The sequence below is a fragment of the Eptesicus fuscus genome, chromosome 22 (genome assembly GCF_027574615.1).
Source record: "Eptesicus fuscus isolate TK198812 chromosome 22, DD_ASM_mEF_20220401, whole genome shotgun sequence".
Lineage (NCBI taxonomy): Eukaryota > Metazoa > Chordata > Mammalia > Chiroptera > Vespertilionidae > Eptesicus > Eptesicus fuscus.
In genome coordinates, this window is record NC_072494.1 from 23,111,466 (window position 1) to 23,233,361 (window position 121,896).

A 121,896-nucleotide genomic window follows, 5' to 3' on the forward strand; every position below is an offset into this window, starting at 1 on the left:
ACAAACTGGGTAAAGGGTACCTGGGATCTATCTGTCTTATTTCTTACAATTGCATGTGAATCTACAATTATCTCAAAATAAACATTCTGATTTTAAAAATTATTCTTGATCAAATGATCGAGATTAACAAGTAGAAGAAGATACTTGCAGCCTATAACTGACGAAGGCATATAGCCAGAATAAACAACAAGCTTTTATGAATCAAGAAAAAGTCAGATGACTCACTGTAGAAATAGGTAAAGATTTGAACAAGCACTTCACAAGACAAAATTCAAATAGGCTACAAACACATGTAAAAGCACACAGCCTTATTAGAAATTAAGGGTATGAAATGAAGATCACAATTTTGATACAATTACGCATCCACCAGATTGATAGAAATTAAGAAGTCTAATAATACGATGTTTTGGCAAGGATGTGGAGCAACTGGAACTACCATCCATCTTTGGTGGGAGTGTAAATTTGAATGAACACCTTGGAAAACAATATGGTATTCTTTAATAAAGTTATATAAGCATACCTTATAGCCCAGCAATTCTACTCCAAGGTATACACCCTAAAAAGTTTGCACTTGCACACCTGGAGATATATACAAGGACTTTATTAGCAGTATTATTTGTAGTGGCTCCAACTACAACTACATGCAACAAAAATGAATGACCTCACAGACATAACCAAGTGAAAAAAGAGGTCTGAAGCGCGCGCGCGCGCGCACACACACACATACACACACACACACACACACAAGTTCATGCTAAACAGAAAGTAAAATTAAATGGTCATGTTTAGGGATGCTTAACAATTTTATAAAACTTTAAAGATATAAAGGAAGTAAATACTATAAAGTAAGGATCGCTGTTGCTTTAGGGGGAAGAGAAGGGAAGGGCTATGAATGGAAATTGGTGGGCAGGGGAGGTTCTGGGGTGATGGCAATGACCTGGGTGCTGATTGCACAGCTTTGGTTTATGATGACTCATGAGGCTGTACATGTATCTTGTCTTCACTTTCGTCTAATTGTTTATAACCAAGTAACACATCTCTTCATATTTCAGTTTTGCCTTTGAGAAGAAATGAGATGGAGGAATGTAGGTGTGAAGTTTGTGTGAGAAAAGGCAGCACGTGAAAATCTGAGGTCAAAATTAAAAACCTGTGATAAGAGAGAGGAAATAAGTGGAGTGTTGAAGCCACCGGTGAACCTGCTGGAAGGATCAGGTGGGTAGCTTGCGTTTGGATGTTTGCTTGTGTTTTTTTAGAACAGTGATTTAGGAATAATACAGGTTGCTCCAAGTGCTAAATTTCTTAACTCCCTCTCCTTTATAAGTTGGGCCTGGGCTGAGGGACCAAGCTTTTTATTTTATTATATGTTATTTTATTTTTTATTGATGCATTATTCACCATTGACTTGAATCATCCAGGGTATGAGAAAGAACACGTTTGATTTGAGGAGAATACTCCCTGTTTGAGCATTAACCTGGATGGCCCTATCTCTCCCTCCTCGGGGTCTTCAGTCCAGCCAGGATTGGAGAGCAGAGTTAGGAGAAGATGAGCAGACCAGGGCAGGGAAGAGTTCCATGTTGAGATGCTTTGGACGTGCTAAAAAGTGACAGTTCCCTTCCATCTCCTTCGGCCATGTTCTCAGAGCAGACTGATGTCAGCAAGTGTCGTTAGGGGCACAGCACAGAAGCAACCGGTAGACCTTTAAACATTAGCTGTGGGTGCAGTGGCGGCCGGCTTTGCTTCTTTGCTGTCAGATCTCCCCATCACAACTATAATTACACAGTCTGCTCGGCCGGGAGGCCGGGGTGCCCCTCAGCGGCGGGGACATCAGGTGTCATTGGACTTCAGGGGCCCGTGTGGGCCAGAAAAAGGAAAACGTATGAGCCTTTCAGGCGGTCTAGGCAAAGCCCTGCGGGCAGCGGCATGCCGACATACCGTGGTCCTAAGACCCGTTCTCTCAGGGTTGTCCTGCTGCACCTGTCCGAACAGAGCGCGCCCCGTCCCCTGTCCGCGTGTCCATTTCTCAGCCAAAAGGACAGTGGACCTGGAGGAAGGCTCTTTGGAAGGAAGGCACCTGCCTGCGCCCTTCGCCCTTGTGTGAACAGGCTCTGTGGTGGGGGGTTCTCCCGGGGGTGGGGCCAGCGCCAATCAGGTTGCTCAGTACCTGCCCCCCCCCCCCGCCCCCGCCCGGGCCACCTGGAGGGGCCAGGAGGTTCTCGGCTGGCTCCGGGCAGGGCCAGTACTCAGAGCGCCACCCCAGTCCCTGGTGCCCGAAAGGACGAGCGCAGACCCCGCGGGAGTTGCCTCAGGCGCGGAGCTGGCTCAGCCTCGGTCATGGTAACGGGTTGGGGCGCTCCTGGGCACCTGGGTTCCTCCATGGGAGGGAAAGGAGGGAGGGGACGGGGTCCGGGGCGAGTGGAGGACCCCGCAGGACACCCGGCTCCGCGCGCGCGGATGTCCCTCGAAAGTGCGCCTCTGTACCCGGATAAGCGCGCCCGGGGCTGCCGCCCATGTCCATCTCGATCTTGACCTTGGCGCTGTCGGGCTGGGCTGGGCTGGGGCCGGGGCTGCAGTTGGCTCTCCCTCTCTGCACAGTGAGCCGTTCACTCTGAAGGGCGCGGGAGTGCTGGGGGGGGGGGGGGGGCGGCTCCGGCCTGGAGTCCCTGCCCCAGAGTGCAGCGCCGGCGCTCGCCTCCGCCCCGCCCCGCCCCGCCGATCTCCTCCGGCACCTTCCTCCTTCAGCCGGACCCACCGGACGAGGACGCGGCGGCTGCTGCTCCTTCCGTGCCGCCGCCACCGAGGACCATGCAGTGGCCTGAGCGCTGGGCGCGCGTGAGTGAGAGGCGCGGGGACCGAGTGGGGGGCGCAGCCCGGTCCGTCTGTGCGGCCAGGTGGGTCCGAGAGCGCAGGCACCTCTGGGCCCGCCTGGCCGCCGGGCTAGGTTTGCTGCAGGTTTTCCTGGAGTTGTCTAAAAGGAGGAGGGAGGCGGTGCGCTGGCGGCGTGCTTCACCATCTCCGCCTGTGCATGAGGGTCCAGAACGGGACTGGAGAGACCGGACCCTCACCTGGGCCACCAGGCAAGTCTTCCTAAGGCCCCAGAGCCCGTGGCCCGCACCCCCATCCCTTGGGGCTGGTGTGGCCTTCTGGGCTCCAGACTCCGACCCCAGCGAAGCCACCCTCCCTCCCTCTCGCTCAGTGGCCTTGGAGGAGGATTTGGCCCAAGTAGAGAGACAAGGGGGTGAGCAAAAAGCTTCGGATCAGAAAGAAAGCCTAGTTCTGCTCCTCATTCCGAGTCTCTGGCCAAGCTGGGGCGAACCAAGTGCGGGGCTGCAGCAGGCCGGCAGCAAGGGCGGCGTCCTGGGTCCCCCAAGGCAGCGAAGGAGGCAGGGGGAGATCTGTCTTCTCCATCAGCACTCGGGGGCTCCATACACCACCCACGTTTTTCAGCCACACTTGGGCATTCCTTTTCTCTGAGTGGGTTTGTGGGGATCTGGAAGTTTGCTCTTCTAACAACTTTGGGGGGTAGGTATCCAGCCAGGAGCCCTAACCCCAGCCCACGCTCATGGCCAGGCTGGAGGCAGGGTTTGGGAGGAGGGGAGCCTCATGGGCTGGGCTAGGGGCTTCTGAAGAGGCAGAGGCGGCAGTGTAACTGGCAGGGGCGGAAGTCTGTGCAGTCGGATCCCAATTCCCTGCCACATCCTCCAGTGTCTGAGCCAGACCCACATTTTATGTCGCCTAAGAGACCAACAATGATGCAGGGACTTTAGATCCCGTGTATCCATTCTGCTTCAGAATCGGGGGATTCGGAGACTTCAGGGGAAAGGCGGTTTCCTTTGTGTGCTGGTGCAGTGCTCCTAAGTACATTCAGATCCTGCCCCTTTCCTTCTAGGGGAGCACAGAGCAAAGGGATATTCTCCGAAAGCAGTTATAACTTCCCAGTTCTCTCTCAGGAGGGCTCAGCTCCATGCCTGAGGGGACCTAAACCCGCACATAGAGATAGGGGTCATGTTGGCACCCAGACAGGAACTGAAATGTGCTCCCCAAGGTTTAGCTGTGGCCTTAGCTGAGTCAATAGCATCGTTTCCCCTCGCACAGAAGGGCATGGCTATGGTTTCTACAGCCTGGGGGATGAAACGAGACAGGACCATGTGGGAATGGGAAAAGCCTCTGAAGTTCTTTGGGGTGGGGTGAGGGTGGGGGTCCCATGTGTACATAGAAACCTTGTTTGGGGCATCACTGGCATTTCTGCCAGAACTAGAAATCTGCCTTTTGTGACCTCATCGAAAACTGTGCTTGGGAAAGGCTCCGATGCTGATGAGGGCAAATCCCTCATGTTTTGCCCAAGGATCTCTGTTTTGTCTCCAGCTTGCCCGTCTGTAATTGGAAATGAGCTCTGCTTAGTCCAGAGAGAGCCTCTGTCTGAATGCAAACATCCTCTGGTAACAGGGAAGCCTGGCGCAGAAACAGCCCCCCTGCCCCCTGGCACAGTGAGGGGTTTTCTGATACCTCCTGCTAACTGTGGAAGGAGGCTGGGTGGGTCAGAGGAGGAGCTGGGGACCCTCCGGGGAGCTATTTAACAGAAGAGCTGTTTGGCCCGAGCTGGGCTGTTCCAGGTTCTGTCAGTTGTGAAAAGTGCCCTGAGGTCTAGGATCTGGCCCGATGGAAAGTTGCTGCCAGTTATTAAGTACCTTCTATGTGCCATACACAAGGCTTTGTGAAATCAGTATTATCCCCATACTTCATGTGAGGAGGCTGAGTTTGGAAAAGGTTAAATAATTTGCTAAGGTCTTTAAGCTGGTGCGTGGCAGAGCTGTGCTTGAAATGCAGGTCTCTCTGGTTCCAAAGTCCCTGCTCCTTCCACAGGGCCACTCTCCTGCCATGAACTGACACAGACGCGGTAACTGAAAACCCAGAGCCATTGTGTACAAGAGATGTTTGTGACCCCGTTAGGCTTCCCGGATAGTGCTGGCCTGGTAAATGCATGCTCTTCACTCCACGGAGGACTCGGGGATTTAATTAGGGGTCATGTTGGCACCCAGACAGGAACTAAAATGCACAAGGCTTAATTCTTTAACATGTAAAATGCAAACTACAATGACATACTTATTTACCATTCAGTTAGCAAACTTCATAAAGACTGATAAACTACTGATGAGGTTCTGATAAAACAGGCACTTTCATATGTTGATGGTAGGAGAATAAATTGGTACAACTTCTTTGGAAGGCATTTTAGAAGCATCTCTCAAAATTTGAAATGCCCATGCCATTGACACAGTGGTTCCGTTATTTTTAGACATTTATCTTGCTGTTATACTTGCCTATGGGCACAAAGAAACATATGTATATTGTAGCATTATTTGAGCTGTGAAAGAACAACCTATATACTCATCACAGTGGGGGTAGTTAAATACTTTGTGGTACTTCCAGATAGTCAAATATTGTCCTCTTCATCCATAAAAAAAAACAAAAACGTAGGAGAAACTTACTCTAAAACTGACATGGAACAATTTGCAAGATACATGGCTAAGTGGAAAACATGCATAGAGTGTTTATAATATGCTAATGTTCATGTTATAAAAGAGGAGGAAGAGGGAGAGTTCCAGGATATTTGCTTGTTAGTGCATAACTATATACACAAAACCTAATAATATCTGTTGCCTCCAGGGAGAGTGGACCTGTAAAACCTTTGTATCTTTTCAATTTTGAACCTTGTGATTGCATTAACTATTTTAAAAATTATTCTCCTTGCTCTGTGCCTGACATTCTTTCAAGCTCTTTTCCAGCTGAATGGTGTGGGACTACAGCCCCCCCGCCACACACACACACACACACACACACACACACACACGCACTCACGTTGCTTAAGAGGTTCCTACTGTAATAAAAGCCAACAGGCTGTGAGAGCATACAGAGCCCCTAGTATCTGGCCAACCAAAATTCCTTTCACTATGCAGGTTGTGCTTGGAAAACTGGAATTTTGTGTGTGTGTGTGTGTGTGTGTGTGTGTGTGTGTGTGTGTGTGTGTGTTTAGACCTCTCGGAGCTGGATAGGCAAGATCTTATCCTCCAACTTTGAAAGCAAAATGGAGAACTAGAAACTACCCCTCTTTTTATTTTCCTAATGTTCCCCTATACAGGATAAAGCATCAGCAATCGGATGGCATTAATAAGGGCACGGGAGGAGCACTGTGGTTGGGTATCTGAGGGGCATAAGGTATGTTTATTTATGGTGTTGTATTTGGAGAGGAAGAGAGATCCACTTGAAAGAAAAGGGTTGGAAATTATTCTGGGCTCTGGGACTCTATTGCCCCAGAGGGGGAGGGAAGGTTATTTGAGTTGTCACACTATCAGTCAGTGTGTCCCTGGATGCCCCTTTGGGTGCTTTTTATCAGCACAGATGCCCAGCTCAGTTGTGTCCCCTCTCCCCCAAGAATTCCCTTCTTGATCACCCAGCCTTGAGGCCAAAGGATGCACGAAGGGGATGGAGCAGGTATCGGGCACCGCCTCCCCTCCTTCAGGCAGGACAGGCTGCTGAGCAGCAGGAGCAGCGGAAGAAAGGCTTCCTTCCAGCCACGCCAGACGGGGCTCCCCCGCACTGTTGGGGGTTAGGCTTCATTTCAGTCACTCTGCTAAGCACTCTGCCTACATTGTGTCACTTACTCTCTTAACCGGGTGTGTGTGAGAGCCCAGGCTCATTGCCATCAAGCAAACAACACCTTTCTGCTCCCCCTTCAATGACTTTTCTGTTCTCTGCACAGTAACCTGCACACAGGTGCTCACAAACTCAGTCTGGGTATTAACAGCATGTGGCTGAGCATTTCATGCCTTGACAGATGATCTGGAATCTTTGCAGTCCGGATGGGTTTGGACAAGGCACAGTTCAGGGACAAAGCAGCGTTCTTGGTTTGGATTTCCATCTGTCTTGCTTCTATCTGTGTGTGCATTAGGGCTGGGCTGAGTGGACTGTGTGTGATGTTCCCCAGGAACGAAGGGAGGAGAAGGAGCCATTGCCTCTGCTTTGGTCCAGATGTAGTGCTGAGAAGGGCGGTGAGGATGGGCTTATGAGGCCCTGTGTCTGCACCCAAGGAGGAAGGTGAACCGGATGGTCTCTGCACCGCAGGTCTGTGCTGGGAGTCTGTTTGGAAAAAATAGCCTGAGAACTCAGAGCCCCGCTCATTGCAAACCTTTCTCCTCCCACGCAGCTCACAGGCCTGGGCTCACCTCTGACTCACATTCCACTTCAGAAAGAAACAGCTTGAATTTCCCCCCAAATAAATTCTGGAGCACACGGGGCAGCTGCTGCTTCTGTGTGCTGCTGTTGCCCACAGGGGTGAGAGCAAGAAGCTGGAACGGGCTCTTGGCCACGGCTGCCAGAACCTAGCCAGGAGGGTGCCCCAACTATTTTTTTTAAGTCACCTTATATCACACACAAAAAAGTGTTGTTTATATAGCATACTGTAATGGATGACCAGTTTAACCACTTCAACTTAGAAGATATCTATTGTTCAAGGCCCTGGGGAGAGAGAAAGATGCGGGTGGCATGGTCCCTGGGCGTGAGTTGCCCACAAGGCAGAGTTGGGAGAGGAACATTCACATCACCAAGAGGGCTCTGCAGACTGAAGTTCACCCTAAGGAGAGATACAAGCAATGTGCCGTCATGTGCAGAGGGGCTAAAGTGAATCAGAGGCTGGCCCAAGTAACTCTGGTAGATTATTAAGGTCCTTTTGGAGGAGGTGAGTTGGACCTTGAATGTTAAGCATGATTTTGATAGGCAAGCTCAGGAGAAGTGGCTAAGAGAACAGCTTAGTCAAAAGCATAGGGTTACAATAGAATATGGAGTGTTTAAAGGTAAATCAATATTTGTAATGTCATCATTTACCCAACTTCTGTCTTAGAGGCACTACATAGTATTTTTTAGGTACTCAACAGAATGAAACTGTTTATATCCCCATAAAAATAATCAATCACTATGATATTTTTGGGTGGTAAAATCAACAGGGCTTGATCATAGATTAGATATTAAAAGTGAAGGCCACAAGCCCAAGATCTATAAAGCTATATTATAAGTTTATATCAGATTCATTTTGCTTTAAAAAAATAACGGATGGTGTTTTACAGATGTAAAACATCAAACTGCTGTCACTGTTAGTTTTTCAGTGAGGAGGCAGCAGAGCCTAGGAGGGGCACTGGGAGGAGGATTCACCTTCCTCCTGACCATTTTATTCACGCTTATTCACTCATTCAGTTATTCCTGCATTCAACAGACATAATCCGTGTGTCTGGGCCAAGTGCTTGGCTGGCTAGGGAGAGATAAAAGGAAATACCACAGGAAGATCAAAGGAAACGCCTCCAGGAACTCAGGCGGACCTCGGACATATGGCAGGTTCGGTTCTAGACCACTGCAATAAAGTGAATATTGCAATAAAGCAAGTCACAGAAATATTTTAGTTTCCTGGTGCACATAAAAGTTATGTTTACACTATACTTTAGTCTATTAAATGAACAATACCATTATGTCTAAAAAGTTTACATACTTTAAGTAAAAAATGCTTTCTTGCTAAAAAATGCTAATCATTATCTGAGCCTTCAGTGAATTGTAATCCTTTTGCTGGTGGAGAGTTTAACCCTAGCAGCATCAAAGATCACTGATCACAGATCACCATCACAAGCATAATAATAATGAAAAAGTTTGAAATATTATGAGAATTACCAAAATGTGACATAGAGACATGGAGTGAGCAAGTACTGTTGCAAAATTGGTACCAATAGACTCACTCAGCATGGAGCTGCCACAAACCTTCAGTGTGTAAAAAGCGCAGTATCTGTGAAGCCCCATAAAACCAGGTATGCCTGTACCTGGGAGAGATCACAAAAGAAGGTAATAAATACCTTAGTGAAAATAGGGACAAAGGGCAATGGGGAAATGTATGTTCAATAAATGCTGGTTGCTAAAATAGGAAGCAGCATGATAAACAGTACCATGTACATCCAAGAGAACAAATCAGAGAGCAAAACATTATTTCTTTGGATATGGCCAGTGAGTATCAAACACTTGTTCATGTCCTGAACTCCATGGAAACTGTGATGCTCTCCGGATAACACTGTGAAATATTTACATATTAAAATGGCTGGATATATGATAATTTTTTAATCAGAGAGCATCTTATGCTAGATTCTACCACAGACATAGAATAGCAGGCACTAAGTTTTAAGAAAGAAAACTTTATAGAACAAAAACTTTTAATTGAGAATATTCTGTGAGCTCATTTTTCTGTGAATTGGGGAAGGACTGCCAAGATTCTATTTTAGTGCAGGAAACCCTCAGTCCAGCTGGTAGAACCCCAGGGCTCCACAGGAGCCCAGTGTTGGCAGTTTGAAGGCTGTTGATGACTTTAGCAAGGGCAACTTCAGAGGAGTAATGAGGCCAAAACCTAGACAGAGTTGGGTTGAAAAGTGAGGATTGCATTCACAAGATGTCAGCAAATACTTATTGAGTGGCAAATAGTATTGAATGTCACAGGGGATACAATGTTTGTGGTTTCACTATGTTTTGATGAGAGACAGTTGAGCACATTTAAATGCCAACAGAAAGGATCCACTTGAATGGAAAAGTTATAGGTTAAGGAAGGATAATTCATAATAAGATTCCTAAGAAGATGTGTGGACAGCATCAAATACGCAGGTGCAGGGACTGGCTTTGAGAAGAGGAGGGACCGTTCTTCGGGCCAAGAAGAGGAGGAGGAGAGGATAAGGGCAGATGTCAGTGTATTTGTCTGTGGTGGTGGGAAGACGAGGGTGTTGCCACGAAGGAAGGGTGGCTAGCTGGGAGACAGGATGGAGGAGTCAGTTTATTTAATGGAAGTGATGAGGACAGTGAAGAGAAAGGGCGAAGAAACTAAAGAATGATGATAATATTGGAGCACTTACTAGCTATGTGACACTGAGCCCATTCTCTTACCTGTAAGATGGGAGTAGTAATGAGGTTGCCTACTGCAGAGTTGTGCCTGGCCCACAGCAAACGTGGGCTGCTGTTTTGATTTTCATCCTCACTGTGGGTACAGTGCCGAACACAGAATTGGTTTTGGTATGAAATAGCCATCAATACTCCCAGATTGTTAGTGCCTAAGGAGTAGATGGACATTCCTCCATCAACACTTGTCTCACATCCCAATGCTGAAGCACCAATCTCTTTCTTCTCTAAGCACTTGGAAGCTTTTCCACTACTTAATGCTGAGGGATTTCTATGTGGTGCTTAGCCAGGGCAGATTCTATTAAGGAATTTAATCATACGGGCAGGGCACTGGGCCAGGGTGACGAGAGAAGAGGTTCAATTAATTCAAGAGCCCAATCTCCCCTGACCTCATTCATATAAGAGAGGACAAGGCATTTATGGGATTCATTCCTTTATTCCTTTCATAATATCTGTTGAAGCCAACGTTGAGCCAGGCCTGTACCCAGGCTGAGATGCAGAGATGAATAGGAGTGGTTTCTGCCCTCAGATATTAATCTGATCAGATCTTGTTGTAATGACTGTATCACAGTTTGGGATCATCCTAGATAAGATTTTGGGTTAGGCTAGGGATGAGGGCAGGAGATCAAGTAGTTCACCCTTGATGGCATCAGTACCCTCCGTGATGTAGACAAAGTTGTGTGTGAAGAATGAAGAAGATGGGGTTCCAATGAGGTCATGAGAAGGAGGGTGAAGGTTTGGGACAGTCTCCAAGGGGAATAGAAATATTGTGACTAAAAGCTTCAAGTTTTTAAGCCCAGACAACTGAACAGTGAAGATTGTGTTGATAGAAATGGGAGTTATTTGGGGGAAAACTTGGGAGAATGGGAGGGACATTTTTGAGCATGTTAAATTTGGGGCAGTAACAGGGAACCAATAAGAACAAGTCCTACAGGTGGTGAGACTATCTCATGGATACATGGCTGTCAAAAGCCAGCATCCTCTCCAGCCTCCAGACTGCATAACAGAGCGAGGGGGAGGAGAAACCGATGAGAGGGTCAGTGCTTGCTGTGGGAGAGTCTCTGAGCGCCGAGTGACATGGGCTAAAAGGTGTTGATATGTTACTGGATTCCTGATGCCTCATTAACTGAAAGGTCAAATGTGGAAAAGGAGATTGGGCGAGAACATGCTGATATGACCTGGGCGAGAGTGCTTATTTGGATTTCAGAGTTTCCTCAATCCAGTTAATCTTCCCAAATGTTTACCCAGGGCAGAAGCATACAACCTGGGACAGGTACAGCTGAGAGGAGGCTGGGAGGTTGGCAAAGGCCAGATCCTGACAGCAGATGCAACCTTTGGGTCTCAAGGGGCAAGTGACTACGTGGTGGAAACAGGAGCAGATGAGAGGTGTGGGGTCTCCAAGCTCCCACCCTAGTCTCCTCCGATGCATCCCTCCTCTTGCTACCACAGGGTTCCTTCTAAAGTCTAGAACCTCGTAAGACTGTCCAGCGTTCCCCTCTGTGCCCCATGAGGTTCTCCACTGTGGCTCTGAGTGTCCTCATCCCATTCCACTCCCGGCGCACCAGCAACGGTTACTTCTGCAAACCCAGCCCTCTCTTCCATCCAGGTGCCCTCCCCCATGCTGCTCCCTAAATCCTAAAAGGAAATCCCAAAAAGAGAAGTCACAAGGTTGTTCTCACAGTGAAAATAACTACTATCCACTGCAATGTTTAAAAATAGGGGTCTTTTCTAATAAACCAGCAGCTACTTAAAGTGATGTAGAAACATATTTTACATGAAAATGTATTCATGATCTGTTGTTAAATTAGAAACCAGCATGAACACAGTAAGCATGTGTATGAGTGTGTGACAGAATGTTAACATTGCTTATCAGCAAGTGGAAGAGTTAGTTAATTTTTATTTTTTTAATGTCTATACTTTTACATTTTTCTAATACACAGTTATCACTTTTACAAACAAAGCTGCCCTGGGGATCTCTCTGGTTGACCAGAGAGATTGGCCTCCGGCTGCTTACCCTGATTGCTCCTTGTAGACACCGCAGTATTTTTGTCCAGGACTGCAAGCGAGACTAATTCATTAAGTGCTTTCAGTCCTGAAGATGACAGGAGCCAGGAAAGCATTAAAGTCTTGTTACTACGACAGCCGGTAGCCTTGATGTCTGCGTGTTTATTTATTAACGGGACTTTGTGTATCCCTCCTCCCACAAGCTCCAGGACCTTCACAGCTTACTTAGATACAGCTCACATTCTCCAACTGGTACAGCCTAGCAGTCAGAATAAAGTCAGGGTCAGCTCCGCAGAGGATCAAAGCAACAAGAACACTGTCCAAGGAGGCAGGATGAGCTTGAAAGAATATTGACTGGGGTTGGTGAGGTGTTAGGTGAATTGGGAGTTGAGGGACAAACTGGATTCTAGGGTCAATGTCTTTAAGCTAACATTTGTTGAAGGTCTTTTTTTGTGTCAAACATTGAGTATTGTTCTTTATACACTATTCTCCGTTTAAACTTCACAACAGTTCTAAGGGGAATTATTCCTATTTTAGAGTTGTTGAAACTGAGGCTCAGAGAGAATGATAACTAGTTAGTAACAGAGCTTAGGTTTTAACTTAGCTGTTTCTTCACTGAACAACCCCCTCCCCCACCTCCCTAGTTAAGGATACTGCTTAAAGGCAGGGAGGTTTAAAGCTTGGAAAATGTCCTCTTGATTTGGGCTTAGAAGTTACATAGCATGGAGAAGACGCCAAATGTTACTGTTAAGTGGATGAGAGAATGAGTGAACAAAAGAAAGAATGATTTTTAAAAAGTCATATAACCACATAAAGACAGAGAGAGACTAGTAATCACATTAGTAACCTATCTCATAGATAATCGCTACAAATGGATGTGACCAGGATTCAATAGTTCTTTCTGTTCCCTGCCCAAGATTTACAAGTAGATGACTTTAATGGGAGTGAGCACTAGGAGAGTCATTTTTCAAGTGCTGCAGAGAACTGGGCTCTTGCTGGGTATGAGGGCCAGTCAGTCCTCAGTCCTGGGGAGAAGAGGTGCAATCCCGGTTCCCAGGCACAAAGATGGAAGTCTGTTGTTTTCATTTGCAAATTGGTTACCAGGTGTCCTAGCTCTTTGCCTGCATGGCTCTGTCCTCATGGTCTGGGGCAGTGGTCGGCAAACTGCGGCTCGCGAGCCGCGGTTTGCTGCTCTGTTGACTAATGAGCTTGCCGACCACTGGTCTAGGGACACAGAGCAGCAAGGAGGCCCAAACAGCGTGCTTCCTGGGCCACTTGTTAGAAAAATGCTTTATTTTTATTTTTTTACAAGGTTGTATCAAACTGACAGCCTTCTTTCTCTTGGCTTATATCAGGGCCGGGGAACGTCCAGCCCCAGAGCCTATAAGGCCCAAGAAATCACTTGGTCTGGCCCTGCCAGCGCATTAGGGGTGAATTAATTAAATGTCTGACCAAACATAGCAGGCTAATTTTTAAGTTGATAATTTTGTATGGCCTGTGAATAATGGCTGTTGGCAGAAAAAAGGTTCCCCACCCCTGGCTTAAATGAAGAACTGGTTTTCGTGTACAGTTGTGTGCTGTCAGCTTTAGGAATGCTGGAGATTGGCTATTGGGTCGGCAAGTAGAAAGGGAGGGACACTTTGGTTCTCATTATCTCCTTATTCACCTTGCTTACTGTGCTTGGAAAGAGCTCACAAGTTCCTTTTTCCAGCTCTACATCGGGCAGAAGCGGGAGAAGAGGGCGAGGCAAATAAAAGTACAGGTATTTGAGGGGTAGGGAAATGGAGCCACAGATGGAGAACGAGCATTGGTTAAAGTCCTGTGGATAGGCTTTGGGTTCCGCAAACAGAAGCAGGTTGCCCAGACATGAGTCAGTGCTCCAACAGCTCAAATTCTAGATTCCCAAGGATTTCCTATTACATTTAATTTCCTCCCCTTCTGTTACTCTTCTGTGAGAGGCAAGGTGTCAGGTATCATTAGAGCAATAAACTTGCCCAAGATTCTCCCACTTTTAGCACTGAAAGTCTCACATCGAGGGACCTCTCTGAGTTCTGGGCCATCCAAGATGGTTGGTCACCCTAAAGGTATGTCATAGCTTCCAAAGAAACTCCTGTCGGGGAAGAATGCTTCCCTTCTGGAGATGGTCTCACATGGTAATTAAGAGGGTGGGCTCTGGGCACCTGACCAGGGTGCCGAGCCTGGCTCTGGCACGCATCCATGCCAGACCCTGGGACAAGTCACTTGACTTCTGTGCCTCAGTTGTCTCATCTGTAAAATGGGGATAATGATCATCTATACCTCAAGGGGTTGCTGTGTAAAATCATATAAATAAACGCATGTACAGCACTTTTATTTAAAACAGTGCCTGTCTTATAATAAGAGCTCAGTAAAAGTTAGGTACAACTGTTATTTTGTCAACTTATGTCTGTTAATGAATGACAAAGATCACAGGATCTCAGAATTGATTGGATGTCTTCATAGGTTTTTCTCTCAGTGCCCCCAGATTTAAATGCACGTCACGCATTACAGTGACCCTGCCTTCCGTGTCCGCCTCCTGCCCCCTTTGCCTCCTCCCACAGTGGCAACAGCTGCAGCTGGTGCAGGTTTGTTTCATCCTCACAGTGGATGCCACTTTCCCTGGTGGCAGGACAGGCCGGCCGTGATGTCTGAGTACCTCTCGGACTTGAATGTGCACACATTCACCAGGGGATCCTGTTAGATGTGGGCTCTGATTGGGTGGGGTCCAAGATTCTGCGTTTCTAACAAGCTCCTCAGTGATGTCCATGCTGCTGGTCCAGGGACAACACTCTGAGACCAAGGCCACACCAGGCCTGTGCGAGTCTGAAAAAGCTGTGAAGTTCATGTCCAACTGCAGCTCCTTGGATCAGAGCCTCAGGACTGGGGCAGGGGTGGGAGTTGTTAGAGCATTAGGGAAGAGCAGCTCAGGGCCCGGAGACGCCAGCAGGGCACCAAGACTCTAGGCGGTGTTGAGATCTGTGGTGAGGAGTGTTACAACTTATTTTCAGAATCAGAGCTGGTTCAAGACTAGTGCTTCAGTCATACCCTTCTCTCGCACTGTGTCCGTGGGTTTGCTCCCTTGAACGGTAGACAGAGGAGTGTATGCACCACCGGTGCCCAGGAGTCACGCACGGTGAGTGTGACGGACCCAGGCGGTGACTGCGGAAAGGTTCAGAACCGCTGGCCTGAAGGGACAGAAGCCCCAAAGCTGGGCCTCCAGCCTCCCTACTCCGCACTCCCTGCAGGCAGCTGGCCTGGGCCTTGGCCACTTCAGATGGGTCTGCATCCTATGCCTCCACTTTGGATGGATGGATCCAGCTCTCCCAAACGAACAATCTGAGTACCAAAATAAGCATGAAGAGCGCAGCCCTCACATTTGAGGCGTCTTTACTCCTTTTTTAGAAGCCTGGAACTCTAGAGTCCTCTTGCCATCCCTCTCCCAGGCACCAAAGTCATACTACCGGCCAGAGCAGTGAACGTGGCCTCAGCTCTCTGGCCTGTACAGATTCCAGAGCAACCTTCCCAGGAGAGGCCTGAGAGGTGGAGCTGGACCACCCGTTCTGCCCACTCCACCTGGGTTCCCTGCGGCCAGGCTTATGGTAACGAGTGCTAAGAGCACTGCAGCCAGTGCAGCCCTGGGAAGAGATTCGGGGACCCAGTCTTCCCAGTGTACTGCCCTCCACATCCTGCCGTCAGCAGCTGCACACTCATCTCCCACATGTCTGCCCAGTGTACTACACATTTGTATCTGTCACTTCTGATCCCCGCCGCATGGCTGCTCCCGGCCAACTGGGCCTTCTCCTTTCTTCCCAGAATGTTCCCCAAGGACAGCCCGGTGGTGATAAAGGCTTCTACTTGCTTTTATTTCTCTTATTTGGTGAGCCTCAGCCCCAGCCCCCAACTCCTACTTACAGAGCCTGTCCAGCCCCCTGGCGCCCCCTACCTGCAGCCAGCTGGGATGCAGCCTCGTGCTTCCCAACGATTCAGCCAAAGTTGAGAAGGTTCCAAATACAGCTTCCCTGCCACCACATTGCCCTGAAGGAAAGTGATGGTGTTCTGATACGCCTTCCACCACAAATCAAAGTAGCAGCATCCCAGGATTTTAGGTCCCTCCAACCCCTACAGCCAGAATGGTCCTCAGAGGTTGTTTTCTGTTTGCTTTTTATTGTGATGAGAAACAACATAAAAATTACCATCTTAACCATGTGAAGTGTACAGTCCGGTAGCTTTCAGTATATTCACATTGTTGTGCAACAAATATTAGACTTTGTCATCCTGCAGCAGTGAAACTCTTACCCATTGGACACAAGTCTCCCCTTTGCCCAGTCTCTGGCGGCCACCTTTCCACTTTACGTTCCTCTGCTTTTGACTGCTCTGGATACTTCATGTGAGTGGAATCATGCAGTGTTTGTCCTTTTGTGACTGGCTCCTTTTGCTTAGCATAACTATTGTCCTTGAGATTCGTCCATGTGGTCTGTGACAAGACTTCCTTATTAAGACCCTTGGGGTGAACTCTAAGCTCCGGCTGTGCCCTTGGCTCCTGACTCTACTTGCCTCTCCAGACTCAATTTTCACCGCCACCCCTCTTCCCTGTGCCCCAGCCACCCTGAAATTGTTTCTCAAAATGCAATCTGTTTCCTCATTTCCAGGCCTTTGCACATCCTATTCCCTCCGCTTAGGACACTCTTCACCCCGCCTGCATGGCTTAGCCATCCCGCAGGTCTCAGCCAAACCTCACTGCCTCCGAGAAGCAAGCGTTCCTTGACCGGGTCACTTGGTGTGCCTTCTCTGAGCTCATCATGTCATTCCCCCATCATAGCCCTTAGGCCCACTTATTGTAGGTGTCCTGGAAATATGTTTGATTTGAAAGAAAGGGTAAGTATAGCAGTGTATGTTGTAACAAGAAGTGCTAGGTGCCCTGTGCTCTCTCAGTCATCCCACAAATATTCCTGGTCCTATTATCATCGACAATTTTCCAGTTGCAGTTGAAGCCCTCGTGGCGCCCTCTGCTGGCAGGGCCTGCTTGTTCACCATGTGACCTCACCCTCTTTGTCTCTGTCACTTACCCTCCTTGATCAGTCTTCTTACCTTCCCCGCCCCCACTCCACTGCACCAGCCGTGCAGGACCTGCTCAGTGCCCTCTGGACACTCCCGCTTTGACTGGAGGAGCTGGGCCTTCCCAGGTGGTCTGCCCAGCGGTCTCACCTCTCCAGCCCTAGTTGAGGGTCCTGCCCACGTGCGTCTCGTGTGTTTGTAGCTCTGCCACTTCTGCACCCACAGAGCCTCACCCAACACTGGGGTCCTCTTCTGCCCCTTGGATGCTCCAAATCCACAGCGTGCACTCTCTGATCCCCGGGCCTTCCCGAGGCACTCCAATGAGAGCTACTATCACCTCCCTTCTCTCCTTTGCAATGTTTCTGTCCTTTCCCTTCTGTCATCTTGTCTCTGAAGTGTCCCTCTAGCCTTGTGCTCCCACCCCATCCCCTCCTTCCTCGTTTAGGACCTTGTGCCACCACTGCCCCTTTTTCTGGGATCTTTGTCTCCCTCTTGCCTGTGTTCTTTCCTTCTGTCTACTCTCCTGCTTGGATATTCACTCTTATAAAATTCCCCCCTCCCACCATAACCCCGATGAGTATACCTCCTGTCTGTTTCCTTTCCTCACCAGGGAAGTCTCACTGCCTCTGTGTCATTCACTCCTCACCCGTGGCCTCACAGTCATCATCAAACTACCCATGCCCATCCAGTCTCAGACCCTAGGCAGCCCCCGTGGCCTCTCTGCTGCCTTGGACACCCACCGGTGACATCCTCTTCTCTCGGACACTCGGGGGCTCCCTGGCACTGACCAAGCCAGCCTGCCTTGGCTTTTGTCCTTGTCACTCTTTCTGACTTGTCTGCTGGCACATCCCATCTTCCTAACCTCGGATTGTGTTTTTGAGAATCTGTCCTCTTCCTACACCATTTACCCAGCCGCTCCAAAAGACCCCGTAAGTGGGCAGCGCCCAGGTCATGGTCTCCAGGCCAAACGTCTCTCCTGCCCTATTTCTAACATTGCTGAGTGAGGCTAAACTCAAACTGCTCCCCTCTAAGTGGCGGCTCCTCCAGACGTTCTCTTACTGTCATCCGCTGGTGCCCCAGGCTCAAATGCCCACAGCCGCCTTCAGCACCTCCCTCTGCTCACATCCGGTCAGCCCATGGGCCCTGTCACTTCTGCTGCCCCTGAGGTTCTCACACCCATCCCTCTGAGTTCCTCCTCCCCACCCTTGGTTTAGGTCTCACTGCTGCTGGCAGAAGCCGTTGATCACCCCCTCCTCCCCTAGATCATTTTTTCAGTCTTTATGCCTCTAGCCCACTGTTCATTCTGCTGCCAAGCCTACCCATCTACTGAAGTGGTTCTCCAGGTGCAGGCCCTGGACCTGCAGCTTCAGCATCAGCTGGGAAGTGCATGCTCTGAGCCCCCACTCCACACCTACTGGTTCAGAAGCTCTGAGAGGGACCCAGCAGTCTGTGTTGGGTGATTCTGATGAATACTAAAGTTGGAGAGTCACTGCCCTAGACCAGCATTAAGCAAGTTTCTCCTCTGCTTAAAAAGTTAGGGGTGGGAACCAGGTGAAGGAGGGCAAAGGGGGTAAAAAAGAGGGACATCTGTACTACTTTCAACAATAAAGATTTTAAAAATAAAATAAAATGGCCAATAAGCAAACAATCAAAAAAAGTTAAAACACTTTGATTAGTTAGGATTAAGTTCAGATGGATATGACAACTAAAAAAAAAAAAGTGGCTTAAAGAAGATACAGTGAGAGTAGGACATACTGAAGCATATTTTAAAATGACTTTGAAAGAACCCGGCCTGTCCTCTCCAAGTTCTGGTGCTCTTTCCTCAAGGCATTTTCTAGCACCAGCTGCTGTCTCGGCCTTGGGCAGCTTTGCTGAACTTGAGCGTGCCCCCATGGGAAGGAAGTACACTGCTTGTCAAGAGCTTCTGCTCCACCGGAATCCTCCCATTTCCGGAGGCTTTTCCCAGCCAAGGGCAGCACTGCTGTGAGCTGGTGAGGAGGGAGGGATCGAGGGCCTGGAGTGGAGCCTCAACCATGGAAAAAGGGCCCTCGGTGGTAGAAAGATCCTGAAGGGAGAGAGGGACAGGCATCTGGAGAAAGAAAAAGGGCACAGGCCTGGGAACATGAGGAGGAGGAAGGGGGTCAGGCAGAGCCAGCATTAAAGGGCCTGGAAAGAGAACATGGAAACCCCCCTGGCAGAGCTCCCCCAGGCCCTGAGGGACAAGCACGTTGAGGGACAAGGGCCATCAGCCAGGCCAATGAAGTGGGAGAAGCCTCCTGGGCTGCAGGTCAGGACCTCTCAACTCTGAGTTCATGAACTCTGCGGGGGGCACGGGGAGGTGGGGGAAGAGAGTGAGGGGGGAGGAGTTGGGTCCAGGGATGGGCTCTGGAGGGTTCCATGAATTCCCCGAATTTGTGGGCAGAATTCTGTGAGGATGGGTTTATTTTTCAGGAGAGTGTCCATATCATACATCAGATTTTCAAAAGGGACCACAAACCACTAAAGGCTGAGAATGATACCCGATGATAAAGAAAGGGGGCTCGAGTGGGGAGGGAGTTGTAGGTAAAGGGCCAGAGTAGAAAAGCATGTGGAAAAGTACTTAGCTGTGGCTGAGCTGGTACCAGCAGCACTGACCCTCTCAGTTCCCTGTGGAGTTCGATGTCCTAAGCTGCTCTCAGTCCGGGTGGAGGTCAAGACCAGGGCAGCCAGGACAGCCTGTTTCCACTCCCAGATCCTGGAGGAGCCCTTCTCCATGTTGGCTCCTACTGATCTAATTCTTGATCTCAGTTTAGTGAATCCCTCAAGCTCAGAGCCCCCAGACCTGTCTGCCCCGCTGGAAAACCCCTCCCACAGCCCCCTGCACTTCCTGTCAAAGCCCCAGCACCCTTGTCAGTGTGCCTGGGGTTTGCACTTCCCTCTTCTGGCCCTGCCTGTCTTGTCCACAGTTGCAGCCCCAGTGCCTGGCAGGTGATAGACACTCAATAGTCAATCAATATCAACTGGATGGATGGATGGATGGATGGATGGATGGATGGATGGATGGATGGAAATATGAAAGAGTATGTTGTCTTATGAGTGAGCACATGACACCCTGGGATTAGCTTGAGGTCCCTCAGAAAGCAGCTGAGGCTGGGCTTTAATTGAGAAGAAAAGAACAGGAGAAAGATGAGTCTGACTTTGTATCTTCATTGAGGTTAAGCCTACTTCTATGCATTCTGTGGAGTCCTTGGCAGGAAAGATTTATTCTCATTAATTCTTTGTTATCTATTCAAAAGCAGGCGAGGCCAAATAAATTGATGGGGGTGAAGGACAATAGGGAAATAGTTACATTTGAGGGTAAGTGAAGTAGGTGAGTCATGGAGTCAGAATGACAGGGGCCTACACTGATTTGTGGTCGTGTGGGCCAGTTAGCATTTTAAGAGTACTTATTGTGGGCCCGGTGCTGAAGAGAGAAGAGCAGTGTGAATCCCAGGCAGAAATCACATGAAAGAAAAGCAACCTGCAACTTTGCCACCCTAACATCCACTACGGCCATTTATTCCCTCAGCTTGCTCTGTAAGGGGAATGTGTGTGTCGGTCCAGATGGAGCCCTTTAATTTCCACAAGGATGTCAGCCATACCCTCTGCTCAGTTGATTGTCAAATTGTGACATGGCCTTTCATTGGCAACATTGATGATTTGCCCTCCAACTTTTCTGTTTAATTTATTGAAGTGAAATTCACATAACATAAAATAGCCATTTCAAAGTGTACAGTTTGGTGGCATTTAGTACATTCACAGCACTGTGCAATCACCACCTGTATCCCGTTCTGCATTTTCATCACTCCAAAATAAAACCCCATACCCATTAAGTAGTTTCTCCCCAGTTTGCATTCTGTACCTATGAATTTTCCCATTCTGGAAATTTTACATAAATGGAATCATGCAATATATGAACTTTTGTGCCTGGCTTCTTTCACTTAACATAATGTTTTTTGTTGTTGTTAATCCTCACCCTAGGATACTTTTTCCATTGATTTTTTTAGAGAGTGAAGGGGGGTAGAGAGAGAGTGAAAGAGAGAGAGAGAGAGATTGATACGAGAGACACATCAATTGGTTGCTTCCTGCACGCGCCCTGCAACCCAGGTATATACATGCCCTTGACCTGAGACCCTTCAGTGCGTGGGCCAATGCTCTAACCACTGAGCATGCCAGCCAGGGCTAACATAATGTTTCTGAGGTTCATCTATGTTGTAGCATCAGAATGTGATTCATTTTTATGGTTGAATAATATTCCATTGTATGTATATGCCACAATTTTTTATCCATTCACCCATTGGTGAGTATTTGGGCTGTTTCCACCTTTTCACTATTGTGAATAGTACTTCCATGAACATGTGTGCACATGTATTTGTGTGAATACCTGTTTTCAGTTCTTCTGGGTATATAGTTAGTAATAGAAACCTAAGTTTTGCCCTAAAATTTAAACATGAATTTAAATTCTGCTGGCAAATGCTTGTCAAAGGGTCAGCGAAGAGAAATATTACTCATGACAGGTTTTTGAGCTTGAGTTTTTTGATGCAAAACTCTTTTGTCAAACAGCTGACCCCAAACTCTATTATGTAAAATAGAAGAGCAGAGATGCTCTGGGTGAGATGGATGAGGAGGCCAGAAGGTCTGTGAAATCAGCCTCTCTACACCACCGGCCACTCTTCCACCTCCCCTCTCCCACCCCCGAAGACTCGAGAAGGCTCCCTAGACCTCCTGGGCCCTGGGCAGCCACCATCAGAACCGCTCCGGATGCCCTAAGCTCCAGGTGAAGCGCCCCCATCGAGAGCTGTGGGTGTGAACACTGCCACCTCCGGCACACTTCCTTTCAGAGAGCTGTGCTTGGTTGCTAGGTCCTCGGCCCTGGGAGATACAGTTAGGATATTGCTGCTAATGTAGTAGCTACCAACCTTCCTCTATAGATCTCAGCTCCCCTCTGAGAGGATCCTCAGGAGACGTTCCTCTCCAGGCTTAGTGGAAAGCAAACTGAGCTCCTCCTAAACTGTGGTTTGCTCTAAATGACCATACTTCCCTTTTTGCTTCGGTTGCTAAGAATCTCAGCGTTAGATTTGCAGCCCATGTCCAGCCATTCTGTAGATCCACTTTATGGCTGGCCACACATCGCTATGCTACCCTCCTTGCCATCTCCATCTATTTAATTTTTATTCTACTGAATGTTAATGTATTTCTGAAGCACCTAAAATCCTTTGTGGGTCGAAGTAAGATATAAAGAAACATTTTCTCATCTTGGCAGTTGTGACTATACTTGTCCTCCCACCATAAACTCTGAGCACAGAATCCCGTTGACCCAGGAAAGATCGTGGGAGGCCAGAGCAGCCTCCTCATACCCCGCTGACCTTGGCTTCCAGAAGATGCCACCCAGGACAGATTAGGTGAAGGTGGATGGGCCCAAGGCCCTATCCATCCATTATCAATTTCAGTTTAACCGACCCTGAGCACCTACTTGTGAATAGCACTTTATAAAAATAAAAGGCAGCATAAGGATGATTTCATGCTACTAGGAATTCTAGAGAGCAAGATAGCATGTGCATTAAGGACGGTGGTTAGTTACATAGAAGTGGAGCGATTGTCACATGCCCCAGGAGCAAAGGGGAGCAAGACATTTTTTCATACCGTGGAACCTAAAACTAAACGAGGATTTGATCCAGGTTTTCTATCCAGCTGGAAGGATAGTAGCATTCCAGGCAGGGGAACTCTCTCAAGCAAAGGCTTATAGGCAGCTCCACACACAGGCCGAGGGGCTGTTCAGTTGACATACATCTCTAAAAGCCGTGTGTGTGTGTGTGTGTGTGTGTGTGTGTGTGTGTGTGTGTGTGTAAGGTAGTAGGTACCAAAGGGCTCGTAGTGGGGTCTGGTACCACCCACCCTGCCTAGTAACACTGTCCTTTCAAACACTGCAGGGCCTAACAGACCAGCCAGCCAAACTCACAGACACACACTTGATGGCTGTGTGTCGCAGGCTCTAAGCTAGGATTACAGGGCTTGAGGAAGAGGTTCTGGGCTGAGATAAGACTGACCTGGGGAGGCAAGGAGTGTTTAGGTTTTATCTTTATCTCAGAGATAAAACCTACATATTTCAATATATACTCATATATTGAAACATGGTAGAAAATATTGACAGTGATTATCCTGGGTTATGAATCTGGGTGGTTTTTATTTTCCTTAGACTTTAAAAAAGTATTTACTACTATTTATGTTATTAGGAAAGGAGTCGGTAAAACTTATATCAAAATAAGCATTAAAAATACTTTATACTGTCCATAGTCTGCGATGGGTGACAGGGCTCTGAACCAAGGTATTGGTGGCAGAAGTAGAAGGGTTGGATTTGAAGAGGGAGTTGGCCTAGGCTGAGGGGGGGTGGGGGTGGGGAGGAGTTGGCTGGAGCGGTGGGGATCCTGCCTTTACTCCGTAATAAAGCAGCCCCCGGAGAGCCCCGGTGCCCCTGGCCCATCAGTGTTCCCGATCGCCCAGCAGTTTAATGCGAGTCAGGTGGCTCTTAGCTGGCACAGAGAACTGCTTCCTCCCAAGGCCTCAAAAGCCCCAGTGGGACTTGGTTAGTGGGTCTCAGAGAAGGAGCCCAGGCAGTTATAGGATGATGTTTCAGCTAAATGAATAGACTGAAATGTTCCAGGGAACATGGTTTTGCATTTTGGCATTTGAGACTAAAAACTGAATACTAATATGCATTCTCATTTCCTGCTTATCTTCTCCCACTGTTTTTTGCTGTCCCACTGTAGATAAACTGATAGATTTAAGTTGTTTTCAAGTGGATGTCCCAAAGCCTCCATAAAGACAGGTGGAGTTTTATTTTTTGTTGTGGTTTTGTTAATCCTCTCCTGAGGACATTTTTTCCATTGATTTTAGAGAGAGTGCAAGAGAGGGAAGGGGAAAGAGAGAGAGAAACTTTGATGTGAGAGAGACACATTGGTTGGTTGCCTCCCTCACATGCCCCGACTAGTGCGGAGGGTCAAACTTCCAACTCAGGTACGTGCCCTTGATCAGGATTCGAACCCACAACCCTTTGGTACACGGGCCAATGCTCTACCGCTGAGCAACACTGGCCAGGGCAACAAGTGGGGTTTTAACTCTGGGGATTTGTGTGAAAGAGAAAGTGGTGACAGGTGGCCATGGCCTTGGTTAGAGGCCTGGCTTCCACCGGCTGGGGGGTCTTGAGGAAATCACCTCAGTACACTGAGCCCCAGTTGATGTATGTGTTAAATAGAATAATAATACCATCCCACCTTATATCACTATGTCACAGGGTTGCTTTGAGCTTTATATCAGATGATGTGAAAATACTATATGTGCTTGTGTGTGTATATGTGTATGAAGTTACTGTTGTGAATATTATCATTTATTTTCCAATGAGATATGATTTTTTTTTTTTACAAAGCATGCATGCCCTGAAGGATGTCTGGCCATGACCCAAAGTCTGATATTGGCTCCAGCCCTGGGGGGCTGGGACCGAGCAGGTTCATGTGGATATTATGAGACAAGGCTAGACACACTTTTTCAAAAGAGAGCCCTATAGGTGATGGGCCAAAAGGGCTCAGGACTACGCAAGTATATTTTTATGTTATGGGTGAGGACCTCCAAGGGGACCGTAAGTAGTAGGAGAATATAACATGTAAATTTATAGTCACGGTTCTATTCAGAAAGAGAATTACTTACTATTTGATTATGCCCTTTGCAAGCACATTAAGGAGTTGCTGAGCTGGTCTCTCTAGAGCGCAATGGAAAATTTTGAATGTGAAACATACTTATGAGAATACAGGCAATGTAATTTACCAGTGACTATAGTCAGCGAGCTTGAAGAAGTGACCCATAAACAAAGCCAAATGCATGAGATGGTGACTGTTCTTCTGTGCTGTGGCCATCAGTCCACACAGGGGTGGGGGTCCTGAGTCCACACCTCAGTGCTTCTTTGAGTGTGGTGCTGGGCCAGGAGCATGCGCATCACCTGGGAGCTCGTTAGAAATGCGCGTTCTCCAGCCCACCCCAGACCTGCTGAGTCAGAAGCTCTGGGGCTGGGGCCGGCAGTGCATTGTAACCAGCCCTTCCATTCTGGTGCTCGCTAAACATTTCCTGATTCCTATTCCAGTACCTGGCCCAAAACAGTTTGCATTAACTTTCTTTGTGGTTTCTCATGTTTGCTTAAAATGCCTTACTTTTCATGCCAAAATAACTCAAGTTCTTAACACGGGTGAGCCTTCTGATATCTACTTATATCAGCTAGACTGGAGCGATGTTCCAGACGTAAACCAAAGGACCAGGAGTATGCTTCTCAGCATCTTGGTGATATAGGGACAGAAGGCACCTGTCAATCACAATGTGTGGCAAGAACCGAGGAACCTGCCGTTTCTAAGTGCTTTGAGATCTTGGAAGTGAAAGCATCCAGTGTGCTTCATGCAAAGGTCTCTTGGTACCCAGTTATGAAAAAACTAGAGGCCTGATGCACGAAGATTCATGCAAGAATGGGCTTTCCTTCCCCTGGCTGCTGGCACCGCCTTCGCTCTGGCCGGAACTGCCTTTCTGCCTTCCCACGCTGCCCAGAGGCCTGGAACTGCTGGGGTGGTGCGGAACGCCTGCATCATAGCCATGGCAATGATGCAAGCATCCTGCCCTGCCCTGCCCCCAGTCGCTCAGCGCCTGTGTATGCAAATTAACCAGCCATCTTTGTTGGGTTGATTTGCATACTCACTCCTGATTGGCTGGTGGGTGTCATGATGGTATGATCAATTTGCATCTTTCTCTTTTATTAGTGTAGATGTAGAGATGGAAAGAGGGGAAGCAGGTATGCAATGACTATTAAACCCTGTGATTTAATAGAGGCAGAAAGGAGATAGTGGTTTTCCAGGGCCCGAGGAAGAGGGGAGAATGAGGAGTGACTGCCTAATGGATACAGGGTTTATTTTGGGGTGATGGAAATATCTTGGAAGTAAGTAGTGATAGTTGACAACATTGTGAGTATACTAAAATACTACCAAATTGTACATGTTTAAATGGTTAAAATTTGAATTTTATCTCAAAAAGTTTTGTAATGGTGTTTTAATGAGGAAGAGTCATTAAACTTCTGTGTGCCTTCACCCCCTGCCTCCAGCCACCTATGGCTGGGGCACATAATAGATGCCCAGAGAGCTCTCTGATGATCGGTTGACTGCTCTGAGCCCTGAGAAAGGAACTCAAATGTGCAGAGGCACCTGAGGATTAAGACATGGTTGGACTGTGGTCCCTCAGGATGGCTCCCAGAGGCAAGTGTACCCTTTGTTGGAGTAAATCCTCCCCTCTAGTTCGAGATTCCACTGGGATTGTGGACGCAGGTTAGAGAAAAAAAGACTTCCTGCTTTGAGAGCGAGTTGTTTCCAGTTCCCTGTGATGAGCACAAATCGGTTTATGCCGTCAGAGGCAAAGCCCGGGAGGCCAGCTGCTGCCCCTTGGTGTGGAGAAGGCGCCTCCCCGGGCTGACTCCCACCCACTCAGACAGCCCCAGGGAACCGGACGGCATGATCTCACGGGCCTGGGTGGAGCGTGCAGCCTGGACAAGGACCAGGCCCCTCTGCTCGCAGATATAATCAGCTGTGATAGGCAGAGGTTGAGGCTGTTTTTCCAATTAGGGCTGTTAGAGGATTCTGGCAGGGCAGCAGTGGGCTTAATTTAACAGACCTGTGACTCATTGAATTAGCAAATGCAGAGGGGGATGAGAAGGGCGCTAATGTGAGGGGTGCTGGGGTAGAGATGGGCAGGGGCCAAGGGGGCCTGGTAGGCATCTGTCAGCAGGAACACAGTGAGGCCCGGTGGTGTGGTCAGGGGGCTGCCTCTGAATGTCTTCCGTTTGTCTCAGGAGCTGTGCAAGGAGGTGTGGGGCAGAGCCTCCTTATGTTCTGATAAGCGGGGGAGGGGCCTTTGCTCATGGAGACCTGGTACTTAAGGGCCATTGCCAGGGTTCTGGACAGTTTCTTGTGTCCATCTGCCTTCCCACGGACTCTGCAGCTACTGCCGTCTCCTCCCCTTTCTAGAACCCACAGTTTTAGGCCCACTCCCCCAGGCAGCCCTCCTGGTTGAGAATGAAGAACATGAGGGCCAAAGTGATCCTTAAAGGTCCGGAGTCCACACTTTCCTTTTGTAAATAAGTTTAGAAGCTTATGAGACCACCCAGCTCGTTAGAGACTGTGTCAGGGTTGCAATCCAGGCCTCCCTAGGTCTGTTTTCTACCCCTCCCCCCAACATTCCACTGAAACAACAGAAGTAGGAGAAGATCATTTTATTTGATATATGAGGAAAGCAGGACACAGAAAGGTTTAAAAAGTTGCCCAAGGTCACCTTGATACTGATCCTAAGTCTTTGTGAAACCTTAGTCACTATGTGGGACAGCCACTTCTCTACACTTCCCAAATTTTCTACAATTGAGCACACACAAAACCTAATTGTGCTTCCTGGTGGGCTAGGCTAGCGGCTCTAAGGGACATTTCCCAGGTATACCTCCTGGCTCCGGAATTTGCTCAACCCTGGCCATCTTCACCCTTGGGGACACATTGGGAATAGAAGTCCCTAAAGAGAGATATGTACGTGAGCTTCCTGCCCCCTCCGGGCCCACCGAGAGGCCTGCCATCTGCACACGAGCTGGAGGCTGGCTCTGGTCTGCAGTGACCGGGCTGAGGATTTCTGGGAGGCTGGGCTGTTCAGGGTTGGGCAGAGTTGGTTATATTTGAAGATAAGCTTGTCCTACACCCCCAGAACCTTTAGTCTTCCAGAACCTCCTGTCCTCTCTAAGAATGACCTGGCCGCAGCTACACTTGTCCCCATGCCCTCCCCTCTCACTACCACTCCCCCCCGCCCCCCAGGTCCAGGCCTCCTCTTTGAGAGCAGGGGTGGAGGGGTAAGTGTGGGGGACTCAAAGCCGTGCTGCTTAAGTCCACATCCCAGCTATGCTGCTTCCTAGTAACCTGGGCAGGTTACTTTAATCCCTGAAACGCTTGCCTGGTTTGAAAGGAAAGACAAGTCTGTGTTATAGACTCTGCTGTGAGGAAGAATAAATTTGCAGTTAAATGCAGTGCCTGGCACCATAAAGCTATTCCTCTGGTGTAACCTCCTGCACTTCCCTTCACACTCTGTGTCCAGTATTGTCCTAAATACAGTTGATGCTTGAACAACATGGGGGTTAGATGTGCCACCCTCATCCCCCACACAGTAAAAAATCCACATGTAACTTTCGACTCCCCCAAAAGCTTAACTCCTAATAACCTACTGTTGACCAGAAGCCTTATCAATAATAAAAATAGTTTGTATATTATATGCATTATATACTGTATTCTTAGAATAAAGTAAGCGATAGAAAAGAAAATCATAAGGAAAAGAAAATGCGCTTACAGTACTGTATATATTTATTGAAAACAATGTGCGAATAAGTGGCCCTGCGCAGTTCAAACTGTGTTGTTCAAGGACAACTATACCTACATACCCAAGTCCAGAGAAAATATGACGTGGCATCATCCCTAGAGGGGCTTACCTTGTGAAGGGCAAAAACACCTGCACATGTGAAACACAAAATTGGAAAGAAAAGTATACTTTTGCTGCATTCCTGTTAAATGCCAGAAAAAGAAAAAAGGTACTGTGTCTCGTTCCTTTTATGTAGGAAATGGCCCAGAATGGAGACACAGCGCAGTGCACAAAAGCTAGATGCTGGGGGGTGTGGGGCGTTCCTTCCAGTCCCTTCCTGTGATTCTTTTCTTTCAGCAACTTAAGTGACTTGAATCCTCCCCATCTCTGTCCCTTCAATGCTGCCCAGCAAGCTGGACTCTTCCATTGCCTGGCTACCAGGCAGGTGGTCCCAATGTGGGGGAAAAAGCTGCCCAACCTTAGAAGTTGGCCACGGACATCACTGCAGGAGGACAAATAAATATAGCACATCAAGAATTATTCATTTGGAGCCCAGCTTCTCCAACCTCTCCTTGCTGTGATTCACCAGATCGATGAAAGGCTCGGTAATTCAGTGTGTCAGGGAGGCTGTGAAGAGACCAGGTCCAGCCTCTCCTGCTACCTCCCTGTCCCCCCCATCCTATCCCTACCCCTCCAATCCACCCCCAACTGTCACGCAGGCCTCTGGTGGGATTTGCTCCTCCCTTGCCTGGGACATAAGTTACCACTGCCTGTTTCAAGAAAACCAATTAAGAAACGATAAATTGCTGTCGACTAGAAAGGTCACTGCACAGGCTATAAATATAGGCGTTTCTAAAGCACGAGTGGGAGAAGTCTGTAGCACGTTCCCTCCTCCACACCCACATCTTCCAGCTGAGGTTTTCCTTTGGCAAAAGGAGAGAACATCCCGCGGGGGGTCAAAAAGGCTCACTCTGCAGCGCCGTCTGGGTGCACCTGGGAATGCCGAGCCTCTGGCGGGATGGTGTGCCCCAGGCATCTCGCCAGACTCCTGTTTGGTTTTGGTTTTCTTCATAGCAATTACTCACAATGTATAAAAGGTATATGAGTTAAAGGTAAAAACCTGGAAAACATTGAAAAGCAAAATGGACAAATAATAGCATATGGTCCTACCCCTTACAAAAAAATCTGTTAGCATTTTAGAATATACTAGCCCAGTGGTCGGCAAACCGCGGCTCGCGAGCCACATGCGGCTCTTTGGCCCCTTGAGTGTGGCTTGACGTGAGAACCACTTCTTCAAAATAGACTCGCCCAGGCCAAAAACCGACTTCTGCACATGGGCCACGAAGTTTCAATTGCACTGTACGTGCGCGCCCGCACGTGGTATTTTGTGGAAGAGCCACACTCAAGGGGCCAAAGAGCCGCATGTGGCTCGCGAGCCGTGGTTTGCCAACCACTGTACTAGCATAATCTGCAAGAATTCCTACCATAGGGTCACTGACTTCCATACCTGTGCAGAGCCAGATAAAGCTGGGTATTGTGTGTGTGGAATTTCTCTCCGATGCTGTTATAAAACTGGACAATGAAGGTGAGAGACATGCCCAACGGAAAGGCTGATAGGGTCCTTCCTTGGGCCGTGTACAGCTTGGGTTGGCTGCTCATTCGCAGGTATGTCACTGGTGCTACCTGTGGGAGACACAGCCCACTGGTACAGAGAAGGATGCATTGGAGAGGAGTTGTGTCCCTATTCTGAGATTTATAATCAACTAGAGGCCCGATGCATGAAATTCATGCAAGAATAGGCCTTCCTTCCCTCCAGCACCCGGGACCCGGGCTTCCCTCACAGCCACAGCTTTGTCTGGAAGGTTGTCCGGAAGGACATCTGGTCTAATTAGCATATTATGCTTTTATCTATATATATAAAAGCCAAGCGACCGGACTGACCCGTCACTATGAGAACAACTGGCCTGATTGGGGCAGGTCCGCTGGACCCCACCCATGCACGAATTCATGCACCGGGCCTCTATCTATTATAGATTATTCCAGGCTTTTCCCCCCACTGGGCTGTATGTATACATATTTTTCTTTACAAAAACATGTTTAAAAACTATCATTTAGTAATGCTGTTTTGTAGTGTGGTTCCTCAGCGGTATTTATGTTAATACTAGAGGCCCAGCGCACAAAATTTGTGCACAAGTACAGTCCCTAGGCCTGGCCTGTGATCAGGGCCATCTTCCCCAGCTGCCCGCAGCCAGCCCCACCCCCACCGCCACCCACCCCCGGTTCCTCGTTCACCATCAGGTGATCGGTGCCTGACGGCCGGGGGAAGGGACCGAGAGGTCAGCTGTTCCTGCCCGCTCGCCGGCCCCGCCCTCGCAGTGGGTGGCCATCAGGCAATCGGAGCCTGCCAGCAGGAGAAAGAGACCAAGAGGTGGTCAGTGCGCCTCATAGTGACTGGCCCAGCAGTCGTTCTGGTCGTTCTGCCATTAGGGTCAATTTGCATATTACCCTTTTATTATATAGGATTATTTTCCCATAGTATTCTATAGGTACCATCATGTATTCAATTTTGCCCTTGCTGTTAAGCATGTTGATTGCTTCCCGACTGTCACTCATATGTAATGCTGCAGTGAACATTATTGACTTACAGTTTGCAGATAGCCGTAACTACTTCTTTTTTAAAATATATGTTCGTTGATTTCAGAGAGGAAGGGAGAGGGAGAGAGAGATAGAAACATCAGTGATGAGAGAGAATCATAAATCAGCTGCCTCCTGCACATTCCACACTGGGAATCAAGCCCGCAACCCAGGCATGTGCCCCAACTGGGAATTGAACCGTGACCTCCTGGTTCATAGGTCTATGTTCACCCATGCCAGCCGAGTGGTAACTACTTCTTTTGGATAAATATGTGAAGTGCATGTGATGGGTCCTTGATTTTTTAGACTGGTACATATTGACACATGGCTTTCTACAAAAGCGATTTTCAACCTATTTCATTTCCTGGCACACAAAAACTAATTATTAAAATTCTGTAGCATGCCAAAAATACGTTGTATCTTATGCTGATCTGGTTTTTTAAAAAAGGTATAATTTTGATTCATTCACACTGGACAGCTATTGTTGTGTTGGCTGGTGTGATTTTTTTTATTAACAATCTACGGAAAAAGAAATCATTGCCCCTAATTAATAGATAGGTATTCCATGTTTTAAAAATTCTGGCAGCAGACACTGGCTCTGGCTATTCGGGACTAGATCAGGGTCTTAGGGGCTAGGCATGGCTCTTCAGGTCAAGTGTCAGCCCTTTGGGACTAGATTGGGCTCTTAGGCCTTGGCTGGGCTTTTCCAGGCTAGGTCCGGGCCTGGGCATGCGGCTTCCACTCTTCCTGTCTGGGTTCGGTGCTTTGGGTCTGAACTTGGTTCTTGGGGACTAGGCTCCGCCCTTCAGGACTGGCATGGGCTCTCGTGGTCTGGCTAAAGCTGTTCGGATTCTGGGCTCCCATCTTCGGGGCTAGGCCTTGCCCTTCGGGACTGACATTGTTTATTCGAGACTAGATTGGGGTCTTAGGGGCAAGGCTAGGCTTTTTGGAACTAGTGTCAGCCCTTTGGGACTAGATTGGGCTCATAGTCCTTGGCTGGGCTATTCCAGGCTAAGTCCATTAAACAAAAAATTTTTGCAACACACTGGTTGAAAATCACTGTTCTAGAAGGTTTAACCTAGTTACACCTCACTAGTGTATGCTTGTGGCCATTTCCTTACTTCCTGAGACAAACTGACTACCAATTTAGTGGATTCATAAAAGCTGTCATGTTTTTCTAATCTAAACCACCACTTAGCACCTCCTCACACATCACGGAAGCTCCCAGAACCCCCAGGAGCTTAATCTGCAGTGGATGCTCCTTCCCCCCACCCTCAGCTAGGCTCTTCTGTCACCCTCAGGAGAGTGACAGAGACAGCACCAAGGTCCCAGGTCCCCCCAGGTAGATCTAGTACCAGGCACAGGTTAGTGAAGGGTCCCTGTCCAGGGCCCTCTCTCCAGGGCCCGGCAGAGGATGGGCTGGCTGGGAGAGCAGGGCACCTGTGCCCCACACTGGCATCCTGCCACCAGCTCTGCCTGCACACTGGCCACATGAGGCCTGCTGCCAGGAAAAGGGAGGGGGACCTCCCTAACCATCAGGAATATGGGAGGGTGAATTAGATAATGTCCATTAGGCGAACCTTGACATCCTTTGACTTAGAAACAGTATTATTAATAATGTTGGAAATGAGATTATTTCAGAAACATTTAGTGGTCATGAAATAAGTGGTATCAAACCCAAAGCAGAGTCTTCCAACTCCTTGGCAATCTCTTTAGCCCAGGCTCCTCTTAATTTGTGGTAAATACAGTAAGCTATGTATCAGCACTATTAGGCCTTTGAGCAAGGAGTGTTCACCCTAAACACATTTGTTCTTGAGACTTGCTTGATCTAAAGTGAACATAAATGACAGCTCAAGGTACCTGCAACCAGGTATTCATTCATTCATTCATTCATTCGGTGTTTGTAGAGCCGCTAGCATGTGTTGGTCCTGACCTGACACGTGCGATACAGAAATGAACGAGACCCAGCCCCTAACCTACATTCTTTTGGGTCTATAATCAAATAACTGCGTAGAGAGCAATGGTAATAGAAGATACATAGCACCTATTACAGGCCTGGGGTGGAATCAGGAAACGCTTCACAGAGGGGCTTTGCACAAGAAGTTGGAGGTGGTAACAGTGAAGTCTAAATATTCACTCGACAGAGCCCCTGAAGTGCCAGCCTTTACCCTGAGGGAGTTAGGGAGGGAGGGTGGGGAGGGGCCTGATGAGATGTGTTTTAGGGAACTTAGTCTGGGGGCAGCTTGAAGGGACTCGGCAGAGAAGAACTGGAGACAGGAGCCCACTGCAGGCCCAGGAGAGAGACCATGGGAGGCAGTGGTTGTCAGCCTGGTTGAGAGCAGTGCCCAAATCCAAGCCCCGTGGGAGCATTTAGCCCAGTGATGGCGAACCTATGACACGCGTGTCAGCACTGACACGCGTAACCATTTCTGATGACACGCGGCCGCATGCCGAGGATGAAACATTTGCTGCTCCTGAGGATAAAACATTTGCGACTAGAGTCTTGGAGTTAGTTTTTTCCTCAAAGTGACACACTACCCGAGTTATGCTCAGTTTTTTGGCGAAGTTTGACACACCAAGCTCAAAAGGTTGCCCATCACTGATTTAGCCACACAGCTCCCCACCTGCAGAGCTTCTGGTTCCATTGGTCGGGATGGTAACAAAGCTCCCAGATGGAGCTGGTGCCTGCTTGGGAACTCCTGGCCATGTGTCCTCCAGATCAGAGCTTCTAGAAGACAATGAATTAACCTACAGGCTCTGGAAGCTATAAAATGCTATGCAAATAAGAGTGATAGGTTTCTCAGGATTTTTCTCTGTAAAAGTCATTTTGTCAAATATCCCCAGATCACATCTCTCAATGTGTGTAATTGGTGGCAGGCCTGATCTTCCACTCCTAGTCCTCCAGCCTCTGACCAGTCAAGGCAGAGAATTCTTCTCCAGCTAAGGGAAACAAAAGGGAACCATTTTGAAGTGACTAATCTTCCCTCCTTCCCACCATCCACACACCAGTTCTTATATTTGGTAAATCCAAATATCCCTCTGGTTTTAAATAAGACTGTTACTCCCAGACTGCACTTTTTAACCATTCAGAGCCCATTTACCTCCTCTCAGAGGGGCTTCCTTGACCTCAGGGAAACCTGACCCTATTGCCTCCCTGTATGTGTCAAAGCCTGTGAAGACCAATACAGGCCTCAAGTCCTCCATCTGATTATCCAACCAGGAGGAAGTTTGCCTCGAGGTGCCCCTTAAAAGGGAAGGACAAAGAGTGTCCTGGAGCAGTCCTGCAATGACTAAAAACTCAATACTGTATTTGCAGAAGGATTTAAGTTGACAGAGTGCTGTCACATTATCTTTGTTTGGGCCACCCACCCACCCTAGGAGGAAGGTAAAGTCATTCAATAATGAAGTAATATCACCACCCACATTTTGCAGGATGAGAATACAAACTCAAAAGCAATTAAGAGCTCCGTCCAAGGTCACACAACTAATAAAGGGCACAGACCTCCAGAGAGCCTTGAACTTGAGCTTTATCTTGCAAGCAAACACCCAAGTCATCAGCTCAGATGGTAGGGGGAGAAGCTGGCTCAGCTAGTAGTCTGAAGGCCCAAGTTCAAGGCCCAACGCCAGCTCCTTTCCCAGGGTCCAGTGCCTCTGATATTGGGATTATGCCAGAGTTCTGGTAGGAAAACCACTGTTTTGGATGTCCTCTCGGCCATCTGTTACGGGATCATTGTTGTTGGGGTTCACCATCAATCTGCTCCCATCAGCTTCATCTCATCCATCTTGTGGCATCCTTGTCTGGTTTTGGTATTTGATAATGCTGGCCTCATAAAATGAGTGTGGAAGAGTTCCCTTCTATTGCATTTTTTGAAAGAGTTTGAGAAGGATTGGTATTCTTCTTTGAATGTTTGGTAGAATTCACCAGTGAAGCTGTCTGATCCTGGACTTTGTTGGGAGGATTTTTTTGTTTGTTTTTGTGTGTGTTTTTTAAAATACATTTTTATTGATTTAGAGAAGAAGGAAGTGGGTGAGAGAGAATCATTGATCAGCTGCCTCCTACACACCTTGCACTGGGGAATCGAGCCCGCAACTCAGGCATGTGCCCTGACCGGAATCAAACCCTGACCTCCTGGTTCATAGGTTGACACTTAACCACTGAGCCATGCTGGCCAGGCTGTTGGAGGTTTTCAATTACAGATTCAGTCTCCTTACTAGTAACTGATCTATTCAGATTTTGTATTTCATCATGATTCAGTCTTGGTAGGTTGTGTGTTTCTAGAAATTTCTCCATTTCTTCTAGATTGTCCAATTTGTTGGGATATAATTGTTGATAGTATACTCTTATGACCCTTTGTATTTCTGTGGTATCACTTGTAACATCTCCTCTTCCATTTTTTATTCCCTTATGAATGTGTTGAGAAATTTTGTGGACAGACACACGAGTAGAATTGCTGTTTTATGGGATATGTGTGAACTTAATGTGACCAAGTAGTACTGTCTTTCCCTCAACAGCTGCCCTAGCTATACCTTACTGGCAGTGCCTCTAAATCCCACATCTGTGTCAACACTTGGCGTTATCCAGCTCCTTCATTGTTGCCAGTCCTACCTATAGAGTGATAGCTCTTTCTGGTTTCAATTTGGGTTTTTCAGATTATTCTTGAGTTTGGACATCACTTCATTTTCTTGTTAGTTTCTGGGTTTCCTCTTTCATAAACCACCTGCCCATGGCCCATTATTATACTGAGGCTCTTTTTCCCCCCTTGATCATTTGCAAAGGTTCCTCATATCTCTGAGGCCCCTTCTCAAACTGCACAGGGCTCTTTAATGCTGCCGTTGCTCATCTGGGGCAAAGGAACCAATCTGACCACTGACTCCTCATACCTTCATCCTGGGGGTCGGGGCTTGGTAATGGCCATAGGTCCAGTCAAAGTAAAAGGAGCCCCTTCCTCCCATACCCTCTGCCAGGCTTGCCTGAGGCTTGCTGTCCAGGAAGACAGGTAACAAGGAAAAAAAATCTTTCTCTTTCCTGGTGCTGCTAACCTGCTGTGTCAATTTCATGAGCTAATAAATGATTGGAGAAGGCTTAATTGCATCAGAAGAAAATTGAGATCAGCCAGAGCTTATGCCCCACTCAATTAACCTCTGCTCCTAAGGGGGCCGGGCAGGGAGCAAGGGACAGCCATCATTAATTACATGTGCTGGTGCCAGCTGCGGCTGGCGTTTCCTCCCTGTGTTCACCCAGGCAGTGAGGTAGGTGACCCTGCCTCAGCGCAATGAAGTCACTGAGGGCAGGGACCCTTCAGAGAGAGCACAGACCCCGGCCTGCAGAGAGTGGGAAACCTACTTCCCAAGCCCTTTCAGGGCTTTTCATGTGCCCCAGCCTCCACTAGAAGAATGGCCTTTAAGGTCCCATCCTGACCTCTTTATTGGCTCCATCCCTCACAGGGACCCACGTACCTTTGGTTCTCTTCACACTCCCCTCCTCCTGCTACTCTCTGGCCCGTTCACCCCAAGGACGCAGAATCCAGTGCCAGTCTTGTTATGGGCAGCAGGCTCTGCAAGGTCACCCACCTTCCCTGAGCCTCCAGCCTGAAATCCTCCCAGAGACCTTTATCCCTACATCGTTTCCCAAAGGGCCAGATGGTAAGGCTCAGCCCTGTTATAAACACAGATTCTGGGCCCCTGCCTGGAGCTGCTATTTTAAGAAGTCTGGAGTCTCTGTTTTTTTAACACGTGGCTCAGGTGATTCTTACGATCAGCCAGTTTGAGAAACCCTGCTCTAGGAGACACCTTTAGTTCCTGGCGAAATACGTGTAGATCTTCCGGAAGGAGAGCAGCATCCTTAACGGCAGGGCCCTGGCTCCACTCCCAGTGCCTTTCCTGTTCTGTCTCTAAATGCTGTGTGTGGTTAAGCAAGTCACCTGTGTTCTCTGAGCTTGGTTTCTTCATCTAGAAAATAAAAATATTGATCCAATTCTCTTAGAGTATTTCCATTTCTATGGATCATTTTTCTATAAGTAATTGGCATGTTAAGCATATTGCATGGTTTGTCCTCAAAAAACAACTTTGATTTTTTTTCCCTCAAGCATCCTCTTATTTTTTAAAATATATTCTTATTGATTTCAGAGAGAAAGGGAGAGAGAGAGAGAAACATCAATGATGAAAGAGAATCATTGATTAGCTGCCTCCTGCACACCCCACACTGGGTATCGACCCCCAACCTGGGCATATGCCCTGACCAGGAATCTAACTGTGACCTCCTGGTTCATAGGTCAATGCTCAACCACTGAGCCATGCCGGCCAGGCCATCCCTTTACTGGGAGAAGTCTTCCCCTGACTTGAGATAAAAACTTGGGCCAGTCCCATTGCTTTTTCATTCACTCTTATAGTCTTAGAGGCCTGGTGCATGGATTTGTGCACCGGTGGGGTTCCTCAGCCTGGCTTGTGCCCTCTTACAATCCGGGACCCCTTGGGAATGTTGAATAGCCGATTTCGGCCCAATCCCTGCAGGCCCAATCCAGATAGGAGGGATCCCAATCCTATGCATTGAGCATCTGTCCCCGGGTGGTCAGTGTGCATCATAGCGACCAGTCGTTCGGTTGTTCGGTTGTTCGGTCGCTTAAGCTTTTATATATATAGATAGGCACTCCAAGTTACAGATGCCATATCAACTCAGAAATTAAATCAAAATGAGTAGTAATCAAAGCACTCCTACTCTGCTCTAGCTGGTTTGGCTCAGTGGATAGAGTGTTGGCCTGCAGACTGAGGGGTCCCAGGTTCAATTCTGGTGAAGGGCACATGCCTGGGTTGCGACTTGATCCCCATTAGGGGGCATGCAAGAGGCTGCCAATCAATAATTCTCTCTCATCATTGATGTTTCTATCCCTCTCCCTTCCTCTCTGAAATCAATATATATATATATATTTTAATCCACTCCTAATTTGACAGCGTTAGGCTTCTTCTTTCCTCCAGTTTGGATCTGCTTAGTGTGGAAGCAGGTGGGGTGGCAGGCCATGTCCATCTGCTATCTATACTCCCTGACTCTTACACCCCAACCCCAAGCTAAATGCCAGAATTGAAATGGAAATTATTAGAGACCAGGAAGATGCTTCAAGATGGCTCTTGCTTTTGTGAATGTTCTTGTGGGCCCTTTTGAGGTTCCCTGCTGGGCCCCCCTCTTCTGTAGTTCCCTTACCCCAGGTGTCCCTTACAACTTGCCCAGCACCTGGGCCTCTGGAGGTCACCTCCAGCAGCTGGGGTCTTCTCAGGCCTCCAGGTGGCACTGTTGGACAGGACTCAATACGGCCACCCAGGCCAGCTCCACAGCCCTCCTCCCTTGGGGCCTGGAGTGAGGGATTCATGGCTCAGCTACAATTCTTGCCAAGGAAATCTTCCTCACCAAGTTTTTGACCCATTTGTATTTTACAAAGTGGAGGGAAGGGTTCATGGATCCTGAAACAGATGTTCTGACCTTCCCATGTGCAGTCTCTTGCACATAACCCGGGAAGAGGACCCGTCCCAAACTCACAACTCAATCAAAACTTAGGGAGGAAGAGTCCTGCTCTGGCATCCAGCTCCATATGACTTCCATTTTAATGAGATGTGAGAACATCTTGGGAAAAGAAAACCTGAGTACCGGTACACCCAAGGCAAGGGCTGGTGACAGTATTAAAGCCTAGATCTAGAAGGGAGGTGAAGGTAGGGATGGGGCAACTCTGTAGGTGACCATCTGTCTTCTCCCGGAGCCCTGCTCCTGACCTGCTCTGTCCCCAAAGAAGGCGGCTTTGCCAATCCTGTTAATGGTTGGGTTCCTTATCAAACACACACCCAGTGGGACCGGCCCTGCTTAGGTCGGTGAGCAGGATGGGGCATCACCACCAGAGAGTGTCCTTCTTCTCCCACACCCCATTCCCAGTGTAAGGCTCATACTCCTTCTAAACAATGTTGAGAGGATATTTAAAATTTTTTGGTTTGAAGGAACCCCCACTAATTAGCCTACACTGCGTTTCTAAATGTTTCCGTTGGATCCTGCCTCCTCCATCCTCCGTGAGCACGTCAGAATGATGATCTTGTTATCACATAATGATCTTGTCATCTTGTGGGACTTGTTCACCCAACTGTCCAGTGGCTACGCTGGCCTGAGAGGTGTCGGGATGTCACAGAAAGGGAAAGGAGTGTGCAGCTTATGGGAATGTGGACAGGCCCAGAGGAGAATGGAGGAGAGAATGGGAAAGAGGGATGCAGGGCCATTGAGAAAGGTATCATCCGTGCAGGAAACAAGGACACCTCACCAGCAGACAGGTCAGCATTCTCCAGGGAAGCATGAGACAGAACTCTCTTCACCCGCTGAGCCTCACTTCCAAGAACAGGCAGAGACTCCTGCCAGCGCCTTGCTGCTGCTCTCGGCAGAGGGTTCTGGACAGTGGCACTGAGATAGAATGTGGCCTCGGGTTCTCAGGTCGGGGACCTCAGAAACCAAGGCAGCTGCAGAGGTCAAGAAGGAAGCCGTTTTGGGGACATCCACTCCAGAGTCTTGGGGTCACAACCTGGTGCCAGAGGGAGCCTGTCTATCCCTTCGGCCTTCCCTCTAGTTCTCACTGACCTCCCCCTCTCTTCTCTGGCAGGGACTGATGCCCTTGGCCATGACGCAGCCCCAACCACTGTCTGCTCAGGCTCAGCCTGTTTGACTGAGTCATCGCTGCCCCAGGTGTTTCAGGTAAGTGTGAGGCTCAAGCCAACCCTCTCCCCCAAAAAACAAGGTGTGAGGAGTGTTAGTGGGGAGGGAGCTCCAATGAGTCCTGGTCACAGAGGACAGCCTCGGAATATTTAGTTGACAACAGGTTTGTCCTTTTTGGCTGCCCTCAGCCCCTGAGTTGGCCCCCACTGAGTCCATTCTGTCCAGATCTGTGAGGCCCTGGGAGGAAACATGGGGACCTCTTTCTCCTGTCCTCAGGAGGAGGCTGGTATGATGGAAACTCCACAGCAAGGATCCTTGGGTCCTAACTGAGACTCTTGTTGTTGTATGACCGGGCAAGTCATTAAATGACCTGGGCTCCCCTCGTGTGTGGATTTTTTGTACAGTCCAAAAGAGGTGTGAGGTCTCTTTTGCTCCACAGCAGACTACCACAAACTGAGCAGCTTAAAACAACACATATTGATGATCTCACAGCTCCTGTGGGTTACGACTCCAGGCGTGGCTCGCTGGTCCACTGCTTCAGGGTCTGACATGAGGCTGCATTCAAGGTGTCCACTGGGGCTACATTTTCATTTGAAGGCTCAACTGGGGAAGGATCCACTTCCACTCTGACTTATGTGATTATTTAGTTCCTTTTGGGCCATTGGCTTGAGGGCCTCCATTCCTTCTGTCCAGTGGACTGAAGGACAGAAGAATCTTCAGTTCCTTGTCACATGGGCCTCCTCAGCATGGCAACTTACTGTGTCAAAACCAGCAAGGGAAAAAGTTGGCCAGCAAGAAGGGGAAGTCGGAATCTTATATAATCTATCCACAGAAGTGACATTCCATCACCTTACTGGATTGTGTTGGGTGGAAGAGGTCACAGGTCACACCTAGCCTGAAGGGGAGGGGGGTACACAGGACATGGGGCTCATTTGGGGCCTTAGAGCCTGCCCATCATAGGAGGGGATACAAATGAAAGCATGTTGTAAACTGTAGAGTGCTATTTAGATGTACTGAGTTATTGTTATCATTTGCATATAGTTACAAGAGGAAATTAGCCCATCTGAAGTAATAGAGAGCCACTGGATGTGGGAATTTAAATGCTCAATTGTACCATTAGCTCTGGGGCCTCGCTAGCTCACTGCAAGCCTTCTTGGTTTATGATTGTAAGGCCAGACTTAGGCAGTCACAAAATGTCTAGGTCTTCCTTTCCCCCACAACTAAGGATCTTTTAGTTTACAAGGGGCCCTCGCAGACATGAATCTTACTTTTTGCTCAGAATCATACCTGTAAACTGAGTTTTTGGTTAATTTCTCTTTTACAAGTGAGAAAGGTGATCAGTTTCCAAGCTGGGGTGGTTGGTAAGTGGTAAAATTGGGTCTTGAATGGGCTTTCACACCCATGACTGCTTTCATTGCCTTCTTCTCCCTTCCACCCCCAACCATTTCTGGGCCATTTCTGCTCTACAGCCTTCAAGGTACTGAAAGAAGGGAGGCCAGGCATGGAGGGCACTGTTCTCATAAGGCATCACAATCCCCTGTCTCCTAACAGGCTGGGCACACCCCAGGGGACTAGGCCAGAACTTTCAGCAGAGTGGGTCACTGCTGCCTCCCCCAACTTCAGTTCACTCCATGGGCCTGTGTCTCTTAAGCAGCCCTCAGTGGTACATAAAGGTGAAGGTACATAAATCCTCCCTAGGCTGAGCTTCATCCCACATCAAATGTCCAGGGAACCCTTGAAGCATGGCCCACCATGTCACCCGGACAAAGTCATATTTGTCTTGAACCACATCTCCATATAGGATGTGAGCTGAGACATGCAACTTGCTGCCCCCTGGTGGTTGATCAGAGTCATAACTGCCAGAAATACTATACCAGATGAGTTGCTGTGTATAATGCTGCAGGGAGACACAAAGCAATATAAAGCACAACTCCTAATCCCAAAGGACTCATAATTTAGTAGAGGAGTCAAGATGTTCGCACATGGATGTTGATAAGCGTCCTACCAAGTCAGGGTTTGAAAAGTGGCACACAGAAAGGCATTGTGAGGAGCACAGAAAGAGAGCACCATGGTGGGGCAGTCAGGGAGGCTTCCTAGAGCCTCAAAATACGAGCAGGACTTAAATAGATGGAGAAAGTGAGGTCATGCACTCCCCTCCCGAAAGCCCTTTGGGAACCTGATCATCTCCGAGAGTTAAATCCCTCGCCTGGCTTACAGCCTGTCCAGCTTCGTGCCTCCCCCAACCCCCACCCCTCCCCAATCCAGGCTTTCCAGGTTCCTTACAGGTCCTGGAGCACCTCCTGCCCTCTCCACATGTCTACTGGACAAGCTCCTACTCAGCTTTTAGGATTCTGCTCATGCTTACACCTTCCTTGTAACCTTTGCCCGAGGACTTCGTGGCCCCTCCTCTGTGTTCCCCCAGCCCTTGGTCTGTGTGTCTCTTCTCGTGTGTCTTACACCAGATCATAAGGCATGTTCAGTGTCTTGTCATCACCAGGCTATAAACACCATATTGGAAGCTACGTTAAGTGTCATTTCATCCCCAGGCTTTAAGCTTCTTAAGAATGAGGCCTGTGTGATGGGCAGAGGATTTGTGTAGGGAGGACCCTGCTGGGGGGCGGGGGGCATATGAATTGGTGGTGAGCATGCAGGGATGTGGGGCAGGACAAAGCTTTTGAAGTTTGGTCTAAAAGTCCCTGCCCAGGTAAACACACCCTGCAGGCAGTGTGATGCTGGGAAGGCTCTGGAGGAAGAGAAGGGCATTGGGGCATGATGAAAGGCTAAAGTGTGGGTGGCTGCTCAGAGACAAACTAGTGAAATCGATCAGGAAGCCACTGCACCAGGGCAGGCATGACATGCAAAGTGTCTTCACTGATGAACAACAGAAGACTAGGGGAGCCGTAGAAGAATTTGAGGATTTGAATGTCTGGGCAACTAGGACAACATGCTGAAGCCTTGTCAAACTCTACTATGCAAAGTAACCACCTGGGACCTCGTTACAATGCAGATTCTGCCTCATGAGGCCTGGGGTGGGGCCTGAGATGCTGCGTTGCTAACTGGCCCCCAGCGGCTGCCCATGCCGTGGCCCACAGCCCTCACTGTGAGCAGGCTGAGTGGATTAGAAGTAGGGCTGGGTACATGCTGTGCTCCAGGAGCACATGGGGAGGAGCAGATGTCTTGGGTGAAGAAAAGGTGCCCCTTCCTCCACTTGAACACAGCACGGTGGTGCGTGGCTTCTGGAGCAGAATGCAATGTGTGGCCCCGCCCCCACTTGCCCCTTGAGTAACGAACAACCTGCCAGGGCCTTATAGCAGCTCTGGGAACCACTGGCAGACAGAAGTCGGAAGGGGGACCCATGCGGGTGATGGCTTAGCCTGAGTTCGAGCTGCCGGTGGGACATCCAAGGGGGATGTCTGTCCACTAGCAGTAGGAGACAGAGCTGGAGACCCAGCCTTGGGACCTGTAGGCTTCTTGTTGATCGATGGAGCACACAGTGAGGGAAGCAGGAGGAAGTGAGGTGGAGCTCAGGGACCAGTCTAACCCGTGGGGCCTTCTTCAGGGGTAACACTCGTCTTCCAACATCTCTGTCCCTCTTATTGTCTTGCAGGTCACCGTTCCCTTACTGAACGTAAGTGCTCACGGTCATTCTTCCATCCTCAAGACGCCAAGGCTCCTCCCACCCTCCTGCTCTGTTGGCAAAACCAGTCTTGGTCCCCATGAGCCCGGGACTGGAAATCCCATTCCGTGTCCTGCAGGGGGAGTCGGCTTGAGGGCAGACAGCCTCCCATCGAGCTGGCCTCTGTCCCCTGAACCCACATTAGCCAGGACCGTCTCCCCAGCCTTGCCACAGCCTTCCCGGAGCCAGAAGGCCACCTACCTGCTTCCTCTAGGCTCACCTGGCCCTTGTCTTCCACAGAGTTGGAAAGAGAGGAGAGATTCCCCCCAAAAGGAGTGTGGGTTTGCGCCAGGGCAGAATTGGGGAGAATGTTTGAGATTCAGACCCTGTCCTCTCCACCTGGACCAAGGGCTCAGAGACCACTGGTGTCTGGACTCCGGAGGGCAGTGACTGAGAGAATAGCCGTTGGGGTGAACCATGCTGGGTGGGATCTCAGCTAAACCAAAGCCTGGTTCATCCCCTGGGAAACAGATAATGAAGAACTAGCCCAGCCCTAGCAGTTTTGGCTCAGTGGATAGAGCATCGGCCTGTGGACCAAAGGGTTCCATTCTGATCAAGGTTAGTTGTGGCTCCTCCCTGGGCTGGGCCCTGGTCGGGGCTTGCTGGAGGCAGCCAACCGACGTGGTTCCCTCACACTGAAGTTCCTCTCTGTCCTTCCCTCTCTCTTCCACTCTCCCTAAAAGTCAGTGGGAAAATATCCTCGGGTGAGGAGTAACAAAACAAGAAAGAACTAGCCCAAAGATTGCGTGGAGGATTGACTGAGATAACCAGGGGAGTGCTTAGGGCACTGCGAGCAGAAACTGTTTTCCTGTGTGTCTTGGACACAGGGTGGGGGAGGGGTATAGTTTAAGTTTAAGAGGGTGTGCGGACAGGAGACAGGAGAAGGAAAAGAGAATTAAAGGAGTTGAAACTGGGTAGAAACAGGAAGCAGAATTATGCCTCAGGTAGCATTCGGCCTCCTCTCTGTCCTCCCTCAGCTGTAAGCCCCTGTGCGAGGCTGTCGCCCTGTCTTCGGAAGCCTCAGGTGTCCCCGGGCTCGGGGGGGTGGGGGGGGGGTGGGATCTGTGGAGGGGCCTCCCTGGCTCCAGCTGTGCAGGAAGTTCCCGGAGGCTCCCTGCTCCTGGCGGCTGCCCTCACCTGCCCACGCATCTCTCCGCAGAGTTGGATGGGGCATCGGGCGGATGACAGCGGGAACAGTTGTGATCACTGGCGGAATCCTAGCTGCGGTCATCCTCCTCTCCATCATCGCAGTCCTGTGCTACTGTAGGCTCCAGGTCAGTTCCGGGCCCTGGGCTGAGACGTCGGGAGTGGTGGGAAGGGCGCCATCTGGGGGGACCCTGCCAGCTGCTGCCAGCCGCCCCAGCCCTGTCCTCAGTACGGTTGTATGCCCTCCCTCTGCCTCCCCAGCCACGGCCTGGAGTTAATACACTAGGAGTAGGGGAAGGGAAAGGGAAAGGCTGGGCATCTCTACCTGTGGAAGGTGGTCTCGGGTTGAGTCGATCAGCAGTGGAGCAGGGGCACGGTTGCCTGTGCCACTCAGGGGGGCCCTCCGCTCTCCCCTCAGTATTACTGCTGCAAGAGGAGCGGAGAGGAGGATGCAGAGGAGGAGGAGGAGGAGCACGACCTGCCCACACCCTCCAGAGGCCCCCCCTGCAATGCCTGCAGCGCCCAAGCCCTGGACGGCAGAGGCAGCCTGGCGCCCATCACCAGTGAGCCCTGCGGCCCGCCGGCTGGGGTGGCAGCCGGCCACTGCGCCACCTGCTCCCCATACAGCTCCCCCTTTTACATACGGACAGCCGACATGGTGCCCAACGGGGGCGGAAGCGAGAGGTTCTCCTTCGCTCCCACATATTACAAGGAGGGAGGACTCCCGTCCCTCCAGCTGGCAGCACCCCAGAGTTACCCGGTGACGTGGCCAGGCTCTGGGCGTGAGCCTTTCACTAATCCAAGGGCTATTAGTACAGAAGTGTGACCCCTCTCACCCCGAACCCCCCACACACACACACACACCAACACGCTGTTCCACCAGGGGCACTGGACCCGCGGCCGCCTCCCAACCTCCCAACACCCTGCAGGACTGTCCGTTTCCTGGGCTTTTCTTGCCCCGCAGTGGGAGGCTCCCCGGATTGAAGCCGTTGGGTGCTTTGACGGCAGCTGTGCCGGGTTCTCTGTTGGGACGTTCCTCGGGCCAACTCCAGCACCCCCAGGCCCTCTCATTCCCCACCCCCACCCCCGGCTTTGCCAGTCTTGTGAGAGGAAGGAAAGCTGTGCAAAGGTCTGGAGGCCTCCAGCATCCTTGTGGGGTGAAAGAAGAAGGGGGACCCAGGGCAGGGGGCCAGGGCCCGGTAAAACCGCACAATCTGAGAAGGAAGAGGATGGTGTTAAAGGGGCTGCTTCAGGACTTGCTAAAACAAATCCAAAAGCCAGTTCACAACTTAGTTTTGTCCTCTTGGTTGTCATAGAGACTGCAAAGCCTGCAACTGCTCAAATATTGATTCCTGACCACAGCACAGCTGTGGCTGCACCCTTGCTTGTGGGACACGTTGAGTTGGCTTTAACGGCATCCGGTTGTTGAGAGGAACGCACCCAAAAGCGACGTCTAACCTTGCCTCCCCCACATCCTTTCTTTGCTGCCCCGCTGAGAACCTTTTTCAAGAGTTGTTACTAGAATTCGAGTAGCTTAGCCGGTGAGGTCCTGCTGACGGTCTCTGGGGCCGTGGTTCCCCCACCCCAGAGGTGTGTGTGGGTACAGTCCCGCGAGGGCGTGTGCGTTCTCTGGTGTGTGCACACACACCTGTCACCACCAGCACCGGGCTTTGCTGCCTCCAGGAGCCGCAGAGTGGGAGGGTCTCGGATGTAGCAACTAGAAGGGAAAATCCGACCCGCAGACAGCATGAGCAGAGGGTGCTCAAGGTGACCAGTCCCCTCAGCAGTGAGGTGGCTGCTCCAGGGAGGGGCCGAGGCGCCTCCCGTGGGATGCTGCTGCCCTGTCAGCCCCTCTACTCTGTCATTCAGCCCCGGCGCTGTAGAGCCAGACCCCTGGTTCCACCAGGGACAGCGCCTGAGGACCAGAGGGATCTGACGTAGCAACTGGATTCTGCTTGCTGCCCTCCCTCTGCTGCCTGACCCCCAGTCTCCGGGTGAGGGCCTTCTCATGGCTGTCTCACTCTCCCCAAGTCCAACTCCCACTTTCCACTTCCAACTCGGCCTTGGCCTTACACCGTCTAGTGAGTGCATCCGATGAGTTTTCCAGTTGCCTCTGCAGTAAGGAGTGGCTGCACCCCTCTGAAGGGCATAACTAACCCCCACCCACTCCAGAACCACGGAATGCTGCAGAGGGTGGGGCAGGAAAGGAGCTGGCCCCTCTGCTGAAATACTGATTTTGTATTTGAGAAAGGGCGGGGTGCAGCCAGGAAGGGGAAGGGAGGGGAATTCACCACACCTTTGCATCACCGTTCAGGCTCGGGGCACCCTGCATCTCAATCTGTAAGGCTCACTGGGTTGAGAACCAGAGGACCTCAGTCGAGCCACACCTTGGTCACTCATTAGCTCCAGAACCAGTCACCTATCTTCTCTGAGACCCCATTTCCTCAGGGGACTGAGACTTGCCCAGATGACTCCAAGGGCCCTTTGAGGACTGCCTGCAAACGTCTGCCAGCCAGCCACGCTCTCGCCCCAGTCCTGGCAGGAGCTGGACACACTTGCCAGCTGCCTGATCCTGGGTGCAGGGACGCGTGCTGAGGGGTGAAAGACCACAGTCAGACACGGGGTTAGCAGGCAAAGCAATTCCAATTATGTGTGAAAAGCACACGTTTGACTCTCCCATGAGTGACCTCACACGGTACCATTTCTCTTAGACCAGGAGGCAGCCGAGGTGGGTGTAATGAGACCTGTCTGAGCCCAGAGGGACCGGCTTAGGACAGCAGCTTTAACATACCCCACGCCACCGCCAGCCCGCACCGGGTCCAGTGCGCCCCCTTGACATGAGTAGCTGGGCCTGGCAGCCCTGGCCGCATCCTGACCGCCAGCCCAGTGCCTTGCTGCCCTGGAATTCCACAGCCAATCACCCTGAGCAAGGGCTGTCCCTCCCCCCCCCCAAAAAAACAGTGTCATCTTCCCTCCTGCCTTCTCAGAAATCAAGACAACCTGGTCAATGGTCCCCGCTTCTTACCCCTGAACTATTAGGGTCCCCAAGTGAGAACCATCGTGTGCAGTCCTGTCCCCTTAGGTTCCCCAGCCTAAATCCCGCAAATGAAAACGTGTTTGGAGGCATTGGAGAGAGGGTGGGCGCCGGCTCTCCCACACACAGCCCCACGTTGCCCGGGCACAGGCTCAAGATGGCCCGCCTGCCTCCCTGTAGCCGCCAGGGCCTCGCCTGTGCAAGAGGAGGCTCACCCCACCCAACCGCACTGCACCTTCTAGTGATGGGACACTATCCGGACACTTTCCAAACTGCACCCTAAACAGGAGGAGGAGAGGCTGGGAACACCCTGTCCTCCCGCCACCCTCTCTCCACCACTGCTCCTGCTGCGGACTTCTCCTCCTGCGTCTTTGATAACTTGGAGTCACAGCCAAGTGATTGTCAATAAATGAGGAGTTTGAAACAGAAATCCCACAGGGTCCTCCGTTCTTCACCGGGGGAGCTGGGCACGGATGTGAAGTCGACTACCAGCTTCCTTTCTTCTCCTGCTTCCATGCTAACGAGTTTGGCTCCCTCCTTCTCCCCGCCCCCCCCCCCCACACCATCCCCACCCCATTGCCTCAGTCCCAGCTCATGTCCAGGGAGATGTGTTGCTGTGGGAAAGGGGACCTGCAGTGTAGCTGCTGCTCCCTGAGGTAGATGAAGCCCTGCCTGCCAAGGATGGGGCTCTCAGGATGAGAAGAGACTTTGAGGACCAGACCCTCAGCTCTGACCCCCGGCAGAGGGAGGAGCAGTGGGGGTGAGGGCCAGAGAACCAGGAAACAGCTTTGTGTGCGAGGGGGAGATTCAGGGAGGGGGCGGCGGGCGGGGGTCTGCATGTGTGTCCGGGACTGTATATGTGAGAGAGTGAGATGCTCTCCCCACCTCGAGCCACCCAGAGCCCTGACTGCAGCTGGGTGGGCAGCCTGGGTGCGCATCCAGCACCCTCTCTCCAGAAGACCCCCAGCATCACAGGTGAGCTACTTCCCCAGGGGGTCCTCTTCCAAGGTGGCTGGTCCCTGGGGGAGGATTTGCCCAGGTCCCAAGGGCAGCATTTGGCTCCCACCCTTCCTATGTTCCCTGTCATCAGCCACCCCACCCCTCACCCCTGTTCTACACACACACCCCACCAGCAAGGAGCCCGAAACACAGCTAGGAGCGGGGGGAGGGGAGCGACGCAGCCCCCTCCCCCAGTGGGCAGGACACTTTGGGTCTTCACAGGAGCTGGTGCCCGGAGGCTTGGTGGCTGGCTCACACTGGGCACCGAGATCGCCTTCCCTCCAGGTCTCCCCAGAAGAGGACGAGGCTCACCGGCTCTGCTCGCAGACACCGGACCACTGGAGGAACACGGAGCTCCGTGCTGGCCGGCAGGTACATGCCGTCCCGCTGCACTCCACCCCGTCCTGATACCCGGTGTCCTCCTGGGCTGGGTCTTCCCTGGGGCCAGAGGTTTCCTACCCAGTGGGAATTGCATCCTTATTCCCAACGAAGGACTACTCTCCTGAGAGGATGTGTGTTCTGGGTCTGACTAAACACCCTAAAACCAAACCAGAGGCCTGACCCTCCTGACGGCATCCCCTGAATTCTTCCTCCAAACATGAAGGCCTGTTATTCTAAACTGCAAACAATAAACCAGGTTTTCAAAATCAAATTCAGACTTGGCAGAAAGCCATTCTGTGACTATGTCAGTAGGTGGTTGTTTTGGTTGAGGATCGAACAGTGGGGGTAGAGAGCCAGGAGAAGGGGGTAAGGGGCGGAGATGGGTACTGCAGTGCTTCCGCTCTGGTTCTCCTTCGGCATCAGTCCCAGGCAGACACTCTGAGCACTGTCCGGATTCTCCCACTCCCCACACACAACTGAACACATTTCCTGTCCGCACACCCCAGGTTAGGCGCCGTTCCCAAGCTCCAGCTAACAACTCCAAAACCAAACAGCCTCGTTAAGGAGGCCCAGCACGGGAGAAGCCCAACGAGAGCAGCCGATTCCAGGCGCAGGTGCCCTGCATCCTGCACTTGGCCACGGGGTCACCACTCCACACAGGGCTCTTCGGTTTTTGAATTTGCCAAATGAGGGCAATCTTCTTTCCTTCCGTCGATGACCACGTGCCCATCTCTATAAACTTGCTGTTTTGGGAGATATAATCAAGAATCAGTCAACTGAGAAAAAGGAAGGACCTTTATTTTTGGTAAAACCAGACGACTGATTTGAATAAGGCACATTCTTCAACATCCGTAAGAAACAAACGCAAAAGCAGTCACAGCGAGGAATGAAGGGAACACCAAGACCCTTGACACGAACAGTGGCAAAGCCCATTCTTTTTTGTTAAATAGAAAAAAAGCAAAATGCAGTTGTGTTTGAAAGTCAACGTGCTCTTCTTCATTTGATGACAGGGATGGCGAATAGGTTTACATCTCGCGTCATGTGATCAACGAGGAGCAGCTGCCTAAGCTTCGTGCTGATGAGGCTGCGGCCCAGCGTGGCCTCGGGGAAGGGAAGATGGAGATCATCGTTCCTAAGGTCTTGCCAACTCTCCCCTGCCTTGACGTCACTCGGCCTGCCGCTTCCCAGGTCCAAAGCGTTCTTTCTCATTCAGGTAAGTGCTCTTAGCCAGCGGCAAATTTAGCTTATGAGCCCCAATGAGGGAAGTGGGCGGTCATTTCCCAGGACAGGAACCGATCTCTGGGTGTTTTAAAGACAGAACAAGCGGAAATAGGTACTGCAGGTAGTACTGGAAGGGAAGTCACTGAAGACCAAATCACGTACCCTTACAGATGGTTTGCAGATTAGAGGGTGCTGGTTATGTGCTGGGGCTCTTCCTCAGGTTACATACGTATGTTTAAAAACAGGAAGAGAAGCCATGCCCTCGTTGGGACAGGGCAGTTTATTAGAAACGAGTCTCAAGAGCCCAGGCTCAGTGTCACTGAGGCCAATTTAGCCCACAACCTGACCCCTACACTGTTAACAAATGGGAATAACGTCCTCTGGAGACACGGTTTTACACGGATATCTCGATTTAGCTGTCGAGAATTGATAACACCTCTTTTGCAAATATATTATCCACAAGTATGTGACTCTAAGGCTCAATATTTGATAATTTCATGGACACCTTTAGAAAAATTTTAAAATAATCTTTTTGTATTTCCATGGATTATGATTAAGGTATTTGTAGTCAATAATATTCCAAATACATATATAAAGACACATATCAACAGTGATGCACAGTGTTCAAGATACTTTAATTTTGGGGGGAAATAACCATTATGACTTTTCAACAAATTCCTAAATGAATACTCAGATTGGTAAACCAAATATGAAAATGAATACTGATGTTTAACTACATATTCAACTTGAAAAACAGATTAAAAACTGCTTTTATAAAATGATATATTGAGCACTTTACAAAGATGTACTGGTTTATTTTTATAATTGTTTTATTTTCAAGTGAGTTTTCATATTGCTATTTGAAATAAGCTGCATGGATATAAGCTTTATTCCCATCAAATGATAACCCTAATCAGGAATAATTACATTTCCATGTTAACATTAGTTCTTGAAGTGCTCAACACCTGTATATGCTGCACAAAAATTTTGGTCAGAGATACGCCAATTCGGTCCTGGTGAAATTCATGTTGCTGGATTATCACTTTCACATGCTGTATTTGTTGGTTATTTCTTAATGTCCGTGCTCATTATACTGCCTGTCTTTAGCAGATAAAAATATAAATCAAACAGTTAAAAACTGAAAGGGTCAAAGCCACCTCAGCAGCTAGCCCTGTTCAGTGGGGCCCTTAGCTGGGGGATGGTGGGCCATGGGCATCTGAGCCTTACCACCATAAGCTTAGAGGCTTTCAAATGAAACTCAGTTAAATTATTTTATTGATTTAAAAAACAGAAACAATGTCATTACTACCTTTAGTGATTACCCCCCGGCCCGGAACTTCTCTGCCAACCCTTACAAACTATCCCACAGGGGGAAAACTCAAGTCCACCAGTTGCTTCTAGAATTCTGGTGTCAATCAAAAAGTGATTTCTGTTCAAATATAATGTAATGAGACTTGTTCTGTGATGATAATTAAATGGTGATGTTTGGGTATTATGTATGAACAAGTCATTGTTCTAAGTCAAATAAGCAAAATATCTATTATAGTAATGAAAGATGAACTACTAGACACACAAAAGAAAATTTGGAAACTTGAAAAATGTAAAAAAATAGAAACAATCGAGTAGAAATTAACCTAAGTGTCTATTAGATAATAAATTTTATTTGTTCATTTAAAAATATAAAGTTTTATGCTTTAAAAATAATCATTTTTTTCAAAGACCCAGAGTTAATATACTGCTTCTTTTTAACATGATTTCTGAAGTAATAGACAGAAAACTGACAACAGTTTCAGTTGATTGCACTTATATATGGAAGGAAGAGTGTGTTTTTTAACAAAGGCTAAACAGCAAAAAGAAGTTGTGACTTTGAAATTTCCTTTTCTAAATTATATCCAAAGGAAATGATGAAAAACCATATTCAACTGAGTGCAGAAAAAAAGAATCTTGTTTTAACTGTGATGTGAGTCACTGATGTATTAGACATGCACACTTCACACTGGTTCTTGATAGGCCTGAGGGAGCCCAGGTCAGCTGGCCAGCGTCACAGTTCTACAAGGCACCAATGGTTTATGGGTTGTAAAGCTAGCATCTGAGCTCCAGAAATACAGAAAAAAATGTGAATATGGCATAAAGACCTCTCTTCACTTTCCTCTGAGTGTATATTGGATTGATACTATATTCACTTTGCTTTAACATTTTATTCAGGCAGGGCATGCCTCAACTCTGTTGGAAGATTCCCTCATAAAGTCCCAAATGAAAATAGTTCCTTTAGGTATGCGTCTACCTCAACTGAGCACAGGTAGGCCTTGGTTAGAATAGATTGATCCATGTTTCCTGAGACAGATATTTTCAAATAGATTCTCCCCCATGTCTTTATGGTTGATTTTTAGGTATTAAGAAACATACCTATATCTTCCTACTGTTTCCAAACTCCTTCCATACTTTAATCCCATGACTTCTCCGCTCTCATAGCAACAGAGAGGCCAAAACCTGGTTGAAACATTCCAGTAGTTGAAATGCCCCAGGAACCTGGGATAGGACTGCTGTGTCATGGGACACCATTCCTTAGGTCAAAGTCATTTACTAGAGTTCTGCTTTCAGAGCTGAAATGCAAAACAAAAAACTCCCGTCTCCATCAATACTGTCTCAATCTTCCTACAATCACAGAACATGGCCTGAAAATTAATACTGACCATTAAAACCTCTTAGAAACTATCCACCATGTTTTCTTCCTCTCACTAAATACACACCTCTTGCATTTCTCTAACTGTTAACCTAATGGCACTTCTAACTAGCAGATAAAGAAATGAGGTGCATTATAGAACATTCTATCACTGCTTAACAAGTAAGCAGTATGGTCAAGTTATGCTAATGTACCTATATAAAATCTACTATTCATTTAAAATCTTTTCTTCTTAAAGGACACACATACTGTAAAATTCCATTCAGGGGGAGACAGAAATGATGATTAACAGAAATTAACAAAAGCATCAGAAATATGCTAGTAAATGTTACTTTAAACAGTCTGCTGTTCATTGATAGGTCTTTAACTTTCATAAAAAGCATGTCTATACAAGAAACTTACATTTTGTCCTCTTCATACTCAGGAATTTTAATACATTCATTTTTTTCTATGCATTTACTATCTTCTAAGATGTTTCCTTAATTGTGGTTTTCAAACTCCATTATCAGTGGAACTCTCTGTTCCAATTAAATCTTATGAAGAATCCCAATGAAAATGTCAAAACAGAACTGCTGTAATACTGGGGCGGGGGGGAGGCGGGGAGGGCAGTAGACACAGCATAAAATCATTGCTCTAAATTTTAAAAGCTGAAGTAAAGATACAGCCAATTAGAATTTCTTCATTCCCAATGATTATAAACAATTCCCCATTGTTTTCAATTTTTAAGAACATTTCTTGAGTATAACTGCTTTTACTTCAGCTCACGAAATGAAAAAAAACCACAGTGCCTTACATATAGTAGTTAGATATTTGAATACAAATTTCCTTTTTCCATACTATTCAGCAGTGCAAATTACTATAAAATGTAATTCCACAATAAAGCTATTAAAGTAAGTTTTTTAAAATCTTTAACATGATATAAATTTGTTTAAATTATCCTTGCTTCATAACTATAATTGCTTTAGTCCAAACACTATCCTAAAAGGTTTTTAGAGTCTCAAGAAAACAAAAATCACTCTGTAGTTACTCTGAGAAAATTATTTTCCTGTGCAATAATTCTTCTGCTATATTTTTAGATTTAAAAAAAAAATCCCATTATATATACCAGACCTGTTATCTATTTCAAACCTGATTTGCTTGAAAAGCAAAGAAAAAAAGTCAGGTCTGCTTTTAGCTTTGTCAAGCTTAGATTAGAAAAATTTTACCAAAAGTAAAAAATAAAAAGATTTTTTTCTAAAATAAGCTCACTTGTACTTCTCAGGCGATCTCCTCACATTCCTTCCACGGACAGGGAAGGGAAGGCCTTTCAACTGCCTTTCATAAACCCCTCGCCTCCACGGCCCGCTGCCGCGGCTCAGAGCCCGCACCCCTGCTCCTCGATGGCCCTCACGGGCTGGACGGGCAGCACCAGGTGAGAGATGCGGCTCCACAGGCCGCTCAGCTTGTCCGAGTCCATGTGGTTGAAGGAGCTGGGAGTGTTGGCGTTGGTGAAGCGGGCCCAGAGCAGATCTCTCACTTTCTCCTCCGTCTCCCTGGGGCCCACACTGGCGGCTAAGGTGTCCTCCTCCAGGAGGACGGTCAGCACCAGGGCCACGTCCTTGAAGGCCGCGTTCTCGTGGTCGCAGTACTTGTAGAAGATGAGGGTGGAGCCTGCGGGGAGGGACTCGAAGCGGTGCACCACGGCCGCCTTCTTGCCGCCCTCGAATCCGGAGCTCAGCTCCAGGTCCACCAACAGCTTGACCGTGTCGCTGTCCTCCCAGGCTCTCCCCGCCCCGTCGATCTGAACGGCAGAGACTCTCTGGGCAGCGGTGTAGGCATCCGCCACGCGGTGGCTGAGGCAGCGCAGGGTCTCTCTCCCCTCGCGAGCGGCGGTGAAGATGACGGTGGCCGGCTCGGTGGGGTGAGAGGCATTGAGGTGCTTCTGGAGAAACTTGCGTCCCCGCTGCCACAGAAAAGCGCTCTGGCCCGGGAACGTGTCCTCGAGCTGGCTGAACTGCGCCAGGAAGGCTTCCAGCGCGGGGTTTCTGGGCACCTGCCGAGCTGGGGAGGAATAGTAGCTTTGGGCAGAGCTTAGCAGAACCAGGGTCACCAGGAAGCCAAGAAGGATGGAGCCTGTCAGGGAATGAAAAAGGCAAACAAGAAGATGAGAGAACGTGTCAGAAACAAAACCCCTGGTAAACTGAAATGAGGTAGAGATACTGTTCGATTTTTACGGGTTGTGGTGAGTTTCTTTTGCCAAAGTCCTTTAAACTTTCTGCTCTTAAAATCTCCCAGATACACTTTTTTTTCCTCCTGATTTCTTAGACTTAATTATTAGAAGATGCAATATCTTTGTTAGAAGGTAAAATCTAAGTTTCTGTATTTGTTGCTATAATATGTTGCTACAATCTTACCTTATAATAGACAAATATGCAAATTGACCACACCTTCGCTACGCTCAAGCCACGCCCACCAACCAAGCCACGCCCACCAACCAAGCCACGCCCATCAACCACGCCCACCAGGAAACCGTTGCAGGGACGTTGGGGTGTGGCGGAGCCTAAGGCTGGGAAAGCCGCCTGAGGCTTTCCCGGCCTTGGGCGCCAGCGGGGAGCCTGCGCCGATCGCAGGAGACCACTGGGGGCCGGCTCCTGCGATCGGTCGCAGGGACGCTGGGTGCGGCCGAGCCCAAGGCCGGGAAAGCCGCCCGAGGCTTTCCCGGCCTTGGGCGCCAGCGGGGAGCCTGCGCCGATCGCAGGAGACCACTGGGGGTCGGCTCCTGCGATTGGTAGCAGGGACGCTGGGTGCAGCCGAGCCCAAGGCCACCGCCCGGGGACAAGCCCGGACCCTGAAAGAAGGCAGAAGGCGGTGGCCACAGCCAAGGCCTGGGTCCCCGGTGCCGGCAGAAAACTGGTGCAGGCAGCCAGGTGAATGAAGGTCTATTGCACTAATCTTCGTGCAAATGGGCTACTAGTATAACATAAAGATATGCTGGAGAAATGAACTATCAGGATATTCTACCTTCTCAAAATACCTATCACCTATAACATGCCTTTTATTTTTAAGGGTCAAAATGTGAAAATGCCACTTGCGAGGTTAATATTCTCTAACTGAAAAGGCAGTTGAAGTTTCTTGTTTATGAAATGTCTTTCCTCCTGTGGGAATTCCCATTTTGTTAAGGGTGGCAAACTAGCAGCCAGCAAGCACCCCTAAAGGAGAAACCCTAAAACTCTACTGCTCTATTTTCCTGTTACCTACTGTCAAACATTTTAAAACATATGATCAAACTGTTTAAATCTGCACATTTTCTAGGTATTCTCTCTGAGGATTTCTGAATGTGAATCGACACTGTACCAGCTTTGTTCTCACCATAGCTCCAAAAATCCTTTTTATTGCTCTTTCTTATGGCGTCCTGTGCATCCTCTTTCTTTTCTTCTGATGTTTGTATTTCCTGTTGATGACTTTCAGCTTCTGGGGGGAAAAAGAACATTATTTCTAGGCAGTACAGTAATGAGAGTGTGTATACTTTTACACCTCTAACCAAACCAAAGAATTATTTGACAGAGCGGATTTCTATACTTTGTAAAATTTTCCATTATATAAGGCTTTTTTCCTGTCTTTTCCTTAAGGTTCACAATTATTTTTATTCTACTTAGCAGAATAAAATGTAGTGTCATGAAATTCACTGAAGGATACTGTTGCTACATTCACAATTCCTCACTGGCCCTTACATCAACGACAAAGCAGCAAGTATCCTAATATTGCAGGCAAACCTATCTATGTGATTCAACCAAAAACATACAAAATTAAGAAGTGATTTAAGTAATGTCAGCTGTACACAAGGCTCAGAATCTCAGGACAGTGATTTTAGAATTCCAGCGTTCGAGTCTCACATGGCTCCAGCCCCCAAGTGTACAAATAACAGAGGCACTAAGTTTAGAGTCGGGAGAGGTTACTGTAGTTGCAAAACAGCTTACAAAAGCAAGCCCGAAACTCAGTGAAGGAGGAATGTTTAAAAAGCAGGGAATACAAGGTTAAGAATATTTATCGACTATATAAAAATGTAGTTGTGGGGTGAGACGCCAATCTTAACCTTTTGCACTCGGATGTCGAGTTTGACTTGACACGGTAAGCATCGGTAGCAGCTCGAGAAAAAAGCAAGCGAGTGCAAAGGGTTAAAACGTGCGGGTAAACAGAGGGCAGTGTTTTGCAGCACTCGAAGCTAAGTCACGCTAGAGGGTGGATGTGTGCTGGACTCCAGCCAGGTACTTCATCCCGCAGTGAAAGCTGAGTATTGCCCACACCCCTTACTGGAAAAACAACTCAAGTGTCATACTGTATTAACATAAAATAGCAGAATCACCTTCATCTGCAAAAGACAGTTCATATAGTCATATCACACCCCCCCCCAAAAAAAAAGATGTTTAAAATATCATATCACAGAATTTAAGGACCAAAGGATCTTTAACGATCACCTACTCCAGCCCCCACCCTTACCTATTATGGCAAAAGATCCAAGGATGTTAAGCGCTTTGCCCAGAGTCACATAATGAGACTGAGCTTAGAACAAGGTTTCTCATCTCCTAGATTAGCTCATTCCATTATATCAAGTTGCTTCTCACAATAAACTACATTTTAAAAGATTATTTCTGCATACTGGTGAAATCCTGATGGCAGATAATGGTCCATACAATTCTCATTCATTTCTTCAGTTAACAAATATTCCTAAGTTGCTCCTCTGTGCCAGGTGCCATCTCTTAATGAGAGAGATGCAGTCCCTGCCTTCACTGAAGTTAGACTCTTCTAATGATTAATGAATGAATGAAACATATAGTATTTGAGATCAGTAATTGATTGAGAGGGAAACATGAATTTCTAGCCTTTAGTCAAGTCTCTGACAAACAGAATGTCTTGTATTTTATATTCCTTTCTATTGACAAACAGCCATTCAGACTGAGCTCTTCAGAGTGCTTATAAAATACAAATCCACACATACGATCACAGAAGGTGAGAGCTGGAAGAGGCCAGCTGGAGAGCTTCTTGTCCAACTTCTTCATCCTACAAACAGGAAACTGAAGTACCAGGAAGTTAAGAGACTTGCCCAAGGTCACCCAGTGGGAGGGCCACAACCAGAATCCACGGCCCTTGAGTTCCAGGAAGGACTTAGCACTTTGTAAGCACATCTTCTTAAGAGAAGATATGATACTTGTTCTCCTTAATATACAAATGGGGGGAGGGGGAATCAGATAAAGAGATATTAACTGATTTGCTCCAAGTCCTATAAAACTGAAATGACTGCATTTGAAGCGTACTTGTATCATTGACGTTGGCTTTTTAATTTCCCATCTCTTGATTTTTGTAGCATTTAGTTTCCCCCAAAATAAAAGATTTAAAAAACTGTAAGTGAAAGCATGCTCATGAGAAATAAAGAAAAGCCAGAGGTGAATTCTTAAAAGGTCATGCCCCCTTTTTTTTCATCATACTGTATTAATACAAACAGTAAATAAGTGAAAACATTGTTTAAAAATGCAGTTTATTTAATGTACCAGTAATGGAATGAGCTAGTCTAGGAGATAAGAAACCTCATTCTAATCTCAACTCAGTCATAGCTCTGTATGTGACCTTGGACAAGGTCCAAGGAAAGAGATGTTCTCTGGAAAGGACCCTGAGCTGCTGTGTTCTCAGTGACAAGCAATACAGAACAGGACAGAAGGCAGTGGGCTCTCTCACCTGGTTCCACCAGTCGCCTCCTCAGTGCACCCTGGCTCTCCGGCCCGGCACCGGAATGACCAGGACCCTGGACACCCTGGGGGTCTACAGCAAGTGGCTCCTGTGAAGCGTCAGGTCTGTCGCTTGCTTCCTCAGGGAGGTCTACGGAGCTGCTCCCTAATTGTGCTTCTGCTCTTCCTACCTCTTCACTTGGACAACAGCTGGGTTCTAGATGCAAGGATTCCTCACCCAGACTTTCAGGATGCAAGGATTCTTCACCCACACTTTCAGGATGCAAGGATTCCTCACCCACACTTTCAGGATGCAAGGATTCCTCACCCAGACTTGCAGGTTGCAAGGATTCTTTACTCAGACTTTTTGAGGAGAGTTGAGGCCCTAGTTTGCCATCCTGAAAACTCTGGTTGGTCTCGGGTTCTGTTTTATCCTTTGGATAGTTCCCATAACTTGCTTCATCTGGACTTTCTGATTGATCACTTGTTTCTGCACTTCCTGAACCTATTGTTTCTACTTCTTGGTGGTCCTTGCTGAGACCAGAGGCAGGGCTCAGGACCTGAGCTGCTTTGGTGGTACTTGCTGTGACTGTGGTCTCCTGTGCCTGCGAATTTATTGATGGGTCATTTTCCAAATCCTTTTGAGCATCTGTGGAGATAAAAATGTATCATCTTTATTGAAAAAAAATTTCCTTTTTTGTATTCTAACAAGGTCCCTGATTAATAATAAGTAATATTTATATAGATTTTATCATTTACAAGGCATAAACATTATTTCTCTTGACATACACTAACGGAGAGTAAGACAAAACAAACAAATGTACTATTGTGTTAATAAATTTAACAAATAATACTAATGTAAAACTATTCTGAAGGACAGAACCAACTTTTGGTTGTATTAAATGCATCCTCTTCCATAATGAAATAATGGATCTAGGCAATCGTCAACTGCAGTAACTAAAACCATTATGCAAAAAGCTGATGAGGAACTTTATAATGGATGACCAGGCTGAGAACTGCTGAACCAGCTGATCAATCTTAACATCGCACAAAGAGGGAAAGCAGACATCATTAACCTCCCGAGTCGATGCAATAGGAAGTACACTGTGCTCCTAGGAAGTCTTCCTGCAAAACAACTGAATCTGAATCTGATCATGTTTCTAAAGCTAACTACCAGGTTCCAAGAAATACAGGGACAGAGGGATGTATTAAATTATGCCTCAGATGCCCTAGCCCAGTGGTCGGCAAACTGCGGCTCACGAGCCACATGTGGATCTCTGGCCCCTTGAGTGTGGCTCTTCCACAAAATTGGGTGAAGCGAGTCTATTTTGAAGAAGTGAGCGAGTCTATTTTGAAGAAGTGGCGTTAGAATAAGTTTAAGTTTAAAAAATTTGGCTCTCAAAAGAAATTTCAATCGTTGTACTGTTGATATTTGGCTCTGTTGACTAATGAGTTTGCTGACCACTGTCCTAGCCCGTTTAGCTCAGTGGATAGAGTGTCAGGTCCCAGGTTCGATTCCAATCCAGGTTGTAGGCTCGATCCCCAGTGCAGGACGTGTGGGAGGCAGTTGATCAGTGATTCTCTCTCATCAATGATGTTTCTATCTCTCTTTCCCTCTTCCTTCCTCTCTGAAATCAATAAAAATATGTTTTTTAAAAATTATGCCTCAGAAATATAATCAGTAAAAGCCAGAATGGGGGACATTCCAAGGGGCAAAAGACTCTGCTTCTTTTGTACCAGCAAGAAATAAAAATAGCCCTAGCCAGCTTGGCTCAGTGGATAGAGTGTCGGCCTGCGGACTGAAGGGTCCTGGATTTGATTCCAGTCAAGGGCACATGCCTGGGTTGCGGGCTCAATCCCCAGTGGGGGGCGAGCAGGAGGCAGCTGATCAATAATTCTCTCTCATCATTGATGTCTCCATCTCTCTCCTTCTCCCTTTCTCTCTGAAATCAATAAAGAAATATATATTTTTTAAAAGAAATAAAAATAAATGGCAAGAAGAGAAAAGGAGGGGTGACCTATTGATTAAGAGAGACTTCAGAGACAGATCAACCAAAGGCAGTGTGTGAACGACACTGTTTTAATCCAGTGTCAAAGAAATCAGTTGTTAGAGAAATATTTATAATTAGAAAGTCTGAATGCCAGATATTTGATGAAGCTAAGAAATTTTTGTTCATCTTTTACAAGAGTAAAGGTATTGCAATAATGTTTTGAAAAAAAGAGTCCTTTTCTTAGAGAAAAGTATTCAAGGATTTATAGCTAGAATTATATGTCTAGAATTTGCTTCAGTTAAATGACCTGGGGAAAGGAGAAGTGAGGGGGCACAGAGGAAGCTGTGTGATGGCGACAAGGGGTTCATTTCATATGTCCCTCTACTTTTATATGTTTGAAATTTTCTATAATAAAACTTTAAAAAATTAAGCAATCCAAAAGGTATATCATTCAAATGCAGTGTGTGACCCCACTGTAAAGAGAGAAAAAAAAACTCAACTGTTACTGAGAGAACTGGGTAAATGTGAATACTCACTGGATACGTGATGATATTAAGGAAAAACAATTTATTTTTTTAGGTGTGGTAATGTTATTTTGGTTATGTTTTGCTTTTAAAAATCTATTTTTTAAGAGAAAAAAACTTTTTACAAATAAAACGATGTAATGTCTTAGTTTCACATTTAAATATTCCAAGGCAGGACACAAGTTCAGCGTTATGTAGGTAATAGTTGAAGTTAGCTGTAAGGACATGGGGGTTCATTATACTGTTCTACTTTTATGTTTTTACAAAACATCTTTTGTAAAAGATTTAAATAAATATGCCCATCTTCTCTTCTGCAAAATCTACTTCATAGTTTGCCTATTTTGTATATCCTCTATATATACATAAGTAGGATGAATTTAAATTTCATCTTTCCCTATAATAAAAAGATCCCCTCTAAATATAAAGCACATCGCCATTTTCTTAATTTTTAAAAACATCTTGACTTTTTAAATAAATAACGATTTGTCTACAACCTTTTTTTTAAGAGCCATTGCATTTTTCCAATACTACAGGTTCCAACGATTGGAGTCTCTAAAACATTCATCTTACTTATAATTAAGGTCTGATATTTTGGTAAAATTTAGTAAATATGAAAGGATAAGAATAACCAGAGCAAATTAATCGATGACGTTAACTTCTTTTTACTTCCGAACTCCAGGCAGGTTTCAGTCATCAGAGGTTCTCCCTCAGCCCAGCCCTGGTTTCCGGCAGCCCCAGCCCCAGTGCGCACACACCGCCTTACCCTCCGGCGGGTCCCCGAGTCCTCTGTCCGCCATGGTTGCGTTCTCTCTCTTCAGACCTTGGGCTTCTTTTTGTTAGTGTCTGGTTTTCCTTGTGAAGAAGTCTTGTTTTCTTCTTGTCCCAAGTCCCCACAGACTCATGCCTCCTGTGGACCCAGGAAACAAGGCATATGTACAGTCACTAAAATAAAACTGGAAAAAAAAATTTTTTTTAATGACTCTTTAGTAATACCTGGGAGAAATGCCAATTTCAGCTTTACTTATTAAATCTGTTCAGTTTGAGTAATATTTCCTCTCTGAAACTTTTTCTAGTGCAGATAAAAATGTTTTCTGCCTTTCTCCAGGATCACATTCCATATTCTAGACTACAAATAGAAAAGAGCTTCAGATGATTAACTTTGAATAATCTCCCAGTACATTCCAGGGTGGCTGAAAGGATAAGAAGAAGTTAAGACCAAGTGACCAGAATCTTAAAGAGAGTATCTATGAAATTGAAATAAAAAGTCACTCTAAGAGTAGAAAGTTAAGTCACTGATGAATTACTCATTGCCGATTTCCTTTGTCTTCAATTTCTGTCCCATATGCTTGTCTGAGTTTGCCTGTCAGAAGCTTCTCCTTCACAAGTAACAATGCACAGGGGCCACCTGCAGACTGAGACAGCTGCCTTGAAGTTTGGAGGAGGGAGTGTCCATCAGCAGATAAATGGATAAAAATGTGGTACATACATACTATGGAATACTACCCAGCCATAGAAGAGGATGAAATCTTGCCATTTGTGACAACATAGATAGATCTAAGTGTAGTAAGTCAGACAAAGACAAATACCATATGATTTCACTCATATGTGGAATCTAAAAACACACACACAAAAATAACAAATAAAAGAACAAAACTCATAGATACAGGGAAGATTGGTAGTTACCAGAGGGGAATGGGGTTAACTGTACGGTGAAGGATGGTAAGGAGACTTTTGGTGGTGATCCCTTTGCAGTATATACAGATGTCAGGTTATAATGTTGTAACCTGGAACTTACGTAATGTTATATACCAACTTTAACTCAATAAAAAAAAAATGTATGTGAAAGAGCCTTGTAAAGTGTTTTGAGAGGCTAGTTAACTAGCCTTCTTTGTATCTTTCTCACAGCACATTTTTGTAATACTTAATTTTACTCCCAAATGCCTAGCACAGTGCCTGGTATAGAATTTTCAATCCACATTTTAACTGAAATTAATATGAAGAGTGGTGCTACTTATAAACTGGAAGGGAAGGGAGGAGTTAGGGACAGGACTCCTTTCTGCTGGTGCCGATGTATGAACTGTGGGGATAAAAAACAGGTCAGTGGCTCCTGGGGGAAGAAGTACTCACTGGAAAAGGGCATGAGAAGACATTTTGGGGTCCAGTAAAGACTTCATGTCTTTATTGAGGTGGTGGTTACAATCAACTGTCATCAAATTTAAAATCTGTGCATTTTGTTGCACGTAGAATATCTTCAGTAAAAGTTGTAACACAGTGCTTTCAAAATGTATTACTTGGAAACAAAATGTATTACTAGGTTGCAGCCAATAAACAACCTGCCAAGGAACCGTCACAGGTATTTCTATAATCTCACAAATGCTCGATATACACCTTTCTTGTCTCAAGGCACACACCATTCCTGAAGCCCATTGCATCCGGACCCTTTCTCATATATCCTCATCGCATGTTCATGGCTGAAGTGGTATTCCCTCAAGGCTGATCAAAGTCAGAAGTGGCACACGCATGGAGCTTCCTGACACAGCCTCACAAGAAGTCACATGCTGGGGTATCGGGGAGACCTGGAGGCCACCATTCCAGAAGCAGGTCAATCTTTTGAATGTGTCCAATCCATATACCAGGACGTGTGCGCATTAAGAACCCCTGGACTGCAGAATGGAAGTGAGGCAGAGCCTCGTTCTGATGGAAATGGGGATGTTGGAGACGTCCTGCAGCTGTAGGAAAAAAGTCCAAAAAAGATACCTTTAAAGGGACCTTTCCCAAAGACAAACTGAGGAAGACCCCATGTACCTATATGGCATCCCAACATTTACATTTAGTGAGATCCTTTCAAGTTCAATCACGAAATGTTGGTTTTCGGTGCCCCACCTGTGGAGGAGGTGATTTATTTTTCCACGTTAAGTAAAAATTAGGCTCATGGCTGGCAGTTATCTCCACTCCCCTGTGACCCTAAGGTTTTGTTCTCCATTTATGGAGAACGCACCGGCTGGCAGATTGAGGAATGCCTTTCCTTAATTTCGATATCCCGGGACTTCTCTGAAGAGGTACACAAATTTGCTTCGCTGCTTCCTCTGCAGGTGTGGCTACGCTTTGTGCTCATCTCCTTGTACCAGTGGCAATGCCGTGGCCACCTGGGAGGTGTTCACTGTCTGGTACACAGAATGACTTAAGTAACACGAGCAAGTTCAGCCGACTCCAACATACAAAGTTAAATGTTGTAAGGGTAACTCTACAAGCTGATGCATAGTACAGATTTATGTATAAATTTATAACTAATAATTTGAAAGTATCCAATTCTTTGTATTGCTCTGTACATTGTTTAGATATAAAATTAAAAATTAAATGCATGAATAGAAAGGAGAGACATCGCCTCCCATTTAGTGCTTGCTTCTGCAGAGGGAAGGACAGGAATAGGCTGAGAACAAGGACGGGAGGCAACTGTATCTGTAAAGTATCTTTTAAAAGAAAGAACAGAGATAAATGAGGCAAAACATTCGTGGGATCTGGGTACATAGCTGAATGTTATTTTCTGCACTTTTCTGTATGTTGGATGTAATGAATAATTTTTAACGAGTAATAAAACATATTAGCTTTTGTGGGGGAAAGAATAGAAAGAAAAGGCCTGTGATTGTAACTCTGAGCCCACATGCAATGAACTTACAGTCCAGAGTCACCATTCAACCACAGTCTCCCATACATTTTGTCACAACCAGTTGAGAGGAGACAGAACAAGGAAAAGCTGCTGGGAAACAGTAGGACCTCCCCAACCTCCACTCCATTCTGAAAACCTCTAGTTTGGCCCTAGGGACCAGGCAGGAGGTGGGAAGGGGTTAGAGACTTGGAGGAGACGTGCAGAAGAGGGAAGAGGCAAGTATCAGGAAGCACAGGTGTCTGCAACACCAAGAGCTAAATGTTTCTTTCAAAAAGGAGAGGGAAATTAGAAGTTTAGCAGCTGAGGACGGAAGAGAATCCTTCAATCCAAGATAGTAGTGTAGACATAAATGCTATCGTGACAAAGGTATGACAGGGCCCAAAAAGTGTGTATCTATTATTCTATTTTTAAATGCTCCTTTTAATGAAGGATGCCATTTATGCTCTAGAGATGAAAAGTAGCAGATAACATGGTCCTCATACAATTTACAATCCTGCTATGGAGACAAATAACAAAACATACACGACAATAATAGCTAACATTTATTGAGCATGTTCTTCGGGCCAGGCAGCCTTCAAAGCACTTTATGTATTAACTATGTAATCTTCACAACAATCTTATGATGTATGGACCATGATTATTCCTTCTCTTTTCCAGATGAAGTGGATACAGAAGTTAAATCGCCCAAGGTCATTCAATAGTCAGAATTCGAAGACAAGCCCAGATCAGCTGGCTGCAAGGCCATCATTTTTCCTCTACAACAAGCTGTTATCAAGTTGTGTTCTCGAGATCCCATGGCAACCTGGGGCTGCTGGAGGGACCTGAAGAGCTGGAAGGGGTATGACTCACCTCACTTTTACAGATATCTATAACATGCTGACAGCCACATACTCTTTGAATGCCACAGAGTTCCTTTTTGTGTGTGTGTGTGTGCCTGGGCTTGCCTGGGGTTCCTTCTCCTATGACTTAGAGATAAATCTTAACAGTCATCCACAACCCAGGACAGCTTTCTTTTGATGAGACATTTTCTTCCCCGTCTGCCCAGGCATGTTTCCATTAACCTTCCACTCCCAGGTCTGCCATAAAATCACAGGTATTATAACAGTCATTTTCAAAATGGCCACCATTATGTGTACGTAGTATTATCAACCTGTCCACATTATGGAAGTGGAGATGGATATGGCTCACATAATCCAAAACAGTGGATAACTCTCCAGATCATTTGTCATGAAAATTAATTTTGGGAACATACGTATACTTTAAAATGCATTATTCATAACTCTGAAGTGGAGTACTCTAGAATGATCTACAGTATTTTAAACCAAGCGTAGTCATACTGAAATGACCTAAGCTGAAGAGCTAACAAAGCTTTCTAAATTTTCTCCCTTGCTCAATGTTATGAACTCTCCCACATGATGTTATTTCTGAGCGAACCATATAACTGGTATGTGATAATCATGTCTGAAGGCAAAGTATCCTACTTAAGGTAAAATTAAAATTAATATTTTTTATTCCTTTCTTTTGCCCATACTCACATGGCTTATGATGACACCATACAGAACTGTTTGTGAGGAGGGCTACAACAGTGCAACCATTTTAATTTATGAGAAATGTGTGACTGAGTTGTAACCTGAAATATCAAGTGACCTTCAGTCTGACGGGAGATCTTTCTATGTCACCAGCAAAGTACAATTACCTATCACTACCGTGTAGCACTATTAGCACTCCGTTCCCATCTTTTTAAGCCAGATAACTGAACACCTGGATATGTTGCTATTGTATGTCTCCAGGTATGGCCCACAGAGCACCTACACAAGGTTCCTAAGGCACGATTTATAAAATGCAGAGTCCTGGGCCCTGTGAGCAACCTAAGGAGTCAAGATTTCTGTAAGATCAAGAAATTCGCAATTTTTGACAAGTTCATCCAGGTACTGATTTGAAAATCAATGGTATAAATCTATTTAATTTGTCTTTACTACTGAAAAGAGAGATTGATTAAAACAAAAGACCTCATCTCTATTTTGCTGATCATTAGGATTGCACATATGTAGAGGGTTTCTTAGTCTGTATCTGAAAAAATGTAGGGAGCAATAATATTGATCATAACACCATCCTCAAAAGCAATACCTCAAAGTAAATGTTCACTTTCTGGAGTGAGCTTTCGGATAGTGAAGGAGTTCTTAATCAAGGCAGAATGATAAACTACTAATCTTCACTCAGTTTAGCAGTCCACACAGTTTATTCAGCAATATAACAGGAGAGAACTTCCACCAAGATAGACACAAGGCAGATACAGGGTAGGTCTCTGGGGTACATTCTTTATACAGACTAACAAACAACTCAGGTTTCACAACATGTGGCAGGCGTGAGTTCTTGCATAAAAACAGCCTTTCATTCCCCGCTTCTTCCTTTAAAAGAGCCCTCATTTTATTATGGGAGACCAGGTGCCCTGCCCAGGCACTGCCAGCCCCATTCTCCTTTGCCTGGCTTCCCAGGCTCCTGTTTGAACCAGTACCTTCTAATGAGATGTAAGGAGAAATTGGTGAGGGACTTTTGGGAAAGATTTCCTTTCCAAATAAGACAGAGTCGGCAAAGGAGAAAGCTTTCGCTCCCTGTTTCCAGATGGGACTGAAATGCCTAGAGCAGCAACAAGCCACACTGTCATCACTGAGGACACTAAGAAGACAAAAGCTAATGCGATAAGGATCCCAGAGGGAAAAAACAGAAAGGACCCGGGACTCTGAGAACATTGTTGAGTTGATACACAAGCTCTGGATTATCTAGCATCTTAAGTGGAATTTTAAACTTATCCCATGGCCTCTGAGATGTTCCAACAGAGCTTTTTCTAAATTTCTCATGAACAAGTGAAGGCCAGAATGTGGCTAACACCCAGCAAGACCGTCTTGGTTTTAAGATGCTTCCCTTAGCCCTAGCTGGCTTGGCTCAGTGGATAGAGCATCGGCCTGTGGACTGAAAGGTCCCAGGTTCAATTCCTGGTCAAGGGCACATGCCTGGGTTGTGGGCTTGATCCCCGGTGTGGGGCATGCAGAAGGCAGCCAATCAATGATCCTCTCTCATCACTGATGTTTCTATCTCTCTCCCTTCCTCTTTGAAATCAATAAAAATATATTAAAAAAAAAAAAAAAGATGCTTCCCTTAGACTGCTCATACTATTATGGAGTCAAGCTGGATACCTCCTTTTGCAGCCTATCTCATACACAGGCACTTTCCCATTTCCTGCTAGGACAGTCTAAGTTCAGTCACCACAAAGACAGGACAGTCTTTGTTTATGTAGAGCCAAGTAAGTATAGACAGTGGCATTTCTGCATGTTTTTGTATAATCTATGTAGGTGTTACCCAATAGAATGTGATTTCTCTGGCGGTGAGCAGTTATCTATAATATCAAAGCCACACTAAGGCCAAATAGAGCCAATTATGAATAAATGATTATATATGAATAAATTATATATAAAATCAGAAGAGGTGGAATTTAGAACAATGTAATTTCTTATTAAAATGTCTAGTTCTTTTACTGAAATAATCTAGAACAGCGGTTGCCAACCTTTCGGCCCTCACGGACCACCAGTGAGGCGACCGCTGATCTAGAAGCCAGCTACAATGAAGATGCTTTCCCACAGAAGTTATCACTAGAAATATCAGCATGGTATACACAGTATGGGGCTCCTCCAGGACTACCTTGTCCTATGTCAGTAATTAGGCTATGGAGCTTTTTAGGAGGGGTAAGCTAATTCCAAAACATAGGGAACATGAAATACTCTGGTTCCAGATGAACAGCCTGGCTGGAATACTGACTAAATGCATGCCGAACAGAATAGGTGTCAACCATGGAAGCAGACCCAACAATTGAAGCAGTTCCCCGAAGTAGTGACAGTCTGAATCAGATTTAGAAGGCGTCATGTTTCCATCTTCCGTGGGTTACTAGCACAAAACTCTCTAGAGTCTCCATGATTGTGACTCTCTAAGAAGTTATTTGCTTTGGCCAAGTTTTTTGTTTAAGGTTGTGTCTGTTCTGGCCAAGATTAATTGTAATGCGGGGTTAAAACCAGCTAGTCTAGAGTCATGTATCCTTTTTCTAACCAGCGGAGGACCCAGGAGAAACGGGTGGCAAGCTTTTTCAAAGGTCCACCTGGTAAGATTTTGGGGAGCCCATTCAAGTGGGAAAGACCAAGGAAGGACAAGGCTTCTATTAGCAGGATTATCAGGATAACACTCAGGGCAATAATCAGCTCTGTTAATACGATCTAAAAATACTTGGTAACATTCATTTTCAATAAGTTCAGTTTGGTACAACCAGTGGCCTAGTTCTAAACTAGGAAACCATTGTTGTCCACAGTCAGGACAATGTGAATTATCTGAGAACATCTGGGCCTCCAGCGATAACACAGAAAGCAATGTAACAGTAAGAGACAACAATGACAAAGAGAGATACCCAAATAACCAGTCCTATCACAGGTTTGGTTTAGCAATTTCTCAGTCCAACCAATACTACTTAGAGAAAGAGTTAAATCTGGCTTGCACTTACGTGCAATTCTTCAAGATTTCGTTGTCTATTTTTCACTCAGTTACAACTCAGTCTCTCAACTCAGCAAACAATCCAGTCTATAATGTTATCAGTCACTTGCTAGGAGCACAGATCTCAGAATAGCTCCTTCAAATTCCAGTTTCTCAAGAAAAGCTAGAACTGTGGTCTAAATTAGTTATTTTTTCTTGTGTGTTAATCAGCTGATGATCTCATGCAGAGGCACTTGGCTTACTCTGCTTTGCTGGTTAGCTACTGTGTCTGCTTGGTCAAAGAGAGGAGCTGACAGATCCAATGGGTCTTTGTGGGCGCTGGCACTCTTGCCGTTGTGATACACGTACCCAAGTCTTAAGGTCTTGGCACTTTACAGCGATGTAGGGGGGTCAGGAAAACCTGGGAGAGTCCTCTTGAGCGTGGATCCAATGAAGTCTTTCTTGGGAGGACCTTAATCAGGACCCGTCAGAGAAGTAGCTGATGCTGAGTTGGTTGGAGGGTCTGGGAATGCTTCACATACCTGTAAATGATAACACTTCAGACGACTCATAATGGGTTTTCAGTTGCTCACAATATTATTAGGAACATGCACTGGAAAATAATTTGAGTCAATCAAGGTGGATGAGAATTGTCTCACAGGTTTCCCCATGACAATTTTATCTAGGCTCAAACTAACTTATCTGTTGGGAGTAGTTATTCCTATGCTTATTTTGGCACTAGGAAGGGTTTTGGTTCATTTAAGATTTGTACTAGCTTCATTTTTTTTAAGACTATGTTTCCTTTTTTTACTCCTTTTACATTTTGGGAATAATAAGGTCTGCATAATCATATTTAACTTGGTAGAACTTTGAGATTTCTTGTATATCTCTTTTGTGAAATGGATGCCATATATGGTATTCCCATTATGTGTGGGAGAACACTGACGATGACAGTCTTTCTATACAGACTTCAATCCATTCAAGAAAAAGCTTACAAAATTATTCAATAATATTCTTAATAGCGAACAATAGGAAGTTGAATGAAATCCTTTTGAAGGCTGGGAAAGAAACCAAGAAAGGCAATGCCCACATCTGTTTTTATAAGTTTGTGCACAGAGTAAGTTTAAGCAGGCAAGTAAGGCCTAGTCCTGAGCAATGGTCCTGGGCTATTCTTAGAAAACACATAGTAATTCAGTTGGCATTTGCAGATACTACCATGATCTCTGTAATGCTTCATGGCATGAATATAACAAGTAGATGAGGTGGGGTAGCAGGATGTATTGGACAACCAGAGAACCACTGAGGGAGTGCCACAGGTCATCAGAGGGCAATGTATACCCCGACTTTCTCTGGTGTTATTTGTGAATTTTAAGGCTGGATGCTGTGAGGGCACTAAGGGACATAAGGATTCTCAGATTCCAAAATGGCAAGTTTAATGCCACATGGGGCCAATATTTTGATAGAAGCCCCAGAAAAGGTGCAGAAAGCATCAGTGTAGATATATTGATGTGTTTTTTGAAGTTAGGTAATAATGTACAGTTGAGAACAGAGTGAACAGATGGTAGGATTTCTAACTCAACCTTTGTGGTGACAACAGGGCAGAATGGATTTCCCTGTGGGTCTACTGACAAGAGCCATCAAAGTCAAAGTTTCAGTTGTGGTACTGGGAAATCTTGGGTGTCTAGTACATGGAACATGTACTTGATGATGAACCCATATGATCATGGAGTTTAACTTAGGAGTTAGCAGTAAAGTTATATGACCGAGTCTGACATAGAAAAGATATAGAATTTTGGATTTTTAGAGTGAAAAGGGAAAGTGCAATTAACACCACTCTTTCACATCCACCAGACTGGCAAAAATTAACAAGTTTGACAATGGGAACTCTGTAGGCTCTAGACAAAACCATCCCTCCCCAAGGACATCTCCATTGGCCGGGTCAAAAGGAAGCCCTAACGCTCCAAAAGCTCAGAGTAAATCCACCCTTACCCCAACCTTCGTTTCTCCAACTTCAACAGTCAAGCAAGCACTAGAGTTCCAAGTATTCCTGAACCAAGAGAACACTGGTGTTCCATATGCTCCAGACAAGACCCCCTCTCCTGGTCCCTTACACCAATATGGGCAAAAGTCAAAGTGGGCCCCAAAGCACTAAGTGCTCAGAATAAGATCACCTAATACCAGCCTCCTCGCTCATTCCTCAGCCTTATCACTACTGGGAGAGTGAAGAGGGCCTCCAAAAATGTTCCCAGCAAGAGTCTCAAACTCTAACCCCACCCTCATACTCACAGCTTCAATACCACCATCATCTGCCTGAAAGCGTCAGGACCAACCAATCTCACCATACCTGTATCTTTTTATGTCATCACCACATGAAGCCCAGAGCTTCCTGACTGCAGTTCATCCCCTTAGTCTCTAACCCCCATGACTGTAAGAGCAGTGGGATAACATTCCCTCGCCTTGCTTTATTAATTTTTTCCCATAAATATGTACCATTTTGATATATTAAATATTTTAGTTGTTAGCCCCTACTAAAATATAGACTAGGACTTTTTGTCTTTTTGTTTACTGCTATACATGCCCAATAAACATTTCTTGAATGAATAAATAGCAACTTGAATTTTATACCCTGACAAAAGGAGTATAAATTAATGCAACTACTTTCGGAATTAAGTTGGCATTATTTAGTAAAGACGAAGATTTGCATTCCCTCTAATTCAGTAATTCCACTCTTAGCTTTTACACCCTAGAGAAATTTGCGCATGTGCATTTAAAAAAATGAATAAAAATATTTATTCATGGTAGTATTGTGTATAGTAGCAAAATAACAGCCAAAATGTCCATGAACAGTAGAATGATAAATAAATTGAAGTACTGCCATACAATGAAATACTATACATAGATGAAAACTCAAGAATATTGAGCTGAAAAGTAAAAAGCAAGTAGCAGAATACACACACACATAGTTTCCATTTACATAAAGTTTCAATATATTGTTTAGGTATAAATATGCAATAAAGCTAAAAAGAAAAAGGTAAGCACAGGGCCAATTATTACCTTTAATGGGAGAGGGAGGGGATGCAATCATTGTTTTTTTCCTTCCACTGAATCATAAATCCTAATAGCTTACATAATCTCTATTCAATCTTTTATCATTTAAAAAAAAAAGAATAGAGTGGAAATAGCAACGGACTAGAAAAAGATTAATACACACAACCAAATTGTCACACTGTGGACAATAAGAGCAGCAGCAGTTACTCTGCTTAGAGGAAAAGTGCGTGAAAAGAGGAGTCCCACAGAAGGATAGGGATCTTTGTTTTTCTCATAAAATTGTAAGCAACTATCTTACAAATAGGGTAAACAGGCTTACCCTAACGTTAGTATGGAAAAGAAACTTTATCTTGGCATACTCCATAAAGACATGCATGTTTGCAGGGAGGATATTATCTCATAGGGTGTCTTTGTGCAAGTTAGAAAAAGGCACCCTCGATCGGGGCAAAAGGCAGTCCAGAGAACCTCACTTTGCCAGGTATTCAACAGTAATTCTGTCTGTGAGATAATAAATAATACTTAGTAACAATAGTTAACACTTACTGAGTACCACTATCTGTTCTAAGCACTTTACATGTATTAACTCATGTAATTCTTACAATAATTCATTTTGAAGAAACAGAGAGGTTGAGCCACTTGCCCAAGGTTACACGGGTCATAGAGTAATTAATTGGTATTTGAATCCAGGCAGACTGGTTCCAGAGCCTGTACACTGATGATGGCAGCTTAATACATATTAAATAAGTATCTTCTCTAAAAATTCTGACTATAGACAAATACTATTCCCTTGTTCTTTTTGGTGGTTGGATAATATAAATTTCAGAATGAGTCAGGACTGGGTGACTTCTCAAGGCAAATATATCCTTTAGACTTTAGTCTTAGCCAGCTCCTTATATGCTATATAAAATCAAAAGACAGGCACACAGAAAAAATTTAAATGCTTTAAACCATCTTGAGTTTCCATTTTAAATATTTTCTCCACAGAAAGGCTAATGAGTAATCAAAACTGTTTATTTTTTTGTACAAGACAGTTTCTCTAAGTTTCAGAAACTCTAAAGTGAAATATTTGGAGTTTCATATTTCACTAGTTTGGAATTTAGATAATGGGAGATTAAGGAGTATTTTTAAAAAAGGAATTAATTACTCTTCTTTGTAATTCACACAAACGAAATTACTTGTTAAAAATATGTTATGAAAATAAATGTTTCTGCAAAAAGTCTTTAGCCTAAGTTTTGTGAGGCACTACTTTTAAAAATTGGCAAAGTCTTGCGGTCACCAAGAGAAGGTACATGGATGACAACCTTCAGCACTATTTCATGCACACACTGTTCCCTCTTCCGAAGAACAGATAAGCCAAAGGGAAAATATGAGCCTGACTTGGACAACAGCTGCAGATGATTCCCCCCTCACCCCAGGAACTGATAAAACAGGTGTGTGTGTCCATGGCTAGCATACCATAAAGGGGAATGCTGGCTTGGAAATGAACTGGTACACTGCAATCCACCTTGCCCTAATGGACTAAAAGTCCAGGGTTCAAGTTATCTGCAGTTTTTATTTAAAACACTGCCAGCTAAACCTTTTATTAATATGCAGCTTTCAACAGTGGGACCTAGTGCCAAGCTCAGGTGTTTCTATACTTGTACCAGCTATTTGTGTCTGTGTTTAGAAATTGTTTCTAAGTCTTGCCCACTTCCTCTCACCATATCCACTGTCATAATATGCCAGCAGTATTACTTTAACAATTTTCCAGATACTATATATATTTTCTGAGTGCAGAAAGCCTTCCTTCCCTTCTTACCCTGCTTACTCCCTCCCAACTCCCCTGACTTGCACCTCAGGTTTAGGTTGACCAGTGGAAACAAAAAGCAATGCACGAAGAATCAAAGAGTTTGCTAAGGTTTTCGACAGTGGGAAGCATAACTGATTCCCAGTTTCAGCTCAACTCCCCTAATCACCTTCAGTATCTACATGACACTAACACATTTTCATTAAAATTTTTTATTTTCAACTATAGTCATGCACCACATAATGAATGACGTTTAGGTCAATGATGGACCACATCATTGACCTATAGGCCTGTGGTCCTAAAAGTTTATAATAAAGCTGGAAAATTCCTATTGCCTAGTGACATTGTAGACATCATAGCCCAACACATGTTTGTGGTGATACTGCTATAAAAAACCTACTGCACTGCCAAATGTATAAATGTACAGCACATACAGTTATGTACATAATACTATGCTGCTGGTTTATGTATTTACTACACTACACTTTATCTTTAGAGTATACTCTTTCTACTTATGAAAAAATAAGTTTGCTGTAAAACATCTCGTGTTTACCAAGTCTCTTGATGAAATCATTTTCTCTTGTGCTTGATTTAATCTCAGGTTGTTTTCTGCAGTAACATGTTATACGGGCTTGTAGCCTAGAAACAATAGGCTATAGCTTAGGTGTGTAGTAGGTGAAGGTTTGTGTAAGTGTGCTCCATGATATTAACACGACAAAATTGCCTAATGACATATTTCTCCGAATGTATCCATGTCATTAAGTGGTGCATGATTGTAATTTTAAACATTGCAAAAATGGAGCGGCGTTTCCTTATACCTTTATCCAGTTTCTCCTAAAGTCAACATTTCATAAAATTAAAGTACAAATATTTTTTTAAAAAAGAAAGTAGCATTAGTATAATGTTTACAATTACATTGGGATACTGGTACAATTAACTAAACTACAGACTGTTCAAATTTCACCCATTTCTCCACTACTGTCCTTTTCTTGGTCCAGGGCCCAATCCAGGATCCGATGTTCCATTTAGTTGTTAATTCTCCTTGGTCTGCAATCTGAATTTCTCGGTTTTTACCTGTCTTTTGTGGCCTTCCCTGGTGTTTGTAACCTTGAGACTTTGGAAAGTACTGGTCAGTTATTTTGTAGACTATCCCTCAATTTGGGTTTGCATAATGTTTCCTCATAATTAAAAAAAGGTTATGCTTTTTTTTTTAGAATAACACCACAGAAATGATGAGGTGTCCTCCTAATTGTATCTTATCACTGGGTTCCTGATGTCCACTGAAGATGTTAACCTCAATCAGTTGGTGAACATGGTATCTCCACTATTAAGTTACATTTTTCCTTTGTACCTAATAATTATCTGGGGGAGATACTTTGAGACTAAACAGATATCCTGATTTTCCTCAAACTTCCACCCACTAGAATCACAGGTAATTACTACAGTATTGTTTGCCTAATGGTGAGTTTCTTTTTCATGCTGCCCGTATTTATTCATTGGAATTCTTCTGTAAAAATGAGTTGTCCCTTTTCCCCTATTTATTTATCTCTTATGTTTGTATGAACTCATGGATACTTTATTCTGTGCATTAAAATCCAATATTGTCATTTTCATTTTGTTGCTCAAATTGTTCCAGCATTGGCCATGAGGAGCTCCTTTAAGTTGGCTCCTAAATCCTTTCAACAAGCCCTCAAACTTTTTTTGAGCATTTCCTTAATTTCAAGCACCACAGGTGTTCCTGTCTGATCTTATATTTCCCCCGCTCCACCCCTGGAATCATCTACCCCAAAAAAATCCTGGTTCCTTTCATGGGAGGATAGTGTTTAAAAACCAAGAGCTGGGCCCTGGCTGGTGTTGTTCAGTGGTTAGAGTATTGGCTCCAGCACCAAAGAGGTCTCAGGCTTGATTCCCAGTCAAAGGGGTCAAGGGCAACATATCTGGGTTGCAGGTTCGATCCTCAACCCAGTTGGAACTCATGCGGGAGGCAACTAATCGATGTGTCTCTCTCATATTGGTGTCTCTCTCTCTCTCTCTCTCTCTCTCTCTCTCTCTCTCTATATATATATATATATATATATATATATATATATATATATATATATAAAACTCTATCTCTAGCTTTCCCTCCCTCCCTCCCTATCTCCCTTCCACTCTCTCTTAAAAAAAAAAAAAAATCAATGGAAAAAATATCCTCGATATCCTCGGGTGAGGATTAACAACAACAAAAAGAAAAACCAGGAGTTGTAAGCTCAATGCTACTGTGCTTTCACTGCCAGGCCAACAATCTGGAAAACCAGCATTAATATTTGCTTCCTTATTAAACTCATCAGCTAGAAATTATTATTAGAAATACAAATTCCTGGGCCCCACCCCAGACCTACCAGACCAGAATCTTTGAAGGTCTGGTGCAGGAGATGGTGTTTTAACAGGTGCACCAGATGATTTACAAAACACTGCTTTAAAGAAGAAAAGTTAGTTTCCTTTTACTATAAACTCTATATTTACTTTACTATGTTTATCTCTAATAAATAAAGGGAAAAATCATATTTTTATTTCCACATCCAATAAAACTATAGGTGAATGCCTCATTCGTTAAGGCACTAAACACTTCCCTATTCTTATTTTCCTATAAAAATGTTTTTAAAAGTGGTGGTCACAGTAGTAGTATAAAGCACAAATACTGTTACTTTTATACAAAGAAGGTGTGAGTCGGCCCCAGTCAACTCCTCCTGTCTGTTTGACCTACCAGCCACATAGTGAATGTGCAAATACAAACCCTCGCAGTGCTGTCCTCTAAAGTAGACTGCCTGGGCCCGAATGACTTGCTCCAGCAGGTGGCCTGCTGAACTCTCCTCCAGGCCTTGGTTTTCTTAACCACAAACTGGAATAACACTACCCAGATGAAAGAGGCATTGTGAAGGGGAGAGATAATGTGCAGCACTTACCACTATGGGGCACAAAAGAAGTCCTCAAAACTTTATTATTATTTGCATTATTAAGTAAAAGTGCAACTAGAGGTTTCATTTTTGGGAGCGGGGAAGCAGGGGAAATTGTGCTAAAAAAGTCCTGCTGTATTTTCACTAGTAGATCAGAATAAAGACAGGACCAGAGAGCTTTACTTATATAATTAAAACAAAGCCCTCAGAAGTTAACAAACCAATGTTTTAAACTTGACTTTTTATATAAATGTTATGACATTCACATTAAGTATACCTATGGCCAAGGGCTAAAGGAGAGGATAAAAAATTAAAACAATTTGATCTGTTGAGGTAGTGGAATTATGGGTGAATTTTCTTCCTTTCTACTTTATTAAAATCATGTGCCAACAACTCCTTTAACATTAGTAAAGAGGAAAGTACCCCAATTAATAAGTGTCCATTTATTGAGTCTAAATGACCCCATTCAATATTCTAAATAACTCTTCAAATCTCCACTTTATGGAGGAGGAGATGGACTTTGAGTGATAACGCAGCCTGCCCGGGGCACACAGTGAGAGAACAGGAATTCAACTCAGCTCTGACTCCAAAGTCTACGCTCATAACCAATGTTGAGGACATCCTTCTTTTTTCACAAATGCTGGATGTGCCGTGCAAAAGCAAGGATCAAGTGTAATCGCTATATTGAAGCACTTCTTGTGGAACAAAGGTGTAGTCAGAAGATGTAGAATATTAATAAAATTTAATTTAACACAATTTAAATTCTAAATGAAAAACAGCATAAAGGAGACAAGGCATCTCTCAGCATACTTTCCTTCAGAAAACTCAACTGGTGCTTCAGAGAAATGTGGATTTCCAAGGAATACAGTTTAAGATGACATCTTAGGCAAAAATAAATTATATATACAAGACAACACATTATTAAAATATCCTATAATCCTCAAATAATTAAATTCTTAAGTTACTTTACTTGTGAATTCTAGAAGCTCTCAGACTAGTAGTATCATCTCTACACCCGGAGGGAAAATAAGTGAAATAGAGCGTCAATGAGTCACTCATGGCTTGGTGATAACCAGCAGTAAAACTGGTTATCAGGTTATGGACTCTGCACTCAGCCCAATAAGCATTACTGAGGAGAGAGGCTCTCCAAGTTTTCGTAGCAAATGCCAGTTTTTCAAATTGTTCCAATCCCCACAAAGGCTCCCAAAAACCTTTTTAGTTCCTTCACCATAAAGTTCCTATTTAAATTAAATGATTTTCCACTAGCCATTTATGTACTAATCATCTGCTGAACGGCCACAGCCCTAATTTTTAAAAAAAGAGACAAGGAGTGGTTAGACCGTGAACCCTCGGCCTGAAGAGTCTCAGATTCCATTCAGGTCTAGGGCTCTCCTCGGTTGGAGTCTCGATCCACGGCCTGGTCGGGGCACCTGTGGGGGCAGGCAACCAATCGATGTGTCTCTCACATCCATGTTTCCCTATCTCTCCCCCTCCCTTCCACTCTCTCTAAAAATCAATGGGGAAAAATATCCTCAGGTGAGGATTAACGAGATGAGAGAGAGAGAGAGAGAGAGAGAGAGAGAGAGAGAGAGAGAGAGAGAGGATCTCTCATACAGATCCAGAATAAAATGTTTTAAAACCTAAAGACAGGTAAAACTGAAACCAAAAAGAAGAAGTTGAATCAGGTGAAGAGCACTCATTTCTGTGTTTGTGTATAAAGTCTAACACAAAATGGAGAGTACTAGACACTTTCTTGAAGGAGAGAAGGGGTAAACCTCATTGGCTGCGAAGTACAATTGGGAAGACATAATATGTAAGCAAAACGGTAACTGTAGGGTCTCACTACAACTTCCAACTTTGCCCTATTAGCACCACTAAGGTTACAAACAGGTGAGTGGGGGCTGCTCTCTCATAAGGATTACGGCGGAAGATGACGGCATCCTGTCGGGCACGGAAGCACAGGGAGCGATCGTCCCTGCACAGGTAGACTTCCCGTTTCCTCTCTGAGCCATAGGAATTCTGCTGGTCTCAAAGTCCAAGCCAAACGTTTGTCCCCACCTTACCCTGTTCAGTATTTAAGACTGTTTCTCTTTTTTTACTCCAAAACAAAAATACTCCCTACCTGCTTCGTTGTAAGATTTTCTGCGGTATGCTGGTGGGGGTGGGGAAGGATCGTTTCGGAAAGATCTTTCAAAAAGACATCGGATCCAATATTAAAACATGGAAAAGTTGTATACGCATTTTATTGACTTACCAATTCTGGCGGAGTTTTAAATCGTCGGTGGTCAATGTCAGGGGAGCCCTCCCGGTGTTCTGGTCCACGAAACGGGGCTGCAGCCCTCGGACACGGCCGCGGCCGGAGAGAATGACGCCGTCCCCGTCCACGTGACGGCGATCTCCGCTGGGAGGGGAGCGCCCGCGGAATGCTGGGACTGGTAGTCGCCCGGCCCCTCCCTCGCCGTCTGCAACCCCTCCCTCCCCACCCCCCACCGCCCCTCTACCGCGCCCAGAGCCACCAGCGCCAGGCAGTGGTGAGTGCGCGAAATGGAAGCACAGCTGTCCCCGCGTTCTCGTGCTGCTGGTGACAGGGAAGGCGGGCATGGCTGCCAGACCCTAACCCTTATAATGACCCTAAGTTCACAGGCTGCTAGGACCCACGGAGCCAACACGGTGAGAGGCACTGCCCAATGGTCAGGGCCAGCACCAGGCAGACGTTAACTCAGTTTGCTCATGTCCAATGGGGTTGTTGTGAGTCAAGAGCTAATGAGGTAACAGTGTCTGCTAAGTGACAGTAGCAGCAAACGAATAAGAATAGCTACTATTTTGATCTATTAATTTTACAAATGTGAAAATTGAAAAATGGAAAGCAATTTGCCCAAGAACACATAATCAATTAGGGGCAAAGTCGAGTACAGCTGATGGAACAACAGAAGTTTGAACTGTGTGGCCCACTGGTACTGAGATTTCCCCCCCTATAAATATGTAGTCTGCCCTCCCTACAAGAGTTTGGCCCCCGCAGATCCAACCAACCACAAGTGGAAAACAGGACTTTTCATCCGGGATTGGGAATCCGGGGCAGGCATAAGACCGGCTGCATACATTGTTCCATGACATTTTATCTAATGACCTTGCCCATGCCTGGATTTTGGTATGGGCAGTGGTCCTGCAACCAATCCCCCTCAAATATGGAGGGAAGACTGAGTTCGGTTTTTTCACTGGGCTGGGGTCAGAGCCCCTAACCCCCACCTTGTTCAAGGGCTAACTAAGTCTAAAATTCCTTTTCCTGACCTGCACCAATTCAAACAACATAGAAGAAATGTGCTCACTAAATCTCACTTCCCTGTGCCTCATTTTCCTCCAAAACACTCTAACACACTATTTTACTTATTTTTATTTTTACCTGACTTCCAAAGAATATAAATTCCAAGTAGGCAGGGGAGGAGTGTCTTTTGATCTATTCTTCTACTGCTGTATCCCCACTACCTAAAACAGGATCTGGCTAGTACACAGAGGCCCAAATACTTTTTAGATTAATGATTCTTCACCGAAGTGAACTTAACTAGGTTTAAATTTTCTTAACTTCAGCATAACATTTCCAGCTAAACATTTTCATTTGTATTAACAGTCTTTAAAATATTTTGCCTATCACTTGTGAGAATGGGGAATAAATGAAACCAGCTACTATTTCTTTAATTTCCTTCCTCTTATTTTTAATATTTTAATCATTACTTCCTTATTAAAAATAACGATGTTGCTTCTTTCTACTAAGATATAACCCCAAAGTCATTTGCCTAGCTGATTACAAATGTAAATGGATAGATTTTTTTCCTCAGTATATAACTGGATTTCTGCTTACCTTAAACAAAATTCATATACAAAAATTCTTATTTTAAAATAAAATGTTTTATTTTTTTAATATGTTTTGATTTCAGAGAGGAAGGGAGAGAGCAATAGAAACATCAATGATGAGAGAGAACCTCTGATCAGCTGCCTCCTGCACGGCACACCCTTTACTGGAGATCAAGCCTGCAACCCAGGCAATGTGACCCTGACCAGAATTGAACCCAGGACCCTTTAGTCCACAGGCTGACGCTCTATCCACTGAGCCAAACGAACTAGAGCAAAATGTTTCATTTTAAATAGCTGCTTTATTTAGAAATCCAGTGTCAAGAACAGATGTCTAGACCTAGGACTAACAGCAAAGTATATACGTAATGCCAGTCATTTAATCTGAATTATAATGTTTGTATATGCCTTCCCTAATTCATGGCAAATTCCCTGGGGATAAAGAATATACTCATTAACTTAATTCATATATTTATTAAATACCTATTATGTGCCAACATAGATGTTTAATAAACATATGAATTAATGAGTACAGGGGTGGGCAGTAGGTTGAATTCAACCACCTCAGGAGGCAGTGAGGCTACCCAAACAGGTCAGTGAAATTCATGTTTGTTTACTGATTTTCAAAAACTGTAAGAATGTACACATAATGAAGGCCAGCAATTTGAGCACTTACAAGATTGTACCTAAGTGCACTGCCCCATTGGCATTCTTTTGAATTAATGAAACTATTAATAACCTGAATGTCTTTTATATGAACTGTAAACCTACTCTTGCCCACCCCTGTATGTTATAATCATGTCTTGTCTTACCTGTCTTCTCCTTTGATTCACTGAATTACTCTACATATTTAAAATTCCCAAAGTAATTTTCTAACATCCAGAGCTCATGCCTCCTCTTCCTGTCAGTGGCCCAATTCCCTTCTAGTTTTGGTTATGAATCTGTCTCTGTAATGTCACCTGTTTTGGACACCCCTGTAGTTTGGAAAACATCTACAGCAGAAAATCTGGTTTGCCTAGACTTTAACTTTACCTCATAGTTATGATGAAAGTTGGTATTTGTAAGGTTGCTAGGTGTGGGAGACAGGTATGGCAGAGCTAGGATTATGTATTCTTATTACTTAGATGAAGTAGGGAAAATCCTAAGCAAATTATGTGTTAATGTTAGTTACCATGCCTCTGATTTTAAGATTCTCGTGATTCATTTTTTTAGGAAGCCAGTCCTAAATCTTCACAAGCATTTTTATTTTTAAAAATATATATTTTATTGACTTTTTTACAGAGAGGAAGGGAGAGGGAGAGAGAGTTAGAAACATCAATGAGAGAGAAACATCAATCAGCTGCCCCCTGCACTGGGATGTGCCTGCAACCAAGGTACATGCCCCTGACCGGAATCGAACCTAGGACCCTTGAGTCTGCAGACCAAGGCTCTATCCACTGAGCCAAACCAGTTAGGGCTTCATGAGCATTTTTAATTATAAAATAACACACTGACTGATTTGATTAGACAATGACATATAGAGCCTTTTGTCCTTTCTTTTTTATTATTACCCAAATCTAAGTTTCACAAGTCTATATCCAAGTTTCTATACAGTTACCTGTCCTGGTAAATGTGTTAGAGGCTTTTAATATATGCATTAATGTTCATAATATGAACATTGTACATTAATACCATAAAGTTTTATATCCTTTAATAACTGCATTACAGAACTTTTACTATTATAGCTTAATGAGTAATATAATAGGCACCTTATACAGAAAGCATTACTTAAAACAAAAGCCAGGTATTGACCAAGCATTTTGTTGGAAAAGAAGTCCCACAAGTTTTCCAAACATACTATCTAACTCAAGCTGACAAGGGAGAATGCTTTTAATTTGCCCTTAAAATATATTTTTTCAAAGTAGCATCTGCCTTGTGACTGTTTCTCCAGTTTCTCTGGCTATATTATATATAGCAAACAAAGCTAAGCTACACTAACAGGCTAAAACTTCCCTCTCTAAAGCATGTAACTCCTTGTGTCTGTGACCAAATATATGGCTTACTAGTGAAAACACAGAACATGTTAAGATTTCATTATATTGAAATTTGTGCCCAGTTTGAACAAATGAGTTGCTCAAAATCATTCTAAAGTGATTTAAAATACTTGAAAAAAATAAACAATACCTTCAAAATTTTCAGAATCATTCCATTTTTAAAATCTATACACTGAATTATTTTTAAAAATCCTCCACGAGGAGGATTTTGAAGTATTTCGAAGGTAAAAATCTTAATTTTTCAGACTTTACACTAACTTAATTCCCCTTCCCTCAAGTGTGTGTAAATTTGGTTAGATATTTGTAATTATCTACATCCTAAGTATGGTATACGGATATGAAACTAACAGTGCTTTTTATTCATGCTTATTCAGTAAACTAAACCAGGAATCCCCACATCAAATGCAGTATATCAAGTCATGCCCAGAATCAAAGTAAAAGTAATGGATCACAAGTTAAAATTACAGCTGTCTTTAATCAATGTATTTGTTCATTTCTTTGTCCGTAAAACAGCACTAAGGTTCAGAACAGCGCTGCTGGGAATGACATTTGCTGTGTGTATGTTTCACTAGTGGAAATCCACCCGAGTGTGCCTGTAGTTTCGATTTCTACACTCAACAGGTGACTTACAATTTAAAACTGGGTAACTGCTCTCATACAGAGCTTGAAACCAAATTCTTCTCCAAGAAAAGATGACACCTGCAAAAGTCTCCTTATTGTCATCACTCCTGCTAGGGGCACTTCCAGGCATGGCTAAGGTAGCGGTGGGTCAAAAAGGTTCCACGAAAACTGCGCCACAGCCTGGGTATGAGGACGAGAACCGAAACTTCTCCATCCCCGTCTCACTCCGCTTTCCACACTCGCTACTGGCCGCCAGCACGGGCGTCTCCGCGCGCGGGCAACAGTTGCCACGAGCAGCTGTTTGCCCAGCCAGTTGTCCCTTCTCCGTCGTCCCCTCCCTCTTCTCCTCCAAGGCCGAAGTCCGCCTCCCTGTTCCCCTCCTCTTTGGGGCCTTCAGCCAGGAGGCGGGAGTGACCCACAGCAGCTGACCCAGCAGGGCACTGCCTCTCCCACAGCCCTCGCCCTCGGACACACCATGGGCCCAGAGGCGGGTTTGCAGCACAGCAGCGACGACGCAGGCGGCAGCCCCGGCGACTCTCAACTGCCTCCGTGACCACCGCGACCACCGCCCGGCACCCCGAAAAGCCATCGTCACCAACGGCAGGTGAATTTAGGGCCCCCAAATCATCTAGGCGATAGACGCAAGCTACGACAACAACTATGGCGGGCGACGGGCGGCGGGCGGAGTCGGTGATTGAAGGATGGGGGCTGCACGTGACACCCAGGGCCCCCCTGCGGGAGGGAAGGCGCCGGCTCGCCCCTGAAAATGGCGGCAGCAGTGACGTACCAGCGCGCGGAACTCCGACGCCGTCGCCGTCGCCGTCGCGCCACGCCCGGCGGGAAGTGAGGTTTTCGGAAGAGCCGCCGGAAGTGTACGGCGACTTCGAGCCCCCGGTGGCGATAGATAGATCTCCGATGGGAAAACGAATCCCGCTAAGAGAGTTCCGGCCCCATTCTACGAAAGAGGAAGTGAGAGAAAGCGCCTACAACCTGCGGTCTCAGCAGCGGAGGCAGCCGCGACTCCAGGAAGCCGGGGAGATGAAAACGCGAAAGGCTACGCGCCTCCAGCAGGAGAACTCACAGCAGCCTCCGCCACAGCCGGTGATGACCCGGAGACGGTTACGGGACTCTCATTCCTCTGAAGGTGAGGCGGACCGAGGTAACAGTCCCGCTTGTCGGGGAGCGAGTGGTGCGGGAGGGAGTGCGGGCGGGCTGTCCCTGCCGAGCTCATTCATCCCCGCACGGGCTCATCCCCGCCCCTGCTCCGGTGGCTCCTCCGCCCGGGTGAAGTGGGTCCTCTCGTCCAGTCCACCCCGACCGCAGCGGGCAGAGAGGCACCGGCGGGAGGACTGGAAAGGCAATCGCGCGGAGCACAGAGCAGAGCCGGGGAGCTCGGTGCATCCCCGGGCATCAGTTTGGGGGTGTCAGGATTGCCTCTTTCTGCACGCCTTCACGAGGGACGGCGAGTTAGGCGGCTGGCGGGACATCGGATCCCTCCAGGCTCTGTTTCAGTTCGGTTTCCGCTAGCCTGTGGCTGTTTCTGCTAAAGCCGCTTATAGTTCCTCCTTTTATTCTCAGAGGCCAAAAGTTCCCAGCTGCGAATTACGGTTCTAATCCAACTTCCAAGTCTTTTCCCTTCACTATCGACGTGAGGAAAGAGGGAGGGAATTTGTGAGTGGGCCTTCTGCGAGGTAGCGTAGTTGGTGAATTGATTTGAGACCCCACCCAAATCCCTACACTGAAATGGGGTAAGCCGGTTAACTTGAACTTGAAGCCCCCAGTGCCTGGCAGACTTGAGCTGATTGCTCTTTCTCGTGTGGTGGTCTGTGCCCAACATTCGCCACTCTGGGGGCCTTCATTGTAATCACAATGACTAAGTAGTAGCCCGACAAATGGGCCAAAAGGATGCTGAGGAAGTTAGTGTGTAGTTTTACATGAGTCACAGGTGAATCAACACCCTTAACCTCCCACCTTGCCTCCAGGCCCCCATCTAGCAGAGTCCCAAGTGATGTTTCATGTTAGCCCATGTAAGGCACCTGTGAGGTAAGAACCAGGGGTTCTGAATCACAATGGGATTACATAGTTAGACCATTGATAGATACGGAGCGGACGTGGATTTTCAGCTTAGAGTAGAGTAATAGGCTGCCCGTTTACCTGATGACATATGAAGTGCTGACACATTTGAAGATGTGTTCATTTTGGAAACTTTACGTTAAAGACACGTAAATTACTATAGGGTGTAGTCACTCGAGACGGTTGTTCCTATGGGAAGTAATACAGTAATAAATAATAATACAAGAATGAACTCTGTTTCTCGTACTCACAACTGCAAACCTACTTTTACTCCACCCCGTGTGTTCCTGAAGGCAAAGATCCTATCATATATATTTGATAGTGCTTATGTATCTCCTTCAATGTCTGGAAGAATGCTTTGCACATATTTTTATTTAACAAGACCATTTAAATTGTATGGACTCTTCTACCGAGTCTAATGAAGCTGTGTAAGTTAATATTTTTAACACATTAAGGATATGCCTCTATTTGAGTACATCTATAAGGATCTAAACATTTATTACTCTCCTGCTTTCTTCCACATCATTTGATACTAGCCCAGCGATTTTCAACCTTTTTCATCTCATGGCACACATAAACTAATTACTAAAATTCTGTGCTCACCAAAGTTTATATTTTTTGCCAATAAGAACAACAACAAAAAAGGCATAATTTTGATTCATTTACACCAGATGGCTGTCATTTTTTAAATTGGAAAATCCAAGGGAAAACAGGTCAGTGTCCCTAAGTAGTGCGGTATTGTGTGCTTTAAAAATTCTTGCAGCACACACGTGGAAAATTGCTGCTCTAGCCCATCTTTTAAAATTTTTAAAGTAATATGTTTTTGTGGTAAAGCATCAGTGGGGAGGAGTTTTTTGTGTTTTTTTTAATTGTAGTTATGACTAGTTACATTTGTAAGTTTTGGTAAACTTGATTTCACATTTCTAAAGCAATGAATTACTTGCATTTCTGCTCATATGTTGCTATTAACATGAATATATAATCTCTACCCAGATCATGTATTCTGAATTTTGACAATTGTCATATCTGTTCTTTAGAGGAAGAGCTATCTCCGCAAACTGTTGTAAGCCAAACAGTCTCAAAGAAAACTGTCAGGAGAACACAAGAGACTTCAGGTGAGAGAACGATTTTGGTTTTTTCCCTTACCCGGCAACTTTTTTTTATGTACAGATTATAACCTGGTTCATCAGGAGTCCCAAATCATACTTCATTCAGTTTCAGTGTATCTTCTTGTTGGTTTTTTTTTTTTAAATATATATTTTATTGATTTTTTTTTTTTACAGAGAGGAAGGGAGAGGGATAGAGAGTTAGAAACATCGATGAGAGAGAAACATCGACCAGCTGCCCCCTGCACACCCCCTACTGGGGATGTGCCCGCAACCAAGGTACATACCCCTGACCGGAATCGAACCTGGGACCTTTCAGTCTGCAGACCGACGCTCTATCCACTGAGCCATACCGACCTCGGCTCAGTGTATCTTCTTAATAGTTGTTTATTGAATTAAGCAATGTGTCAAGAAAAGACAGGGAACGTATTTTAGTACTTACTAAGTACCAGCTACTTCATAAATACTAATTCAGTCACATAACTATGTATCTCATAATTTATTCAGTCACAAAGCCCTTTTATTTTCCCCAAGTATCACTGTCACTCTCCCATGTAATAATTATCTACCCAGTAGTATAAATGGGTAGACGGCCTTACCCACCTTTCATTTAAAATGGGTTAAATGGTTTGCATAGCAAAATCTTGTCCATTTGATACCACATTTCATGAAGTCTAAGATATCATCTGTAAGATACACTGTCATTGTTTTATGTACCACTTAGAAGGAAGAAATGCTGCTGTTAAACTGTAATATACCATAGATTGTGTGATGCATCCCAATTCAGAAATATTAAAGCCTAAAAATATTCTCATCTTAGAGTCAATGTAACATGGAAGTAGGCTACATCTGATAATCTACTTAAGTTCTTAAAACTTAACTGTTTTGGCCGAAACCGGTTTGGCTCAGTGGATAGAGCATCGGCCTGCGGACTGAAGGGTCCCAGGTTCGATTCCGGTCAAGGGCATGTACCTTAGTTTCGGGCACATCCCCTGTGGGGGGTGTGCAGGAGGCGGCTGATCGATGTTTCTCTCTCATCAATGTTTCTAGCTCTCTATCCCTCTCCCTTCCTCTCTGTAAAAAATCAATAAAATATATTAAAAAAAAAAAAACTTAACTGTTTTGAAAAGCAGGGGAAAGAATTAACTAAACTTATTAGTGTTTAGTATCTTTTGTTTTAATTCCATTTATTTTCAATTTGCTTTTTTTGATATTGGGACAATCCCACGTTGGATTATTATAACTATTGAAACTGATCATCCCTGGATTTTTTAACCCAGGGCTATCAGACATCCCTCAAGGGGTCCCAAATTGGAGAGGGTGCAGACTGGGCTGAGGACCCCCCCCCCCCCCCCGGCACAAATTTCGTGCACTGGGCCTCTAGTACTATATAACTAGAAATCAGGTTATGTGCATCTTTGGGAGATTGGGGATAATCAGGGTTCTCTTACTCTACAAGGTGCTATATCCAGCACTTGGCTTGCTCCCATCTCATGCTTCTGAATGAAAGGAGAAAAAGTTTAGGGCATTATTAAATGCTTGTAAAGTCTGTCTAGCAGAGGAATTATCAAATAGGAGTCACTCTGTGTTGGAAGATTGCTTTAAGTACAAGTTTAAGGATAGGCCCTTTCTCTTCCTTATAGAATTATAGACTTTCAGTTTAACTTGGTATTTTGAATATTATATATTCTGTAATTGCATATAGGGCCACTGATGTGGTCTGAGAGAAATTTATCCAAAGATGCCCTTAAGAATAAAGACCTAACCCAAGAGGCCACTTTCTAAAACAACCTAGTAAAAATAACTGTGAACTGTGTCACTGGTCATCTGATACCTCTTCCTGGGACTTTGTCTCCTTCAAGTATCTTACATATACACACACAGAGACACACACACACCACACACTCTGGAGCATACAGGAAAGGTTTTTTTGTTGTTTTTCTTCTCTATGCTCATACAGATTTTTTTTTTATTGAAAAATTTTTTTCAATGACAGTTGACATTCAGAATTCTATTAATTTGAGGTGTATAGCATCAGATTGTGGTTTCTATCTGGGAAATTTAGGAGAGTTTTATTTGGTATTCCTTTCCTTTTATACAAATACGGTCTGCTGAAAAAAAATTAGCAATTTTCCCATCAAGTCCATAAATGTTTTATGGCAGGAAACTTGTCTCTAGTTCACTAGTGTACCCTTATACTTAACATAATGGGAAGTGCGGAAACACCTCTGTTGAAAATAATAGATGACTGTATAATAAATCTAGTGTGTTGGATATTTTACGTATTCTTAAGTGTTTTTTTTCTCCCATATTAGTGATGAGTGAAGATTCTGTACTCAGCCTGCTTAGACCCCCTCTAAGAAGTCCACGATCTGGTAAGAAATTTTTTGTCTGTTGGTTTAACATTTTTGTAAATGCAATTTTGTTTTTAAATAGGGTAGCACATGTATTCATATGATTCAAAATTCAGAAGTTACTGTAAATACCCAATGAAAAGTCATCCTGCTCCCTCTCTCCTTTACCCACCCATCTCATCAGAGGCAGCCAGTGTTGTCAGTTTCCTGGGTATTCTTCCAGAGATATTTTATGGAGATACAAGGAAATTCATGTATAAATGATCTTTCCTCCCTTTAGCCCAATAAATATTTTTGCACCTCTATAAAGTTTATTTTATTTAGCATTTGTGACATATTTTCTTATAACTATATCAAGGGCTTATATCAGCCTTTTTAAGAGGTGTTTTTTACATGTTGCTATGATTCTTTTTGTTAGCACGCTGACTTCAAACTAGGGTCAGGGACTTTTTATTCTTTGCAGTATGAGGCTAATAAAAAATTCAAGACTGAGGCTTTGTGGCTCAGGGCTATACAATTTCCCTGCCTCCAGTACCTTTCTTTTTGACTAATACTTTAAAAGAGTGTTACCTTAAATTGATTTCCTGACTATGAAAGAAAATTAGTGAAGTCTACTTCTGCTTCATTTTCAGTGTTTTTTTGGCCCATAAGGATGCTTTATTATGGGAACTAAAAAGGAAGCTTATTTATCTTCACATTAGTTTTCTATTCCTCAGTCATATTCTATAAGGAAAAATTAGGTTGATTTTTTTTATGACTATCAAGTATTACAATGATAAAGATCTGTTATGGTTTTGATGATGAACCTGTGGTAAAAAACCATATGATGCATTTCCTTTTAAGCTCTAATCTTTTTCTCGCTGTCTCTCTTGCAGATTCAGCATACAAAACAAATGGAAGTACTGAAATGAGTGAATTAGGTTTGTTAATTTCTGACTTTTCTGGGTTCTTTTTGAGGATTCTGATTATCAGTAGAATACAGGAGTACACACTTCTGGTCACTGGCTTGAGAATATTACTTTGTTCATTATCTCAGCGTGTGGGGCACTGTCCCTGTGACCAAGATCTTTCTTAGCAGCCTTGGTGGTGGTTCTATTTGAAATTATGTATTTTGTTATGTTATGAAATTATGTATTTTGTTATGCTATTGTTAAAATTCGTGAAAAAACAAATACATTTGCATTTTAATTAGCCTTTGTTAAAGTCACACTATTGAGAGAAAGGAGATAACAACTTACCAATTAAGCTTTTTTCCTGATTTAGAAAGTGAATTTGAAAATATTTTTATAGTAAGTTTAGTGTCCTTTGCCATGTTTGTTGACCTAGTTTTAATTCTTTTCAGTGTTTTATTCATATGGGACATGAGATACCAAGATCTGTGGCTTTAAGTGAATCTACATTGATTGTGGTTGGACTTAGTTTTAAGTTACAGTCCTTTTCTAAATTTGGAGATGAGTCAAAAGGAGAGAGGCTTAATTTTTCTTTATAAATAGTTTCAGCTTTTAAAAAATTTGTCTTTCACTTAAGCTGAGGCTAATTTCTTTAGAGACTTTAGGATTTTTTTAGTGTCTGGGTACTGAAAATGATCCTTACAGTATACAGCAATTGTGGACTTTTACCCAAACACTAGAGTTTCTCAAGTGCTCTATTTTAAAACTTAAAAAAAAAAAGAAAAAAAAAAAGAATGTTTTTATGTCAGGTTCTTTTTTTTTTTTTAACCTTTTTATTTTTCTTTTAAAATTGGGGTTTTTTTTTAATTGAATTTATTTGAGTGATTAAGTCAGACTCTTAATTGGAAAGAACTTTGAGCTAAGATAATCCTGCACTTTTACTTTCTATGCTTGAATAAAAATTATTTTTGTAAGTATTTTATAATAAAAATTAACTTTAAATCAAGTGCTTTCCAGTTTGAAGGAAATTTCTGAGATTAATACAGAGAATGGAGTGTATCAAATGGCTATTCATGGAACTTGAATACTAGTAATATCCTCAAGCTATACCTTAATCTCTTCTTCCTGCTGCTCCACTCTGACTGTTCTCAAAAGCATGGTTGGCACCGAATAATTTTACAGGTACTATTCTTAAAGGTATATATACCAGGGTCAGAAAACTATAGCCTCTGAGTAAAATCTGACCTGCAGTCCTGTTTTTTGTACAGTTTGTGAGCTTAAAAAATATTTATATTTTGTGAAATATCTATATTTGACATATATATCTATGAGAACATATATATTCATATATGTGTGAACTGCAGAGAACTTACATGGCTCACAAAGCCTAAAATATTTGCCATTTGGCCCTAAATGGAGTAAGTTGGCTGACCCCTCATTTATACCAATGGCAGGAATAAAGACAGCAAATCACTCAAATTGTCATTTATTTGTTCTGAGAGTAAATTCAAAGAGGTACATCCTTGCCTGGACATGAATTTATTGTAACACTCCAAGCTAGGTTGTACTGACAGCGCAAGAAGATAGGAGACACAATGACACCTATCTGCTCTTTTCTTTGAGAAAGCATGATAATGTCATTTATGAAATCTTCTTGTCTTTGCCCCCTGACAAAAAACAACATAAGCAAAGCATATATTTGCTTGAGTACCCTTACCTCCTCACACCAACACATTCCACAGATCTCTAGGAATAGGAACGTTTATACAGTAGTAGAAATTACCAGGAACTTTGTATTTTCTTTAAAAACTGCAATAAAAAACAAACAGCCTGGCTGATTTTGCTCAGTGGATAGAGCGTCACTGAGGTTCGATTCCGGTCAGGGGCACATGCCTGGGTTGTGGGATCGATCCCCAGTGTGGTGGGGTGCAGGAGGCAGCCAATTCTCTCTCATCATTGATGTGTCTTCCTCTCCCTCTCTGAATTCAATAAAAATATATTTAAAAAAATAACAACAAGCAAAAAACTGCGATCATACAAAAGAAAGTGAACAAAGTGTTTCAATTAGTGATCTCCATCAGAGGAGATGGTTGTAAGTGATCTGTTCTTGCAACAAAGACCTAAGATTTCTGAAAGTACCTTTTTGTAATTGGTTGAGGTTGTTGGAAAAGTTACAGCTTAACAGCACATTTAATTATTGCCATGTGTTTATATATTTGTCAGAGCCACAGATAACTTTTTTTTTTTCAGATAACTTTTTAAAATTAAGGGTATTACTGCTCCAAAAAGGATTTTAATTTATCAGAACTTCTGTATGAGCATAGAGAAGAAGAATGTATATTTCGATTTAATGTTTTTTAAAATATGTTTTTATTGCTTTTTACAGAGAGAGGGAGGGAGAGAGATAGAGAGATAGAAACATCTATGAAAGAGAAATATTAATCAGCTGCCTCCTGCACGCCTCCTACTAGGGATCTAACCTGAAACCCGGGCATGTGCCCTGACCAGGAATCAAACCAGTGACCTCTTGGTTCATGGGTCGATGTTCAACCACTGAGCCACACCAGCTGGGTATATTTATTTAATGTTTTAAACTTATGCATGTAGCAGCCAAGGAGTTTAAAATAAGGAAGCTGAATAACAAAAGAAGGAAATGAAATTAAAACTTATGTAGTCATAGATGCTGCTGATTCATTATCAGATGGTATTTAAATATATATCTGTAACTATTTTATAGCTTAGGTTAAAAAGATAAAGACAAGTGGAATGTTTAAAACCTTGTATGAAATCTGATTTCAGGTGATTTTTCTTAAGTTGCCAAGTAATGTTTTTTTATTAAAGTATGAGAAATATTAGCAAAAGTCTTAACTTAAAAGCTTTTATTCTGTGATCCTAAAATCTATTCATTCATTAAAATACACTTATTTTTAACCACTTCCTAACCACCTCCTACATGTCGGTGACTGGCCCACATGCTAGAACCGGAAATACCAAACCCCAAAAATGTACATAAAAATTTACATTAAATGTACATTAAAAATTAATTAATGTAATCTAGCACATCAACAAACTAAAGAAAAATTACATGATCATGTCAGTAGATGCAAGGAAAGCATTTGACAGACTCCAGCACCCATTCATATAAAAACGCTTAGTAAACTAGAAATAGAGGGGAACTTTCTCAACTTGATTAAAACTATCTACAAAAAAAACACACCTGTAAGCAAATGTACTTAGAGATGAGAAACTGAAAGCTTTAGTAACATCAGGTAGAAGGCAAGAATGCCCTTGTTCACCATTTCTTTTCAACTTTGAGCCATAAGTTCTAGCTAATGCAATAAGACATGAAAAGGAAATAAAAGGTATACAATTGAGAAGGAAGAAATAAAAATGTCTTTGTTCACAGGTGGCATGATCATCTATGTAGAAAATTCAAAAGAATGCACAAAAACTGCTGAAACTAATAAGCAATTCTATAGTAAGGTTGTAGGATACAACGTTAATACACAATCAATCACTTTTCCTATATACCAGCAATGAATAAGAGAAGTTTAAAATTACAAACACAATATAATTACTGTCAGCATCCCCCAAAATGAAATACTTATATAAATCTAATAAAATGTGTATAAGACTTAAGGAAAACTATAAAACCAATTAATGAAATCAACTTCTAAATAAATGGAGACAATTCCATTTTCATGGATAGAGCAAGACTCCATATTGTCAAGATGCCACTTCTTCCCAATGAATCTATAGACTCAATGCAATTCCAATCAAAATCTCAGAAGTTATTTTGTGGATATTGACAATCTCGTTCTATTAAATTCTAATGTCTGCAAATACAGGTTACGTTTTAGAGTACCAATAGACCTGTCGGTAAAGGAAAAATAAACTTTCTGATTTCAGTTTGTATCAGACTTATTCCTGAAATAGAGTAGAGGGAAATAATAGACTCTTCTTGGATTTAACAAAAAAATAGTTCAGTTTGTCTTTATGCTCCCTTTTCTTAATTTAGATGTTTTTATTTATTGCTAAGCTTTAGTCTTTGATGTTACATACATGTATGCTTTTCTCTTCTAGAAGCCACCAGTGTCCCGCAGAAGGTCAATTTCTCCGAAGAAGGTATTTCCAAATGTCACACAGTGAATTCTTAATCTTTTTTTGTTACCATTATCAGAATTTTAATAGATACTTAAGAGTGAGAGCAGAAAATAGTGTCTTTTTCTTCAGGAAAAAAAATCATTCTTAACTGTCAAATAGGCAGGTAAAATAGTATAGAATGAGTGTTATAGCCTTTGTACATTTTAAGCAAATTTTGTCTGCGTTAATAATTTTAAGCAAAGCTAGTTTTCTCAGTTTCTGACACGCTGGCATTTGATTATGTTATTAAAACAGTTTTTCAAATTTTCATAACCAGTCTATGTTTGAATAGTGCAGTACCATTTAGTCCATTTTAAAGCCCACCATACTCTGAAATTAGTCACCTCCATACTGAAATGTTTGTGTGTGGACATGTATATACCCTTCCCAAACATACACAAATACAGACATGCATGCGTGCATATACTAATCTTGTCTGAGTTTACACACTAATAAGTTAAAGTTAATAAGGTAAAAATTTTCCACTATTTAATGCTCCCTTTTTTTTTCTTTTTTTCAAGCTTCGGAATATAATTTTAGTAAATATTACTCTCAATATTTGTTAAAATATAATTATATGCCTCCGAGAATGTAGAATAAATGAGCTCAATTTTAGCTTATTTAAAACATTGTGACTCAGAATAAGTAAACATAATAAAGAACAATTTTGCATCTGATCATCAAAAAGATTTTACTTAAATGTTGAATGCTTGTTTTTGTTTCTTAATCCTGATCTTTAGAGCATGTGAGTAGAGACTATACTAGTGTATCCTTTCTTTCTTTTTAGGGGACACTGAAGAAGATGATCAGGACAGATCTGATAGTGCTGTTACTTCTGTTAAGGTCAGATCCAGGGAGTCTCTTGACTCTGGAGGTAATATTGCTTTATACACATATGACACTTAACTTAGGAGCTGTATTTTTAGTTAAAATATAAAGGTATTCTGTGAATTTGCTTTTTTAAAAAATACTATAAGCCCTAACTGGTTTGGCTCAGTGGATAGAGCATCGGCCTGCAGACTGAAAGGTCCCAGGTTCGATTCCAGTCAAGGGCATGTACCTTGGTTGCGGGCACATCCCCAGTAGGAGGTGTGCAAGAGGCAGCTGATTGATGTTCCTCTCCCATCAATGTTTCTAACTCTCTATCCCTCTCCCTTCCTCTCTGTAAAAAAAAAATCAATAAAATATATTTTTAAAAATACTATAAAATATCTTATTAAAACTTTTAAAGTTGTAATTTTTTCATATTTATTAAAATTACTGATTCCAGGTATACATCTGGTTAGAAATAGAATGTCATGTAATACGTAAACAGTTAAATCACTTTTTAGCCTGATTTGATACTTATGGACTACAATATTTTTATGCTCACAAGAAGAGTTATTTGTAGTTTTTTAAAAAATTTGATAGGGAAACTGATCACATTGGCATTATATTCACTACACTACCAGGCGAGTTAGCTTTTCGGAAGTTCTAATGTACTTCGATAACTGCTTTTACCTCTGGGTTGTTCAGATTCACACCAAGTTAGCAATAAGTTAAAGTGGAAGATTTTTATCTTATTAACTTTAGCTTATTTCTGAATATTCACATAAACTTATGTTTAAGCTTATTCAAGGAAAGAATCTACTGAAGAGAAAAAGTGAATTTGTGGCTTAACAGGGTACTGATCAAATGTGTAAACTCTGTGAATAAGGAGTAATTTTATATGTTTCAGTCCCATGGAAGACTGTCTCCACTTTCCCCTCACCACCTTTTGAGAATTTCTATAATTTCTAAGTTTTACTTAATCGTTTTACTTTAAAAATAAGCTTATAAGCTGGTCTGTGGGCGTTTGGCAATCTATATATTTCCCATCCTTCCTCATTTTAACTCATTCTTTCTTGATACAGAAATCCCAAAGGAGATATGCAACACTCTAGGATAGTGGTTAAGAACATGGGCTCTGGAGCCAGAATCCCTGGGTTTCACTCCTCCACTACTAGGTTTGTGCCCTTAGGCAATTGCTTAACTTCTTCTTGGTTGTTGTGAAGTTAAATTAATTCATATGTGCAAAGCACTTAGAAAGTACCTGGCACATAGAAAATACTTAAATTAAGTGCTGTCACTAGTTTTCATATGGTTTCATTAGTCTAAAAATTGGAGACTAATATAGCCAATAGTTTAATGCTATTGCTACCAAGATATATAGCTCTTTGAAGCTACATAAACCCCAGGCTTTGTGGTCCCTTGAGAATTCTAATGTATTCTTATTGAAGCACACATACCCACATGCTGAAGAAAAGTAGCTAAAGAACAAAGACATGAGACATATTAAGAAGAATACTGATCTTCCTAGATTATCTCTGGGGCCATTTTTCAGCGAACAAGTACAAGAAGATCCATTGGAATGCAGGAAGAAAATATTAGCATTTCATGCATATATTTTTCTATTTCATCCATTTAAAGTGTCTTTTCTTTTATAATATACCATTTGTTAATATATTATTTTAGTAATGCATGTACTGGTATATAATGTTAGGAAGAAATAGGTTTTGGAGATTGATGCTCAAAATTTTTTTAATAATAGGGACACACTACTAAAAATATTTAGCCATGCTCTAGGCGGTTTGGCTCAGTGAATAGAGCATCGGCCTGTGGACTGAAAGGTCCCAGCTTCGATTCTGGTCAAGGGTACATGCCTGGGTGGTGGGCTCGATCCCCACATGGGGGGCATGCAGGAGGCAGCCGATCAATGATTCTCTCTCATCATTGATGTTTCTATCTCTCCCTCTCCCTTCCTCTCTAAAATGAATAAAAATATATATATTTATATATTTATTTTTTAAAGTTGTTTCTTTCTCTCTCCCGCTCCTTTCCTCTCTGAAATCAATTTTTAAAAATCAGTGGAAAAATAGCCCTAGCTGGTTTGGCTCAGTGGCTAGAGCGTTGGCCTGCAGACTGGGGGGTCCCAGGTTCGATTCCAGCCAAGGGCATATGCCTGGGTTGCGGGTTCGATCCCCAGTGGGGGGCATGCAAGAGGCAGCCAATCAATGATTCTTTCTCATCATTAATGTTTCTCTCTCTCCCTCTCCCTTCCTCTCTCTGAAATCAATAAAAATATATTAAAACAATTTTTTAAAAAATCAATGGAAAAATATCCTCGGGTAAGGATTAAAAAGATATATATGTATATGTATACTAGAGGCCCAGTGCACAGATTCGTGCACCAGTGGGGTCCCTTGTCCTGGCCTGCGGGGATGGGGCGAAACTGGCTCTCCAACATCCCCCTAGGAGTCCCAGATTGAGAGAGGGCGGTTCTTGGGTGACGCACCCCAGAATCGGGCTCCCTCCCTCCCTGCGGTGACTTGGCAGCTGCGGTTCTCAGGTGACGCACCTGGAACCAGAAATTCTCTGGTTCCAGGTGCGTCACCTGAGAACCGCAGCTGCCAAGTCACCGCAGCTCGGCAACTCCTGCATTGAGCGCCTGATCCTGGTGGTCAGTGCGTGTCATAGCTACCCATCGGCCAGTCGCTTAGGCTTTTATATATATAGATATTTGGCCACCATACCTGAGTGTGTCAAATGCTTCTGTTGCCAAAATAGCAATCTGATTGCTTTTAAACAGATTTACCTCTAAATTCCACTTAAATATGACAATGTTTTTAAGAACATATTAAAATAATGTATTGACCACTTGCAAGAGAAATTTAAGAAAAAAATTGATATTAATAATTTCAAGAAGATCCATTATTACAAACTTTCGAAATTTCCTCTTACTTTGCACCATGTTCTATGTTCTTTTTTTTAAAGGGGTTAGGGGGGCCTAGCCAGTTTGGCTCATTGGATAGAGCATCAGCCCTTGGTCTGAAGGACCACAGGTATGATTCCAGTCAAGGTCATGTACCTTGGTTGCAGGCTCCATCTGAATGCAGGAGGCAACCAATAGATGTGTCTCTCTCACATCAATGTTTCTCTCTGTCTCTCCCCATCCCTTCCAGTCACTCTAAAAATCAGTGGAAAAAATCCTCGGGTAAGGATTAACAAAAAATGAAATAAAAAAAGAAAAAGCCGATAGGGGGAAGACTAATAATTAGTGTTTTAGATACAACTTGATTCTTTAGAAACTTGTAAAATTATGCTCTCAGGTATTCCCTGGGGTTTATCTGAGTATTTTTACTCTTTTGATTACTCCTTTTTCTCTTGTAAAATGTGCACTTAAAAAGTTAAATATACTCTGTATTATACTATATTTCTTCTTTATTTTTTAGATCAAACCAGCAGACAAGGTCAACATCCAGAATCATTTTGGCAGTCATCACAAAGTAAGGAAAGCCACGTTTTACACTCTTAAAAGTCTACCTGTGGGTGTGGTCAATGCTGCTTTCGTTTTTAAAGATACTCTTTTGCAAGTTTCATGTAAAATGTTGGAAAGGGGGTTTGGTGAATGCTTTAAAACCCTCATCGTGCATCTTGAATTTGCTTCTTGAGTGAGTCATCTCTGTATTCAACCTTGAATTAGAATTAAAAAACGCAGAACTGCTTTCAGTGATTTGTTGAATATTTTTGGTTGCAATGTAAATTTGTTGAAAGGTTTTAATTAGCTAATGTAGTAGTTTGAGCCCACTTATATAGACATATTTTAATAAGGATATAAAATTTTATATGCAGTATAATTTTAACTGTTGCAAAGACTTGGAATGATGAATAAATTAGTGATAAATGAGTTGTAGTAAAAAGTTAATGGTAAGTTAGGTGGTGGGCATATAAAAGTTTTACAGCCTTGCTTACAACTTTGAAAATTTTCGTAATAAAGTGTTGAGAAAATATAACTCAAGAAAAGATTGGAAAATAATGTGCTAAAAGCTAACAGTGATTTGTTTAGAGTGGTGGAATCATTAGTGACATTTTTCTTTCACATTTTTTCATTATTTTGCAGATTATCAACAATGAATATGTATTTCTTAGGTTAAATGGAAATGATACTGGGTTTGTTTTTTTCTCACAGTTTTAAATCAAGCCCCAGAATTTGAGTTATTAATAGATTTAAAAAAATATCCTTGTATACTGCCCTGGCTGGTGTGGTTCAGTTGGTTGAGCATCATCCTGTGCACCAGGATTCCTGATCAGGGTACATGCCCAGGTTTTGGGCTCCATCCCTAGCAGAAGGGTGTGCAGGAAGCAGCCAATCAATGATTCTCTCTCATCATTGATGTTTCTCTCTCTCCCTCTTCCTTCCCCTCTCTGAAATCAGTAAAAACATATTAATTAATAAGCAAGACATGAAAATAGGCAAGTTTCCATTAAATAAATGAAAAAAATTTTTTTTTAATTTTACTTTCCATATCATTTGAAGGCAAATTATCATTTGAACAATGTTCGTTTATTAAAATATTATAAAATGTTTAACTTTCATCAGCTTTAAGGTTTATGTTGCCCCCAAATTTTGCATATAACAACTTTCAAATCTGCTAACACCCATTGAGTTGATTCCACTTTGGATTCTAAGGTGTCAGTTTCTCCTTGCAAATTTTTCTTGTGTTTCTTCTTGAGAATGGCTAATGAAAACATCAGTTTGATAAAGTATCCTTAGCAGTTGTCATCTGCAAGCATGATGCCCTCACAAGCATCATCTAAATTTTGGAGTTCTTTTTTACATCTATTTCTTCCTTCAGCTCTGTGATTCTCCTTATATTTCGTTCAACTTTGTTTATCTTTCGTTGATCTTCAAAAGAGGCATTGACATGTAATGCCACTTTATATGTGTTTTCAGTAGGTTCTAGGTTTGTGACTTAAAAACTGAAAGGTAACAAAATGAATAAGCTGCTGAAACAAAAATAAACCATTTGTGGAAAAGATACTCTGTATCATCTTATGTATTTGCCCTTGGTTACTCAAAATCTTTGATTTTGGAAGCTCTTACATGTATCTTTCTATATAAATCATGCTACACTCATGCATTAGAATACTATTTAGCTATGAATAATGAGTTAATTCTTTATACTAATGAATATAGGTGATCAAGATATATTTTCTTGAATCTAAGATACCGTCGATTTTATGCATCACTGAGAAAGAAAAGCCATCTAGTTAAACTACAACATACCATTGGTTATAAGATGCAACCCTAAATCTGAGGTGTTGCTATAAAAAGTACTTTTTAGAATCGATGAAAAGAAATATAAAAAAATCATGTGTTTACTTTTTTTAAAAGTACTGTATTTTGTTAGTATAGACTAAAGACAAATCTGGAAGAACATCTGTCTTATACACTATGACTAGAGGCCCGGTGCATGAATATTCATGCACTGGAGTGGGGGTTCCTCAGCCCAGCCTGCCCCCTCTCACATTCTGGGAGCCCTCAGGGGCAGGAGGCAACCCGGTGATCAGGAGAAGGCGACGCCCCATCACACCTCTGCTGTTGCCACTGCTGGCAGTGCAAGCCTCGGCCGGCCCTGGTTACCTGAGCCTCGGACGGCCCTGGGCAGCTGGGCAGCCGCCATCCAAGGCTTGCCTGTGCCTCGGGCTGGCCCTGGGGGGCTGAGGGGACTGAGGGACTCCGGAGGCCCCTGCCGCCCCAGCGGGGCTGAGGGGTCTGGGTGCTACCATCTTGTGGCTGTAGGCGCTGCCATCTTTGAGGGTGTGGCAGTCAGTTAGCATATTCCCTCCTTATTGGCTGTGGGCGCTGCCATCTTTGAGTGCAGGGCAGTCAATTAGCATATTCCCTCCTTATTGGCTGTGGGCACCGCCATCTTTGCAACAGCATGAGGGTCAATTAGCATATTCCCTCTTTATTAGATAGGCTATTTCTACATGTAATATTTTGTACATAGTAGGTACTTACTAGATATTAATTTTTAAGTTATACCTTCCTAGAAAGGTGCATTTCTTTTACAGCTAGCATATATTGCATTTGTTTTCAGGGAAAAAGTTGAAAATAAATTTACATTGATACTTGTATCAATGGGTGGAAGTAACTCATTTCTTCAGGGCAGATTTGGAAATTTTTCTTGTTAGAATTGTAATATCATTTTCAAGTTCCATGTATCATTTTATAGGTACCCTTAAGTAACAGCCCAAAACATACCGCAGCATCCTTTATTTCATTACTACTCTGCAATGTCCACAAATTTGCTTATATAATACATAACATTATGTGGATTGCCAGGGTCTATATCTCAGCCCTACTACTTTGAGATATATAATGGGCAAGTTATCAATTTAAGTTTCCTTATTTGTAAAATAGGAATAATAATAGTATTCATCACACAAAATGTGAGAATTAAGTAAAATTACATGGACACTTGGTAAACATTCAAGACAGTTCATCATTATTTTGATGATATTGATCCTAAAGCTTACTACTAATTATCCAATTCCTGAACATTTTGAAGTTTAGAAAAGGGAAAACAGTTACATATTGTATATGTTTGGGACTGATGAAAGAAAGGCTTTTGTTTTTGTTTCTTTGATTTATAGTATTTATAATAAACAAGCAAAATATTTATGCAATATTTTTATTGTTCTTATTTCCAAGTATTCTATGACTTTATCTCTGTTTCTGTTTCAGGTCAAGACTTCACAGCTCTTGATAAGCAACATTCATTGCCAAGTAAGTGGTTGGTGATTCTTGATTAGTCAACCAATTCTAACCTGTCATTACTCTGCCAACAAAGAGTACTTCCTATATAGAATTTTTTAAGTCATTTTATCCTCTTTGCCTTTTAATTCACCACACATTGGTACTATATGTGGTAGTTACTCTGTGATGTGGAAATGTGTTCGGGACAATTTTACTGAAAGTAATTTATTTGCAAGAGTTAACTTTTTCTTCTTAATTAACATTGAAATCAAGTTGAAGTGTTATTGAACTCAGCCATTTTCACAGACCAGAGCAAAGCACTTGTACAGAGTTTTGTTTCTTAGGTGATTATACAGGGATGGGCAGAAGTAGGTTTGCAGTTGTGATTTCGTGAGTTTATTCTTGTATTATTTAGTTAGTTATTGTATTACTTACTGTTTTTATTACTGACCCAGTTTTGGCCATCCTCTATATTTATTTGCTACCTGTTTTGCTGGGAAGTGGTTCATCCTCACCGATGTGGTCCTTTGACATTGTCTAACACTGGAGTATGGTATACATTTTCAAAATATATGAAATCATATTTTGATATATGTATTTGCTACAGGCTCAGGATATCAAAAAAACCTTCAGAAATGGGTTGACCAATCCATAAGAATAAGGACGAAGATGCCAAGTAAGTTAATAAATCCCTACCTATTATTGAAATAATTTTACTTTCTGTTTTTCTTGATTATTTAACATACAAAAATTTTTCAGATAAGCATTTAGGGTGTTTGTGATGTCATTAATAAGGACATACCATAAATAGATGTGATGAAGCAATCACATTTTGAATTCAGTGTCCATCATAATTTCTGTAGCAATGTGTTTATGTTAAACCTTGACTGTATAAAATAAAAATCCATGCCTTATGTGACCCTTAACCTCGCTCCCTTCTTTACTCACCTAATCACAGTAGGTCGCGAGGTCATCACCCCTTATTATTATGTAGATAACATAAAAATCCCCATCATGTATCTCTTACTCATGAAGTGACTAACTGTAATTGGACAAGGTAAGTTCTGTGGTTTGTTTCCCATCAGCAAAACAGTAATGGTTCACAATTCATTTTTCCCAGCAATGAAGTTTTACCCCACGTATAAGTGAGTTCTTCAGTTATCAAAACTGGGTTAGCTTTTTTTTTTTTTTCCCAAGATCTAATTGGCTTTATTAAGCAATTCATGAACGAGGTAGCATCCCTTCTAGCAACTAGAAGGATGCTCTCTGGGTTAGCTTTTTGCCTTTGCCTTAATGTTGGCTGTCATTTCTTATTGCTATGTGTACCTGCTATTAGAAGATCATTTCCTCTTACAGTTTGCTCATCCTACTAGAGTTAGGAAAGGTTATTAATTATTCAGCTTCTTAGGATTTGTTTATAACCAGTATAAAAAAGTTAAAACTTATTTTGAAGATCTGAGAGATACTCTTGGAAATAAAACTGAGTTTGAGTATATATTCTATGAAAGTTCAGAGATTTTGTATGTTATTTCTTAGTTCTTAACTATATACAGGGTGTTCCCAAAAATGTCTACACACTTTAACAGCTGGTAGCTCAATTTTGAAAGTGAGATGTATTTTAATGAACACTGCCTTTATAATTATTTGAAGTGTGTGTATACATTTTGGGGGACATCCTATATTCTGGGTAATTAATGATCAGATTACTTCCAGATAAGTGAAGTATAGTGCACAGTATTATCAAAAATGTGTATGAAAAAGGCCAGGGGGCGGGGGAGAACTAGAAGGGGTCAATGGGGGAAACAAGGGGGCATCTGTAATACTTTCAACAGTAAAGGTTTAAAAATAAATAAAGTAAAATTAGGAGACTTTGTGTAACAAGGTGGACATGTTCCTCAAAAAAAAAGTTTGTATAATTTTTACTTCCTCCAATAAGACACTACAAATGCAGTGCAGAAAGGAAAATAATTACATTGAGGATCTAATTGGAATGTAGAAATACATCTTTTAGTTGCTAAATTGCTAGCTAATTTTTTTGTATTTTACCTGTTTGCCTTCCTACTTTGTCTCAGATTAGTTCGTTATGCTTTCTAGTTTGATGTAATCTCATGTTTTGTTTCTGCTTTTGTTGCCATATCCACGAAGTCATTGCCAAGGCCAGTATCCAGAAGCTCTTTCTCTGTGTTTCTTCTGGGAGCTTTATGGTTTCAGTTCTTAGGTTTAAGTTTTTAATCCATTTTGAGTTGATTTTTGTGTATAGTATATGATAAGGGTCCAGTTTCATTGTTTTGCATGTGGATATCCATTTTCTCAAACATCATTTATTGAGGAGACAGAGCTCAGTCACACTTGTCTAAGATCAGTTGGCCATATCTGGTGGGTTTATTTCTAGACTCTATTCTCTTCCATTGGTCTATATATCTCCTTTTATGCCAGGACCATGCTGTTTTAATTATTTTAGCTTTGTCATACATTTTGAAATCAGAAAATGTGACACCTCCAGCTTTATTATTTTTACTCAAGCTTGCTTTGGCTATTTGGAGTTTTTGTGGTACCATATGAATTTTAAAATCTTTTTTTTTATTTCTATAAAAAATGCCATTGGAATTTTTATAGGGCTTGAACTGAATCTGTAGATTACTTTGGGCGGTATGGACATTTTAAGAATTTAATTCTTCAGTTTATGAACATGGGATGTCTTTCCATTTACTTGTGTCTGCTTTAAATTCCTTTCATCAGTGTTTTATAGTTTTCAGTATACAAGTCTCTCACTTCCTTAGTTAAGTTTAGTTCTATTTTATTCTTTCTGGTACCATTGTAAATAAGATTATTTTCTAGATTTTGTTAGTGTTAATTTTGTTTTCTTAATTTATTTTTTATAAGTTATATAAATATTACATGTTATATAACTATTATTTAGCTATTTGTCCTTAATATCATCGTAATATAGCACTTCACAACATTTTTTTTTAAATATATTTTTATTGATTTCAGAGAGGAAGGGAGAGGGATAGAAAGATAGAAACATCAATGATGAGAGAGAATCATTGATCGGCTGCCTCCTGCTTGCCCCCTACTGGGGATCAAACCTGCAACCCAGGCATGTGCCCTTGACTGGAATCAAACCTGAGACCCTTCAGTCCACAGTCTGGCACTCTATCCACTGAGCCAAACCAGCTAGGGCCACAACATTTTTATATACTATTTTCTCATTGGATCTTTGCAGCCATGGAGTGAGGTATTCAAGCTAACATAATCTGTTGAATATTTTTATGCAGTTGTATATTTTGTAACCTAATTTAGCAGCTTCTAAAAGACGTAGTGTCCTGGGCTGAAGTAGGAATTGTAAAACAATGTGTCTTTAGAGTTAAGGTTGATGTCATTTTGCTTCATTTGAGGTTTTTGTTACATGACCAAAAATAAGGTTATTTCTGCATCTTGGCAGAGCTAATTTTATTCTTCCAGTTTAGTTTAGTGTTCCTCAAATGAAAGCTGGTGATAAACACCAGAAAGATAATTTATATATATATATATATAACAGTTGTGACTCCAGACAACTGATAAATGTTAGTTATTGGTAAACGTAGATCATATGAATGAGTAACTTACCTTCTCCACCTCCTGAGCCCCTGTCCTTCTGTAACCTCTCTCTTGGAAGTTAAAATCTGTGGCCAAGCTAAGAAAGATGGAGGGAAAAAGAAAAGAGTTGGGGTAGTTTTTAATTTGTTTTCTGAAGTAATGTTAGAAGTAGAGATTTGATGAAGTTGTGAGAATATTATTTTTGAAATCGATTGTTTAACCACAAACATAAAACAGATTTACTTGTCTATTAACAAAAATGGTGAAAAGTTTGTTTAGTGTAATTTTTTATTTTATTTAAAAAAATTTTAGTTTCCATTACAGTTGGCATTTGATATTATGCTACTTTCAGGTGTATAGCATAGTGGTTAGTTGTTTATATAACTTATGAAGGATCTCTCATAAGTCTAGTACCCACCTGGCACCATATATTGTTATTACAATATTATTGACTCTATCCAGTGGTCGGCAAACTGCAGCTCGCGAGCCACATGCGGCTCTTTGGCCCCTTGAGTTTTTAGCAAAGGCCAGCTTAGGAGAACCCTAATTAAGTTAATAACAGTGTACCTACCTATATAGTTTAAGTTTTAAAAATTTGGCTCTCAGAAGAAATTTCAATCATTGTACTTTTGATATTTGGCTCTGTTGACTAATGAGTTTGCCGACCACTGTCCTATGCTGTTTGTACTTTAAATCCCCATTGCTATTTGTCACTGCCAATTTGTACTTCTTAATCCCTTCACCTTTTTCACCAAGCCCCTCTAAAATTACTGGTATTTGAAGTGGTCAGAAGCACCAGAGGAAATCTTTGAATCAATTTGAGGCAGAAAATAGTGTTAAGATGGAGTTTTACATTAAAACACCTTACCCAGATAGCCCAGTGTCCATAATCCATATTTTGTTATTTATTTTCCTCTTTACAGCATCAGCACCAGACAAATGTTTCAATATATGTCAGGTCTTCAGATAGTATATATTTTCTTTTATTATAGTTGTACTTATTTGAACCTCCTAACTTTGTCCCAGAAGTTTCGCAGCTCCCATTAAATAATTTGGATCAGATCCTTGAAGGCTTTCTCACGGAGCGAAGGTATTAAGAATATGCTTTGTACTAGACATGCTGTTAGTAATTGTGAGGGGAATAGGTCCCTGTCTCAAGGAACTGTCATTCTAATGGGCACTTTGGCTTTTTTCTTGTTTCTGGCTGATCACCTTTTTTTCTCTTGGTGGAGTTTTTATGTTCTTTCTCTGTTGGAAATACTTAAGTTATGAAACATAAATTGATAGTCTTTATTACTCCTATCATTAGATGACAGCTTTCAGAAATCAGAGTTTGGAAACCAGTCTCCATCAACCTTCAGCCAACGTAAGTCTGTTCAGTTTTTATTAAGTGAGTCTTTAAAATTGGTGATCCATAATTGTCTTTAATTGTGTTTGACAGCAAAATAACTTAATGCTATTTGAAGAATTATATTTTAAGCACTTGCGAGGGAAAAGTACATATTTTACTAGCAGTGAAATTCTTTAAGGGTAAATGATAGGAAACGACAACTGGTTTCCCCCTTCACTTTATTGTCCAGACAACCAAAAGTAAAAGTTAATAAAGTAAAGCTACTAATACTATTAACCAAGTGAACCTTTCTGAATAAAAAAAAAAAAAAAGACCTCACATAGCATAACACAACAGGATTGTCATGGGTTTCAGAGTCCACAGGCTTGTATTTGAATTAGATTGGATCACTTACCTTCTCTGTAGTATTGGGGGCAAGTTTAGTTTTCTAAGCCTGTTTATTACCCTGAATGAGTACTAAAAAAATAACTGATTCTTAGACTTTTTGGTCTCAGTACCACTTTCTACTAGTGAAATTAATAAGTACCCCAAAAAACTCTATTTTAAAAAAATATGGGTTATACATATCCATATTTAACTAGAAAATAAAGTTGAAATTTTTTTCTGACTTACTATTTTATTTTTGAATAATTTAATAAGAAGAGTGATAACTTGCTTTTTATTTTTTCCAATCTCTTTAATGTCTGGCTTAACAAAATGGAGCTTACCTATCTTTTACTTCTGCCTTCAGTCTGTTGCAATGTATTGTTTTGGTTGAAGTATCTGCAGAAAATCCAGCTTTATACAGATACGTAGAATTTTAATAGTTTCAAATAATTGTGGATATTTTAATTTTGATACTCTCCAAAACTCAACAAGTGGTAGTTTCTGACTGCTGTTTGAATATTTGAGACCACATTAACAAACTTTTTGTATTCTATAAAACCTATTGGTCTTTGTTGTACTTTGAATTAGACTATCATGCACTGGTCATTTGGAAAATGTTGATTCACGAAGTTATGTAGTTCTTCCAAATGTTGAGACATTTGTAATACAATATCAAAAGAGTACATTTGTTAATATCACCACTGACAAAAAAGTCTTTTAGAATTGGGAGCTTTCGAACTGATAGTAGTAGATACAATATTTCCACAATCCTAATTTTCTTTTTTTTTCACAATCCTAATTTTCACTTGAAACCTTGAATTTTATAATTGGCAGCAAATACTGTCAGTTGGGTTCACTTTGTTCATTTTCAAGAAAATGTCTATCAGATATGCAAATCCGACTAACCATAGTTTGTCACTTGTTCTTCCAATTAAAAATTCCATGAAAAGAAGCACTAGGGCAGCTTACAACTCAGTTGCACAAGTTCTTTTCCTGAGACAACCATTGTATTGGGCTATGTATCAGAGTGCTTTATGTAACTGAACCTGTATAGTTTTATTAACCAATGTTACCCCAGTAAATTCAGTTTTAATAAAAAGAAGTGCTTTATGAGTGCTTCCAATTGCTTCACATAGAACATTAAAATTTGTGCTCAAATTATTTCTTATTAACCTCAAGTTATAGTAAGATACATAATTTTAACTGCTTTATGAAGGACATTCTTAAGTAAAACTGAATGCATGGCCATGAAGAATACAAAAACTAAAATCATACAGTTTGGTGCCACTGCCCTGTGATTCATTCTAAGACATCATTTGTTTTTTATACCATCAATGCAAGTGTCAACATGGTGGGAAAAGTTAATAATGTCTTAGTGTTATGAGATCTATGACAACTATTGCTCTAAAAGGTCCATAGTGAATTATTAGTCTAAAGCAGTCAGTCAGTAATTAGAAGCTATAGAAGTATTTTCATTGCCATTATATTAAACGATTAAGTGTGTGACATATGAGAGTGTGCTTTATAAACTGAAAAGCAATAGATAAGTAACTTGATACCATGATAGCCAATAATAATTAGGGATGAGTTGCAAACTAAATTTTGCCAGTGTTAACTTGCATCAGTGCAACTAAAGGGAAGCTAGCTACAATAAATGCTAGGTGTTCACTTAAGAGTGCATCCTTTTCTTTATCTTTTTATACACTTAAAAAAACTTTAAAAATTCTATCTTGAATAATTAGCCATCTGAACTCTGGGTTTCTAAATTTAAAAATGCTTTATAAAGTATCTTTTAATATTGCTTACTTCCCCAGTATTAAGAGTAGTAATAATAGTTTTGTTTTATAAATTATACTAGAGGCCCGGTACACGGGATTCTAGCATTGGTGGGGGGCATGGCCTGTGGGGATCAACCCACTGTGGGAGTGCCACTCATCCCAGTCAGCTGAGCAGCTGTGGACCTGCCCTCTGAGCAGCTGCTCCTGCTGTGGGAGCACACTGACCACCAGGGTGCAGCTCCAGCATTGAGTGTCTGACCCCTGATGGTCAGTGCTCATCATAGCAACTGGTCAAGCGGTCGTTCTGCTGTTCAGTGGCTGGGCTTTTATTATATAGGATTATTTCTAATTTGCTTATGCCATTTGATACATTTAAATTTTACTTCTTCCTCTGAGTTTTTATCGTTTTGGTATTGAAGAGATATAAGGATGCTTATACACATAACTTAAAACCTATGGGTGTGAGATTTTCTTAAAAATGTGTAATAAATTATTAAGAAAGTAAATTATCAGCTCCCTTCTTTAAATTCCTTCCTCTTTTGCCTGTTTATAAGAAGTAGTATTGGTTTTCCTGGCCAGTATGGCTCAGTGGTTGAGCATCAACCTATGAACCAGGAGATTGCAGTTTGACTCCTGGTCAGGACACATGCCTGGGTTGCAGGCTCAATCCCCTGTAGGGGGCGTGCATGAGACAGACGATTGATGTTGATATCTCTCTCTCATCGATACTTCTATCTTTCCCATCCTCTTTCTCTAAAAATTCAGTAAAAACATTCTTTAAAAGATTAATACTGGTTTTATAAGTCACTTGCCTTTGACTCAAATTTATATTTGTATCTGTCATTTTTTTTTTTCCTCATCAGACATGACTAGACAACCCAAAAATGCATCTTTTGTCAAGATGGAGTGGTGTTGGCCAATACTTATTGTGCTCTCTATTCTTGTCCTTGGGAGTTTGTGGTACACTCATGCTCCTGAGATAGAAAGCACTGCTGTGCAAGAGTTCCAGAACCAGATGAAACAACTTATGAATAAGTACCAAGGTCAAGATGAGAAGCTGTGGAAAAGGAGCCTAACATTCCTGGAAAAACATCTCAACAGCTCCCAGCCTCGTCCTCAGCCTGCTATCCTGCTGCTGACCGCTGCCCGTGATGCCGAAGAAGCACTCAAGTGTCTGAGTGAACAAATCGCTGATGCCTATTCATCCTACCGTAGTGTCCGTGCCATCCGGATTGATGGGACGGGCAGAGCTACTGAGGACAGCGATGCTGTGAAACTAGAGGTGGACCAAGAACTGAGCAATGGATTCCAAAATGGCCAGAACGCAGCCGTGGTGCACCGCTTCGAGTCCTTGCCCGCAGGCTCCACTTTGATCTTCTATAAGTATTGTGACCATGAAAATGCGGCCTTCAAAGATGTAGCCTTAGTCCTGACCGTCTTGTTGGAGGAGGAAACACTTGGAACCAGTCTAGGCCTAAAGGAAATTGAAGAAAAAGTGAGGGATTTCCTCAAAGTCAAGTTCACCAACTCGAACACACCCACCTCCTACAAACATATGGACCCAGACAAATTGAGTGGACTCTGGAGCCGTATTTCCCACTTAGTCCTGCCTGTACAACCTGAAAATGCCCTGAAAAGGGGCATCTGCTTATAAGCAGTAACAGAAGAGAAATCATGTCCCAAGTTGTGAGAATTTTTTGGCCTTTGTAACCAGAGACAGAATGCATCTTTGTGAAAGAACTGTTTTCTTTCTAAAGGAAGTAAAGTTCTAAATCATTTCTCCAACCTGTTACCTGTTGTTTGAGAGAAACATTTCCCTATTTCCATTAAGATTTGTGTTACTGGTATCAGAGAACTATAAGTTATATGCAGTCCCATAGAGGATCGATTTAGATGCTGGCTGAATCATTATTACTGTGGGATGACCAGTGGGAAGGACTAGAAAATCCTTCCTACGAAGCTTCCCGATTTTTAACGTAGACTTTTTACAGTTGGTTTTTAGTAAGGCAGCTTCCTAATTGCAACTGTGGGTTTTCCCAGTTTGTTTTCTTTTCCATCATTTAGGTGTGAGTTCCTTAGCTTCTGCTTATAGGAACAAAAGTAACGAAAGGTCATCTGAGTGTGTGTTTGGGTTTTGGGTTGTTATTTTTTTCTTTGATTTTGGAGGGTGGAAAGAAGGAGGCAAGGGAACAGAGAGAATTTGTGGAATGGGGAAGGAAAGGAGGGAAAAAATAACTCTTAAAGGTAAAATGTTAAAATAAGCTACAGAGACTTAGTCAAACATAGTTACCTAAACTCTATTCTCACTGCATTCTGTTGGGATTTGTTTTTCACATATCCTTTTTTTACTTTTAAGAAATTTTTGGTCCACCCAACGATTGTGAAGCATGATATCACAAGGTTAAGTATACTTGTTTATTTGACTTTTAAGGGCAGGTACATCCAGAGCGGTTTATTTTTGTATATATCCTTAAGCTTTGTTTTGAATTAAGAAATGTAGTTTCTGGGGAAGGGAGGGAAAAAAAGGAATATAATTTTAGGATTTGGTAGACCATTTGCTAACCAGCTTTTGTGGGCTATTGAAGGATTTAATTTTCTACATGTCCACTTGTTACAGTCTCCTTTAGTGATTCTTATAACAAATATAAAGATTTACTATGCACATGATAAACTTGAGTGCCTCAAGCCAAAAAGAGAGTGAATTTGACCATGTGTGAAGAATGTTAAAATGTACTACTTGTACATTACTGTACTATAGTATTTCGGTTATAACTTTTGCATCTGTAACAACTTTCTCATCTATCGATTGCTTTGGTTTTCTTAGAATCTTAAAATTCTAGAGCCATCTTTTTTTTTTTTTTGATTATTAACAACCCTTTTGAGGATCCCATGACTGGTAGTAGAGTATGGTCTAATTTCTTCCCCCTAAGACTACCAGTATTCATAAATTTATACCTCATATTGTAATTTGTTCCTGTCAGAAATCAGATCGTCTGATTTATAGAGGATTCTAAAACAAGAAGAGTTTTTGAAGAGGCTTATTTTATACCTATATATTATATGGAGAAACAAATTGTTTTTATTAAATGTTTCACTGACCAAAATAATTTTTAAGTAATTAATTTTGCTTACCTTTCTGGAAAAATAATTATAGCAGCTGATCCGTAAATGACTTTAAAAGCTATTTTAGTAATTTAAATAAATTTACTTTTCTCGGTTTGTACTCTTTGTATGTGTTGTAACTTAATGATTCATCAACTTTTTTTTTATTATTATTACTAATCCTAGGGTTTTCTTTACACTTGAACAATTTGAGTGACTTCTGCTGGGAGAAACAAAGGCCACAGAATTGGATCCAGTCACAGTGCTGCATAGGTTAGAAGTAAAATCTCCATGATTTTCTGTTTTATCTTGGGATTTTGAATTATCACTAGAATGAAATTAATATAGGTATTCCTGACTTGACAGAAGAATCAGTAGCAGTGTTTCTCAAATTTTTCATTCTCTCCTCACTAAAGAGCCTCTTTAGATGTATTTTTCCGAATTGTCTATCCCCATGAAATTCTAATACCACACATATTCTGATTCTGGACATCTGTTTATGGACCGTATATAGTTTTGTGCTTTATACATATGAAGAGTAATATTTTTTGCTCCCCAAAGTACCAAGTTTTGCTCATTGGGAAGGTATGCTCAAGAGCAGCTGTATTTTATATCATGGCTGCCTAAAATATTGTATTTTCTGTTTATATTGTTATAATCCTTTTGCAAGGGAAATTTTAATGTCATCAGCTTGAAAATAGGCACTAGGATGTCTAGAGATGAGTCACATTGTGACATTGGGTGATAACATTGGTCCAGGGAAAACCATAGTACAGTACTGTATCATACAAATGTCTAGAAACTTAATTTGCTTCCCTTTTAATGACTTCCTCCTATTTCAGGAAGTTTTCTAAACTTCCAATTTTCAAAACAAAGATCCGAAGTAAACTTGATCTTCATCTTTTTGCATCCACCTTGCCTTCTCTCTAGCAGGCTTGATCCCATGGGTCCTCCTCATCCCATGTCATCCCACCTCGGGAACTCGGGGTTATTACTGTGTGTGGTTAGCGTGATCCAAATGGATCTTGAAGGAAAGGGTCGTTGCTGGGCCTCCAAAGGAACCCCGGGTAGACATCGAGAACCTTTGGCCTCCTGACCTCTGGGGTTTACTGTTGGCAGAAAGCAGACTTTGAGTGGACCGAGATAAATCCAGGAGTGGGGAATGATTGAAGTGATGTGCACATTTCTTCTAAGTGCCGTGCTCACATGGCTGAATAGACATAGAATCCGGAGAATGGAGGAGGTCAGGGACCCTGTGTGCCACTGGTCAGAAAGTGGATTGGTTAATGTCGGATCTTCCCCTTGGCTTGGTTCAGTCTGTCCAATAGCAGTTTCTGACCCAGGGAGTTGAAATACGAGGCCTCTTGGGAAAGACTGAGCCTGTATTTTCCTGATAAAGCATAATAAATTTTGTAGGCTTCCTATCTGGAGAAGGAAAATAAAATTCTTTAAATAAAAAAAAAACACACACACACACAAAAACCTTGATTTTCATTCTGTGAGGAGAAGTGTAACAGAAGGGTTTACATAGTTCCTGCCTAAAATAAGACAAAGCCCGGTTTCCCTGCGACCTTACATCTTTGGAAAGTGGCCTTTACGTGGCAATGTAAGGAAGCATTTCTCGCTGAAGGCGTAAAGTTAATGGACTATTCTGCCATAGTGTCCCCATCAAGGTCAAGGCAAAAGCTTACGGTATGAGGATTCTACTGGCATTAGCCACCTGGAATGAAGACGTCAGCCCTGAGTCTGGGGAACCAAATTGAGCAAGCTGCCATTGGCTGTCAAAAGAGGAAACTGCTATTGAATTTGAATACCTATCTCTCTCTGGCCTAGCTTCAGAGGCGTCCTGGCGTTCTTGTGGACTCTTCTGGGTGGTAGGAAAAATACAGCCCGTCACCTTCACAATCTACACATTGTACTCTTCCCTTTTGCACATGCTTGGAACCTTCTGGAATGCTTCATTTCCTGCCCTCTCACTTTCCCCAATTTCATGCTCTGCTCATTCACATTTGTTTCTTAAGGCCTTGGGGTTTTTTAAGACAACTTCACTGAAACCTTCCCCAATTCCCTTCCCCCAAATACTGGTCTAGCTGCCTTGTCTCTGTGCTCTCATTCATCCTGAATCACCACTGACACAGCAGTTAGCACACTCCCACTGCCTTACGTCTCTTGAGAGCAGGCATGTCATCATTCCATGTACAGTGATAATCACATAGATTGCTCAAATATTTGTTGAATGAAAATTGGACACTTACCTAGTTAGTTAGAACAGGTGAGTTGTATCTTTCAGTGTTTCATTTGCTTTTCCTCGTTATTCCCAAGCCTTTTTAACTACTAGAGGCCTGGTGCACAAAATTTGTGCACGGGTAGCGTCCCTAGGCCTGGCTGGCGAGCAGGGCTGATCTGTGGGGTGACCAGCAGGGAGATTGGGGGGGGCCCCCCGCTGGCACCTGCCTTGGCTGGCTGGCACTACCTGCTCGCCAGCCCTGCCCCCCACCACTAGTCGCCTCCCTCTGCGGGGCGATCCAGGGACCCCACTGGCACCTGCCTTGGCTGGCCTGGGACCTGCGGGCTGGGGGCAGCTCCTGCATTGAACATCTGCCCCATGGTGGTCAGTGCACATCATAGCGACCTGTCATTCCTCCATTTGGTCGATTTGCATACTAGGCTTTTATTATATGGGATAGGGTGTCCCCCTATATACACACATATATAGGATATCCGTCCCCCTATATACACGCTGAATAATTTATTAAAATACACTTCATTTTCAAAATAGAGATATCAGCTGTTAAGTGTACATGCATTTTTGAGGGGACACCCTATATCTCACCCTGAATTCAGTGGTGCTATGAGAAATTTAAGACAAAGGGGCCCATCCCAGTGGTGTAAGGAAGTTAACCCTTTTCTGGTGAAGCAAGGATCATAAGTGAGAGGTCCCCAAGGGGAAGGGGGATGATACGAGACAAAGCTGGGAGGCCCTGAGATCTCTCCACAGTGAGATTTGGAATTAGAATTTCCTTAAAAGAGCTAGCAAGTGTCCTTACATCTTCCCATATTGCCTTAGGATATTATAGTTCAGAGATGGTGTGGGGGGAAGATGGATAAGAAAGATATATGAGGCCCTGGCCTGTTTGGCTCAGTGGATAGAGCATCGGCCTGCAGACTCAAGGGTCTCAGGTTCGATTCCGGTCAAGAGCATGTACCTTGGTTGCGGGTACATGCCCAGTAGGGGGTGTGCAGGAGGCAGCTGATCGATGTTTCTAACTATCCCTCTCTGTAAAAAATCAATAAAATATTTTTTTTTTAAAGAAAGATATATGAGGAGTGGAATTTACGAGGTATGATCATTGAACGTGGTGTCTTCACAGAGGAATCTTCAAAGTGCTCTATTACTAAGAATCTATGTAGCTCTTGTATCTTCCCTCCCAGAAGTACTAAGCACACATTGGTAGACTGAATTCTTCTCTCTGCAAGTCTTGATGTTGACTTTTAGCAGTTTGAAGTAGAAATAGTCATGTATTTAGCCAGGAATTGTTTGATTATAAACAAAAACTCTGTTTAACCAGCAGAAGAGAAAAGGAGGAGGCGTGGAGTGGGTGTTGTAAGGATGTATGTCTCAGACCGCACGACAGGAAAATACAGGAACCGGGGAGGCTGTTCTGGATGGAGCCTCAGCAGCCATTCCCTCTGCCTCTCTACTTCCGGTTCACTGCGCCTTAGCCACTTCCCCTTTGTGGCTTAAACACACCAAGGAGTGGATCTGATTGGAATGTCCCTGGTTAATACATGGTTAAACCTGTTTGCCTAGGACCTAGGTCACCCCTTTCACAGGGTCCAGGAGTGGGAATGGCAGTCTGCTGAGAGGTCAGACCAAAGAATAAGCAGAGATGGTTAAGGGGCAGCTGAATACATCTTCAAGTATATGGTGAAGCAGAGATGTGAACCCAGGCAATCGGCTTTCAAACATCTATTCTGATCACCGTGTATACAGTCTCTAGGACCCAATGTACAGTATTTTCCCGCCAGTTTGTTTGGACTCCGTATAGATGAGTCCTTTTCCAACCTGCAGATAGATTCTCACTTGTGGCTCTCCTTTACATCCTTTTCTCTCTTTCCTCCTTGCTCAGCTTTGTGGAATCCAGTGTTGCACATACCAAGGGTCTGAAGAAGTTCATGTGGGGTGAGACCGTCATCACACAATCCTCCCTGTTGACTCATCTTTGCCCACACTGGCATCCTGCTTTTCTAACTAAAGGCCTGCAGTGTTGTCTCACGGTTCATCTTTTTCAAAATACCAACAGGCAACCTGGGTGTCACCTTTCCCTGCGTACCACGCAGCCTCTGTTTTTGCCCTCTCGGTCTTGATGCAAAATGACACCTCTTTGAATTCCTAAAATAGAGTCCGTTTGCATCAGAAGCATTGGCAACTGCGCAGAGACGGAGGGAAAAGGATGATGAAGAGCTCCGGCCCTACAATCTGGCTTCTGCCTGCCGGCGTCCCAGTCCCAGCTCCACACCTTTCTCACTGAAGGACACTGGCAAATGACTTCCCTTCTTTCAGTTTCCTCATCTCTACAGTGGGAGAAATCATGGTGACTACTATCTTTGAGTGCTGTGAGGATCAAGTCAGGAAATACATGAAGAACACTTAGAAAGTGCCAAGGACATCAAAGATACAATGTTAGCCATAACCAGTTACCATGTTAGCTAAAAAATTCTTAACAATGATTCTCCTCGCCCCTTCGGAATGGCATGGGCTGTGGCTGGCTTCTGTTCCCACCCTCCTAGGTGACCCTTATGATACAGAATATGAGGGCTTTCTCCCCGGTTACACCTCCATTACAAACCCCAGCCCATCACAATGTTCAGTCAACCAAGGGCTTCCAGGAACTAGAATCCAACCTCTCCAAAAATCTGGGGAATTAAAGAGAACGAGAAAACGTTCCATCATCCATATCTAGTTCTTTCTCCTGTTCCCATGGCTTATGCTTATTCAGCTTGACTATCCTGCTCTTATCCTCAAAGACCTCACTCCTTTTTTTAAAAAATATATATTTTATTGACTTTTTCACAGAGAGGAAGGGAGAGGGATAGAGAGTTAGAAACATCAATGAGAGAGAAACATCTATCAGCTGCCTCCTGCACACCCCCCACTGGGGATGTGCCCGCAACCAAGGTACATGCCCTTGACCGGAATCGAACCCGGGACCTTTCAGTCCACAGGCTGACGCTCTATCCACTGAGCCAAACCAGTTTCGGCAAGACCTCACTCTTATTCAAGCATCTGTAATGTGTGGACATTATTTTCCAAACACTGCACAGACCACCCTGTGTTGAACAAGGAAGGTGGGCCACCTAGATCCCTTACAAGGAAGACTTTGTTGCACCAGCTGCTGGGCGTGCAGTTCGTGGATAGTTTGCACTGTCAGTCACTTCATGGGTTGCCTCATCTGCGGAGAGCCGCTTTGCCCAAGGACGTGCCCAGCGAGGGGGAGAGTGGTGCACATGCAGTGACTGATGGAGGCCATATAAAGGCCCAGTCTTCTCAGTCTGACACAGTGTAACTCAGATGGGCCATTTGCATACAAGCTTCCCTGTGGGGTTGGCTAAGGCTAGTACAGTGTGACTTCTCCTCCTCCCCCATTCCGCTTCCTTTCCTCCCTTCCATAGGTGTTCATACCAAGGGTGCTCCCTAGTAAATATCCTGCACATTAAAGTTGGTCTCACAATCAGCTTTTCAGAGGCCCCAACCTGTGTCACACCAAGCTTAGCAGAGTCTAACGTTTATTGAACACTTAATATGTGCCAGACACCATCATAGGCCCCGTACACGTGGTTTCTCATTTAATTTCCATAATCCTTTGAAGTAGATACTATTACTATCTCCCAGTTATAGATGAGGAAACAAAGGCACAAAGCTATACTGTTAGTAACTGGTGGAGAGGGGATTTGAACTCACCTCCTGACTCCAGAGCCTACATTCTGAACCATCATGCTATATTCTATCCCATCATAATATCTACTTCTTAAGGAGCAAAAATGATGTTAAATCATACCTTATAAACCATAAATATATAATAGATATAGGGGAAACATTGTAAAGCCCATAGTATTTTGCTTGATGTCTCTGATGAAAGTTTATCTCTTAGAGAAATACATAATCTGTCCATTGTTCAACAGATGACTCAAGCTGTGTTTGGATGGTGTAACACTTGCCACTTGAAATATAACATCTTAGTGGGCAGATTCTGATGAAATCTTTTCCTTTGGAAATAGTGCCAAGAATTAGATTTTCTGTTGTTAATTGGTAGATTTCAAAGACTAAGTCGGCTCCTCTGAAACATTCTTATTAGCCTCGGATAAGAAGGTTGACAGACACAGGAGTGAAGTGCTTTTGTGTTCAGGAAATGCAGCTGACTTCCTACCTCTGACTTCACCCATGAGTTTTATTTGTTATTGAATCAGCAGTTCTACTTTTCGAGTCATCTGGTTGTTCCTGAAGTAGCCCTTTGACCTTTGCCATTTTACCAGAGAAGATCAATATGTATTAGTTGGCTGGACTAGAGGTTAAGCTCAGATTTAGTCCTCAGCAAATAATCGTTTGCCCCCTTGTATCATGTTATCTTGTTCCTCTAGAAAAGGGGCACACACATTACAATTGACAGCAGTTTCAACATCTGCCTCAAGTCTTCCACAAAGGAATACAAAGATATACGGGCATGCTGAAAATTACCTTTTAATATGAATGAAAATGTAAATAACTCAAGCAAGAAAGCTAATATAACTCGCATAGCTATAATTACAAGGTTGTCCAAGTGCTTTTGTATTTGTCTCAAATCTTAAATATAAGCATATGCGTTTAAAACAAACAAACAAACAAAAAGCAGAAAACGCATTAAAGCATGGTCTCATGGTTTCTTCAAAGCATCACCTCTCCTCAAAACAATGCAAACGGTACAATGAAGTGGAAATACACAAAGAGTATAAATAGAAATGAATAAAGTGAAAAGCAAGTTGAACAGGAAAAGTTTTGAAGGCAGGTGCCGGGATAATCAGCGAGCCTGGTGAAGTCCACCGTCCAGACAGAATGAGGTCATGCTTCAGATAGCGAGATACTTGTGGCGCCTTTCATCTGAGGTTCTCCACGTGCTTTGCTGACATTATCTAATAGCAAATAATGTTAACCCCACTTTATAGGTGGAGAAACCAACATACTCAGAGGCTAAGTAACTCGCTTAAGCAAGCACAATGAGTTGGTGATGGAACCAGGAAATTACTTCAGGAATTGAATCTACTTTATTGTTCATAGCACTAGGTCAACTCTAAAGATACCAAAAGGCACTTTTCTTGCTGTAAATTTGTAGTAAATGTACTTTTAAAAACGAGTATCGCCTGTAAGCAGTTTGGTGAAAATGCTTTCAAGTGTAAGTCATGTTGCTTTTTTGTGGGAGAAATTAAGAGATGATTAAAAAATAAATTCTCCCAGATTCAAAAAAAGTATATCCACATTAGGTTTAGGTTATTGAGCAGAACTCATTTTAGGTGTCTAATGCAGAACCATAGTGAAAGCACATTAGTTGATAGCCAGCGTCCTACTGGTTATTTTGCATGTGTGGGATACATTATTTTTGGTAGGGTGGGCCATGAACAGGAGAGGCCTGGGAATTAATTATTCTATACTTTCTATCCCCACTCAGCGCAGAACTGTCCCTGAAAATTCTGCAATGTCTGTGGGGACATACTATGGGAAGAAGGGGTGGCTCGTGGTGGTTGTCCTTTCAAGAATGTTATTCTCTGCCTGTAGTCCTCCTCTCCAAGCTCCTATAAATCATTTTTAAAAATATTTTTATTGATTTCAGAAAGGAAGGGAGAGGGAGAGAGAGAGAGAAACATCCATGATGAGCCCTAGCCAGTTTGGCTCAGTGGATAGAGCACCGGCCTGTGGAGCATCGGGTTCAATTCTGGTCAAGGGCACATGCCCGGGTTGTGGGCTCGATCCCCAGTAGGGGGCATGCAGGAGGCAGCCAGTCAATGATTCTCTCTCATCATTGCTGTTTCTATCTCCCCCTCTCCCTTCCTCTCTGAAATCAATAAAAAAGAAAAAGAAAAAGAAAGGAAGGAAGGAAGGAAGGAAGGAAGGAAGGAAGGAAGGAAGGAAGGAAGGAAGGGAAAGAAAAAGGAAGGAAGGAAGGAAGGAAGGAAGGAAGGAAGGAAGGAAGGAAGGAAGGAAAAGAAGGAAGGAAGGAAGGAAGGAAGGAAGGAAGGAAGGAAGGAAGGAAGGAAGGAAGGAAGAAAAGAAAGATGATGAGAGAGAATCATTGATCGACTGCCTCCAGCTCACCCCATACTGGGGATCAAGCCCACAATCCGGGCATGTGCCCTAACCAGGAATCAAACCATGAACTCCTAGTTCATAGGTCGACCTTCAACCACTGAGCCACGCCGGCTGGGCTCCTATAAATCTTTTATACTCTGCTGCATGAACCCATACTTTGTGGTGCAAAGTCGATATCACTACTCCTGATGAAAACCACAAATATAATTTCATGATACTAACATCATATACTTATGCTAAAAGTAAATTATAATCACATAAAGTTTTATGTTAACTGCATGTAAGCTCTAACTACATTTCAAAATGAAGGATTAATAAATTTCTCCTTCACTTTTACCTGAGCTCAGGATTAAAGTGACTGACAGGAGATAAGTTAATTTAGGGCAAAGAGCTACATCTAAACATCCGTTGATATCTGCATGTATATACAGGGTAGGGCAAAAGTAGGTTTACAGTTGTTCAGATGGAAAATAATACAATAAATAATACAAGAATAAACTCCACGTTTCTCGTACTCACAACCATACACCTACTTTTGCCCCACCCTGCACATCCTTTATCACTAGTGTGCTCTGGTTAAAAGGTGACTAGAGAGTTGGGGGAAAGAGAGGAATCATGAACTCAACAAAGAACACTATTTCTCACTTAGGCACTCATAACTTTTGTGTTTGGCCAAAGCACAGAAATCCACCCTCCAGTGTTCTTTCTTTTTCTTTTTCTTTTTTTAAAAATATATTTTATTGATTTTTTACAGAGAGGAAGGAAAAGGAAGAGAGAGTTAGAAACATCGATCAGCTGCCTCCTGCACACCTCCTTACTGGGGATGTGCCCGCAACCAAGGTACATGCCCCTGACCGGAATTGAACCTGGGACCTTTCAGTCCACAGACTGGTGCTCTATCCACTGAACCAAACTAGTTAGGGCTCCAGTGTTCTTTCTTAAGAGCCTCTGCTTGCTTTGAGCAGCCAGCCGTGTAGTGGGACAGGCACCCATTCTGGGTTCAGAAGATGAGGTTCCGGTTCCAGCTCTACCTTGTGACTGAAACCAAGTCACCTCACCTTTCTCAGCATCAGCTTCCTCATCTGTGAAAGAGGGATGGTGGTAACACAGCACAGGCTTCGATGAGAATTGAAGCAAACAATGTGTCTGAATAACTGAGGTTATTAGAGGTTATACAAGAGTGGTGTAAATATAATTATAATATATAATACTAGAGGCCCAGTGCATGATTAAATCATGCACGTGTAGGGTCCCCTAGGCCTAACCTGCCATCCAGGCCATATCCACTGCCCCGCAAAGCCTAGCATGCTCCACAGACACTGCTAGCAGCCTGCTCCCCGCTTTTGATGGCAGGGGGTCCGCTGGTGCTGGAGCAGACACACAGCTCCCCGCTTTTGATCGCGGGGAGCTGGCTGTCTGTCCATTGGTGCACCAGGCCTTTCAAAAGCCTCCGGCATGGCGGAGGCTTTTGAAAGGCCTGGTGCCGGAGCAGACAGCCAGCCAGCTCCCCGGCTTTCGCTCCCCGCCTTTGATGGTCCGCAGCAGGACGTGGGCTCGCTGCCCCAGAGGCCCCTTCTGTGCCGCAGCACAGCCATGGAGCAGTCCCGCCAGCCCAATCGGCCACCCCAAGTCCCACCCCCTGTGCCTCCCGCTGGCCCAATCGTGGGTGTAGCG

General features: G+C 43.7%; 4 protein-coding genes across 6 annotated transcripts; 2 read left to right on the forward strand and 2 right to left on the reverse strand.

Moving 5' to 3' along the window:
• The first annotated feature begins 43,395 nt into the window (after nucleotides 1–43,395).
• FAM163A (family with sequence similarity 163 member A) lies at nucleotides 43,396–45,426 on the forward strand. The gene is made up of 3 exons (XM_008145903.3): nucleotides 43,396–43,406; nucleotides 44,614–44,728; nucleotides 45,019–45,426. Exons 2-3 carry the CDS (start codon nucleotides 44,636–44,638, stop codon nucleotides 45,424–45,426), a joined length of 501 nt encoding a protein of 166 aa, XP_008144125.1. The 5' UTR covers nucleotides 43,396–43,406; nucleotides 44,614–44,635.
• Nucleotides 45,427–49,796: 4,370 nt separating this feature from the next.
• TOR1AIP2 (torsin 1A interacting protein 2) lies at nucleotides 49,797–69,759 on the reverse strand. Of its 2 annotated transcripts, none has more exons than XM_054712197.1 (6): nucleotides 69,681–69,759; nucleotides 61,896–62,039; nucleotides 58,628–59,266; nucleotides 56,267–56,368; nucleotides 54,167–55,030; nucleotides 49,797–50,313 (listed from the first exon to the last, which is right to left on the reverse strand). In XM_054712197.1, the coding sequence occupies exons 2-5, from the start codon at nucleotides 61,927–61,929 to the stop codon at nucleotides 54,273–54,275; spliced, it is 1,533 nt and encodes a 510-aa protein (XP_054568172.1). In that variant the 5' UTR covers nucleotides 61,930–62,039; nucleotides 69,681–69,759; the 3' UTR covers nucleotides 49,797–50,313; nucleotides 54,167–54,272. The 2 variants fall into 2 exon arrangements, with proteins under 2 accessions (XP_054568172.1, XP_054568171.1); XM_054712196.1 differs by having other exon boundaries at nucleotides 61,896–62,085; nucleotides 69,681–69,751.
• Nucleotides 67,020–69,687, reverse strand: LOC103289996 (torsin-1A-interacting protein 2). Its single transcript, XM_008145904.3, has one exon. It carries the CDS (start codon nucleotides 69,180–69,182, stop codon nucleotides 68,787–68,789), a length of 396 nt encoding a protein of 131 aa, XP_008144126.1. The 5' UTR covers nucleotides 69,183–69,687; the 3' UTR covers nucleotides 67,020–68,786.
• Nucleotides 69,760–84,241: 14,482 nt separating the features above from the next.
• TOR1AIP1 (torsin 1A interacting protein 1) lies at nucleotides 84,242–110,567 on the forward strand. Of its 2 annotated transcripts, none has more exons than XM_028152108.2 (11): nucleotides 84,242–84,740; nucleotides 86,692–86,769; nucleotides 89,076–89,135; nucleotides 89,990–90,034; nucleotides 94,088–94,129; nucleotides 94,935–95,021; nucleotides 98,398–98,451; nucleotides 101,697–101,738; nucleotides 102,316–102,384; nucleotides 106,597–106,653; nucleotides 109,646–110,567. In XM_028152108.2, exons 1-11 carry the CDS (start codon nucleotides 84,242–84,244, stop codon nucleotides 110,434–110,436), a joined length of 1,824 nt encoding a protein of 607 aa, XP_028007909.2. In that variant the 3' UTR covers nucleotides 110,437–110,567. The 2 variants fall into 2 exon arrangements, with proteins under 2 accessions (XP_028007909.2, XP_028007910.2); XM_028152109.2 differs by having other exon boundaries at nucleotides 84,242–84,725.
• The last annotated feature ends 11,329 nt before the right edge of the window (nucleotides 110,568–121,896 follow it).

Excerpts from the sequence above, each read along its gene's own strand:
- FAM163A (XM_008145903.3), top strand. The coding sequence starts at position 44,636 with ATGACAGCGGGAACAGTTGTGATCACTGGCGGAATCCTAGCTGCGGTC. Across the intron at positions 44,729-45,018 it reads TGTGCTACTGTAGGCTCCAG|TATTACTGCTGCAAGAGGAG; the intron begins GTCAGTTCCGGG and ends CTCTCCCCTCAG.
- TOR1AIP2 (XM_054712197.1), bottom strand. The coding sequence starts at position 61,929 with ATGGCGGACAGAGGACTCGGGGACCCGCCGGAGG. Across the intron at positions 56,369-58,627 it reads GAGGCGACTGGTGGAACCAG|AAGCTGAAAGTCATCAACAG; the intron begins GTGAGAGAGCCC and ends TTTTCCCCCCAG. Across the intron at positions 55,031-56,266 it reads AAAGGATTTTTGGAGCTATG|GCTCCATCCTTCTTGGCTTC; the intron begins GTGAGAACAAAG and ends ATTCCCTGACAG.
- LOC103289996 (XM_008145904.3), bottom strand. The coding sequence starts at position 69,182 with ATGTTCTCAGATAATTCACATTGTCCTGACTGTGGACAACAATGGTTT.
- TOR1AIP1 (XM_028152108.2), top strand. The coding sequence starts at position 84,242 with ATGGCGGGCGACGGGCGGCGGGCGGAGTCGGTGATTGAAGGATGGGGG. Across the intron at positions 89,136-89,989 it reads TCTAAGAAGTCCACGATCTG|ATTCAGCATACAAAACAAAT; the intron begins GTAAGAAATTTT and ends TCTCTCTTGCAG. Across the intron at positions 106,654-109,645 it reads TCCATCAACCTTCAGCCAAC|ACATGACTAGACAACCCAAA; the intron begins GTAAGTCTGTTC and ends TTTCCTCATCAG.